We start from the raw sequence: 144179 nt of genomic DNA on the forward strand, positions 1-144179 counted from the left end.
CAAATCGCGTTCGGATTCCTTTATGTTTACCATACGGTACATTTTTTCGATGTCACCCGTAAATACGTAGTTGTGACAACGAAATCTAAGAATAGAAAAAAGTTCATCTTGTATATTCGGACCAGTTTTCAAGACATCATTCAGCGATAAACCGGTAGAAGTTTTAGCAGATGCGTCAAAAACCACGCGACACTTCGTCGTTAGGCTTGATTCTTTAATTACACAATGATGTGGCATATAATATTTTATGTTCGACATTTCGTCACTTTCATTAATTAAGGACATATGACCTAATTGAATATACTCTTTCATAAAGGAATGATATTGATCTTTTAATTTTTCATTTTTAGATAGGCGTTTTTCAATACTATACAATCGACGTATTGCGCCATCTTTGGATTCACCCATTTTGTTTAATGTTGCCTTGATAGGCAGACTGACAATGAATTTGCCGTCACTACCTCTAGAAGTAGTTTGTTTGAAGTGCTCTTCGCACTCCAATTCTTCTTGGGATAGCCGAGTAGTAGTCGGACATTCCTCAAGCTTCCAGAATTTTTCTAGCTTTTCTTGAATATCAAGATTTTTTATGTTTAGATTGCATATATTATTACAAGAATTAAGTAAACTTATAGGTCCGGAGAGTATCCAGCCAAGATGCGTCTTCTGGAGCACAGGCATGTTCTTGCCACATTTTATCTGGCCAACACACATTAGTGACCAAAATATACTAGCACCTAACAATACCTCAATAGGTTTAGATTGATTAAAGTCAGTGTCTGCGAGTTGAATATTTTTAGGAAAGTTGATGGCCTCCCTGTTAAAAGATATACCCGGCAAGTTGTCCGTTATTTTTTCTAACGCCAAAAAACTAAGATCTGCATGAAATGACTTGTTCATTGAATATATTTTAGCTTTAGTTGAATGGTTTATTCGTACCAACTTTTTACTTATACCCGACGTAGCAATATCTACGTTAGATTTATTAAGACCTAGTTTTGTTAGACAATTATAAGTCATGTAGTTTGATTGACTTGCGGAATCTAGAAGAGCTCTGCATTTTACAAAGCATCCACTTTTATCTTGAATATAAATATTCGCAGTAGAGAGTAAAATATATGAACTTGAGTCACTACTCGCTAGTACTGTTTCATTAGTTGGAAAATACAACTCATCCTTATTTTCTAAACTTGAAGAAAACAGATTTACCTGTCTATCACTTGAAGTTTCTTCTCTAACTTCAGTGCTCGTCGACGGATTATTTTGATTGGTCAATTTTTCTAAGTGTAGCAACGTGTTGTGATTCCTGTTGCATTTGCGACAATCTTCACTTCTACAATCCTTGTTAGCATGACCTGCTCGTAAGCATTTAGTGCAAAGTCTCAATTTTCTAATTTCCTTTATCCGATTGTCAACAGTAAGTTTTAAGAGACCTTGACAATAATATATTAAATGAGATCCTTTGCAAAAACTACATATTTTATTATTCTGATGAGAAACATGGGTATAAGACCTATTTTTTGACTTTCTAACTTCGCGAGAGCTTTCGTTAGTAGTATCTGATTTGAATTCTAACATTTCCAAAGCCTGACAACGGGTAGAAAGAAATTTAATGAATTCCTCATAAGAAGGCAATGTGGTTACATCTGATAAAGATAATTCCCATTCCTTTCTTGTTTTATTGTCTAGCTTGGATGACACGAGGAAAATAATTATAGAGTCCCATTCCTTAACGGACTGCTTAAGATTTTCCAAGGCACGAATATTTTTTTGTAAAGTATCTAAGAGATTTCTTAAGTCTTCCCTGGATTCTTTATTTAGAGAAGGAATTTCGAATAGAGCCTTTATGTGGCTATTTATAATTAAGCGCGAATTCTTATATCTCTGGCATATAAGGTCCCAAGCTACAGAGTAGTTTGCATCGCTGACCTGCAAGGATTGAATTGTTTGTAGCGCTTCTCCTTTTAATGAAGAAGAAAGGTAATAAAACTTTTGAATGGCTGACAGATTTTTATTAGTATGAATAATATTGTTAAATGAATCATAAAACTGCATAAATTTTTCCAAGTTTCCGTCAAATTGAACTAAACTGAGGGGAGGTAACTTAATATTTACAATTGGATCAGACATTTGAGACGATTCTGATGAAAGGTGTGAACCGCTAGCTATGGAGCCACCCAAAATCGAACGAGCTTTTGAAACAGCTGCATAATATGCCGATTCAAAACTATCTCTCTCACTATTGTGATCTTCATTGTCCACCAAGGACTCTAAAGCTGACTGACATATATCAAATTTGCTTAACGTCTCTTCAACCTTTTCGAGCCTAGCCATTAGCTCATACTGATCCAGCTTGTCTTTATTACTTGTTAGATAATTACTGAACCTAGTTATCTGACCTTTTAAATTTGCTCTTTGTGATTTTAGTGACTTAATTTGATCGTCAGCCATTTTTTATATAAAATGTATTATTTGTATATATCGAACAACTAAACTAATGTATGAATAGTTTTTATTTGCTTTTATTTTATATTTTTATATTATATTTAATTATTTTATTCAAATAATCTCAACTTAATTAAGAATTATTACGGGAAAAATGAATCAAACAGATTTCCTAAATTTTATTTTTTTATGCACAAGCGTGCAACGCCGCAATAGCTCGCTAAACTATTTTCCAGCGTGGCCTCGAATGAATGAACGGCGTATGAATCGCTCTGCGCTCACGCGTATTAAAATAGATCCGATAATGCTATGCAAAATTATTATATCAAACAAATATTAAATACCTGCAATAATAATCCACAATAACTTCACAAGACTCTATATGCAATTTGTATGACAGAGTTTAAAATAACGTAATGCTTTTCTATTTAATATATTTTATAATATGCATGCAACGAAATCAAAGATGAATGCCAATCTTTACGTTTAACGTGCAAAAAGTCAATAACATCGATTTATATTGTTATATTGGTTCAAATCGTTGCTATCATAAGGCAAATTTAGGAACGTAAATGTGTAAAAGGATGGACTTACCCCCTGATTAATGATAATACGGCAATTTTTATACGGCTTCTTGGCGGCAAAAATGCGGCTATCTCACAGGTGTACAAGTCACTGATTTCACAAGTTTAAATTCGGCTACGAAGACCAATGAATGGGTATACAAATACCTTATTATTTTCTCTCATCTCTTCTTTTGTAGTACAAATAATTGATTTAGCGGACTGTATTTTTATTAAACCAATAATTACAAAAATTATTACAGAATTACGTTTGATGCTACCGCATCGAAAAGTCTTAGTTGTTCTCTCTTTTCTTCTTGTCTCACACGAAGCGCGCACTTCAGACGGTCGAAAAACGTCACAAATATTTCGCGTCGTTGCCAGTTTTCACTTCTTTGTTCATGGAACTGAACAGGTAGTCTGCTATCTCTAGGCCCTGCAGTATACAAGGAAGATGACAGGGCCAGTGCTACGCTTCAACCGCCTATTATTACCCCTGCTTTTATCCAAGGTACTCATTTTATTCAGGCTGTGTCGACCTATGACCTATAATAGATATTTTTAAAATACCTAGATGGTCTTACCGACGACGAGTCGCTGGGATTCGATCCCCGATCTTTTACACGTGGAAGTCAGAGATCCTACAGCCTAAGCAAGTGGTTTTCAATGTTTTTGAGTCATGTACCACCAAATCCTTTTAAAATTATTCTTTGTACCACCTAACTGAAATATCTGTCGAGTTAGGTAATCTAACTATAAATATGCTGAATTTTGGCTGTGTTTTTGTGTTTTGTGTACCACCCTAAATAATGATATGTACCACCATTGGTACATGTACCACAGATTGAGAACCCCTGGCCTAAGCTATCTGGCGCAAAACACTAGATATCTTAGTTATAATTCTGGGTTGATTTATTTATAGAAATTTTCAATGACTTTAAAATTAATTTAAAATTAATTGAAACTCACCCATGTTATAAACATATTTTAAATATTTAACCTAAGATTATGTGCAATAGGTCCACACAAACTAAACATTTCGATTCTCCATGTAACTCTGTATTACTTCAGTAATATTAGTAGCAATCAGGCATCCTCGTTAATAACACATGACGTAAAAATAGAAAATAATCTACATTACTCAAATATAATGATAGCCTGTTTGCGGGCTAAACAAAAACAAGGAAGACAACACATTATTCAGTGACTAAAGTGCCACATTCTCTCTCCTGAGATCTCTGTCTATGGTCATTTCTTTTAACTCCCACATTAATGACATGAAATAATAATTTTGAAATATAAGAATATTCAAACAGCGTGAGCACAAAAGCCTGATCAATGGAAGTAGCCAGGAATAGAGAAACCAGTGAAGGTCAGGTAGAATTAGATTTAAATAAAGTCATCTTTTGATGAAGTGAGCGATAAATCTAGAAAGTCTTATTTAAGAAAGGCTGCAATGCAAAGTCAGTAGACCCATCCAATCGTCTTAAACCAAACATAGTCTCAGAGATGAATTAAAGCAAGCAGATGAGATACAGAGAAAAATAAAATAAGAAAATAAAAATCTGAAGATCGAATTAGAAGATAGGCCAGTCAAGTTAGTAAAGAATAAGAATTCATATTACCGGTAAAAAGACGATAATTAACAATTGCAGCACCTAAATTGATTAGCGATTTTCAGCAGGCACACTGGGTAACCATAGGCCGTGATATTGTAAGAAATCGTCTCCCTGCAGCCAATCTCTACAGTCCAAGGCCATTGAGATGTCCTTTTCAAAATTAAAGTGGTGTCAGGAATCTCAAAACAGATTCAAATGATAGGGCTAGTTTTATTTATAATAAGTCATTTAACTGCACTTTTTGACATTTCAATAAATTTTCTAATATATTAAATACTTAAATATTAATCACTCCAAACTGATTATTATTTATCCAACACAACTAAAGAAAAAATTACGTCTTTTTCTAAAAATATCTCCAGACTTTTCCGATGTATGTAAAGTAGTATCCAGCAGCATATCTTTTATAACAAAACAAAAACTACTCTAAAAATTAAACAAGAAATGTCTTGTTAGATGGCACTTTAAAAATGGATTGAAGTAAGATTGTTTCACGAATTTTTTAATTCACTGAAAGTGGTTACCTTAAAAAACTCATTTAAATTAGCAATAGCACAAAAAATAATCTCAGAATAACTTAATTAATAGGCCTGGATCCAGCGTACCAATGTACCAAAAAAGTAAATTAATAGCAAGCTGAAACTTTTTTTGATATACGGAAACACTGGAACAAGGGAAGCTTTAAGTGTGGAACAGGTTACAGGTTTCGAACGTCAGACTATGAAAACGTCTCATGTATTTTGTCGGACAGAACTTACAATTGATTTGTTTCCACTTCATTAAACTCTCATGCAAAAATCACCAACATAGTTCTAACAATAAAACACTGAAAACTTTTGTTTTCTATACTTCCACAAAATGTATTATAACTAAGTGACTACAGCTGTGTACAACAAACATGAGTTCTCCGTATATCATAAACCTACCCATACTGACACAACTATACACAATTCATCATCCCATCCTACACAACACAAATTAGCAGCCTACCATAGCATGATATATAGACTGACAGAAATTCCCATGACAAAAAATAACTTCGAGATAGAACTAAACATCATTAAACAAATAGCAGTAAACAACGGCTATAACGAACAAACAGTTAACAAAATTTTAAACCAAAAACTCCATAAGAAAGCCCTGAAATTAGTGTATCCACCACCACAGAAAGAACCCAGTACCTTCTGCTCTCTCACATATACTGGCAAGATAACAACAAAAATAGCCAGATACATAAAAAAGAAAGGAATAACACCAGCTTTCAGAACTAACAACAACTTAAGCAAATATATTAAGAACAATAAAAGCCGAAAGAGAAAGCAACTACAGAGTGGTGTGTACAAACTAACGTGTGGTGACTGTCCGAAAACGTACATCGGTCAAACTGGCAGAACTTTTGACAAACGGATAGCAGAACACAAAAGGGCATTCAACAATAGAAAAACAGACACTTCTACATACGCACTTCACCTGCTAGATCATAATCATTCTTTCAATGAAGAGTTTCAAATTCTACATATTCAAAATAAAGGCCTTAAGCTATCTTTTTTAGAATCTATGGAAGTTAATAAACTGAAAAATACATATATAATTCTGAATGACCAACTCGAGACAAACAGCTCCCCACTCCTCAACCTCTTCAGTTGAAGACTTAAAAAGGCAAACACATTGTAAACTATATCACTTGAGAAAGGCACTCTGCCGAAACAGCTGTAGTCACTTAGTTATAATAAATTTTGTGGAAGTATAGAAAACAAACGTTTTCAGTGTTTTATTGTTAGATAAAATGAACTTCCATCAAGTAACGGTCGAATCCATCAATTACCAACATAGTTCCTGTCATTTGATGTTCTACGTATCGGACTTATTAAAATGGCCAACATATTTATCGGACAAACATTTTTTCACATAATATTATATACCGGGTGGTAAATTGGAAAACGGGCCATAGGAAACTCAATGTAAAATTCTAAATTGTTGAATTCCTGCTTCCCTAATTATTTTGCATCAAAAGTCATGAGAAACTATTTGTAGATGATCAAAATCTGTATTAAAAACAAAAGTTAAAATTGTTCTACGATTTAAACAGAGTCCAACATTTTGAAAAATAGAATAAATTTGACATACCTAAGTAAGTGCGTAAAACCACACGTAAGGCCACACGTTAATATTTCTGACAGTACGCAAACTATTGACTGAATAAAACATCTTTATTATTACTACTTTCTCCCCAACTGAGGACATCTTTTCAGCTTTATTGTTTTTAAACAATAAAAACGATAAAATAAAAATAATGACAGTTCAAAATATTGTTAATATAATAATTTCATTGTGACCGAAGGCAACCTTATACACATTCTTGCACTGTGTGTTGCCTAAATTTGGCAAATCCTTTGATAAAATTTATTATATTTTACAAAATTTTGGAATGTGTTTAATTCACAGAACAATTTTAACAATTGTTTTCAATAAAGATTTCAATCCTCTACAAATAGTTTCTCATGTCTTTTGATGTAGAATAATTAGGAGAGCAGGAATTAAACACTTTAGAATTTCCCATTGAGTTTCCTATGGCCCGTTTTCCAAATCACCAACCTATAATTTGACATTGAATAAATTTTAAAACAACCTGCTAGTTTTCACAATGCTATACGCTGTGAGCTCGTACGTAGAGGGGATATTTACAAATTCGCGAGCGCCAGTAGTGGCAAGTCTGTAAACGTTTACCGGAAACTTGACATAAATGTCAAAGTGATTAATTTAAAATTAAAATTAAAAACAATAATTATAAAAAATATTAGTTGGTCAAAGCTGTGGTGTATATATTTTTACCTTAAATATACTTACGTTTTAGATACTGAATTTAAGTTTTTTTAATGTTCCGTAATATGCAATTATAATTTAATATAAAAATCTTAGCGTCATCTACACGATAATTGTGAAAGTATCCGAAGTAAGAAATTCATATTTTATCAATAGAACGTCAAAATCATTAGCAAAATTAAAAAAAAATCGATTACAATTTAATTAATTTTTTGCGTTGTAAATGTTAAGCGATAACAATTAAATAATAAATTTAAAAATTACCGGTGAAAGTTGAATCAGTAATCCGCTAGGAGCGCCACCAGCGAAGCTCAGAGCGTATACTTGTCAGGATGACAAGTTTCACATTCCACAATTAAAACTTCCCCTGTTCCAGTGTCCCATACATCAACGTTTGTCGGTCTAAATAGACACCGTTAAGCAATTGACAAATTTTCAGCTTGCTAATCAAAAATCGAGTTTCTTATTAAAATCCTTTTAACAAACCAACAAACATGATATTTATACTGATTATAGTCCAGGGCGCATCTGTTTTGAGATGGACGTTGAGAGGTGACTCAAATTTTTTTGCAGAAATTGCTTGAAAGTAACTCAAATAATAATATTTGATAAAAAAGGGTTCAAAAAAGGGTTCAAGGCAGGTTTTGTTTATATTCGATTCAGAGTTGGACTACCAGTCCAACTCTGAATCGAATATAAACAAAACCTGCCTTGAACCCTTTTTTATCTTTTTCATTTTTACTCAATTTGTAATGTCTTTCGGTCCTTTACTCAATTTGAGTATTTAGAAACTGTCTTTCGGTCCTTTTCTTAGACGAAGAGAAGGTAAATGCGTGGCCTAAGTGTCCTCTATTTGCTTTCTCCTATTTCGTCGTCTCTATGTGATTATATATTGTAAAATCCGGAGATATGGGATGCAGCCAGAAAGCAGTTTATTAACGAAAAGTCTTGGATTTAAAATATTGTTTATTATATTTTTATTTCAATTATTCTAATTGTTTAAAAAGTAGTAAACTTTGTATCTAGGGCTTTTCGTTTTCCTCGTAATAATATTTGAGTTATCCTCCCACTCAAAATGGTCCGGAACATTGTTTAAATAATCAAAATGTCAAAATATGAAGGAAAAATTCGATTTTTGAAGATATCCTTCTTTAGCGGAGATTCGATTCAGGGTAAAATTGTACATAAATCTGCGCGCCTGCGCACACAGACAGTATGTAGTTCCTTGCTAATCTTTCAAGATAGGTATTTATGTATCTGTATCCGTGCAAATAAGTCATTAAAATAATATATTAGTGTTTTTAGTAAATGTATTATTTATTATAATTCTTGTGTTTTTGGATTTGTGTTTCTCTGTAGTAAAATAATAAAATAAGTATTATATAGACATAACATTCATTTTTACAATATATGTCGCCGTGTTATGTAATTATATTCGAAACTTACATGTCAATTACAAGTACCTCGGTGGTGTAGTTGGTAGGGCGTTAGCTCCGTGATTGGAATGACGCGGGTTCTAATCCCGGGCGATTCATATTTTTTTTTTATTTTTGGTTGTTTTAATAAAATTTTTTTGAAAGTGGTAGATAAGAAGGTTACTCTAATTTTTAAATAAAATACAAATAACCTATTAAGTATATTTACTTCGTTGAAATTACCTATATAATAGAAGAATATCTTCTTACATGCGTACAAAGTACACACACACATTCTTATTTTTATTGGTTTTTTGATTATAACTTTAAAACTGTTCATTTCTGAGAAAAGTTGTACTAACATAAAAGTTGCGTAATTAAATTTACTATAATATTGAATTGGTTACACATTTAAAAAATAGTCACCCTTGTTGCAAAATAGCAATAATTGCGGAAAAACCCATACAAAAACAAGTATTCCCAATTTACGTTTTTCAACCATTTATGCTAAACTTAGGACCTTAATATTTTACCCAGAAAAACTTTATGATATAGTAAAACAACACTGTAAATTTCATTAAGATCGATATAATAGATTTTGTAAAATAAATTTTGCAATCCAGCTTTCGCAAAAAAAAATTCATTTTTTAAAAATGTTTCAGGATTGAAAATAAAGCAGATAGCAAGTTGAATTTTTTTTGCTTATAGAAGTGTACTGTACCTTTCATTTGCAATTTGCAAAATTAAAATCGATTAATTACCACGGCGTCAGGAATTTTTTTAATAAACATTAATTTTTGGTGCTACGCGCAGAACAGCGGTGTTCGATTCACACAAGTTGATTTCCACCAAAATTTATTCGAATCTTTATTTAATATATTATTTTCTTACTCTATATTTTGTTGTATTTTAATATTTTAATTCCACAAAAATCAAACTAATTGTATTATTGTTTGTGAAATACTGTTTAAACAATTGCATATGTTTAAAAATAATAAACTTTTATTATCTAAGTTAAAATATATGAACAAAGAAAATTTTTGCCAAAAAAAGTGTTATTTCAAACGACAATTTAAAAAAATTCCTGATGCCGTGGTAGTTAATCGATTTTAATATTGCAAATTGCTAATGAAAGGTACAGTACACTTCTATATGCAAAAAAATTCAACTAGCTATCTGCTTTATTTTCAGTCCTGTAACATTTTGAAAAAATGAATTTTTTTTGCGAAAGCTGGATTGCGAAATTTATTTTGCAAAGTCTATCGAACCGATCTTAATGAAATTTACCGTATTGTTTTACTGTATCATAAAATTTTTCTGGGTGAAACATGAAGGTCCTAAGTGTACCATAAATGGTTGAAAAACGTAAAACGCGAATACTTGTTTTTGTATGTTTTTTTTTGCAATTATTGCTATTTTGCAACAAGGGTGACTATTTTTTAAATTTTAAACCAATTCTATATTGTAGGAAATTTGATTGTGCAACTTTTATGTCAGTACAACTTTTCTCGGAAATTAATACTTTTAAAGTTATTATCAAAAAACGAACAAAAAAAAATCGAATTTTTCCTTCATTTTTTGACATTTTGATTATTTAAACAATGTTCCGGACCTTTTTGAGAGGGAGGATAACTCAAATATTATTATTCGAGTTATTTTCAAGCAATGTCTGCAAAAAAATTTGAGTCACCTCTCAACGTCCAAATGTACTAATATTTTTACAGATGCGCCCTGGTCTATTACAAATTATAGACATTATAAATTAGCTTATCTGAATTCCCAACAAATGTTGCTTTTGCTTTTTACCTGCTGGCAATTATTTTAATATTAGAGATTATTTTAGATAGGTATTTAATTTTCCATGGCCATCATGTTGGATGTATTAGGTAATCGAAAACAAGATTATATTTTTTTGATTGGTATTCGGAATAGAGATAAATAAGTAGCTAGACGTGTGACTCTGTTTGGTTAAAAAATCCGCGATGGTTCTTTCTATGGACAGATGGGTAGGCAAAGTAGCCATTGTTACAGGGGCTAGTTCTGGAATAGGGACAGCAGTTGCAGAACTTTTGGTTGAGAAAGGACTTTTGGTAAGAATTATTTATATTTTATTAAAACAATCACTTGTTTTATTGACCATAGTGCTTAACGTATATGATTTAAATTTGATGTCACTATATTTTTTGAAATATTCAATATTATCCTTTTTTTTCTCATTCATCATCGTAATTTTTTGGTATTTATGCCTATGTGGCAAAGGTTGCCTTTATCATATTCTTCTTCTTATGCTTAAAGTGCCCTCTCCTCATTGGAGGTTGGCTACTAATATTGCAAACTTTTTGTCTCTATTCAGCTGTTCTTATTACCTGTTCAACATCTAGTCCTGTCCATACTCGAATGTTTTTTAGCTACGATAGTCTTTTTCTTTCTCGTCCTTTTCCCCTAATCTTTCCTTTCAATATTAGTTGAGTATATTGGTGCTTATTATTTTTCAGTATGTGGCCTAGGTATGATCTTTTTCTAACTTTCACTGTGTTGAAAAGTTCCCGTTCTTTAAAATCATCACTGAAATCATTTCATGTCCATGAAATTTTGAGGATTCTCCGGTAGATCCACATTTCAAGTGCCTCCAATTTATTTACGGTTTAAGTTTTAAGGGTCCACGCTTCAACTTCATAAAGAAGAGTCGACCAGACGGAGCATTTCGATAAACGTATCGATAATCACATATTTTTTTTTCACATATATGTCTCATCTGACCATCTCTTTCATGTCTTCGTTGATCTTCCTCTCCTACTCCTTCAAGGAAATGGACAGTTATTATTTTTATTGGGTGACTATTATTGCAGAGTACATCTTAACTTTTGCTGTATTTGGTGTCTACGGTACGCATCTAAACATTTCGTATAATATGTATTTGGCACCTAGGAGTTTTCTATTGGTTCCTTGCGGCATGCGGTCATATTTCAACCAATAGGCGGCGAGGTGCCATTCACGTATACGGAATGTTATTCGGTGCGAAATTCATATACGGAATGTTAAATATTCGTAGACGGAAAAAAACAACTTTTTATTAGAGTCGATTAAAAGGATATTGATTTTAAAATACTTGAATGTAATATTAAATAAAAATAAAACAATAATCATAGTATTTGGAATGTTATTTGGTGCGAAATTCATATGCGGAATGTTTTCATAAACTAAAAAAGACGACTTTTTATTAACTCAGTTAAAGAAGACTGATTTTAAAATATTTTGTTGAAATATGGCCTATTGGTTGAAATATGGCCGTGTGCCGCAAGGAACCAATAGAAAACTCCTAGGTGCCAAATACATATACGAAATGTTTAGATGCCTACGGTACTTCACTGACTTCCCAGAGTATATTATACTTTGTTCTTCTTCCCATATTAGAAAGGAAATTATTTGTTTCTGGCTATTGTTCTAAAAATAAAAAAAAAATGTTTGCTAATCGAGATCTTCCTTTGGAACTGAGGATAAGAGCTAGGTGTTCTCGACTTTGTTGTATGGAATAGAAAGCTCGACACTAAAAGTGGATCATATAAGGATGTTGGAAGCATTTGAGATGTGGTGCTATAAAAGTATTTTGAAAATATCATGGATCCAAGAAGTTACAAAGGCAGAGATATTAAGAAGGCTACACAAAGATTGCGAGGTCATAAAGAACATAAAACAAGAAAGCTGGAATATTTAGGCCACATTACTGGAGGTGCGAAATATGAGATATGAAGGCTCATAATGCAAGGTAAAATTAAGGGTAAAAGATCGATCCATAGAAAGACGAAGAATTTCCTGGTGGAGAAACCAGTATTTTGTATCAAGAAACAATTCTCTTGTTAGAAGAGATAAGATAAGAATCAACAATTCTCTTGTTATGAATTTACGTTTTCTCTGAGCTCAATATTGTTTTTACAGTATGTATTTGTCTCATGTACCCACACATTTTACATTGAAAGAGGACTGACTACATGTCGATATTTTCTTCCATTGCCTATTTCCTGTATCGTGGTTCATCCACATACTTATTTTGAATTGTTTTATGATATTACAAAAGGATATTAGATTAATGATCACAGAAAAAGAAGAGCGGCATAATAAAGGAAGTGTTTATTGAACGAAAATAATATTTTTTAGTTGATGTATGTTAGTTATTATGGTATCTCGGTGACCTTATATATTGTAAATTTGATATTTTAAAGTGTAATTGTTTGGAATCGTAGTTGAAGTATATTAGAGCCCTGTCAAATTCTTTGATATGGTTAACAAAGAAACAAAAGATGGTTTGCCAAACTCTCTCTATTGATTTTTGTATTAGCTGACGTACGATAAATTATGCCTTCTTCTTGGTGTGCATATCCGTTACGAATATTGATGATCATCATGCCAATGTTTTTCTTGTTTGAATCAGTATAGAAAAGCAGCAAAGATATTGTGTGGAACCAGGTTCTTAGGTTCTTTAACCAGGATGTTATTTTTGTTCCTGGACACCGCTTTCCAAATATTTTGCCTTGCAGGATAGTTTGTTGGAGGGCATATCTGTAATCATTTCGTATAATGTATCCGAAGTACTGTAGCTTTCGAGATTTGATGGTGGTCAATACCTCTCGGCTATTCTTCATTCATAATCTTCTTTCAATCTTCTACACATACATATATTCGTTCAAGGTCCACGATTCAACTATAAAACAGAATAGAGAAGACGTATCATCGCAGCACCCTTATTTATATACCAAAAGAAACGTTGAAAAAATGCCCCCATCAGGTTGAAGGTAGATCTAGTTTTTCCGATGCGCTCTCTTATCTCCTGTTTGTTGATCTAATTTTAATTTCATGGACGAATGAACTATTATACTAATACTAAGTAAACAATTACAGGTAGTGGGCGCAGCTAGAAGAAAAGAAAACTTGGACGCTTTAGCACAAAAACTTCAAGGCAAAAAAGGCAAGCTGTACGCAGTGAAAGCAGACGTCACCAAAGAAGAAGACATCAAAGGACTCTTCAAATGGACTTCAGCAAATGTAGGTCCTGTATCAATCCTAGTAAATAATGCTGGATGCCATCACAAAACTGGTCTAATAGGTGGTGATACAGCAGCATGGAGAGCCACTATCGATGTTAACCTTATAGCGTTGTGTATAGCAACAAGAGAGGCAATTGATATTATGCAAAAGAATAATATCGATGGATATATTATTCATATTAACAGCATTGTCGGTCACACTGTACTTAATATTCCTAACGTAAATGTCTATCCAGCAACCAAACATGGAATAACTGCTTTAACGGAAACATTAAGACACGAACTAAATGCACGGAAATCCAAAATAAGAGTCACGGTTAGTAAATTATTTTATTAAAGTCATCATCATCATCATCATCTTCATCAACCTATACGCGTGCACTGCTGAACATAAGTCTCCCTTAGCTATTTCCATAATACGTCTCTGCTACTTAATTTGTTTGCGTTACAAAATTAATAAATTTGAATATATTTTTTTGTGAATGATCATAGAAACAATCGTGTAAACAACTTGCATTTAATTATCATTATGAAGCTCGTACTCTATACGAAACTCGTCGCTAGGCGGCTCGTTTCGTATCCCTTATACTCGCTTCATAATGACCATCATTAAATGCTCGTTGCATAATATACTATTAAAAACCAGTCTCATTTTAATTGGCTTTAATAAAAATCGTCTTTTTGTTCTACGAATATTTAACATACCGTATATGAATTTCGCACCAAATAACATTCCAAATACTATAATTGTTTTATTTTTATTTAATAATACATAAGTATTTTAAAATTAATCTCCTTTTAACAGACTCTAATAAAAACTTATCTTTTTCGGTGTACGAATATTTAACATTCCGTATATGAATTTGGAACCGAATAACATTCCGTATATGCGTTTGGGACCTCGCCGCCTATTGGTTAAAATATGACCGCGTGCTGCAACGAACCCATAGAAAATTCCTAGGTTCCAAATACATACACGGAATGTTTAGATGCGTACCGTGGCTATTGACGTGTACTCTGGGCTAATTAGTAAAATACAGGGAAAATTTATTTACCAGCAATTTTATTGATTGTATCTTTTATTGATTGTATTGAATCTTATGATTGTATATATTATTAATATAGGTATGCAAAGTCCGCAGATAGTGCGCTACTTTTTCTATAAACAAAATGGTGCCCGAAAATCCTGTTTTTCTCAATTTTTATTCTATAACTCCAAAGATTTTATTTTTACACCAAAAACACCCGAATTAAAATTCACCGTAATTAAATTCTGCATAGAGACGTGTTTTTCCCGATTTGCTTTGACGAAAATTTTCCCCGGAAAATGCGGGTTTTTCCAACAAAATCTTTAATTTTCAACTAAAATTTTAGATCAGTAATTGTTTATCAATAATTAAATCACTTGGTAATATAAAAGCTCTTTTCGTATAGAATATAATTCCAGCAGCCAATGGAAATTGAATGAACAGTTTAGCAACAATTGAAATGCTAATTAAAAATTTTCAGTCGCTATAATAACCACAATAATTATGATACATAAGAATAACTATAATTTTTGTATAAAAAGACACTGTATCTATCTTATGTACTTTACAAAATTGAAATTGGACTATTAAAGCGGCCTCAGGAATATTTTAAAATTATAAACAATTTTTTGGCTTGTAAACAAATAGATTATCTCGGAAAATAATAAATTAAATTAATCATGAAAACGGTATTGAAAAAAAAATGGCAGAACGTTTCTTATAAAAGAAAAAACGTCTGATTGTGTTTAGTGGTTCCTGAGATACAACCGGTCAAAGTTGATCGGCATTTGCGGCAAAGATATAAACAACAGGATCATAATTTTCAAACCATCACCTTTTTGTTTTTGTCTTCTTTCTTCTCACCAATTTTTATATCTTTAAAATACTCATAACAAATATTATTCTAATAAAAACTATCGATATTACGAGTGAAAATTGCCAAAAATAGCAAAATTCCAATCAAAAATTAGGTTGGAGAAAATGTAATCTCAAAAGTTCAAAATCGGTATATGTTAAAAAAATGCATTTTCTCAGCTTACCGTGGAGCAATTTTCTTCATTCTTTTTTGTTCCCAAGTAACTCGAGTAGAGCCATCTAATTAACGGATTATTAAATGTCAAACTTGGTTTTGTGTTGTTATAGTAGATTAATTTATTTATAAGAAAAGAAAACTACATATGTTTTCCAGTTTTAGACTTTTTTTAGATAAAATTAGACTTAGACTTAGATAAAAAACAGGTGTAGCTTTTAGCGTTAAAAACACAAATATTCTCATTTGAAAGCTGTATAATTATTTAAACAATCTATATTTAAACAAATTAAAATTTTTGTTATAATAAATAAAATTAATTTATTATAACAAAACAAAAACAAGTTTGGCATTTATTAATGCGTTAGTTAGATGGCTCTACTCGAGTTACTTGGGAACAAAAAAAGGATGAAAAAAATTGCTGTCTGGGAAGCCGAGAAAATGCATTTTTTTTAATGTATACCGATTTTGAACTTTGAGATTGCATTTTCTTCAACATAATTTTTGATTGGAATTTTGCTATTTTTGACAAGTTTCATTCGTAATATCGATAGTTTTTATTATAATAATATATGTTATGAGTATTTAAAGATATGAAAATTGGTGTGGAGAAAGAGGACAAAACAAAAAGGTGATGGTTCAAATATTATGATCCTATTGTTTATCTCTTTGCCGTAAATGCCGGTCAATTTTGACCGGTTGTATCTCAGGAACCACTCATCACAATTAGACGCTTTTTCTTTTAAAAGAAACGTCCTGCCGTTTTTATGCCAATACCGTTTTCATGATTTAATTTAATTTAATATTTTACAAAATATTCTATTTGTTTATAAGCCAAAAAATTATTTATAATTTTAAAATATTCCTAAGGCCGCTTAAAAAGTCCAATTTCAATTTTGTAAAGTACGTTAGATAGGTACAGTATTTCTTTATACAAAAATCATAGTTATTTTTATGTATCATGATTATTGTCGTTATTATAGCGACCGTAAATTTTTAATTAACATTTCAATTGTTGCTAAACTGTTCATTAAATTTCCATCAGCTTCTGGAATTGTAATCTATACGAAAAGGGCTTTTATATTACCAAGTTATTTAATTATTGATAAACAAGTACTTATCTAAAATTTTAGTTGAAACTTAAAGATTTTGTTGGAAAAAAAAATTTCCGTGAAAATTTTCGTCGAAGTAAATCGGGAAAAACACGTCTCTATGCAGAATTTAATTAGGGTGAATTTTATTTTGAGTGTTTTTGGTGTAACGTTAAAATCTTTGGAGTTATAGAGCAAAAATTGGGAAAAAAAAACGATTTTCGGGCGCCGTTTTGTTTGTAAAAAAAGTAGCATACTATCTGCCGACTTTGCATACCTATATTATTAATATATACAATCATAAGATTCGATTCCAGCAATAAAATTGCTGGTAAATAACTTTTCCCAAAAATTGCCTATTCTCCGATAATCTCTACAGACTAATGAGAATATAAGGAGAAACGCTTTGACTATCCTCGCCAGGTTTTTAAAAAGTTCTAAAAATATATGGAAGGATTTTGGACTCTATTGCTAGGAAGATGCAACGTGGGTGTTTCATTTTACTCCAAGAACCAAACGAAGATCCAAACCATGGTGCTACCAGTCGTAAAAAAGTTCAGACCAGGGCCGGATTTAAGGGGGGCAGGCTGGGCAGCTGCCCGGGGCCCCCACATTTTGGGGGCCCCCACAAAGCCCCAAACATAAGAGGTTCATTTAAACAGATATTGGCAGGAGATACAGGAATTCGACATCGACAATGTATGGCAAGTATAAAATGAAGGAGCGTAGGAGTGATAATATAATACATTGTTCATGGTTATGTTTTTCACCTTTCACCGGGTGAGTGTATTGCTTCGTTTGTAAATTCTTATCTAGTGTTCGTACTTTCGTACACATTTTAGCCACAGAGGAATGATTGGAAACATGCAGATAGTAGGCTCATGGATGTCTAAAGCACACGAAAGAATTGGGCGTATTGATACTAAAATAGCAAAACAGGCCGAAGCAATAAAGAATTATTGGAAAATACTCAAAGACTAATTTTAGTGTTATAAAGTTTATTTGTGAACGAGATTTACCATTTCGCAACGAAAATGAGTTATTGAGTTCATCAGAAAAATGAAAATTATTTGGGAATACTCCAGTTATTAGCTGAATATGATCAATTTTTGAAGCACCATATTAATAAATATTCAAATCCTGGAAGCGGACATGTCAACTATCGTTCATCTACCATATGTGAGGAAATTGTACACCGATGGGTCAAAACGTATTAATTGAAATAGTTTCAAGGATTAAGAAGTCAAACTATTATTCAGTTCATACCAATCGATTAACTGTGATATTTCGTTACATAGAAGATTTCACTCCTTTTGAAAGGTTTACCATATTTTTGCCAAAAGTAGAAGATATATTTAATTCTCTAATGACATTTTTGCAAGAACATGATATCGATTTGAAAAACTGCAGGAGACCGTCCTATGTTAATGCGTCAGTTATCAGTGGAAAATAAAATTGGGTTCAGGCTGAAATTATAGAACAAAAAGGTACGTATCCATACGTGGATGCTCCGTGCTCGGTGTAGCTGCTCAAATGGATACGGCATGCGCTCCCCTATATGTAACCTGCAAACCGGTTGAATCAAAGAGGGTGAGCGCCGTTGGGCGAGCATCAACGTATCCACTATGTGGAGCTGCTACACCGAGCACGGAGCACCCACGTATGGATACGTACCTTAATATCTTGGAGTTGTAGATTTCTTGTGTCGCCCAATCTCTAAATTTAGTTTCAAAAGCTGCAACTGCCACTTAGCAGAACTAACTATATGTAATTTGTCACTTCCTCTACATAATATACAACTTGTTAACAGAATGTTTAAAAGCTGCGTCTTTAAGCGACAGCAACGCAGACCATGGCAAAAATATTATTGTTCCTAAAAGAGCAAATGCTAGTAGATGATTATGGAGGTGATGCCGCAAAAGAACTAGTTAAAGGTTATAATCAGATTAAGGAAGCATTATCAAAAATTTCGGAAGACTATGAGCAACAATTTAAAACTTGTAGCATTGCAAAATGTCATAAGGAGATACTGTTAATTCATTTCATGGAACCCGGGACAACAATCATGACAGAGAGTCATTGTGCAATACTAAAAAAAACTCATTATGTGCATTAATGGGAACCTCATCTGTGCATCAATCCTCGTAGGTACATTTTAGGAAAATATCAGTTTTTTTACATGTTATGTAAGATTTTAAATTCTTATTATGTTTTAGAGTATAAGTCCTGGTGTAGTTGATACAGAACTAATATCCGATACCAAAAAATCCGATGCATTTGCCCTCATTAAAGACGCAATGTTAAAATCTGAAGACATAGCTGATGCTATTTCATACGTCCTTTCCACACCACAACATGTACAGGTAATAACAATAATAATTATTTAAAAAAAAAAGAATGTGTGTACTTTGTACGCACGTAAGAAGTTATACTTCTATTATATGATTTCAACGAAATCAATATACTTTAAACAGCTTATTTATATTTATTTTAATATTAAACTAATTTTAATACTTACTACTTTCCAAAAATTTTTATTAAAACAATACAAAAAATTAAAAAAAAAGAATGTGTGTGTATTTTGTACGCACGTAAGAAGTTATACTTCTATTATATGATTTAAACGAAATTAATATACTTTTTATTTATATTTTGTTTAAATATTAAACTAATTTATACTAACTACTTCTCAAACATTTTTATTAGAACAGTGCCAAAAATTAAAATAATAAAAGAATAAAACACACACAAACACATTAAACAAGCCACAAATGATGTCTGAACATTAATTGTCGAAAATTTTTTTAACTAAATACGTATTTTCTGAAAATACAATTATATAATAAATATGCTTACAATCATAAAATGTATTAAAAAAAAACAAAAAAGAAAGTTTCTATTGGGACTCGAATCAGCGCTGATAAGAGCGGTTGGTATTGGAATTCATTCGCCTTCTCCGCTTAGCCACAGACACTATGTGTCATTATTTACGAAGATCGACTAACTAAACGGATTAAACTTGTGATATTTTGATATTTTGAAAATTGATCAAATTATTTTAATTTTGAATTGAAATGATTTAGAACTGAAAAAATACAACAAAACATAGAGTAAAAAAACAATATATTAGGTGAATATTGATAGAAATTTTGATGTTAATCAAATTATATAAATAAAAGTATTACATACTATGTATTTTGGCAGATCAAATAGGTAGGTTTATACCCATGATACATTAACAATTATTACGTACCTGTTGCTTTTAAAAACTATTTAAAAGTCACTACAATATTATAAACTTTTTTGTTTCTGTCCTCACAACAATAAAACTAATATATTATACATTTGTTTACCTTTACCTTTACCTCCAAACCACAGCTGCCATATCGGATAATTTTTGACATGTCATTTGAACATCCAATCAGAACAAAGTTATAATGCGCATGCGACGGGCTGATAGGTTTTAACATATAAAAAAATCACCCTCTATCGCCGGTAAAGAAGTATAACTTCAAAAATAAAAGAATAAAACACACACAAACATATTGAAAAATGCCACAAAGTAATGATTTCTGAACAATAATTGTTGCTAAAAATTTTAACTAAATACGTATTTTCTGAAAAAAATTATATAATAATATACTTACAATCATAAAATGTATAAAAAAAATAAAAAAACCCTACTTGCATGGGGATCTAACCCGCTTCCCGCCGATCCCGCCGATCGAAAATTAAAAGGCTTTCCCATTGCGCCACCTTCGCGTATCTGTCATGTGGGAATATTCACCAACTGAACGTTTACACCATAAACTTTTGACAGTTGTTTACTTATATGAATTTAATTAAATTATTTTGATTTTTGTGGAACTAAAGGAATATTTTGTGGAATAACAAAATATTAGGTAAATATTGGTAGAAATTTTGATGGTAATTAAAATATGTAAATCAAGCATTACGTACTATTTTGGGGGTAGGCTCATTTTAAATTTTCCAAATGGTAGGTACCTATGTTTTATTATTTTTTATTAGGATACTCAAACATTTACAATGATTACGTACTTGTCGATTTTAAAAATTATTTAAAAAGTCACTACAATTATAAACTTGCTTTTTTCTCTGCCATCACAATAATAAAAACTAATATACACAACGTTTGTTTATAGATAATCTCCATATTTAACACCCAATCAGATCCCGTATAACGTTTTAGCGACTAATACCATACTGCCGGTGTGCGCATGCGCCCGGGAATATAAACATTCACTCTCGTGCCTAAAGAAGTATAACTTCAATAAGATATACCAATTTATATTCAAAGATAACTCAATTCTTCTATTACCGTAGGTATATTATTTAATTTATTCAAAAAGAAAAATAATGTGCTAATATATTGATTTAAACAGCCAGGGTGAAATATGGTCATCATCGTATCGTAATTTCCGAACACCAAACCTTTTTCTTTGCAAAATTTGATATATTCGCGATGAATATCAGCAACAGTTTTGTCATCGCTGACGAATTATCTGGTAGTTTGTTTCCTTAGGTAGCGAGATTCCACTCTAGGAATGGACTCGATGTAAATCATTATGTTTTGTTTCACGACTTCGTTGATTCTTTTTCCATTCTTATGAGTTCCTCGCTTTTCTTTTGGGATAAACCCATCTGCAGTACGACGTTGTATATTAATTTGTTATAGTCTTGTCGCTTATTTCCAGTGTTGCAATGAAATTGTGCTTACACACTCTATGTTTTGTTGCATTCAAAGCATTTTTCCTCAGTACATCTTGCTTTTATTTTACGAGCGTGGGTCACATTTTGCACATATTGCCATATAGATTTGAGTTTTTGTTCCAATTTTAGAACCGGAGAGCATCAACTGCAGATAATGCCTGATGGTATAAAAAAAGGAATCGATTTTTGACAAAGGCCATAGGAACGTATCTTTCTGGTGCCGAACTTAAAATTCATTGCAGATGCTGCGATATAGCATTCAAAATAGATTTTTTTTCCTATTAGACTGCATTCAAAGGTCATTTCATGAAAAAATTGCAGATATTGCCATATGGTTTTCAAGGTGCATTATGTCCTTTGCACATAGTCTCTTGAATACAAGCAATTTGTACTAAAGTTAAATATAAAAATGCAAAGGTTATAAACTACAATACTTATAATTATTTATTTCGTTAAAATTTAAAGATATAATGTGATAATTAATTAAACAATATTTTTCTAGGTCCATGACATTATCATCAAACCTCAGGGGGAAGTTTTTTAAAATATTCTTAAAGAAGTATCAATCAAGCTGCTTGGAATATCTAGTATAAATAATGTGAATATATTGTTATATGTGTTAAATATTTAATAAACGTGTTTCTACTTATTCTATTTAAAGCAACCTTTATTAAAATGTAGAAAATCGCCGAAAAAAAATTGTAAATCTTAGGGCCAAACCAGACCGGCCACTCTGCAGCGCTACTCTGTGAATCCACAGAGTGGCTGAAACAGGCGATTTTCTAGCGCCGATAGCTAGCGATTTTTTGACCTAGGATGGGACCCCACTATTTAACATAAATAAACAAACAAGATTGTAAGTATTTGTTTTGTTCAGTTCAAATGCATCCAATGTATAATACAATGTAAATACAGGGTGTTTCATTAATAATTGTCCATATAGTAACTGGAGAAACCTTAGCACAAAATACGAAGATTTAACCTAAAACACTTAAATAAAATGTGGTTCCTTACTGAGTTACAGGGTGTTTTATTTAAAAATTTAAAAACTATTTTTGCTCAGCATTTTAAAACTGTTCGACGTATCCTTTTCATACTTGGTAGAAAGTGCGAATACTGTACACCCTACTAAATTATGATAAACAAACGTTTCTAGCTACTACCAGAGGCGTACGACAGGGGATAATGACTGGTTGACCCTTCTCAAATTCTACGGCATCGGAGGAATTACTATTTTAGTGCCATTTTTATATGCTCCAATACTTTTTACGTAAATAATATACTCTTTATTGGTAACGATAAAGTCATTAGTTTTCGAGATATTTGAAGTTAAATATGAAACGGCACAGTTATTTTGATAAATTTATATGATTCATATTATTAAAATTTAAAAATTATTTGCACCCAGTACTTTAAACTATTGGGCGTATCCTTATCATACTTAACAGAAAGTGTAGGTACTGCACAACCTACTAAATTAAGATAAATAAACGTTCCTAGCTACTACCAGAGGCGTACGACAGGGGATAGTGGTTGGTTGACCCTTCCCAAATTCTACGCCACTGACGAAATTGCTATTTTAGTGTAATTTTTTGGTTTTCCAGTACCTTTCATTAAATAATATACTCTTCTTTCGTAACGATAAAATGATTAGTTTTCGAGATATTTCAAATTAAAAATGAAGCGATAAAATACATTAATCAAAGTAACCGTGTCGTTTCCTTTTTAACTTCAAAGATCTCGAAAACTAATGACTTTATGGTTACGAATGAAGAGTATATTATTTTCATAGAAAGTATTCCGCCAGTGGCGTAGAATTTGGAAAGGGTCAACCATTCACTTTCCCCCGTCGTACGCCCCTGGTAATAGACAGAAACGTTTGTTTAACATAATTTAGTAGTTTGTACAGCACCTATACTTCCTGCCAAGTATGAAAAGGATACGTCGAATAGTTTTAAAATGCTGAGCAAAAATAGTTTTTAAATTTTTAGATAAAACACCCTGTAACTCAGTAAGGAACCACATTTTATTTAAGTGTTTTAGGTTAAATCTTCGTATTTTGTGCCAAGGTTTCTCAAGTTACTATATGGACAATTATTAATGAAACACCCTGTATAAATAGAGAAAACATTGCTTATGGGATTTATTCTTTTCGATAGGGCTAACTTCTTTAAAATCAGAAACAAATAATTCAAAGATGACGTCCCACGTTTTTTCTTTTAATGTACTATAAATATGCCCTCGGGTTCTTGTATCACATATATCCGGTCTGTTTTGCACTTCAATCAAAAACCGTTCCGAATTGAAATTCATTTTAGGTGCTCACCCCATAAATTCTCCTAAACATCTGCGGCAGCTACAAAAGTGGTCCATCTGAATGGCGTTTGCCACTAGTGGACGCCACTAGCAGTGAGGCTAGGCGACTGTGGCTGGCCACAGTCGCTCGTCTGGGGTGCGACGTCCACTTCACATAAGAACCAACGGTAAATCATCGGAAGCTGCTTTGTGGATCCACAGAGTAGCGCTGCAGAGTGGCTCGTCTGGTTTGGGCCTAAGTTTGGTTTTTCTCGAGGAAATACTGTAGTCGGTTTTTCGATTCTTGCACTTTTGCTTATGTGTTCCAGAGCTAAGTTGAAGAGTTTTGGTGAAAGTGCATCTTTCTGTTTTAGTCCATTATTAATTTCTAATGTCTTCTAGTATTGTTGTCCAACTTTCACCTCACATCTTTTCCATTCCATACACATCCATATCAAACTGACTAGTTTTTTTGGAAATCCAAATTCCTGCATCGCTGTCCACAGTTTAGCTGCCCTGTGTTAAGCGCCTATATATGGTAGAGGTACTGTACCCTCGGAGATCCGTGGAAAATAATTACACCAAAAATAACAAAATTCAGTTTGGCAACACTGTGTGAATGTTGATAGTAACATATCCTTTTTAAGATAAACACAACTGTAATTTAGTCCAAACAAATTAATATACTTTTTTGCCAACAAAAATGAGATTTTTCAACCAAATAATGTTTAAAATATGATGTGCAAAATAATTTTTAATTGGGTTCTGCTAATGGGCTTGCTTTTTGTTGTCATTAAAGTAAAAAAACTAAATTTCACTCATTAAATCATTATTGTCTGGTTATCGTCTTAATTATTTTAACTGTACTGATATCCGTCGAGTAATTCTGAATGATTAATAGGTTGTTAAAACACTTTATCTGTAGCGGCTTCTGGAATATCTTAAAAATATCGAATTTCATTGATAAAATGCACATATCCCACCGATCTTCGCTTCAACCATACATCTGTAGGGTACCAGGTTTCTCCCCATATAATAATCTTATGCGCTCGAGTAACTGCAAAAATCGCCGCTTGGGCTCCCCTACCATATATTACATTTTTACCCTCAAAGTTTTGGGAAAATGTATCATAGCTTTACATTTATGTAAAAAATTTAACATTCATTTCTTGTTTTTTCTATCAGTACCAAATTGATAACCAATGTCGCATGGATAATCTCTTCATTTATCACCTCAGTTTTCAGTGGCGTAACCATACCATCTGAGGCCCGTGGCACATTCATTGGATGGGGCCCCACGAAAAAAAAGTATTTAAAAATTTCGAAAAACATCGATTTTTTCTACTTTCTTCGATTATAACTTTAAAACGATTTATTTTGGAACAAAGTCGTAGAGAAATAAAATAAACATAGGTAATTGAATTTTGTATGATAAACGATAGGTTAAAAATGACTTAAATTATTACCCTTTCTGCAAAATAGCAATAAATACAAAATAAGGGAGCAAAATAAGCCTGTTTTTATTCAATGTTTTTCAACCACTTTGGTTGAACTTTGATAATTCGCTTAGAAAATTCTTACAACATACTTAAATCGTTCAACAAATTTTATTAAAATCGACCTGATAGATTTTGCAGAATAATTTTGGAATCTAAATATTTTTAAAAAAGTTCAAATTTTTTAAAAACTTTCTGAAGAAAAAGGAGACCATTTAGAGTTTGCTAATTTTTTTTACATATAAAGAGGTTCTCTTCCTATCTAATACACTTTACAGAATTAAAATCGGATTATCTAAGCGGCCTCAGGACTGTTTTAAAGTTATAAACAATTTTTTGGCTTATAAACAAATACAGTGAGAACGTTTGAGTTGGCTTAAATCCATTTTCTCGAGAATAGGCGTCTCTGGAGATAATTCCTGAAATAGGAAATAGGTCGATTTTTATTTTTAAATTCTAATTTTTTGGTATATATATCATACTAGTGACGTCATCTAGACTGACGACTAGTGGCGTTATGACGTAATCGATGAGTTTTTTTAAATGAGAATAGGTGCCGTGTGATAGCTCAATCGAAAGGCTATGCAATTTTGCATTCACTAATATAAACATTAACATAATTAACAAAATGTCGAAACCCAAAAGACTCCATCTTTAAACAAATAAATGTTTAAAAACAATAAATCTTTGGATTTCTTAGTTCGGAAACAGATTCTCTCTTATACCTATTCCCATCCTTCTAAAAATTGCAAGGAAAAGGGTGATGAATGTAGAGACATGGGGAGTCTACATAGTTGCACTCCACAACATATCAATTCACCGAGGTAAAGATCAACAAATCTGCTTCCTAGTACTCGATACGTGAGTAAAACCGTAGGTAGATAAAAGGCATTATATTTAATTTCGATTCAGAGATCATTACCATCTTTCTATGGACCATTTCGAACTCTTTGGTTCTCGTCAGGAAAGCATATGTAATGATGCTCTGTTTTTTATTGTTAATTAACATAATTATTTATACAGGGTTTGAATTAAAAAAAATTGAATTAAATTAATTCCAATATTTAGATTACGTCATCACAACCATATATATGACATCACTAGTATGATATTTATGTCAAAAAATTATAATTTAAAAATAAAAATCGATCTATTTCGGGATTTATCTCCAGAGTCTCCCATTCTCAAGAAAATTAATTTATTCCAACTCAAACGTCCTCACTGTATTTGTTTATAACCCAAAACATTGTTTATAACTTTAAAACAGTGCTGAGGGCGCTTAAATAATCCGGTTTTAATTCTGTAAAGTGTATTAGATAGGTAGATAACCTCTTTATATGTAAAAAAATTAACAAACTTCTAAATAGCCTACTTTTTGTTCAGAAAGTTTTTAAAAAATTTAAACTTTTTTAAAAAAAATTTAGATTGCAAAATTATTATGCCAAATCTATTAGGTTGATTTTAATGAAATTTGGTGGACGGTTTAAGTATATTATAAAAATATTCTAAGCGAAATATGAAGGTTGTAAGTGCAACCAAAGTGGTTGAAAAACATTGAATAAAAACAGTCTTTTTTGCCCCCTTATTTTCTATTTATTGCTATTTTGCAGAAAGGGTAATAATTTAAGACATTTTAAACCAGTCGTATATTATACAAAATTCAATTATCTTTTTTTTTCCTACGACTTTGTTCCAAAATGAATCGTTTTAAAGTTATAAGCAATAAAATTAGAAAAAAGTCGATATTTTTCGAGGTTTTTAAATATATAAATTTTTTTATTAATGTTCCGGGCATATTTGAGAAGGAGCATAAGTCAATTATAATTATTGAAGTTGTCACCTAACTTTACCTAAAAAAATCCGAATGTTACCTCTCACATCCACCTCAAAATAGATCCGCCCTGCTCTAATATCTAATTTTCTAATACTAGACAATATTAGTCAATATTAATGGACATGGTATAAGTCGAAAAATATGTGCAATAGTTCTGAAGACATATCTGGAAATAGTTTAATCTGTTGTCAAATAAATAATCTTCTCATCTTTAATTTTTTACTTAAAATGTGCTTAATAATTATTTATGCTTTTAGGTTCACGAGTTAACAATCAAGCCAGTGGGGGAACAATTTTAAATTTATAGATTCTTCAAAGATTTTAGTTCATTTTCATTATTTATCATCAATATACTCATTAATACTACTTATTTCATAAATGAATTCCTTAGCAAGTTCAAAATGTAAACAAATCAATTAAAAATAATTTAAAAATAATCTACTTGGATTTTGACTTATACTTTTACCTTGTATTAGATTTAATCAATAAAATACACGTGCCATCTAAAATACATGCACAATTCTGATAAATGAAGGTTTATTTTTTCTAATAATGTTTTTTTAAAGTAATACTATCTAATTAGTTAATAATTACAAATAATTTAGTGATGTTCAATCATCGACAAAAAACAAAATATACATAATCTAGCAGAACTAATTAGAATAGAAAACTGTTTATTTTTGGCAACTAAATATTGGGACATAGAGAGAATATTTTATTCTTAAAACGAAGCAGTATCGCCCTTAGCAATAACGGGCCGAATTCAGTTGAGCATTGACTAGGACTAGACTAAGGTTCGATACTATTATGGGGTAAATTCATTCCAAATCTGATTTATATACAGGGTGAGGCAGATAAAGGGCCTATTAGAAATATCTCGAGAACTAAAGGCAACAGACTCATGAAAATTGGCATGAAGGGGTTTTGAAGAGTGATCTATTTAATGAAAATATTTTCATCTATTTGCTACTTCCGGTTATACCGGAAGTTGCTTATAACTTCATTTTTTTTAACGGGACACCCTGTATATTTTTACATTTTTGGATTCTACTCGAAGTCTTCTTTCTTAAAATATCAGGTTTTGTATTGTTATACAGGGTAGTTTAAAAGATAATTACGTTTTTTATTAATTTCGTAGCAAATTTAACACCCTGTAGAATTGGAGTAGTTTAACATCAAAAACTTTATTTATGTTCAAATGATTTTTAATATAGTCTACTATTGTCAGAAATTATTAGAATAGCTAATTGTTGAATTTTAGTATACAGGGTTGGTCGAAACTCGGAATGAGTATTTTCTGAGTTTTCTTAAATAGAACACCCTGTATTTTAGTATTGTAATGAAATGATATTTATGTAACTTTTTTTATTTCTTAACCATTCCCTATACCTAACTGCTTTAATTTGTGCTTAATTGTTAATCGCGCCAACAATCTTAACTACATAAGTATTTTAATAGCTCAACCATTATTGGGAATTTTAACGATCAGTCTAGATTAATATGTATTTATTTCCGAAAAATTATTTGTGACTGAATATTTTCAAGGCCAACCTAATAAAATTTCACGTATTTTTTGTTGCAATTAATGTTTGGCTTGAATCACCAATAACTCACAAATTAAAGCAGTTAGGTATAGGGAATGTTTATAAAATAAAATAGTAGCATAAAATATCATTTCATTAGAATACTAAAATACAGGGTGTGCCATTTAAGAAAACTCAAAAAATATTCAATCCGTGTTTTGACCAACCCTGTATACTAAAATTCAATATATAGCTATATTAATAATGTTTAACAATAGTAGACTATATTAAAAATCATCTGAACGTAAATAGAGTTTATGATGTCAAAGTACTATAATTCTGCAGGGTGTGAAAGTTGTTACGAAATTAATAAAAACACGTAATTATCTTTTAAACTACCCTGTATAATAACATAAAACCTCATATTTTAAGAAAGGAGACGTCGAGGAGAATACAAAAATGTAAAAATATACAGGGTGTTCCACTTAAAAAACGAAGTTATAAGCAACTTCCGGTATAACCGGAAGTAGAAAATAGATGAAAATATTTTCATTAAATAGATCACTCTTCAAAACCCCTTCATTCCAATTTTCATGATTCTGTTGCCTTTAGTTCTTGAGATATTTCTAATAGGCCCTTTATCTGCCTCACCCTATATATATAACACCGGTTTATAGCGTCCTGCGCCTATTTTCCAGCCGCATCGATCTGTCCAATCTCCTGGTCGGAGATCTCTCTCAGACATGGCTTTCTGGATTCCACTTATCCAGGTTGTTTTCGGTCTGCCCCTTTTCCTTCTTTCCGGGGGTTGCCATTCCATTATTAGCTTTGGGAGTCGATGTTCCTCCATTCTTTGTACATGGCCATACCAACAAAGTTGTTTTTGTTGAACTTCGTGGTACAGTCAGTGGTACATGTACCACTGGTGGTACATATCATTATTTGGGGTTTCTTAATGTTGTTCTGAAGCTATTTTCTTGTGGCATTTTTATAATCAAGTATATTCAAATGGGAAATAAGCCACAATTTTACCTAAAAATGATTTTATTAACGTTTCGACGCCCAAGTCGGGTGTCGTTGTCAAAATACAAAATAATACTAAATAAATAAAAATGTTGTTGCTTAGTAAAAAATTCTTCTAATAATTTATTTAATCTGACTCATTTATATCGGCAATTCAGACACGTATTATACATTCTAAATTAGATGACTTTAAAATGATATTGCCAATATTGATGAGTTGCGTTCCTGGGACGACTTTACTAAAAGATAGTTCATTCGATTACATGAAATCAATCCCAACTCAAGAATATCCGCCACAAAAAATCATAGCATGTAATCTGTCTTTAAAAAGACAACCAAATGCAACGGTGGCACTGAAATTCTCGCGTTAGAGATTCCATAGTAAATCACGAGGGAAAACCAGGAAAAAACCTCGTGATACTATCCCGACATCGTAAGTATTTGGGTTTACATTTAGTTTACTCTCAAAACTAATACCAAATTCTGACTTGATATTTTAAATTTTAAATAATACTAAAATACTAAATATGTACTAACTCGATGTGTTACTGATTTACTAATTGTGGTATTTTCTTTCTATTGACTTCCTCCTTTAATATGGGTAACCACATCCTACTGCATTCTACCGAGGAATTTGCGACGCAATTAGTTTCATTTAGCATAATTAGAGCCGCTTCTTTGATTTTTCTCTTTTTACTATCTGCTTCTTTTAGGACTATACTTGAATCTCTCCACTGAACTCTATGTTCATTATCCCATGCGTGTTGACATATTTGAGATCTATCAAATTCTCTATTTTTTATATAAGACTGATGTTCATTTACTCTAACGTCTATTGGTCTTGACGTTTCACCTATATAAAATTGTTCGCATTCACAAGGTATTTTATAAATACAATTCTTTGTTCTTTCTTGTTCACTGTTAGGTTTAGTTTTAGATAGAATAGATCTCAAAGTGTTTGTTGTTTTGAATGTTGTTGATATGTTGAATTTATTTCCTATTGTTTCAAGTTTCTCGGATAGTCCTTTTACATATGGTATTGATATTTTCCTGGTATTATTTCTTGTGAATGTTGTAGGATCCCGTTCTAAGTTGTTCTGTTCCATTCGATCCAATCTTGACAATTCCTTATTTATAAAGGATAGTATCACGAGGTTTTTTCCTGGTTTTCCCTCGTGATTTACTATGGAATCTCTAACGCGAGAATTTCAGTGCCACCGTTGCATTTGGTTGTCTTTTTAAAGACAGATTACATGCTATGATTTTTTGTGGCGGATATTCTTGAGTTGGGATTGATTTCATGTAATCGAATGAACTATCTTTTAGTAAAGTCGTCCCAGGAACGCAACTCATCAATATTGGCAATATCATTTTAAAGTCATCTACTTTAAAATGTATAATACGTGTCTGAATTGCCGATATAAATGAGTCAGATTAAATAAATTATTAGAAGAATTTTTTACTAAGCAACAACATTTTTATTTATTTAGTATTATTTTGTATTTTGACAACGACACCCGACTTGGGCGTCGAAACGTTAATAAAATCATTTTTAGGTAAAATTGTGGCTTATTTCCCATTTGAATATACTTGATTATTTGGGGTGGTGCACAAAACACAAAAACACAGCCAAAATTCAGCATATTTATAGTTAGTTAGCTTATCTAGCTCGACAGATATTTCAGTTAGGTGGTACCACGGTAGATAGAGACCGGTATGCTCGTTAATAAATCAAAATGTGTACCCCGACGCGCATGATGTCACCTACGAAGCAACAATACAGGTTCCAGATATGACAGATATAGACAGGGAACCACCCGTGTCCCGGTTGATCTATTTGTCTATCGTACGGTAGATGAACTGTTTTTACAAAGCTTCTCTTTTCGATCTTTTTCTATTATGTAAGTCTGTTTTGTTCAGTTTTTATGTATTAACAAAGACATGCCGGGTTGTGCCGTAGATAATTGTAAGAATTATAATCGAGTGACGAAAGGATCAGACATAAAATACTATCATCATCATTCTCTTTGCCTTATCCCTATGCGGGGTCGGCTTCCCTAATTGCATTTCTCCACACAATTCTATCTTGGGTCATATCAATATTAATCCCCTTTACCAACATGTCCTGCCTTATCGTCTCCCCCAGGTCTTATTTGATCTTCCTCTCCTACTCCTTCCAGGAATCTGCACTTCAGATATTCTTCGTATTGGGTGATTAACGTCTCGACGTTGAACATGACCAAACCATCTTAACCTATGCTCTCTCATTTTGGCATCAATTGGTGCCACACCTAGACTTCCCCTAATATACTCATTTCTAATTTTATCCTTCTTTGTAACTCCACTCATCCATCTAAGCATTCTCATTTCCGCCACATGTATTCGTTGTTCCTCTTTCTTTTTCACTGCCCAACATTCAGTTCCGTGCATCAGAGTCGGTCTTATGTCTGTTTTATAGAATTTTCCCTTCAGTTTCATTGGAATTTTTCTGTCACACAACACACCACTAGCTTCTTTCCACTTCATCCATCCTGCCCTAATTCTACTGCATGCATCTCCATCTATTTCTCCATTACTCTGTAATACCGATCCTAGGTACTTAAAACTATTGCTTTTCACAATCATTTCACCGTCCAAAGATACCATTTTATTTGTAGTAACTCCATCTTTAAATGAACATTCCAAATACTCTGTTTATGTCCTGCTAAGTTTTGAACTTTTTCCTCCAGAGCTTGTCTCCACTGTTCCAGTTTTTGTTCTAAGTGTCTTTCACTATTTCCTATTAACACTACATCATCAGCATACATTAGGCACCATGGAATACTACCCTGTAGTCTCGCTGTTATCTGATCCAAAACTAATGAGAATAAATAAGGGCTAAGCACCGATCCTTGGTGCAATCCTACTTTCACCTGAAATTTATCAGTCTCTCCCACACCTGTCCTAACACTAGTCGTTACTCGCTCATACATATCTCTCACAATCTTTACATATTCGCTAGGGACTCCTTTCTTATTGAGTGCCCACCACAGAATCTCTCGAGGAACTCTATCATATGATTTCTCAAGATCAATGAATACCATATGAGCGTTGGTCTTTTTATTCCTGTTTTTTTCATCAGTTTCCTTACAATGAACATTGCATCTGTTGTTGATCTGCCCTGCATAAAGCCAAATTGATTATCGAATATTTCGGTTCCTTCACGTATCCCTCTATCAGTCTATCGATTACTCTCTCCCATATTTTCATGGTGTGGCTAAGTAGTTTTATAGCCCTGTAGTTTGTGCATTGTTGTATGTCTCCCTTGTTTTTGTAGACAGGTACTAATACCTGTCATAAAATACCTGACAGAATACTTTCGACTTCCTCAAAATGAAGAGTTTGTAAAGCAATGGGTGGTTGCAAGTCGGCGCCAAGATAACAACATAAAGGTCTTATTCCATTTCAAAAAGGGATATTGCTTACTAATAGATCTCTGAAAGAGTTACTTCCTTACCTACAAGCAAAATACAACTCTATTGGTGTGTAGTTTACAATTTTTAACATTTTTTTGGGTATAGGTTTTCTGATTAATGAAAAATAAAACAACTATTTTCGACATTTCGCCGCTACATAAAGTGTGTATATTCATATTAATGTAGGAATATAATAATGTTTTTTCAATGAATAAGCATGTAAATAAATTCTATTTTATACATATTTCGATAGTCGGATTCAGTACTGGAATATTTCGAAAATCGTGTATTTTGAACAAAGTAGGTAGAATGGTTAAATATTAAAAACACTTTACTAATTACTTAACTAACGTTTACAATAATTAGAGGTTACAAAATATCTTCAAACTTTCATTTGCATTTTCCAACATTAGATTACTTTACAATGTTCCAACAATCAGAGGTCTAACCAGGATGATCCTAAGGGGGGTTACAACACAACTACTTGATGGTCCCTGGGGGATATGGAATAGTAATGGTGTTAAGCGTATAGAGCTCAAAGTACATTCAAATGAGGAGGTTATAACCCCCAAATCCCCCTGGTACGCCTATGCCAATAATGAATCCGGCCGACAATTTATAATGAAGATTTATTGCACATTTAATGAATACCTATTTATACATTATTAAAATTTATTTCTTAGAGTTAACAAACTTTGATATTTTTTTGTCGAGTTTTCTTTGATAGTTACTCAAACTAAGCTTTCTGTTAATTTCTCTTAATCTTATATATATATATATATATATATATATATATATATATATATATATATATATATATATATATATATATATATATCCTCTTAACATTGCGGACTCGGTATTAAGGTTTTGACCATACACAACGGACTCGAGCGATTTACGGCCTCAATATACGGAGTCCGTAATTTTTTTCATGTATTTCTTTTAACTGGTTGTCATTTTCTACCAAAGCTTTGTTGAATGAGAAACTAGAGACCTCTACCTACCAAACAAAAATGTTACAAATCTTGTTGGTGTCTTAGAATTCCTGTAAATCTTAAAACAAAATGAGTCCGTAACGTCGCTTATAGTTCAGCCATTTGCCGTTGGAGGTCGTTTTTATGTGTATATTCAATGTGTATATCCTTCATGTGTTAAACTATAATACGACATTATGACCTCGACTTAGCTGGCAACACTGTTGCTCGAATATTGAATCATTCTCTCCCGCATATTTTACAATCGTCTTGCTTACAGGTGATTTACTGGTATTGTTCATTTTTATGTGTTAGAAAATGTATTGAATTGCATTAGGTATATTTTATTTTATTAATAGTCATACGCGAGGATATTTTGTTTCACAGAAATTTTCCACAATTCTTTAAATTTTCATTAACACATGTATTAAGGTAGGTATGTATATATGTTTGTAATTCAGAATATAACTATCGCTGTTACATAAATAAAAATAAATATTGTTTTCGCCCATTCTAAAAAAATGTGAAAACGTTGAATTTATGCATGTCTGTCTGTCTGTCTATAAACACAACTTCTTCCCGTCATTAGACCAGATAGAAGGATAATAAATGAGGCTAAATGCAATGTTGAATGAAAGCTTATAACCTAAGGATGGTATTAATCAATCAATCAATCAGCCAATCGCGTCCACTGCTGGACGTAGGCCTCCCTCAGTTCTTTACAGTATTCTCTACACTGGGCCTCTTGTAGCCAGTTTCCTGCTATGTCGTCGGTCCATCTAGTCGGTGGTCGTCCTCGGCTTCTTTTATAGTTTCTGTGCCTCCATTCCATGATTCGTTGTGTCCACCGTCCATCTTGTGTTCTAGCTAAGTGCCCTGCCCAGTTCCACTTAAGCGTCGTATCGTTTTCGATGACGTCTTGAACTCCTGATCTTTGCCTGATTTGTTGGTTTGTTATGTGGTCTCGAAGGCTCACGTTCAGCATTGCACGTTCCATGGCTCGTTGTGTGACTCTGATGTTATTTGCTGATTTTTGTGTCAGTGCTAAAGTCTCTGCTTCATAAGTTTGTACTGGCAAAACACATTGGTTATAAACCTTTCGCTTAATACACCTAGGAATTGAGCTTTTTAGAATATGGCTTACTTTGCAAAATGCTGCCCATGTAAGGCCTAATCGCCTCTGTGTGGATAGTATTAAATGTGGTAAATTTGCCCTTGCACTTCCGGTTTTATAGTTACAACCGGAAGTACTGTTATAAAGTCACCGAAATAGTCCACGCGATATATTATTCGACGCACCTTAGCAAGATGAGAACAAATTAATATATACTTCCGGTTTCATGCCTGTCCGTCCGTCAGTCTGTCTGTCGGCGAATATAACTCCTCCGTTATTAAAATAAATAGAGTGACAAATGAGGTGTCGAATGGGAATTTCTAACCCAAAAATTTTATTAGAGGTATATTAGAAATTTGATTTCCGACTTCCAGTTTTACAGTTGAAACCGGAAATATTGTTTTACAATCGCTGAAATAGTACAAGCGAAATATTAGTTGACAGCAAGACGAAAACTAATATATACGTCCGGTTTCATGCATGTTTGTCCGTCCGTAAACACAACTTCTTCGTCATTATACTAGGTAGAATGACAAATGAGGTGTCAAAAGAAAGTTTATAACCAAGGAAGGTACTAAAGGGGGTAGAAATTTGACCAAGGATTTCTGGTTTTAGAAATGAAACCGAAAATACTGCTTTAACATCGTCAGAATAGTACAAGCGATATATTATTCGACGCGCCTTAGTAAGACGAGAACAAATATATATTTCCGGTTTCGTGACTGTCTGTCCGCGAATATAACTCTTCCGTTATTAATACCGATAGAATGACAAATGAGATATCGAATGAAAGCTTGTAACCCAAGGGTGGTATTAAAGATGAGAAATTTGACGCCCGACTTTCGGATTTAGAGTTGCAAACGGAAGTACCATTTTAAAGTCACCTAAATAGTATAAGCGATATATTATTCGGCGTGCCTTAGCAAGATGAAAACAAATGTATATTTTTGATTCTTACATCATTTCCGATTAAATAATTCTAACCGGAAAGTGCCATATTATAGTTGCAGAAATAGTACATTGTGACATAGCAATCGAAGCTTATTGAAAAGTCGAGCATGAATTTTTAGTTCAGGTTTGGAAGTCATTTAAGGTTAAACAGTTATGACCGAAAGTTTAGTAAAAATTACTCAAAATTAGTGAAATCGTATATCAATCGACGGACGCAAAGTTACACGAATAGTTCAAATATCGACTTCCGGTTCTACTTTCGGTCACTTTGGATGAAAACCTAGAATTTACGAATTCCAATTACTTGTTTTGAATAGTAAGAAGAATAATCGCAAAAACACTATTGGACAGATAAATGAGTAATGAGATTAGACACATATGCAGAATAAACAACATCAAAGAATGAGTGCAAAAAAGAAGAAGAGAATGGAATAGGCTTACCAGTAAAATGTAAGAAGACAGAATAGTTAGAATAATACGGGATAAATAGCATTTCAAAAAGAAGCACATATCTACCACGAAAGAGACGAGATGATAATATTTCATTTGAGTAGGAGGCACAGCCGAAGAAAAACAGGCATTTTGCCTATTAGGTAAATGACGGATTTGCTTGAAAATATGGATTTAGGTTCCTTTTCCCCTTTACTTCAGTTTTGGACGTGAGCCCAGGGTTGCTTTTACTTGAAGGGTGAAAGCCACCCCTTCTCAAAAATGGATAAACTGACTAATTCTAAGCAACTTTTGTTTTATTGGATCATTTCACGTTTAAGATAATACTTTTTGAGTAATTTGCGAGTGAAACTGTCCATGTTTCAACAAAAAAAAACACAAATTTATAGATGGTTTTTCACAAATAACTCAAAAAGTAAGTATTTTATCCAAAAAAATATTCTTAGCAAAAATGTAGCTTATAAAAACATGAAAAAATAGAATATGAATTAAGTCTGTAAACCCTGTAGGAGCAGAGTTATGAAAAGTAGGTTCTTAGTCGTCAAATTCCAAATTGAACATGTCAACGTTAAATAACCAAAAAATTAAGGACTTTTCAGGGAAAACTCATCAAATTTTTTTTAAAGTGTTTAATAAAAGCTTTGTTTTTGATTTTTATAACAGTTTTTAGCACCAAAATTAAGCAAGTGATGCGACGCTCAAAATAAAGTTGTTCCCTTTTAGTGGAGTCACTGAAGGTGGATATGAGTTATTACCTCCGATTTCGTTGAACCTCAATCGATTTGTATGAAAATTTGTGAGTAGTTAGAGGATATCTCAAGGAACAAAGGTGACATGGTGCCAACTTGCGCTTTTACCCTGGGGTGGATGTCACCCCTTCTCGGGGGTGAAAATTATTTTATTCAAAATAACCCCATAATTCGATAGAGGAACAAATTCTAAGCAACATTTGTTATATAAAGTTATTAAAATAAATGTAAACTTTTTGAGTTATTAAAGATCATAGATTTTAATTTTTCTTGAGAAAAATACATGTTTTTAACCGACTTTTCATCAATAGCTCAAAAACTATAAGATTTTACAAAAAAGTTATTATTACCAATATTGAAGCTAATAAAAAACGGAATAAACTCCTTACTAGAAAAACCTTTTAGTGTTAACTAAAAGTGAGTTATAGGTAATTGAATGTATATTTTTTTCGGCGAGTAAAAAATCTAAGTGTTCAAGCTGAAATAACGGAAAAATGATGCATTTTATAACATAAACTTATTAAACATCTGTCAAAGTACTTAAAAATATCTATCAAATGAGCCCCGAACATGTTGATGGCATTAAAATTTATGCTCCAAAATTTTTTCAAAATTTATCTTTTAAAAATGTTTCCAAAAAATGTTATGTTTTTTTTTAATACCTCCGTCCACTTTTACGATATCATGTTCACCTAAAAACCGTTTGAAAACCACGTAAAACTTAATCTTTTATACCTCTTACTTTTTTAAAAATAAAAGGTTAATTCAAGATTTAAACGTTTCTATCTCGGCTATTTTTTACCCTATAGAAATAGTAAAATATTTGACAGAAAAAACTAAAATTTGGTTCTATATAATTTTTTACGTATTTTGATTATTTTTGGAGTTATTATCAAAAGAATATGAAAATTACAATAATTTGAAAAATTATGATTTTTTTAAATTATACCTTTTTTTCAAAAATATGCATTCTAAACCGGTCAAAATTATTGAAATCATTACTTATGCTAATATAAAGAAGTTCTTGTAAGGATTATTATAAATTTTAATTTTTGTGGAAATGGATTTTTTTTTAATTCCAAGGGGTTCTTTTATTTTCATAATAACTTGCTTAATTTTGACGCTATTAACTTATTCTTAAGCTCATTTGATAGGTATTGCGAAGTACTTTGACAAATATTTAGCAGGTATATTTTATACATTGCATCGTTTTCCCGTTATTTAAGCTTGAATACTTAGATTTTACTACTCGTCGAAACATGTATGATCTTTAAGTTTCACCAACCGGTTCAAAGTGCTTATTTTTGAAAAGAAAGTGGTTACTGATAAAATAAAAAAACAAACTTCGAAATGTTGAAAAAAAAATGCTTTTTTTAAAAATTATATTAAAAAGTGTTATAAGAAAGGAAAAATTTAGAAAAGTAAATAAAAGTTTTGAGTTTTCTGCATATTTTCCCAAAAAGTGCTTCATTTTTTGGTTATTCCACGTTGAAATACTCGATTTGTAATTTGAGTCTACAGACTTCATGAATGTACCGTTTTCTATTTTTTATAAGCTATATATTTGCTAATATTATTTTTTTTACAAATTATTTAGTTGTTGAGTTATTTACGAAAAACCGTCTAAAATCGTGGTTCTTTTCGTTGAAAAATTAACATTTTCACTCACAAATAACTGAAAAGTATTAACTTAGAGCAAAAATTCTATAGCACAAGAGTTGCTTAAAATTTGCTAATTTATCCATTTCCGTACATTTTTTGAACGTACGATTTTTCGCCTACAATATTTCATCTCCCAAGTAAAAGCAACCAATGGCACAAGTTCAGAAGTAAAGTTGAGTACTTATAAGAGGAACCTATATCCAAATTTTTGTGAAATTTTATCGCCGTATTTCACGTTAATTCATCGCCGTATTTCATTTTACTGACCTATATACAGGTTGTCCCGAAAAGATTGGTCATAAATTATACCACACATTCTGGAGTCAAAAATAGTTCGATTAAACCTAACTTACCTTAGTGCAAATGTGCTCATAAAAAGTTACAGCCCTTTGAAGTTACAAAATGAAAATCGATTTTTTTCAATATATCGAAAACTATTAAAGATTTTTTATTGAAAGTGGACATGTTCATTCTTATGGCAGGGTCATCTTAACAAAATTATAGTGAGATTTGTCCACCCCATAAAAATTTTATGGGGGTTTTGATCCCTTAAACGGCCCCCCAAACTTCTGTGTACGTTCCAATTAATTCATTATTAGTTAAACACAACGTTTTTAAAACGTTTTTTGCCTCTTAGTATTTTTTCGATAAGCGAGTTTTTATCGAGATGCGGCTTCTTTTTAATGTATTTACATAAATATTTTATGGGAGTTTTGTACCTTTAAACCCCCCAAATGTTTGTGTACGTTCCAATTAAACTATTATTGTGGTACCATTAGTTAAACACAGTGTTTTTAAAACTTTTTTGCCCTTAGTCTTTTTTTGATGTCACCTTTTATCGAGATGTGGCTTCTTTTTTAAAATATACCTAAAAATGTAAATTATAAATAGGTTATTAACAAATTTTCAGATTATTAACAGGTCTCTATAATCGTACTTAGCCATATACAAATATGTGGTGTATTCGATAAATATTCAAAATATCTCGATAAACACTGGATTATCAAAAAAGTCTTAAGAGGCAAAATTTTTTTAAAAACAGTGTGTTTAACTAATGGTGCCACACTAATAATTGGAACGTACACAAAAGTTTGGGGGGTTTAGGGGAACAAACCCCCCATAAAATTTTTATGGGGTACACAAATTTTACTATATTTTTTTATTTAAGATGCTGCTGCCATAAGAATGCCACATGTCCATTTTCAATGAAAAATCTCTAAGAGTTTTCGATATATGAAAAAAAATTTATTTTCATTTTGTAACTTCAAAGGGCTGTAACTTTTTTTGTGTGCTTTATTTATATAGGTAAGTGAGGTTCAATCAACCTATTTTTGACCCCAGAATCTGTGGTATAATTTATGACCAATCTTTTTGGGACACCCTGTATAAAAAATAAATTAATAAAAATTCAAGAAATTTGCTTTCTAGGTGTATATTAACTACGAATCTAATTATGTTCTATATTACCTAATTATCTAATATAAAGTTAGATTCTATATATTTATGTATTATCGTTGAGAAATTAAACGAAAGAACAACGTGAAATATTAAAAAAGTATTACATTGACCCAACCAAAATTATTATATTTCTTTCAATACATATTATCGTGTTCAGATTATTTTTAGAAGTCATTAAAATATTTTACCAGTAAAGTTATAAGCGTTTGTTTAAAAATACAGACTATTAAATTATTATACTTTTGTCGATTTTAAAACCATATGTTCCGATTTCATGTATCCCATTACTTAAACAATCGCGAAATAGGAAATAACTTCGTTGAAATCACAAAGGGGAAACCCCAAATTATCTAAATACGCAGTGAGCGAATTGACAACACTGTTTGAATCTATAATGTTGTGTATATGAGGCCGCAACACCACAATACTGTTTAAAATTATACTCATGAGGCTGCAAAAGTAAGAAATCGTAATGAGTTTATAATGATAACGGAACCAAAAAGACAAGTATATATTAATTTTCATCTTATCAAAATAGAAATTTGGGCATTAAGAATGTTTTGTCACTAGATTCAATATATTCGATTATTAAAATATTATATACACCTCTAAATAGGAGAGGCTGTACGGTTGCGGTATGGATTGAGTCCTTAAGAATAGTAGGATGTAAATATATATATATATATATAAAATATATATATATATATATATATATATATATATATATATATATATATATATATATATATATATATATATATATATATATATATTATAGTTTTGTTTTGGGGTTGCAGTCATTTATTTTTTAGGGGCAGGATAAGTAAAACTCTGTGTTATTACCTAGCTTTCGCAAAATATATTTGCTTCTTCAGGGTAAGCTGAAATGAGTATATTATAAATACAATGAAATTAAGTTAAAATACATTGTATAAAAAATAACAAAAAAGACTTACAACTTGAGGTTATTCCTAAACATTTTCACAAAACATAGTATATATATAATTCTTATTCTAATGTTATCCAAATAGCAATGTTTTAATTTTCAAAAATTCGATTTAATAATTTAGTTTTTAATTTTGATTAATGCCAGAAAGACACTCGAATAATGTCAAAAAGACACAAAAATCTGTTTATTTTATTTTAAGTTGAAAAGTTAGTATTAGATTATTTAATTAGTAATCAAAATATCAAAAACTACTACATATTTTAAATTATAGAGGATATAACTAGATATTTATATGCATTAGTAGTTTATTTTATTTTAAGTTGAAAAGTTAGTATTAGATTATTTAGTGAGTAATTAAAAACTATTATATATTTTAAATTATAGAGGATATAACATATATTTAGTTTGCCAATTATGGTTTTGTTAATAAATTAAAGTGTTGTCAAATTTGAAGATTAAATTTATAAAATTTAGTCGAGGAATTTAATGTTCTTGATTTAAAACATCATTTATCATAAGATAAAATATAATTATAGATGTTGCTTAGTTTATTTATATCAGTTCTTTTATTCACACATTGATATTTATTTATGCATACCATTTCTAGGAATTCCCTTTTATTTAGTTGGTTTTCATGTTTTAATACCGTTGTTTCATTGAAATTGAAAGAATGATTTTTACTTATGGCATGATCCACTAATGCACATGTATTTTTGTTGTTTCTGAGATCGCTTTTATGTGATGTTAGTCTACCTATTAAATTCCTGGATGTGTGTCCGATGTATGATTTATCACAATTTTGGCATGGTATCTTGTATACTACATTTGAGTTTTCCATGATACCAATAGGTGTTTTAGTTTTTGTATATAATGTTGCTAATGATTTTATATTTTTAGTTGCAACTTTAATTTGTGGGTAGTTAGCAAATACTTTAGTTAATTTGGGTGTTAATATTGGTATGTATGGTAGTGATGTGTAAGTAAATTGGGATTGTGAAATTTGGTGATTAGGTTCTGTTGTTTTATTCATATCAATTATTCTATTATTAGGGTTGTTAAATAAAAATTTGTTTATTAGTTTAATTGGGTAAGAATTCTCCAATAAAATTTCTTTGAGTTCCATTAATCCTTTATTGATGTTGCTAGTGTGAGATAATCTGTTGATTCTGTTTTTTAGACCCAATATTAAATTTATTTTCATATGAGGTGGATGCTGTGAATGGTAGTTGATAAATTTGTTACTATCTATAGGTTTTCTATACCATTCGGTACTTAATACATTTTGCGGATTTCGTTTGATTCTCATGTCGAGATATGGGATGCTATTATCTATTTCTTCTTCACATGTAAATTTTAGATGTTCATTATGGTTGTTAAAAGTTTGTAATGTTTCATTTATTTGATCTGCAGGTAAAGTAAGTATTAAGTCATCCACGAAACGTTTAATAAATGGGATATGAAAAGGTAACTTATTTAAAGAATCCCTGATTAAATCATCCAATACATAATTACATAACATGCATGATATGCTAGAGCCCATGGGGGTGCCAAAGATTTGTTTGTAGAATTTATCATTAAAAATCAATACATTGGAATCAAAAATGAATTCCAAAATGTCTAAGAAAGTTTTATTGTTCATTTTGCAATTTATCTCGATTTCATGCCAGTGTTTGTTAATGCTGTTCTTAATAACATGTAGGGGTAGATTGGTAAATAAAGATATTACGTCAAAGCTTACTAATATATAGTTGTTAGGTAGTTGATAGTTATTAATAAAATTACTTAGTTCAAAAGAATCCTGTATAGAGAAACTATCATCTAAGCTATATGATTTTGTAAGAATATCATTCAAAAACTTTGCTAGTTTACTATTGGGTGAATTAATTGATGATACAATTGGTCTCATTGCTAAATTAGGTTTATGTATTTTTGGTAGTGCATAAAATCGTGGTGTGACTGAGTTATATATGGTGAGAGTTGAGGCTTCCTCTTTGGTGATCATTTTTTTATTTTTTAATTCAGTAACTATTTTGTTAGCTTTCTGTTGTAAGGTACTTGTCGGATTATTTTGTAATTTTTTATAATATTTAATGTCGTTTAAAAGTTCATAACTTTTTGTGTAATAGTCTTCTTTGTACATCGCAACAGTTACATTTCCTTTATCACTTCTCACAATGTATATCTCAGGGTGGTCTTTGATAAATTTTTTACATTCATGATATAAATTATTTAAAAAATGATTATTATCTTTATTTTTGTGTAAATAGTTAGTTATGATGTTAGTGCATTGTGCCCTGACTAAGTTTTTTTCGTTTTCAGAAAATCTAGTTATAGTATATTCGATATCTGCTAATTTATTACCAACTATTAAAGATTTCAAAATTTCTAATATATTAGCAGATATCGAATATACTATAACTAGATTTTCTGAAAACGAAAAAAACTTAGTCAGGGCACAATGCACTAACATCATAACTAACTATTTACACAAAAATAAAGATAATAATCATTTTTTAAATAATTTATATCATGAATGTAAAAAATTTATCAAAGACCACCCTGAGATATACATTGTGAGAAGTGATAAAGGAAATGTAACTGTTGCGATGTACAAAGAAGACTATTACACAAAAAGTTATGAACTTTTAAACGACATTAAATATTATAAAAAATTACAAAATAATCCGACAAGTACCTTACAACAGAAAGCTAACAAAATAGTTACTGAATTAAAAAATAAAAAAATGATCACCAAAGAGGAAGCCTCAACTCTCACCATATATAACTCAGTCACACCACGATTTTATGCACTACCAAAAATACATAAACCTAATTTAGCAATGAGACCAATTGTATCATCAATTAATTCACCCAATAGTAAACTAGCAAAGTTTTTGAATGATATTCTTACAAAATCATATAGCTTAGATGATAGTTTCTCTATACAGGATTCTTTTGAACTAAGTAATTTTATTAATAACTATCAACTACCTAACAACTATATATTAGTAAGCTTTGACGTAATATCTTTATTTACCAATCTACCCCTACATGTTATTAAGAACAGCATTAACAAACACTGGCATGAAATCGAGATAAATTGCAAAATGAACAATAAAACTTTCTTAGACATTTTGGAATTCATTTTTGATTCCAATGTATTGATTTTTAATGATAAATTCTACAAACAAATCTTTGGCACCCCCATGGGCTCTAGCATATCATGCATGTTATGTAATTATGTATTGGATGATTTAATCAGGGATTCTTTAAATAAGTTACCTTTTCATATCCCATTTATTAAACGTTTCGTGGATGACTTAATACTTACTTTACCTGCAGATCAAATAAATGAAACATTACAAACTTTTAACAACCATAATGAACATCTAAAATTTACATGTGAAGAAGAAATAGATAATAGCATCCCATATCTCGACATGAGAATCAAACGAAATCCGCAAAATGTATTAAGTACCGAATGGTATAGAAAACCTATAGATAGTAACAAATTTATCAACTACCATTCACAGCATCCACCTCATATGAAAATAAATTTAATATTGGGTCTAAAAAACAGAATCAACAGATTATCTCACACTAGCAACATCAATAAAGGATTAATGGAACTCAAAGAAATTTTATTGGAGAATTCTTACCCAATTAAACTAATAAACAAATTTTTATTTAACAACCCTAATAATAGAATAATTGATATGAATAAAACAACAGAACCTAATCACCAAATTTCACAATCCCAATTTACTTACACATCACTACCATACATACCAATATTAACACCCAAATTAACTAAAGTATTTGCTAACTACCCACAAATTAAAGTTGCAACTAAAAATATAAAATCATTAGCAACATTATATACAAAAACTAAAACACCTATTGGTATCATGGAAAACTCAAATGTAGTATACAAGATACCATGCCAAAATTGTGATAAATCATACATCGGACACACATCCAGGAATTTAATAGGTAGACTAACATCACATAAAAGCGATCTCAGAAACAACAAAAATACATGTGCATTAGTGGATCATGCCATAAGTAAAAATCATTCTTTCAATTTCAATGAAACAACGGTATTAAAACATGAAAACCAACTAAATAAAAGGGAATTCCTAGAAATGGTATGCATAAATAAATATCAATGTGTGAATAAAAGAACTGATATAAATAAACTAAGCAACATCTATAATTATATTTTATCTTATGATAAATGATGTTTTAAATCAAGAACATTAAATTCCTCGACTAAATTTTATAAATTTAATCTTCAAATTTGACAACACTTTAATTTATTAACAAAACCATAATTGGCAAACTAAATATATGTTATATCCTCTATAATTTAAAATATATAATAGTTTTTAATTACTCACTAAATAATCTAATACTAACTTTTCAACTTAAAATAAAATAAACTACTAATGCATATAAATATCTAGTTATATCCTCTATAATTTAAAATATGTAGTAGTTTTTGATATTTTGATTACTAATTAAATAATCTAATACTAACTTTTCAACTTAAAATAAAATAAACAGATTTTTGTGTCTTTTTGACATTATTCGAGTGTCTTTCTGGCATTAATCAAAATTAAAAACTAAATTATTAAATCGAATTTTTGAAAATTAAAACATTGCTATTTGGATAACATTAGAATAAGAATTATATATATACTATGTTTTGTGAAAATGTTTAGGAATAACCTCAAGTTGTAAGTCTTTTTTGTTATTTTTTATACAATGTATTTTAACTTAATTTCATTGTATTTATAATATACTCATTTCAGCTTACCCTGAAGAAGCAAATATATTTTGCGAAAGCTAGGTAATAACACAGAGTTTTACTTATCCTGCCCCTAAAAAATAAATGACTGCAACCCCAAAACAAAACTATAATCTACATAGTATCAGTCAATATTACCTAATTACTTATATATATATATATATATATATATATATATATATATATATATACAGATATATTCTGTCAATCTGGCACCATTTTTAAGCAAAACATGTCAATGTCGCACCCAATTTGACGATGTGGCACCCGATTTTGGGTGCCAGTACGACAGCGTGTATATTTTCGTCCTAGGAGAGTACAAGTGTTCCTAATGCAGAATATGTAAAAAACGTAATGGTGCCAGATTGACACTTTTTCCAAACGGACATATTGATTTGTTCAGGCATTTTTCGATAGAGGGCGCTCTAGTATATACAACTGTATGTAGCTATATAATTTTAGTCAATTTGGCACCAATAAAAAAAGTGTCATAGTGGCACCATAAATCTGACAACCCCGCCTTTCCCTAATATAACTGCGATCAATGCAGATATATCTCCGGTTCTACGTAATAAAGTATTTTCAAAGGTGCTCTTTGTGTGCAGTAAATCAAAGTGAGTGCAATAAACAATAAATTGGATGTTAACATGAGAGACAGAACGAAAAGAATACTTAAATTATTAGACGACAAAGTACAAGATAATTAACCTAACCTAATTATAATAATAGTAATAAAGTATTAACCCTTTAAGGTGAAACAGTAGCGATCAACAGGTAGCGAGAACGCGTTCCAAGATTGCGGCTGTAATTTTGAATATTTTTTCGAGATATTTGGCACACGTATTCGTAATATAATAAAGAATGGCGGTACAGAGCCCAATTTGAAAAATATATTAGTATGTGGAAATTACTCTGTAAATAAATACAGTATTAAAAAAACGAGCCTGTACCGCCATTAAGAAGAACAAAAAAATACACTTTCTTTAAATAAACTTTTTTATCCGATGTCTAGATTTTGTGTCATTTTGGAACTACTAATGCAATAAAAAATTTTAGTAGTTCCAAAATGACATAAAATCTAGGCATCGGATAAAAAAGTTTATTTGAAGAAAGTGTATTTTTTTGTTCTTCTTAATGGCGGTACAGGCTCGTTTTTTTAATATTGTATTTAATTACAGAGTGCTTTCCACATATTAATATATTTTTCAAATTGGGCTCTGTACCGCCATTCTTTATTATATTACGAATACGTGTGCCAAATATCTCGAAAAAATATTCAAAATTACAGCCGCAATCTTGGAACGCGTTTTGGCTACCTGTTGATCGCTACTGTTTCCTCTTAACGTTTGGTTTTGGTATAGTGTTTAGTGTATATATTCGAAGCCACTAGAGAATACTCTAAAAGCATTAATTTGTTTCTTGTAAGAACTTAGTCATTCTACTGTAGAATGAAATGGAGAAACTAACGAGGTTTTTTTAATGAAATTTTTTATTTATTTGATGAAATAGAATCGCTAAGATATATAGTACAGATTTAAAATTTATATAAAGAGATATTCTAAATTATGGAATAAATTCATTTTATGACCACTTTGGACATACACTCATCGGCATAAAATTCCGCCACCCAAAATTTTTGATGAAGTTTGACAATTTATAACTTTATTATTTGTGCTCCGATTTTTAAGATTCTTGCACCAGTTGGTAGGTACATTTATTGATATCATTTGGTATTATTCCGCTAACAAAAAATTTTGCTTGCATGGCATTATACAAGGGTTAATGGAAGCGTTGTATTTTCTCCTAACTTTAAAAAATTCTGTGGAAAAATGGAATAGCTGATTTTGTTTCATAGTCCTGTCATATTATCCCGGAGACATCACTAAATTTTTTTTGTATTATCCGATTATCTCTTTTCTTGTAAGAGCTGTACCGTTTTTTGTAAATAAAAACACTGATTGACTCATAAAATAGAGGTTGGATTGATAAGATTAGAATGGTCCGCATGCAGTCCAGATCTCAATCCTATTGAGCATGTATGGGATGAATTAAAAAAAGCTATTCGCCGTCATCCTAGGGCTCCAGAAAATTTGGTACGGTAACGGCCCTGGTAGAGGAATATCGGGCTATTCCCCAAGTAAGGATAACACTATTCGATGCTAAACAGATTGGGAGCAGTCGTTTCTACAAAAGGTGGACATACCCGTTATTGAATTGTTTTGTTGTTGTTAATTTTGTTTTGTTTTGTGAATTTTATTGCGTTTGATCTTTAACTAAATAAACCTTCAAATCAGTGTTTTTATTTACAGCTCTTACAAGAAAAGAGATATTCGGATAATTCACAAAACTTTAGTGATACCTCCAAGATAATACAAACGGAGTATGAAACAAAATCAGCCCTCCAACTTTTCCACAGAATTGTTTAAACTTAGAGAAAAAAACAACACTTCAATTCACCTCCATATAATGCCATCTAAGCAAACAATTTTTGTTACTGTATTAATACCAAACGAGGTCAATACATGTACCTACAAATTGATGCAAGAATCTTGAAAATCGGAGTACAAATAATAAAGTTTAGATTGTCAAACTTAATCAAAAATTTTGGGTGGTGGAATTTTGTGCCGGTGAGTGTATAGGTATGCCATAATAGTAACGTCATCCATTAGGGCGTGATGATGCAATCAATAATTTTTTTAATGGGAATAGGGGTCGTGTGGTAGCTCATTTTAAAGGTTATTTAATTCTCTAGTCGGTAATAAAAATAAACGTTATAATCCTTATTTATAAAGGCTGGTCAACAAAATTATTTTTGAATTAAATTATTTGCTGCAAAAAGAAGAATGTATGCATTTTTTTAACTCAAAATACATTCTACTACTGTCAGAAAAGAGAAAAAAAATGTTTATTTGATAAACAAACATTATTTTTCTTAAATTAAATGTTCAAACTGCCAACAGGTAGGTGAGTTGTTGTTTGACATTTAATTTATGAGAAAAGCAATGTTTATGTATGAAATAAACATTTTTTTTTCATTTTCTTACATCAGTAAAATGTATTTTGAGTTAAATAAATTACATGTCTAATTATATTCTTCTTTTTGAGTTAATTAATTTGTTTCAAAAAAATATTTTTTAGCCATCCTGTATGAATAATAATGTTATTGATTATATTACTGACTATAGAATTGAATTACCTTTCAAATGAGCTACCACACGACCCCCGTCCATTTAAAAAAATCTTCGATTACATCATAACGACCAAATGAATGAATCACTATTATACAGGGTGTAACAAAAATACAGGTCATAAATTAAATCACATATTTTGGGAACAAAAATAGTTCGAATGAACCTAACTTACCTTAGTACTAATATGCACATAAAAAAAGTTACAGCCCTTTGAAGTTACAAAATAAAAATTGATTTTTTCAAATATATCGAAAACTATTAGAGATTTTTTAACGAAAATGGACATGTGGCAATCTTATGACAGGATCATCTTAAAGAAAAATTATGGTGAAATTTGTGCACCCCATAAAAATTTTATGGGGATTTTGTTCCCTTAAACCCCGCCAAACTTTTGTGTACATTTCAATTAAATTATTATTGTGGTACCATTAGTTAAATTCAGAATTTTTAAAACTTTTTTGGCTCTTAGTATTTTTTCGATCAGGCAGTTTTTATCGAGTTGCGGCTTCTTTTTTAATAAGTTTACATAAAAATTTTATGGGGGTTTTGTTCCTTTAAACCCCCCAAATGTTTGTGTACGTTCCAATTAAACTATTACTGCGATACCATTAGTTAAACACAGTGTTTTTAAAACTTTTTTGCCTCTTTGTATTTTTACGATAAGGCACCTTTTATCGAGATGTGGCTTCTTTTTTAATATGGTTCAAAATATACCTACGCGGGATCCAGACCTATTACTAAGTCTCCATAATCGTACTTAACCATATACAAATATGTGGGGGATTTGACAAATATTCAAAATATCTCGATAAAAACTCGACTTTTCGAAAAAGTACGAGGAGGCAAAAAATTTTTTAAAACATTGTGTTTAACTAATGGTACTACAATAATAATTAAATTGGAACGTACACAAAAGTTTGGGGGGGTTTAAAGGAACAAAACCCCCATAAAACTTTTATGGGGTGTCTAAAATTCACTATAATTTTTTCTTAAGATACTACTGCAATAAGAATGCCACATGTCCATTTTCAATAAAATATCTCAAATAGTTTTCGATATATTGGAAAAAATCGATTTTTATTTTGTAACTTCAAAGGGCTGTAACTTTTTTTATGTGCACATTTGTACTAAGGTAATTTAGGTTCAATCGAACTATTTTTGGTCCCAGAATATGTGATTAAATTTATGACCTGTATTTTTGTTACACCCTGTAGTATCAGGGGTGGCCAAACTGCGGCTCACGAGCCACATGAAACTCTTTGAATGATTACTTGTGGCTCTTGAATGTACTCTCGAGATATTTTTCAATTTTGTATTAAGTAGATATGATTTAAAAAATTATTATCGTTCTATATGTGTTTCAAAATGTCTTTTAAATCACTGACAACAAACATGAAAGACTTTGTAACAAATTCCATTTCCATCCAAGATAAAAATGATATATTATTATGACACATTGAAAACTGCGCTAACGAACATTACATAAGAGTGGCTCAATGTAAAAGTCAGTAATCAACCGAATCCAGACCGATTTTAGTCATTTTACTCGACTTAAAATTTTTTTTGCAATATTAAACTAGAAAAACTTAACGAGTAGGTATATAAAAAAGCCGGAAAGTATATTGACCGAACTTCAAAATAGATTTGAAGACTTAAAATATGTTAAATCGTCTCTTAACTTTTTTTCTAAACTCATTTGAAATGAACATAGTTCATAAGGTGAATTTGTTACCATTACCAATATATAACCCAAACAACATCTGTGGAATTAAAATTAATAGAGACGCAAGAAGACCAAGCTCAAAAATAAAACTATAAGTCGACGCCGAATACCGAATTTTGGAAATTTGTATCAGAATCCAAGTAGGTACCCTACAAAAGGATGCTTCTCGAATTATTTCCAAATTAGGAACAACGTACTTGTGTGGACCATTTTATTCCATTTTCTAATGCGTGAAATCCTAACACCTATCAATATTAACTAACCAGCAACTAAAAGAATTACTGAGAAGTACTGTCATATAGGTATTAATCACCAAATTGTAAAGAATTATATCAAAAGAAGAAAAACAAAAATGTAAATAAGTTTCAATATTTCGTAATTTTATTTCGGTTTCAGTAAGTAAAAGTTCTGTTAAAAACCATTGTAAATACCAACTTTGATTGCGGCTCGCGAAAAACTTCAACTTGTGAAAAGTGGCTCGGACTATTAAGGAGCTTGGCCACCCCTGAGTAATATGTCAAAAAGTCATAATTTAAAAATAAAAATCGACCTGTCTCGGGATTTTTCTCCAAAGTGAACTGTTTTCGATAAATTGAATTTATTCCATTATTTTAAACATCTCTATATGTACAGTGATGAGCGCGCTAATAACCGGCAAAATCACGTAAAATATGGAAAACATATTAGGTTGTGAGATAAAAGAAATGAAACTAGTAGATGTGGGGAGTTTAGCGATAAAAACCTATAAATTTACATTCTAATTACTGTTTCCCACCTTTAGACGTATCGCACGAGTTTGGCAACTGCCACTGTGAGAGTGACTGTTTTAGTTGACATACTCCTCTGATACATCTAAAGGTGGAAAACAATGAATAGAATTTAAATTTATACGTTTTTATCGCTAAATTTTCCAACTCTGCTAGTTTCTTTTCATTCTATCTCACAACTTAATATGATTTCCATCTTTTGCGTTATTGTGCCGATTATTAGCGCGCTCATCACTGTATACAAAATGTCGCCGTCTTGTCCGGATGTTTGAGAGATGTGGTCTGGAATAACCCATATAATATGATAATGGACAGCAAAGTTAGAATTTATAAAACTTGCATCAGACCTGTTATGAGCTATGGCATTGAATCAAGAGAAGACACCAATAACACCAAAAGTATGCTACGGACAGCCGAAATGAAGACACTAAGAGCAATAGCAGGGAAAGCAAGAAGATATATAATACGAAACAACTTCATCAGGGAACAATGTGGTGTGCAAGATGTAGTCAGATGGGGTAGGCAAAAATGAAGAGAATGGTTCAGTCATGTATAAAGAATGGAGGAGCACAGACTACAAAGAATTGCACTAGAAGGAAAGCCAGCAGGTAAGCGTCCACTGGGGAGAGCACCAAAAAGATGGACTGATAGCTGGTAGTCTACCTCTCAAGAAATACTTCAACGTCGGAATTAAGAAATCGACAGATCTACAACAAGTATAAGAAGAAGATATTCCGTAGTTTATTTAAAATTTAAAATAAAATAAAGTTTAATGCATTTGAGGTCTTTCTTCATTCGAATAAAATTGCATATTTTTAGGTCTGGATCCCGCGTATGAAAAAAAAGTTGATTAATAGCAAGCTGAAAATTTGTTAATAGCTTAAGGGTGTCTAGTCGGACAAACTTTGATATATGGGAACACTGGAACAGGGGAAGTTTTAATTGCGGAACAGGTTAAACGTTTGGAACGGTCAGACCACGAAAACGGCACATGTATTTTGTCCGACAGAACAGACTTAAACTCTCCGAACAGAGATTAAACTCTCATGCAAAAATCAGACTGCTATTTATCACCAAATGGGCGTTTTAATGAGTGGAACATGTAGAATATGTCAAATGACAGGAATTATGATAGGTAATAAATAGCAGCTTGATTTTTGAATGAGGGTTTAATCTCTGTTCGGAGAGTTTAAGTCTATTCTGTCGGACAAAATAAGTGTGCCGTTTTCGTGGTCTGACCGTTCCAAATTTTTAACCTGTTCCACAATTAAAACTGCCCCTGTTCCAGTGTTCCCATATATCAAAATTTATCCGACTAGACACCCTTAAGCTATTAACAAATTTTCAGCTTTCTATTAATCAACTTTTTTTTCATTCGCGGGATCCAGACCTATTTTTTATTAAAAAAATTAGTGGCACCCACTTTTACATACATATTTTAATATTTTATGAACATGTAAAATCAGTGTCGAGTTGAAATAACTAATATACACTTTAATCAGAAAAAGAGTCAATATGACCCCCATAAATGTGGCAATGCTGCGTGGTGCGTGTTTGTAATATATTATCAAAATTTTATACAGCATGGGTGCCTATTTATCAAATAGTTTCTGGGTGCCTAAATATCAATATTTACAATATACAATATACACCGGGAGCTACATTGACGTCGGTTTACTGGGTGCCTGTAGCTACAGTTAATATGTATATATATATATATATATATATATATATATATATATATATATATATATATATATATTCAAAGTGATTATTTCGACCAAAAACAATAAATAAATCTGTAGGAAATATCAGGTATGTGGTCTATAATAAAAAATCTTTATTTTTTCTAAAAACTCAATATTTCGCACATTTTTTTGATGGCTTCTTCAGGAGTATACTGTAACAACAATTTTAACAACTTACAAAGACGTACAAACTAGATTTTAAAATACTTACAGAAAGTTAAAAGATTTCACAAATAAATAACATTGACATTAAAATAAAAATTGTTACTGTCATATATTAAAATGCATCTTAAAATGCATCTTTAAGATGCATTTTAATATATGACAGTAACAATTTTTATTTTAATGTCAATGTTATTTATTTGTGAAATCTTTTAACTTTCTGTAAGTATTTTAAAATCTAGTTTGTACGTCTTTGTAAGTTGTTAAAATTGTTGTTACAGTATACTCCTGAAGAAGCCATCAAAAAAATGTGCGAAATATTGAGTTTTTAGAAAAAATAAAGATTTTTTATTATAGACCACATACCTGATATTTCCTACAGATTTATATATATATATATATATATATATATATATATATATATATATATATATATATATATATATATATATATATAAAAGTACTGAGATAACAGCTGGGAAAACCCTGGTACTGAGGAAGCAATGAAAGACTGGTGCTTCAAAGTGAGTGCCTTTTATTTTGGTCAAGCTTTCGCCTATTGTTTTTAGGCTTCTTCAGGACTTGCTACAAAGAAGAACATTCTTTATAAATATGCTTAAAGATAGAACAAGCAATTCTTACCGAAATAGGTGCACTAGTGCTCAGTGAAAATAAGGATACATCTTTTACCTTGCCTTTTTTGTGTATACATAAGTAATACAGATATTTTTGTTGTTATTACTTAGCTAATAAAACCAGATATCGAAACTGAGTCAGATCCTCCCTATTCAACCTAATCCATTGTAAGAAAATTTGGACAAGTGTCGTTAGAAGTTGATTTTTTTATTTACAAAATGATACCTATCGATCCATCGATTGTCAACGTCGTCTTCCGTTTTTTTTTTTTTTTTTTTTACGTCTGACTGACACATAGAAGATTTGTTTAGAGATTTCGAGAGAAGAGACTCGTAACATCAAACAACCATTCGACTGTCACTATTCGAACAGCTGTCTTAAATCACTTCTTCTCTTTTTCATGATATAATTGTGGTGAGCTTCTGATTAAGAACCTCCCACCCAACCAATTGCAAAGGATGGATCAAAGGTGAAAGAATGTAATGAAAATCGTTAGAATGGCCGACAGCTCAGTTGTCACTTGTTGAATTGTCGTTCGAATCCAATGATACCACTAAAACGGAAGGTAGTGGTGATCTTTGAAATGTAAAGAAAATTATTATGGTTCTTACAATAGATTTGCCATTAAAACACATGTTTTTGGTGGAGAACGTAGAGACGATCAACACTCCAACTGTCACTTGTTGAAATGCTGGCTCCTCACCTGTTCCCTGTGTCTTCTACGTCAAGTTATTAAAAATATTATGGATAGGGAATCTCCCACTCAGACCCGCCATCCGGTTCACTTACAGGAAACGACTATTATTTATAAAATGTGGAGTACAAAATGTAAAACGTAATACTTATTAAAATTGTAAATTTAAAGTGGTCGAAATTTGGACATTAGAATTAGATAATATTTTCTTTATAAACAAGTTAGAAATTGAAGGATTGACTTTATACATTTAAAAGGGTAAAAATGAAAAACATTAAAAGGACACAAATATGTAGTACAAAATAGACGTAGAAACAAAAATACATTGAATTTATTGTAAGTGAAGGTCACTCACATATGACTGTGGTAATTTCTTTCGTTTTGTGAAATTTTGCTGTAGTAATAAAGTATAAATAGTACTTAAATGTTCAACATCTTTTTTATGGTTTATCGCGTTAGCACAGTTGTTAATGTAGCACATTTCTAAGAATTTACGATGAAAGTCTTTATCTGCCCTATCCAAGATTATGACATCGTCGTAAAGAACCCTATGGTCATTTTCGGAGACATGGATACTTAGGCTCGTAGCTTGTGGTTTGTGTCTACAATCACTTTTGTGGAGCGCTAATCTTTTGCTCAATCGTTGACTTGTTTGACCGATATATATTTTTCCGCACTCACATGGCAAACCATAAACGACATTGCTACATTTAGATGTTGGGGTGCGATCTTTAAGCTTAGAAAAAAATGTATTAAGCTTTCTGTTGTTATAATTCGCTATCTTTATGTTGAAGTCACTAAACAGTCTTGTGAGTGGCTTTGTTAAGTTGTGTATATAGGGTAGTACACCATATTTTGTGGTGTTCTCTAAATTTGTGTCATTATGATTGTTAATATTGTTTACTGTCTCATTTCTTAACTCGTTGGAATATAACAATTTTTTGAGCAATTTTGATGGATAACAGTTCTCTATTAAAGTGTCAAACAAAAGTTTTAGGTTTTTTTCTTTGAAACTTAAGTGTGATATCTTAAGTATTCTATTTTTCATTCCTATTATAGTGTTGATTTTTTGTTTCATATGATGGTAAGAATGAAACGGAATGAGTCTACCTGAATTGGTGTCCTTACGATACCAATCCAGGCAGATGATGTTATTATCTGTTCTAACTACTCTAGTGTCTAGGAAAGGGACCGATGAGTCTGAATCCTCCTCCTCCACCGTAAACTGTAAGTGAGTGTTATAAGAATTAAATATGCCAAGTGTGCTTTGTACTTCATTACGTGGTACTGCGGTGATTAGATCATCGACATATTGATATAAAAATGGAAATTCGAACTGTACGTTTTGATGTACAAAGTAAAGCAGTTTATTCATGACAATTTCGGCCAGTATAGGAGTTATCTATTAAAATTGCTCAAAAAATTGTTATATTCCAACGAGTTAAGAAATGAGACAGTAAACAATGTTAACAATCATAATGACACAAATTTAGAGAACACCACAAAATATGGTGTACTACCCTATATACACAACTTAACAAAGCCACTCACAAGACTGTTTAGTGACTTCAACATAAAGATAGCGAATTATAACAACAGAAAGCTTAATACATTTTTTTCTAAGCTTAAAGATCGCACCCCAACATCTAAATGTAGCAATGTCGTTTATGGTTTGCCATGTGAGTGCGGAAAAATATATATCGGTCAAACAAGTCAACGATTGAGCAAAAGATTAGCGCTCCACAAAAGTGATTGTAGACACAAACCACAAGCTACGAGCCTAAGTATCCATGTCTCCGAAAATGACCATAGGGTTCTTTACGACGATGTCATAATCTTGGATAGGGCAGATAAAGACTTTCATCGTAAATTCTTAGAAATGTGCTACATTAACAACTGTGCTAACGCGATAAACCATAAAAAAGATGTTGAACATTTAAGTACTATTTATACTTTATTACTACAGCAAAATTTCACAAAACGAAAGAAATTACCACAGTCATATGTGAGTGACCTTCACTTACAATAAATTCAATGTATTTTTGTTTCTACGTCTATTTTGTACTACATATTTGTGTCCTTTTAATGTTTTTCATTTTTACCCTTTTAAATGTATAAAGTCAATCCTTCAATTTCTAACTTGTTTATAAAGAAAATATTATCTAATTCTAATGTCCAAATTTCGACCACTTTAAATTTACAATTTTAATAAGTATTACGTTTTACATTTTGTACTCCACATTTTATAAATAATAGTCGTTTCCTGTAAGTGAACCGGATGGCGGGTCTGAGTGGGAGATTCCCTATCCATAATATTTTTAATAACTTGACGTAGAAGACACAGGGAACAGGTGAGGAGCCGGCATTTCAACAAGTGACAGTTGGAGTGTTGATCGTATCTACGTCCTCCACCAAAAACATGTGTTTTAATGGCAAATCTATTGTAAGAACCATAATAATTTTCTTTACATTTCAAAGATCACCACTACCTTCCGTTTTAGTGGTATCGTTGGATTCGAACGACAGTTCAACAAGTGACAACTGAGCTGTCGGCCATTCTAACGATTTTCATTGCATTCTTTCACCTTTGATCCATCCTTTGCAATTGGTTGGGTGGGAGGTTCTTAATCAGAAGCTCACCACAATTATATCATGAAAAAGAGAAGAAGTGATTTAAGACAGCTGTTCGAATAGTGACAGTCGAATGGTTGTTTGATGTTACGAGTCTCTTCTCTCGAAATCTCTAAACAAATCTTCTATTTGTCAGTCAGACGTAAAAAAAAAAAAAAAAAAAAAAAGGAAGACGACGTTGACAATCGATGGATCGATAGGTATCATTTTGTAAATAAAAAAAAAATCAACTTCTAACGACACTTGTCCAAATTTTCTTACAATGGATTAGGTTGAATAGGGAGGATCTGACTCAGTTTCGATATCTGGTTTTATTAGCTAAGTAATAACAACAAAAATATCTGTATTACTTATGTATACACAAAAAAGGCAAGGTAAAAGATGTATCCTTATTTTCACTGAGCACTAGTGCACCTATTTCGGTAAGAATTGCTTGTTCTATCTTTAAGCATATTTATAAAGAATGTTCTTCTTTGTAGCAAGTCCTGAAGAAGCCTAAAAACAATAGGCGAAAGCTTGACCAAAATAAAAGGCACTCACTTTGAAGCACCAGTCTTTCATTGCTTCCTCAGTACCAGGGTTTTCCCAGCTGTTATCTCAGTACTTTTTTATTTACTAGTAACCCAATTACTCCTTGGACGTTTTTATATATATATATATATATATATATATATATATATATTATATTTATATATAAATATATATATATACATATATATTTATATATAAATATATATATATATATATATATATATATATATATATATATATATATATATATATATATATATATATATATATATATATATATATATATATATATATCAATGCCTGGTAAACCGACGTCAATGTAGCTCCCGGTGTATATTGTATATAGTAAATATTGATATTTAGGCACCCAGAAACTATTTGATAAATAGGCACCCAATTTGTATAAAATTTTGATAATATATTACAAACAAGCACCACGCAGCATTGCCACATTTATGGGGGTCACATTGACTGTTTTTCTGATTAAAGTGTATATTAGTTAGTTAAACTCGACACCGATTTTACATGTTCATAAAATATGTATGTTAAAGTGGGTGCCACTAATTATCGTAATAAAAAAATATGCAATGTTATTCGAATGAAGAAAGACCTCAAACGCATTAAAATTTATTTTATTTTAAATTTGTGCGTATATAATATGTTCATCAAAAATAAACTATCAAAACTGCATAACAGAAAGACATACTTGCTCAAGAAATGAAATATACACTAAAAACAAAATAAATAATAATAAACTACGGAATATCTCCTTCTTATACTTGTTGTAGATCTGCCGATTTCTTAATTCCGACGCCGACGTTGAATTATTTCTTGAGAGGTAGACTAAAAGCTATCACTCCATCTTTTTGGTGCTCTCCCCGGTGGACGCTTGCCTGCTGGCTTTCCTTCTAGTGCAATTCTTTGTAGTCTGTGCTCCTCCATTCTTTATACATGACTGAACCATTCTCTTCATTTTTGCCTACCCCATCTGACTACATCTTGCACACCACATTGTTCCCTGATGAAGTTGTTTCGTATTATATCTCTTCTTGTCTTCCCTGCTATTGCTCTTAGTGTCTTCATTTCGGCTGTCCGTAGCATACTTTTGGTTTTATTGGTGTCTTCTCTTGATTCAATGCCATAGCTCATAACAGGTCTGATGCAAGTTTTATAAATTCTAACTTTGCTGTCCATTGTCATATATGGGTTATTCCAGACCACATCTCTCAAACATCCGGACAAGACGGCGGCCTTGTTAGTTTGTCCTCTTAGGTCTCTTGTTGGGGCATAACTTGATAAGTCTACACCTAGATATTTAAACTGGTTTATCTGTTCTATGGGTTTCCTATTTACCACGAGCTTGCACCGTTAACGTTTCGCAATGGTAATGCATTTTGTTTCTGCGTGGATATGTTCATGAGAGTCGTCGACATGCTTGGTAGAATCGATAAAGTTGTCTTTGTAGGTCATCCTCATCTGAAATCAGGGCCGCATCATCCGCATAGCACACTACACTGATTCTACTGTGACCAAGTCTATATCCTAGTTGTAGCATATCCACATCTTCTATTATTTCATCCATTAGTATATTGAATAGAAATGGACTGAGGCTGTCTCCCTGTCTGATTCCCCCTGGTGTTGTTATGTTGGCCGTAGTGGTGTCGTCTGTTTTAATTTTTGTCGTGCTCTTATTGTTCATTGGTTTTATGACTGTCAAATGCTTTCGTTATGTCTACGAAAAAATATATGCGGGTTTGGTACATTATATCTACTTCTATTTCACTTGTTTCATGACAAATATTGTATCTGTCGTCGACCTGTGTTTTCTGAATACTTCCTGTTCTTCTCTGCTCTTTGTCTGTGAATCCAACTTATCCTTGAATACGCCTGTGAATAACTTCATTGTCGTATTTAAGAGAGTTATTCCTGTGTAGTTGTCCGGATATGATCTTTGTCCTTTCTTAAAAATGGGTATTGTGATACTGGTGTGCCAATCTTGTGGTATCTCTGCTGTCTAAAATTTTGTTAAACAATGTTGTGAGACAATAATTAGTGACTTTCTGACCGCTTTATTTCAGCAGTTCGTTCGGTATTCCATCAGTACCTGGCGATCGTCTATTCTTTAAGATCTTCATTCTCGCTTCTCCTTCAGTTTCTTTAGTGATATACCTGTCTTCTGTTTTGTAATCGTGTTCGTCATTGGCTTCTTCACCTTCGTACGGTTCTTTGAAATATTTTCCCATGTCTCAGTTGGTATCCCTATTGTCTGTAAAAATTCATTTATTGGTTTTTTTTTCTGTTTTTTAGCATTTTCCAAACTTTCCTCTGTGCGCCGTAGATGTAGTGATCCATGTCACTTGTGAAATTGATTCAATGCTCTCTTTTTATTGTTCTTATTAGCGAATTTACTCTGTTTGTTTTTTCTATATAGATGGCGCGTTGTTCCTGCGTTCTGGTGCTTTTGTAACACATATAGCATTTTCTCTTTTGTTCTGCGAGTTCTTTGACTTCTTGACAAAACCATGGTTTGTTGTTTCTTATTGCGCTGGTGTTTGTTTAAAAAGAGATAGGTACAAAAAAGACGATTGGGGATGTTTTCACATATTTTAAGTACAATTTCTGACGTTTTGGTTTGTTTACATTTATGGCTGTCAGTTTGTTGAAGTTTTTTATAGTATACAAACAGTTCTTTTCCGAACTAATTTTATATTGGAGTTTGAAATTTTATGATAAGTTTCTGTTATATTACGATTAATTTTGACAACTAACCTCATTGACACAGTTAAGGAATGCTTGTGTTCAATGTTCCGCCAAAGTGAATAAAATATCAAAAAGAAAATAATATGTTAGTAATTTTTTTTATAAATTGCTTATTTATTTATTAATCAATGATAATAAAAAAATTTATTAAGCTACTTCAAATGTAACTGTAATTCTGCACCAAAATTTTAAAGCAAAACTTACATTTGCCATTTTATTTATTTGATAACGTCAAATTTTAACTCGTGATTGCAACAGTAGCTACTTACTGTCACTTGCTGTTGCGTTTAGTAAATTTCCGACTTATTTCGTATGCTTTAACTTTAAAGGATGACGCACGGGCAGAGACTCGTGGACTCACCTATATAGAGATGTTTAAAATAATGGAATAAATTAAATTTTTCGAAAACAGTCCACTTTGGAGAAAAATTCCGAGACAGGTCGATTTTTATTTCTAAATTATGATTTTTTTACATATTATATACTATAATAGTGACTTCATTCATGTGGGCGTTTGATGTAATCGATGATTTTTTAAAATGGAAACGGGGGTCGTTTGGTAGCTCATTTGAAAGGTTAGTCAATTCTCTAGTCAGTAATATAAACAATAACATTATTATTTATACAGTGTGGCCAAAATATATTTTTTTGAAATAAATTAATTGGCGCAAAAAGAAGAATATAATTAGATATATATGTAATTTATTTAACTCAAAATACATTTTACTGATGTAAGAAAATATAAAAAAAATGTTTATTTCATACATGAACATTGCTTTTCGCATAAATTAATTGTCAAACAGCCACCCACCTACTTCTTGGCAGTTTGAACATTTAATTTAAGCGAAAAGCAATGTTTATTTGTCAAACAAACATATTTTTCTCTTTTCTCACAGTAGTAGAATGTATTTTGAGTTAAATAAAATACATACATACTTCTTTTTGCAGCAAATAATTTAATTCAAAAACAATTTTTTTGGCCACCCTTTAGAAATAAGGATTATGTTTATATTACCGAATAGAGAATTAAATAACCTTTTAAATGAACTACTACACGACCCCTATTCCCATTTAAAAAAATCATCGATTACGTCATCACGCCATAATGGATGACGTTACTATTATGGCATATATGTCAAAAAATCATACTTTAAAATTAAAAATCGACCTGTTTCGGGATTTTTCTCCAAAGTGGCCATAAAATGAATTTATTCTATAATTTAGAATCTCTCTCTATATGGATTTTAAACCTGTAAATTTATCTTGGCGATTCTATTTCATCAAATAAATAAAAAATTTCATTAGATAAAAAACCTCGTTAGTTTCTCCACTTCATTCCACAATAGAATGACTCAGTTCTTACAAGAAAAAAATTAATGCTTTTAGAGTATTCTTTGTGGTAGCGGAGCAAAGTATGCTAAATTTGCAGTCACTCGAGCGATTTGGGACCTATTGGGTTGTGAAGAGTAGGTCCCAAAACCAAAAAAAGTTAAGTAAAGTTTTCAACTTTAGTAGGCGCTTGCCATTTTTTAATTTAATGTTCCATTTAGAATTTTAAAGTAACCCCCCACCCCACCTCCGTGAGAGGTCGTGTGTAATGCCATTCTATAGATTTTTCAAAAATATTGAATAAGTGTATTTTACAGTTTTTCGATCTGATATTCATTTCGCGGGATTCGTATTTAAAATATTAAATTTACCCCCACTCCTCTCCGTGGGAAGTCGTGTATAGTATCATTCGATAGATTTTTAAAAAATATTGAGCACAATTTTTTTAGTTTTTCGATCTGTCATTTATTTCGCGAAATATTCGTTTTTTTCATGTGAAATTTTGGGCCTCGCCCATTTCCTTACGCCTGGCTCAAATCGTCAGATTTTTGAAATATACTCTTTTTCATTTATTTAACTTACCTTATCTTAATCTGACAATTTGGAGTTTTTTTAAGGATAGGTTTTTTTTCGGGCCCCCCTTAACGAACTCCCCTGTAAGAGCCAATATATGGTAGACGTACATCTGCAGGGTACCAGGTTTCTCCCCATATGATAATCTGACGCGCTCGAGTAACTGCAAAAATCCCCGCTTGGGCTCGCCTACCATTAGTGGCTTCAAATATAAACACTAAATGTTAAAGGGTTAATACTTTATTACTATTATTATAATTAGGTTAGGTTAGTTATCTTGTACTTTGTCGTCTAATAATTTAAGTATTCTTTTCGTACTGTCTCTCATGTTAACATCCAATTTATTGTTTATTGCACTCACTGTGATTTACTGCACACAAAGAGCACTTTTGAAAATACTTTATTGCATAGAATCGGATATATATCTCCATTGATCGCAGCTATTTAAGCGGTATAACAAATCGGCGCCAAGTCACATAAGTTAGGTTATATTAGGGAAAGGCGGTGTTGTCAGATTTATGGTGCCACTATGACACTTTTTTTATTGGTGCCAAATTGACTAAAATTATATAGTTACATACAGTTGTATATAGTAGAGCGCCCTCTATCGAAAAATGCCTGAACAAATCAATATGTCCGTTTAGAAAAAGTCTCAATCTGGCACCATTACGTTTTTTACATATTCTGCATTAGGAACACTTGTACTCTCCTAGGACGAAAACATACACGCTGTCGTACTGGCACCCAAAATCGGGTGCCACATCGTCAAATTGGGTGCGACATTGACATGTTTTGCTTAAAAATGGTGCCAGATTGACAGAATATATATATATATATATATATATATATATATATATATATATATATATATATATATATATATATATATATATATATATATTTGTTTGACCGCTTATACAGTCCCAAAACGTCATACTTCACCGCCTATTCAGTCTAAAAGTGACGTTGTCAGACCCGGCTTCGGGTCTGACAACGTTTACTTATAGTACTGGATTCTAGGGGTGTAGGGGGTGCAGGGGGTGACTTTTTAGCTGGGCTTGAAAAATCGGTAATACATCATATTATATACAGATTTAGTTCACCGTTTGGCAGATTCGAGGGCGCTTCGATCGCGCTCAACTAGCTGTATATATTTCGCATAGTTAACATACGCCTAGAAGCCCTACACCTGGCAACACCGTATGGTGTATAAATAAACCAAGAATATATATTCACAGGGCTCATACAGTCCCGATACACTAAAACGACCTAAAACTTATTTGATTCAAAATTATAACAAGTTTTAAGGATTATGAGGCTTTTAAATATACGTTGATTGGGTATATATCTTCAGTTCTGATTCAGCTTCTGATACAGACCCGATATGCTAAAACTGCCTACTAACTACCGTTTTTTTTTATTTCGCGCTGGTAACAATGATAGATTTGTGTTGAATTATTCCCCAAAAAGAAAACAAAGTTTTGTTTATCCAAAATGCGATATTTTATTTCAGAAAATTGAAAAAAACATGAAATATTGTAAAAGTAATTTTTACAGATTTTTCTTTGAGATACTCAAAACACATTCACAAACATGCAATTGTCGTTTAATAAAAAAAAAAAACTAAAATTGTTGTTAACTAAAAAATTAAAAGTAAAAATTAGACTTCAAACGTATATGAGTTTAAATTTATTTGTAAAAGAGAGCTTACATAAAGGGTAACATAATCTATTTTGCGATTAAGCAGGCGACATTTGTGGATATCATAAATGCATAAAGAATTGCATTTGCTTTCGACGAACGAAACTTGTTCATTTTTTAAATAATATACTGTTATTTTTGATAGTTCGTTAATTTAAATCAGCGAAATTTTATATATAGTCTTTTTACTACAAAAGCAAGATTACGTAGGTCAAAATTTCTGACGTAACAGCACTGTCAAACATTAGAATGTAACTTTTCATCATGGCCACGTTTATGTCATTACTTGTCAGATTTTTTTCTTTACTATAAAAATTATATCTATAGTTATTTATTCAAATTAATGATGTCAATTTGTTTTTCATTACTTGCCGAAATGTATTATGTACCAACAATATTACCACAGTGTAGGTATAATCATTAACTTTAATCAAAACTAAGTACTGGAAACGCTAAAATTCATAAGAAAACTGTCAGATCTTTAAATCTAATAATAAACTTATTTCTAATAAAGCTAATCTGAGAAATCTAAATTCTTTAACTTACATCTCTGCAGTTAATGGTTTATTTCGTTCTTGTTTAAAAATAATCTATTAAAAAAGCATTTTTGATTTTGCACAATGTTTCTCAATACGAACACAAACACAATAGTATGGGTACACGTACACAACAAGAATTGCAATAGCTTTTAAATTAAGGAATATTTTAATATGTAGGTATTTATAAAAACAGTACCTACAGTGTAAAGCTATATTTTGGATCAAATTGTGTACGAAATGAAATAAAAATATAGAAAAACAGAACTGTTACATCAGTACGATTACAGAGTTACAATGCATTATTGTCTGATATATTTAAATAAAATTATTATTTTCTGGAGTATTTAACTTAAAGGAATGTTTCATAAAATTTATATGAATAATAAAATATGTTTTTTAAAATATATAAAATCTAAAATTCTCAATGTACTCGCGATTACGTTTTTATTATAGGGCTTTTCATCGATTGTCATTTGTTTCGAGCTTCCGTCATATGTTATATAATCTGTGTATAATATTAATATACCCGGATTATACAACATATGAAAGAAGCTGGAAACAATTAACTATGAATGAAAAGCCCTATTATAATACCATTTTGACACTCTTGCAAGATCGGTCAGTTCGGTCAGCTAAAGAAATGTCAATTTTAAAGTTGATTTAATTAACATTACAAATATTTCGGCGTATTATTAATATATTTCGGCAAGAAATGAAAACCGATTGACATCATTAATAGGAAAAAAGAATTAGAGATATTATTTGTACAGTAAACAAAAACAAAGAAAATATCTGACAGGTAATGGCATTAACGTGGCCATGACGAAAAGTCACATTCTAATTATTTGTCAGTGCTCTGACGTCAGAAATTTTGACCTACATAACCTTGCTTTTGTAGTAAAAAGACTATACCTACCTTTGGCCCAGTCGGGATAGCAGTCGACCTTGCATGCCAAGCTGCCCCAAATTAAATTTTTCTAATCTTTAAGGAGGGTTAATAGTAGTGTAAATTTAAAATCTCGACTGAACTCCGCTGTAGCGTTAGCCGCCATCTTGATTTTAAACGAATATTTAAAACGATATCTCCGCCACTTTCAACTTTTCGACAAAACGTGTAAGTACTAAAATTGTTGAAAATTCGATTTTCGATAATTTATTTTATTTTAATTTTTTTCGTGCGGTCGATATTTTCCGAGTTATGGGGGAAAATAGTGAGTTGGAGCATAATTATTGAATTATTTTGTTTATTATTAGTTTTACGACAAACATGTACCTATACGAAAATAAAAGTGAATTAAATTTTATACAATTTTAATTTGATCCATTTTTTTCATAAAATCGATATTTAACGTAGTACGTATGCGGTAAAGGCGCGAGCGCAAGACCTGATTGGTTTTATAGCAAATGTTTTTGTTTCATATCTCCGCCATTTTCAACTTTTCGACAAAAATTGTAAGGACTGAATTTGTTAAAATAGCGAGTTACTACAATTTTTCGAGAGAACCAGATAACCTACGTAGGCTCGTTCTCTGGCTAGAGAGACCAGAGAACCTACGAAGGGGGAGGGGTGGGGAAATTTCCCAAACAGGGTCCAAAATTTAAAAAAAATGTTAGAACAAAAATATATTTAGTTGACAAAAAACTTAATGGAAGTTTCAAAAACTGTATAAAATACAATTCTCTTTATTTTTGTTTACGTACAATCATGTCCTTAAATTAATGATACACGAAACAATTATTCAATACGAGGTTTGACAGTTGACATGTGTAATATGAGATATTACAAAAAGACTACCATCTTTGGATTCGTCAATTTTTTAGTGGAACATTTTTTTAATAAACAATCAAAACGTCAAACTTAGTTTTTTACTCATAACTTAAAAACTTGTTTATTTAGAAATTTGACGTCCACAGGTAACTTTCTCAGAAAAAAAAAGATATATCGAATGAGGTAAGCTAAATAAAAATAGGTTAGTAAACAAAAAAGTTATTGCAAAACGGATGACAAAATCACTGTTTTTGAATATAGTTAATAACAATTTTATTGTTTGTTAAAATACGTTTTAATATAAGCAAAATTGAGGGCATTATGGTGTTTGAATGGTGTGCAAAAAATGGTCCAGATCTGTTAAATAGTTTTCGTAAAATTTAATTTGTTTATAAATTTTTTTGAAAAACTAGCTAATTTCTGAGGCTGGTCCAGTTAATATGGCTGAATGTATCTCAATAGTCCGGGGCTCATTTCCTTCGTTAAGATGTATACTAACAGCTTATGAAAAAAAAAAGTAAAAAAAATTACATATACGTACACAAAATTATTTGTTAATAAATATCAGTTTTTAAGCTTATAAACAATTACAATAATTTCGTAGAAATTAGATCAAATTAAATGGCAATAAAAAATACGGAAAGCTGGTTAAAATACACAACTTTCAAAAAAAATTTTTAGGTCCTACGACCCTTGGGGTCTGAGATAGCCCCTTTTTTTGAAAAAATCACTGTTACGTTAATTAACAACACTAAGAGCTGAAATTAATCAATCTTTTATAAGAAAAGTCAAAGTTTTTAACAAAGTTTTTAGTAAGAAAAATGTTAAAAATTGTTTAAATAGGAGTGTTATAAACACAGAGTATTTTGCGTTCCGACTAAAGTAAAAAATAGCGGGCGTAGTCGACTGACTGAATAGTGGGCGCGGTTGGCGACCGGCATGCGGCAGCAACTATTAAAATTACGTTATCCCGACCACAAAAATCCACTTTAAGGTGAATGACAAATTTTCGTCCTTCCTTATGTTCTCGAGGTCTCTGAATCCGAATATGGAGTTAATTTTTTTCTAGAATTAGTGGAACATGTTCAAAAATCAAATTTTATGCAAAAATGCGAAAAATAAATTTTGATGATTTTTCAATTTTAACTCACTGTATTTTTGGTCGCTGTAAATATTTCCTTTTGAAAATTTTACTGTGTTATCTTTGAAGCATTTAGATAACAATGAGATTTGTCCAAAATGACTCAACACGTTAAAAGAGAAGTTGTTAATTTTTAAACATTTTGTCGTCAGATTTCGTTAGTTTCATGTTTACTTAAAAAAGTTGAGTGACAAACTTTTTAGTTTATAATTTTAATTAACACAGAAATAAAATATAATTTATGAAGAAGTTTTCCAAAAAAATTCAATTTAAAATATGCAATAGGAAAAATGTTATGTGACTTTATAGACGAGCGGTACACCCCAAAAAAAGCTTATTTCTCGTGATACCGATACTAATTTTGGTCATACTTTATATTTTTGATGGTGCTCAAAACTAAAATTAGGGTTGTTTTGAATTTTACGTGGGGGAACATTATCAAAATCGCAACTTTACCCTAAAAATAAAAAAAAACCACGTTTTTTTGAGTTTAATTTGCTACAACTCTGTTCCATTGTAATATTTTTTTCTGATATTTTTATAGTATATATTTCTCACCTTTCTGAAGACAATGGGACCTGCTTCAATATTTCTGTCTTGCCATAAAGACAGTTATAAATTGTTTGAAGTAAAAGGTGTAGATTCTTGAATTGCAAAGTTTAATCGCAAAAGTTGAGTAACAAAATTTGAAATTTAGCTGTTTAATTAATTTTAAGTTAAAATCTAGAGTACAGAGAACAAAATGTTTTATAGAAAAAACGTGGTGTAACTTTTAATTTTAAGAAAAACGTGATTTCATATTTTTTTATTTTTAGGGTAAAATTGCGATTTTGACAATGTTTCTCCATCTAAAATTCAAAATAAAACTCATTTTCGTTTTCAGCACCATAATAAGTATAAAGTAAGACCAAAATTAGCCATTCACCACACCGTGGTTGATATCTCGAGAAATGAGCGTTTTTTTGGGGAGTACCACGTACCACTCGTCTATAAGGTCGCGTAACTTTTTTCTGTTGCATATTTTGACTTTGTGGCCTTTTTATTGTTATTTTTTAAATTTATTTATTTAAAATATAATTTTACTAAATAAATGTGCAACATAATAATATTCATAAAATTCATATTCTACCAAAATATATAAATATAATATTAATCTTCAAATCCGGTATACTGTCAATGTTAAAAATGGGCTGCAACGGTCTAGCGCTAGCGAATGCTAGTCCGCGAATTTATTCTCATTCGGCTGCGCCCATCATTTTTTTTACTTTAGTCGGAACGCAAAATACTCTTTCTTTATAACAATACTGTTTAAACAATTTTTAACATTTTTTCTTGCAAAAAACTTTGTTAAAACTTTGACTTTTCTTATAAAAGATTGGTTAATTTCAAATCTTAGTGTTGTTAATTAACGTAACAGTGATTTTTTCAAAAAAAGGGGCTATCTCAGACCCCAAGGGTCGTAGGACCTAAAAATTTTTTTTAGAAGTTGTGTATTTTAACCAGTTTTTAGTATCTTTTATTGCCATTTAATTTGATCTAATTTCTACGAAATTATTGTAATTGTTTATAAGCTTAAAAACTGCTATTTATTAACAAATAATTTTGTGTACGTACATGTAATTTTTTTTACTTTTTTTTAATGGGTATTAGTATACATCTTAACGAAGCAAATGAGTCCCTGATTATTCGGATACATTCAGCCATATTAACTGGACCAGCCTCAGAACTTGTTTTTCAAAAAATTTTATAAACAAATTAAATTTTGCAAAAACTAATTAACAGATCTGGAGCATTTTTTGCACACCAGTCAAACACCAGTCAAGTTTAGGTATATTTAAACATATTTTAATAAAAAATAAAATTGTTATTAACAATATTCAAAAACAGTGATTTTGTCGTCCGTTTTGCAATAACTTGTTTGTTTACTAACCGATTTTTATTTAGCGTATCTCATTCGATGTATCTTTTTTTTCTGAGAAAGTTACCTGTGGACGTCAAATTTCTAAATAAACAAGTTTTTAAGTTATGAGCAAAAAACTAAGTTTGACGTTTTGATTGTTTATTTAAAAAATGTTCCACTAAAAAATTGATAAATCCCAAGATGGTAGCCTTTTTGTAATATCTCATACTACACATTTCAACTGTCAAACCTCGTCTTTTCAATTATGTCGAAAAACGGCTTATTTTTTACTAACTTGATTGGTCTATAACAAAACATTATAAATTAGCTTATCTGAATTCCCAACAAATGTTGCTTTTGATTTTACCTGCTGGCAATTATTTTAATATTAGAGATTATTTTAGATAGGTACGTATTTAATTTGCCATGGCCATCATGTTGGATGTATTAGGTAATCGAAAATACGTTTGTATTTTTTTTACTGTTATTCGGAATATAAATAAATAAGTAGCTAGACGTGTGACTCTGTTTGGTTAAAAAATCCGCGATGGTTCTTTCTATGGACAGATGGGTAGGCAAAGTAGCCATTGTTACAGGGGCTAGTTCTGGAATAGGGGCAGCAATTGCAGAACTTTTGGTTGAGAAAGGACTTTTGGTAAGAATTATTTATATTTTATTAAAACAATCACTTGTTTTTTTGACCATAGTGCTTAACGTATATGATTTAAATTTGGTGTCACTATATTTTTTAAAATATTCAATATTAGCATTTTTTTCTCATTCATCATCGTAATTTTTTGGTTTTTATGCCTATGTGGCATTAATTATATTCTTCTTTTTATTCTTAAAGTGCCCTCTCCTCATTGGAGGTTGGCTGCTAATATTGCAAAATTTTTGTCTCTATTCAGCTGTTTTTATCACTAGCCACGATAGCCTTTTCTTTGTAGTCCTTTTTCCCCCAATCTTTCCTTTCACTATTAGTTGAGTATATTGGTGCTTATTATTTTTCAGTATGTGGCCTAGGTATGAAGTATTTCTAACTTTCACTGTGTTGAAAAGCTCTCGTTCTTTGAAATCATCATTGACATCATTTCATGTCCATGAAACTTTAAGGATTCTCCGGTAGATCCACATTTCAAGCGCCTCCAATTTATTTACGGTTTAAGTTTTAAGGGTCCACGCTTCAACTGCATAAAGAGTCGACCAGTCGGAGCATTTCGATAAACGTATCAATAATCACATGTTTTTTTTTCACATACATGTCTCATCTGACCATCTCTTCCATGTCTTCGTTGATCTTCCTCTCCTTCTCCTTCAAGAAAATGGACAGTTATTATTTTTATTGGGTGACTATTATTGCAGAGTTCATCTTAACCTTTGTTGTTTTATTTGGTATCTACGGTACTTCACTGACTTCCCAGAGTATATTATGCTTTATTCTTCTTCCCATATTAGAAAAGAAATTATTTGATTCTGGCTATTGTTCTAAAAATGAAAAAAATATGTTTGCTAATCGAGATCTTCCTCTGGGTCTGAGGATAAGAGCTACGTGTTCTCCACTTTGTTGTATGGAATAGAAAGCTCGACACTAAAAGTGGATCATATAAGGAAGTTGGAAGCATTTGAGACGTGGTGCTAGAGAAGTATTTTGAAAATATCATGGATCCAACAAGTTACAAATGCAGAAATATTAAGATGGCTACAAAAAGATTGCGAGGTCATAAACAAAATAAAAACAAGAAAGCTTGAATATTTAGGCCACATTACTGGAGGTGCGAAATATGAGGTATGAAGGCTCATAATGTAAGGTAAAATTAAGGTTAAAAGATCCATAGAAAGACGAAGAATTTTCTGGTGGAGAAACCAGTAGATCAGTAAACTAGTAGATCTTATCAGAGCAGCCGCCAATAAGGTACGGATAGCTGTGATGATAGAAAACCTCCGATAGGAGAAGGAACTGCAAGAAAAAGAAGGTTATTGTTCATAATAATTTTGTTTCAAGATGTCTTCTTTTTTATGTTACATCAAGACATATTGTGGTTTTGATAAAAATCAACAATTCTTTTGTTATGAATTTACGTTTTCTCTGAGTATGATACAATTGATCCAAAAGATGGCATAACCCAGACATCCAAAGTGAAAGTTATCCTCCAACACCAAATTGTTCTATATGGTTCACATAATGTTAAAAAAAAGTCACCATTTTGAGCGTCTGGTTTGAGGGGTGGGGGAAGGGGGGGGGAGAAATCGGTAAATTCGTAGTTTTTTACGTTTTTCGTCTAAAACTATGTGGTTTAGGATGGACAACCTTTTATACAAAAATTATCTACATTATATTTGAAATAAAAAAGGTCCTATGCATAATCCTTCTAAAATGAACGTTTCCAAAGTTACGGAGGTAGTATAGTATAATTGGTCCAAAAAAAGGCCTAACCCAGACATCCAAAGTAAAAGTATTCTTCCAACAACAAACTGTTCTATATGATCCACATATTGTTTAGTAAAAAGTTACACCATTTTAAGCGCCCGGTTTGGTGGGGGGAAGATTGGGGAGAAGTCGGTAAATTAGTAGTTTTTTTAGTTTTCCGTCAATATTTCTAAAACTATGGTTTAACGTAAACAACGTTCTATACAAAAATGTTCTACATAAAATTTAAAACAAAAAAGTTTCGATACATAATTGTTATAAAATCAATGGTTCAAGAGTTACGGAGGATGAAAAGTGGAGGTTTACTATACTTTTCATATTTTTTGGGCAATTGATGATGATTTTAAGTGGTGAGGTTGACATTTCTTCAAGGTCTTATCACTAACATACCATCGGCCACTGAAATAGCAAATTTTATTTACAAAACACAATCCTGTTAACGAAAATTTCTTTCATCAGTAATAATATTATAAATTGCCCAAAGAATATAAAAAGTATCGAAAACCTCCACATTTTCACCCTCCGTAACTCTGGAACCGTTGATTTTATAATAATTATGTATCAGACCTTTTTTGTTTTAAATTTTATGTAGAATATTTTTGTATATAACATTGTTTACGCTAAAGCATAGTTTTAGAAATATTGACGAAAAACGTAAAAAACTACTAATTTACCGACTTCTCCCCCATCTCCTCCCCCCCAAACTGGATGCTCAAAATGGTGTAACTTTTTACTAAACAATATGTGGACCATATAGAACAATTTGATATTGGAGGAAAACTTTTATTTTGGATGTTTGGGTTAGGCCTTTTTTGCACCAATTATACTATACTACCTCCGTAACTTTGGAACCGTTCATTTTAGAAGGATTATGCATAGGACCTTTTTTATTTCAAATTTAATGTAGAACAATTTTGTATAGAAGGTTGTTCATGCTAAACCGCATAGTTTAAGAAATATTAACGAAAACCTAAAAACTACGAATTTACCAATTTCTCCCCCCTCACCCCTCCCAAACCCGACGCTCAAAATGGTGTGACTTTTTTCTGAACATTATGTGGACCATATAGAACAATTTGGTGTTGGAGGATAACTTTCACTTTGGATGTCTGGTAGGTCTGGATCCAGCGTATGAAAAAAAAGTTGATTAATAGCAAGCTGAAAATTTGTTAATAGCTTAAGGGTGTCTAGTCGGACAAACTTTGATATATGGGAACACTGGAACAGGGGAAGTTTTAATTGTGGAACAGGTTAAAAATTTGGAACGGACAGACCACGAAAACGGCACATGTATTTTGTCCGACAGAACAGACTTAAACTCTCGGAACAGAGATTAAACTCTCATGCAAAAATCAGACTGCTATTTATCACGAAATGGGCGTTTTAATGAGTGGAACATGTAGAATATATCAAATGACAGGAATTATGACAGGTGATAAAATAGCAGTCTGATTTTTGCATGAAAGTTTAATCTCTGTGCGGAGAGTTTAAGTCTGTTCTGTCGGACAAAATAAATGTGCCGTTTTCGTGGTCTGACCGTTCCAAATTTTTAACCTGTTCCACAATTAAAACTGCCCTTGTTACAGTGTTCCCATATATCAAAGTTTATCCGACTAGACACCCTTAAGCTATTAACAAAATTTCAGCTTGCTATTAATCAACTTTTTTTTCATACGCGTGATCCAGATCTATGGGTTTGGGTCTAGTTATACCATACATTTGACCATACTAAATATTGTTTTTACAGTATGTATTTGTCTCATGTACCCACACATTTTACATTGAAAGAGGACTACATGTCGATATTTTCTTCCATTGCCTATTTCCTGTATCGTGGTTCATTCACATACTTATTTTGAATTGTTTTTATGATATTACAAAAGGATATCAGATTAATGATCACAAAAAAAGAAGAGCGTCATATATATAAAGGCAGTATTTATTGAACGAAAATAATATTTTTTATTTGATATAGATCGGCTATTATGGAATCTCAGTGACCTTATATTATATTGTATATTTGATATTTTAAAGTGTAATCGTTTGGAATCGTAGTTAAAGTATATTAGAGCTCTGTCAAATGCTTTGGTAAGGTTAACAAAGAAACAAAATATGATTTGCCAAACTCTCTTCATTGATTTTTGTATTAGTTGACGTACGATAAATTACTTTCACCATTTATCTTATTTTCCTTCAATTGTGATCAGCGTAAATTAAGCCTTCTTCTTGGTGTGCTTATCCGTTATGAATATTGATGATTGATGATCATCATGACAATGTTTTTCTTGTTTGCATCAGCCTAGAAAAGCAGCACAAATATTGTGTGGAACCAGATTCTTAGGTTCTTTAACCACGATGTTCTTCTTGTTCGTGGACACCGCTTTCAAAATATTTTGCCTTGCAGGGTAGTTTGTTGGAGGGCATATCTGTAATCATTTCGCATAATGTATCCGAAGTACTGTAACTTTCGAGATTTGATGGTGGTCAGTACCTCTCGGTTATTCTTCATTCATAATCTTCTTTCAATCTTTTACACATAAATATTATATTCGTTTAAGGTTCACGATTCAACTATAAAACAGAATTGAGAAGACGTATCATCGCAGCACCCTTATTTGTATACCAAGAGAAACGTTGAAGGGGGCCGCCATCCGGTTGAAGGTAGATCTAGTTTTTCCGATGCTCTCTCTTATCTCCTGGTTGTTGATCTAATCTTAATTTAATGTATATATCATAAACATTGTCTTATTTACGTTTATATTGACTCCATATTGTTCACTTATATTATACGCACTTCAATACGTGACTTCGTTCATAAGGACTTGTAGGTCTTCTAGGTTGTCCGCAAATATTATGGTGTCATCTGCAAATCTTGATTATCATCATTCTCTTTGCCTTATCCCTATGCGGGGTCGGCTTCCCTAATTGCATTTCTCCACACAATTGTATCTTGTATCATAACAATTTTATTCCCCTTTACCAACATGTCCTGCCTTATCGTCTCCCCCAGGTCTTCTTTGGTCTTCCTCTCCTACTCCTTCCAGGGATCTGCACTTCAGCTATTCTTCGTATTGGGTGATTAACGTCTCGACGTTGAACATGACCAAACCATCTTAACCTATGCTCTCTCGTTTTGGCATCAATTGATGCCACACCTAGGCTTCCCCTAATATACTCATTTCTAATTACCTAATACTCATCCTTATTTGTCACTCCACTCATCCATCTAAACATTCTCATTTTCTTCACATGCATTCGTTGTTCCTCTTTCTTTTTCACTGCCCAACATTCAGTTCCGTACATCATAGCCGGTCTTATGGCTGTTTTATAGAATTTTCCCTTCAGCTTCATTGGAATTTTTCTGTCACACAACACACCACTCGCTTCTTTCCACTTCATCCATCCAGCCCTAATTCTACTGCATGCATCTCCATCTATTTTTCCATTACTCTGTAATACCGATCCTAGGTACTTAAAACTATTGCTTTTCACAATCATTTCACCATTCAAAGATACCATTTTATTTGTAGTAACTCCATCTTTAAATGAACATTCCAAATACTCTGTTTTTGCCCTACTAAGTTTTAAACCTTTTTCCTCCAGGGCTTGTCTCCACTGTTCCAGTTTTTGTTCTAAGTCTCTTTCACCATTTCCTATAAACATTACATCACCATTATGTTATCATCAGCATACATTAGGCACCATGGAATGCTACCCTGTAGTTTCGCTGTTATCTGGTCCAAAACTAATGAGAATAAATAAGGACTAAGCACCGAGCCTTGGTGCAATCCTACTTTCACCTAAAATTTATCAGTCTCTCCCACACCTGTCCTAACACTAGTCGTTACTCTCTCATACATATCTCTCACAATCTTTACATATTCGGCAGGGAATCCTTTCTTATTGAGCACCCACCACAGAATCTCTCGACGAACTCTATCATATGCTTTCTCAAGATCAATGAATACCATATGAGCGTTGGTCTCTTTATTCTTGTATTTTTCCATCAGTTGCCTTTGCAACTGTTTTCCCCAATTGCATTTGTTGTTGATCTGCCCTGCATAAAGCCAAATTGATTATTGGATATTTCGGTTTCTTCACGGATCCGTCTATCAATTACTCTCTCCCATATTTAATATCAATTACATCTGCATATTTTGATATTATTGGTTAAAAATCTCGAAATAACTTCTGTCTTTTGTGCAGGCTACTTTTCGCCGTCTGCTACGGAGATGGACGGACGAACTGTTTATTATACTAATGCTAAGTAAATAATTACAGGTAGTGGGCGCAGCTAGAAGAAAAGAAAACGTAGACGCTTTAGCACAAAAACTTCAAGGCAAAAAAGGCAAGCTGTACTCAGTGAAAGCAGACGTCGCCAAAGAAGAAGACATCAAAGAACTCTTCAAATGGACTTCAGCAAATGTCGGTCCTGTATCTATCCTAATAAATAATGCTGGTTGCCACCACAAAACAGGTCTAATAGGTGGGGATACAGCAGCATGGAGAGCCACTATCGATGTTAACCTTATAGCAGTGTGTATAGCAACAAGAGAGGCCATTGACATTATGCAAAGGAATAATATAGATGGATACATTATTCATATTAATAGCCTTTTCGGTCACACTGTGCTTAATATTCCTGACGTAGATGTCTATCCAGCAACCAAACATGGAGTGACTGCTTTGACGGAAACATTAAGACATGAACTAAATGCACGGAAATCCAAAATAAGAGTCACGGTAAGTAAATCATTTTAATAAAGGCATCATCAACAACCTACACGTGTCCACCACTCAACATAGTGTAACCCTTACAAAGGTTATTGGCTAGCTCAGCCTGGCGTAGGTCCTGTGCTGTGCAACAATAAATCACTTTTCCAAGGGTTACACTTGGCGCCCAACGTGAACTACGTTGCCACGTAAACGGATGGTGGCTGTCTCTGAAACAGAGTGAAATATTAACTGTCTTTCATTTTCATTTAAATTGTAGTTAATTATTTATTAAATCGGTGATTTTCACGGCCTGCAGAGTATGGGATGGTATTAGGAACTTTGGGTATGGGAAAATTTTGTAATCTGTGGGAAAAGCGGTATATTTTGAAGTACTGCCAATTGTTACAGGTGGACAAGTGTGGCAGGTGGGTAGGTGTGAAGGGGGGAAAGATCCTTTTCTTTTTCTGTGTGTCAAGTTTTTTTCTTCTCTTGGTCTCGTGGCAAATCTCCACTGTATTGCTTTCTAGGAGGTATTATTTAATGTTCCCTCTATTTCGAGAAAGGTATCCAGCATCTCTTGGTTTTCTAAGAGATCTAAGGGTTTCTTAGACGGAGTGGCCAACTGAGTTTTGAATTTGTCGGACCATCTGGTTAATAATGACCGCCTTCTTGGTCTTCTTTCAAACTATTAAATTTCAATGAGAATAATAGTCCAGGAACTGAAGCTTTTCACCTCGCAATTTTTACAGAATGGATCGATTTGCTTTAAAATTTGAGAATAAGTAGTGTGTAATTCAAGGATCAATATCTATATGATGCCGAAAGGCGCTTTTACCATAAGGGTGGTTGCCATCCTATCTCGGGGGTGGAAATTTTTTATTATATTTTGACAGCAAACGTTAATAAAAACGTTCATTCTAAGCAAAAAATGTTCTATATATTTTTTTGATCAAATTAATAGTTATCAATTTATTCGCTATCGAAAGTGTTAGTTTTATATCGAAAAAATCAATGTTTTTCTATATAGGTACTCATTTACGATTCACTCAATTTTTGCCGTAGAAAAAATTTTTTCACACCTTGTTCTTGGAAATTAAATGACGTATAATTTCATATTTAAACATTTTTTCATATCTCTGATACTAATCTTTCTATTCTGAAGAAAATGGCATTTTTTACCAAACTACAAAAATTCGTTATTCGCTTTTAACCCTAATTTTTTAAAAACTAATTATTCTATGCCAGTCAAACTTCTAGAATCTATTAATAATACATAAATATAGAAGACTGAATAAGGCCAATGACTAAAAACACCGCTAACTTACACTATTGTGCTTCAAATTGAATTTCTCCATTTTTTTTTAAAATATATTGATTTTTTAACCGTAACTTTTTTATTTTTTATCTTAGAAAGTTCGGTTAAAAATAATGTTGTAGATTTTTACAAGATCTATAACGATATTAATACTAAATCCTTTTAAAAACCTCTGTCCCAAAAAGAGGTGACTTTGAAAGGGTTAGTAAAGGTGATTTTTGCATGTTATTACAAGTTTTACTTGTCAATAGCTCACTCAATTTTTGCCGCAGAAAAAATTTTTTGCAAACCGAGTTTTTCGGAATTAAATAAGCTACCATTTCATATTAAAACATTTTTCGTATCTCTGGTGCTAATCTGTATTCTGAAGAAAAGGGCATTCTTTACCAAACTACAAAAATTCGTTATTCGCTTCTAACTCCATTCTTTTAAAATCTAATCATTCTAAGCCGGTCAAACTTCTAGAACCGATTAATAATACACAAATAAAAAAGGACAAATAAGGTCAATGACTAATTTTAATTAGGTTGGTGATTAAGAGATTGTTTTCGATCACTAAAAATGTAGAGTTTATCCGTCTTTCGACTTCGAAACTGCAATATTTAGCATTTGACGAAGAAAAGCTAGCATATAATTAAGTATAACTCGATTACTATTGGCCTTAAAGAAAATAAAAAAAAAACCGTTTTGTTTATTTTTTCACAAGGTACAATTTTGTTAAGTAAAGTTGTTTTGATAAAACAAAAACTTTTTGAGGTATTAGCAGAAAATTGATTAAAAACATTGATTTTTTCGATATAAAACTAACACTTTCGATAGCGAATAAATCGAAAACTATTAATTGTATCAAAAAAAATGTATAAAACAGTTTTTGCTTAGAATGAATGTTTTCACCAACTTTTGTGATAAAAAGATAATAAAAAAATTCCACCCCCGAGATGGGGTGGCAACCACCTCCATGGTAAAAGCGCCTTTCGGCATCATATAGATTTTGATTCTTTGACTATCCACTACTTATTCTCAAATTTTCAAGCAAATCGATTCATTCTGTAAAAATTGCGAGGTTTTGTCCTATTTTAAGCTTCATTACTTGGACTATAAACAACGTTGTCTATTTGTACCAACAAAACAACTTGTCTGGTCCGGACATTATATAAAGAATGGATGACCAACGAATATCAAAGGATATACTAGAATGTCAACCAAAAGGAAAGGAAAAACGAGGTGGCCAAGAAGAAGTTAAAGCGAAGGAATAGAATAAAAGAAATATAGAAGAGGACATAAATATGGAACAAGTGGATTTGGAAGTCGAAGAACGGTGGAGAACGTTATAAACCGATATGAGGTAGTAGTAGTGCGGTAGTACTAGTCTATTTTTAATAATAATGGGAACCATATTTCTGCATCAATCCTCGTACATTTCAGGAAGATATCACTTTGTTATTACATATTAATATTTTGAGATTTTAATTATGTTTTAGAGTATAAGCCCTGGTATAGTTGATACAGAAATAATATCCAATATAAAAAAATCCAATGCGTTTGCCCTGATTAAAGACGCAATGTTAAAATCTGAAGACATAGCTGATGCAGTTTCATACGTCCTTTCTACACCACAACATGTCCAGGTAACGATCATTATTTAAAAAATCTCAATGTCATTTTTTAACGTATATTTAGTTTATTCAAAATGGTTATTTATGAAATAGTTAGTGAAGTATGCTTTTTGCGAAGGCACGCGATTTTTAGAGCACGAGCGACAACGGAGCGATTGCTATACATCGCATAAGTTCGCAAAAGCATTCGTTGCTTTTTTGTTTTAACTGCCCATATCTGGTTCCGTCCTATTGAAACTTTCTGTCAAATTTGTAATCTTTCTGTCACTGAACACTTCTTTCCTGTTCATCTTCATCTGCTTTTCCCTAATTCTATTTTATGCATATCCATCTATTTCCCCATTATTCTGTAATACCAATCCTAGATATTTAAAACTATTAGTTTTTACAATCATTTCACTATCCAAAAATATAATTTATTTGTAGTCCATTTTTAACTAAAGATCCCAAATATTCTGTTTTTGTTCTACTAAGTTTTAAACCACCCCTGGGCGCGAAAAGTTTTTTTCCCTTCCCTACCTTTGATTGCTCGATTGAATTCGTAATGGTCTTGGTGTATGGTAGGTTTGGTTAGGCGTTGATTTTAAGTGTTGCTGGCTAGATGAGCGCAGTTACCAAAGGCCATAAAAGAAGAAAAAAAAGTTTTAAACCATTTTCCTCAACAAAGTGATGCAGTACCCTACACTCACCTATACTGTAATGACATGACTGCTCTATGATACATTCATCATCATCATTCTCTTTGCCTTATCCCTATGCGGGGTCGGCTTCCCTAATTGCATTTCTCCACACAATTCTATCCTGGGTCATATCAATATTAATCCCCTTTACCAACATGTCCTGCCTAATCGTCTCCCCCCACGTCTTCTTTGGTCTTCCTCTCCTACTCCTTCCAGGAATCTGCACTTCAGCTACTCTTCGTATTGGATGATTAACGTCACGACGTTGAACATGACCAAACCATCTCAACCTATGCTCTCTCATTTTGGCATCAATTGGTGCCACACCTAGACTTCCCCTAATATATTCATTTTTAATTTTATCCTTTCTTGTAACTCCATTCATTTATCTAAGCATTCTCATCTCCGCCACATGCATTCGTTGTTCCTCTTTTTTTTCACTGCCCAACATTCAGTTCCGTACATCATAGCCGGTCTTATGGCTGTTTTATAGAATTTTCCTTTCAGCTTCATTGGAACTTTTCTGTCACACAACACACCACTCGCTTCCTTCCACTTCATCCATCCAGCCCTAATTCTCTTTTTTTTTTCACTGCCCAACATTCAGTTCCGTACATCATAGCCGGTCTTATGGCTGTTTTATAGAATTTTCCTTTCAGCTTCATTGGAACTTTTCTGTCACACAACACACCACTCGCTTCCTTCCACTTCATCCATCCAGCCCTAATTCTACTGCATGCATCTCCATCTATTTCTCCATTACTCTGTAATACCGATCCCAGGTACTTAAAACTATTGCTTTTTACAATCAGTTCACCATCCAAAGATACCATTTTATTTGTAGTAACTCCATGTTTAAATGAACATTCCAAATACTCTGTCTTTGTCCTACTAAGTTTTAAACCTTTTTCCTCTAGAGCTCGTGTCCACTGTTCCAGTTTTTTATCTAAGTCTCTTACACTATTTCCTACTAACACGACATCATCAGCATACATTAAGCACCATGGAATGTTACCCTGTAGTTTCGCTGTTATCTGGTCCAAAACTAATGAGAATAAATACGGACTAAGCACCGAGCCTTGGTGCAATCCTACTTTCACATGAAATTTATCAGTCTCTCCCACACCTGTCCTAACACTAGTCGTTACTCCCTCATACATATCCCTCACAATCTTTACATATGCACCAGGGACTCCTTTCTTATTGAGTGTCCACCACAGAATCTCTCGAGGAACTCTATCATATGCTTTCTCAAGATCAATGAATACCATATGAGCGTTTGTTTCTTTACTCCTCTATTTTTCCATTAACTGCCTTATAACGAAAATTGCGTCTGTTGTTGATCTGCCCTGCATAAAGCCAAATTGATTCTCGGATATGTCGGTCTCTTCACGTATCCGTCTATCAATTACTCTCTCCCATATTTTCATGGTGTGGCTAACCAGTTTTATAGCCCTGTAGTTTGTACACTGCTGTATATTTCCCTTGTTTTTGTAGACAGGTACTAATATACTGCTTATCCATTCGTCTGGCATTTGTCCAACTTCCATAATTCTATTAAATAAACCTGCTGGCCACCTTGTTCCTGTCTCTCCCAATGCTTTCCATACTTCACCAGGAATATCATCTGGTCCTACCGCTTTTCCTATCTTTATTTTTTGAAGCGCTTGAGCCACTTCCTCGTTTGTTATTTTGGTGACCATTGCTGCTACTGTCTCCGTTGACTCCACAGGCTGTCTGTCAAATTCTTCATTTAATAAGCTGTCAAAGTACTATTTCCATCTCTTTTTGAAATCCTTTTCGTGAACTAGTATTTTATTGTTTTCATCGCGGATACATCTAATTTGATTAAAATCTTTTGTTTTCTTTGCTCTCTGTTTGGCTATTTTATATATCTTCGTTTCGCCTTCCCTGGTATCAAGTTGATCGTATAGGTTTGAATACGCTTCTGCTTTAGCTTTTGCTAGTGCTACTTTCGCTTCCTTTTTCGCGACCATATAGTTTTGAAGATCTGTGTTGGATCTGGTTTCTTGCCACTTTTTATATAATTTTCCATTCTCTTTTATTTTTCCTTGAACTTCGTTTGACCACCACCAAGTCTCTTTATCCTCAAACTTGCTCTATGATACATTATAAATACATGTATGAGTCATTTAAATATTAGCATTTTTATCAACGTTTGATATTTTTGTACTTCTGTATGAAAAGAATATAAAATATATCCTTATTTATTTCTTTAAAAATAAACTTATAATGTGATAATTAATTAAATAATATTTTTCTAGGTCCATGAAATTATTATCAAACCCCAGGGAGAACTTCTTTAAAAATGCACTTAAAGAAGTCTCAAGCTGTTTAGAAATATTTCTAGTGTGAACAATGTGAGCATATTTTTATATTTGTTAAATATCTAATAAACTTGTTTTTTTTATACGCCTTCTGTTTAAAGCATCCTTTATTTGAATGCAGAAAACTACAATGCAGAAAAAATTAAAACCTTAGTTGAAGTAGGTACCTTCAAAATATTCAATTAACATGGTTCATTTTGACTAGCACTACTGTATTTTCATATATGTATATTTGTTAGAATGAGTATTTGAATAAATATTTAGTTTCCTTAAACGATTTGCTACTTTATAATATTTTACAACTAAGGGCCGGTATTTCCAACCTCACTTAAGCCAAAGCATACTTTGGGCCTTTGCTTAAGCTTAGATGCCTGTATTTCCACTTCAATTTGAGGCTTAAGCCTAGGCTTAAACCAAATAATTTTAAGCTCGCGCAGGAGTTGGTTTAAGCCTTTGCTTAAAATTTTTTTCTGTTTTTTAAGGTTATTTCTATAGATTATTAATTAGAGAGTTATTTTCAAAACCAACTTTTGAGTAATAACGTTATTATTAAATTATTAAATAATCTATTAATTTATTAATCGTAATAACGATTTTTAAAATTCTTACTACTTTTGGAAGGTGTAGGCACATGAAAATTATTTATTTCTACAATGGGTCTATTGAATAAAAAGAAGTATTTGCTTTTACTTACAAATAATTTAAGTATTTACTTAATATTTATTGAATAAAGTCATTTCTTTAATGCTTTATTTAATTACTATTAAGTAAACACTTAAATACGAGGAAGTAAAACAAATACTTCTTGTTGTTCAATAGACCCAATGCTTGGTAGGTATATTTATTTTACAAAAATAAACTTACATTCGAATTTGACATTTTAAGGAATATATCCAATAAACAAAATTACAAAGACGGATCTATTGCTTATGCAAAATAACAATAACAATATAGACCTGGATCCCGCGTAAGAAAGAAAAGTTGATTAATAGCAAGCTGAAAATTTGTTAATAGCTTAACGGTGTCTAGTCGGACAAACTTTGATGCACGGGAACACTGGAACAGGGGAAGTTTTAATTGTGGAGCATGATAAACGTGTCGTCCTGACAAGTTTAATATTGTGAAAAATAGCAAGTTGTTTTTAAGTTTATTCGATAGCCAACGTTATGTAATATATGCGAAAATGTTTGTCCGACAAAAATGTTGGGCATTTTAACGAGTCCGACACATAGAACATGTCACATCACAGGAATTATGTTGGTGACGAATAGCAGTCTGATTTTTGCATGAGAATTTAATGAAAGGTTAAAAAAGCAATTGGAAGTTCTGTCCGACAAAATTAATGGGAAGTTTTCGTAGTCGGACATTCTAAACAGGTAAGATATAGACAAAAATGCTGATGATAAATAGCTTTCCGACAAAGACGAAATTTAATTAAGTAAATTATTCCTTACCAAGAATGACTGTTGTCGGAAAAAAATAAGGGGTAGATTTTGTAGTCGGACAATTTAAAAAAATAATTTTTGAAATTTCCATAAGGGGTGATTATTCTATGTCAAAAGTACCTGCAATCAATTACAATCGATATCTTTCGATTTATCTCAACATCATTTAGATACCTCACTGTAATACATTTATAGTAGATCAGGCAAATTATATTATGGATTGAGTGGTCAAGCTATCTTTGTCTGCCACATGCGTGGGATCGCTTGGTTAAAAGAGATAGACAGACCACCTATCGACTTTTTGCACTGTATTTCCTGTCTACCCTTATGTCTATGAATACATTTCCATTTAAGAAAAACTGTCGCTTTTGACAATAATTCATAATAAATTGCAATCGTAACTTCAAATTTAAACTAATCGATTTATTTTGGCAGCAAATTATTTCTTGCCATGTGACATATTAATTACATTATTATTTCATTTGTAGAAAGTTGAGAAAAATTACGTTATACAATTTTAGTAATAATTTATTTAGGTACCCTTTTTCAATCAAGCAAAGCATTATAGCACGAAGAATGATATTCAATAGAACTTTCACAATTATCTGGCAACTGAACCCGATTGAATTGATGACCAAGTATTTTACTAACTTTCTAAAATGTTCGAAAATTACTCAAAAATGTTCCGTTGAATGGTTTCACTTTTGATTTGGCGACTTAAAATTTAAACAGTTGACACTCAAAAATAGACACAAAAACACTCCATAGTTAATATAAATTTTAATTTCCAACACACATGGCAAACACAGAAACTCAGAGACCATGTACTTTCAAATACTACTTTGTATAGCAGAAAGTGTCACACTGACAAATGCAGCCTTCTAATACATACTTCTAAGCATAATGTGTCATATTTACGTCTATTCTTATAAGCACCGAAGTTTTAGACTCTTCACATTTTTCAATGTCGTTTACAGGGTTAAGATTTGAGTATGGAAAAAAATGTATACAACGTTTTTTGTAGGAAATTTTCCGTACTTTCTGATGCGCCTAATTAGAAAACCCTAAGAGATTGCTTTCACATGTTCTTGGACATTTTTTATTGTCATTTGGAGAATATCTAGAACAAACTCCACCCAAAAAAATAATTGTTTTGCAATATATACATGCATTGATACTTACCTCACTGTTTTTGGAGTGTGCATGTATATATATGCACATGCAAATATGTGAATATAAATAATAATATACAACTAAAATAGCTTTATCAATATGTGACTAAGTCATTCTGAAAAAATGTTTTTTATTTATTTCCTTCGATTTGCCCAAACTTTTTGTCCGACATATAACTTTTTGCGTTACAAAATATAATTTGTACATAAACAAATCAAAATTAGCTTGCTATTTATCACCAACATTTTTGTCTATATCTTACATGTTTAGAATGTTCGACTAGGAAAATTTCCCATTCATTTTGTCCGACAGAACTTCCAATTGCTTTTTTAGCCTTTCATTAAACTCTCATGCAAAAATCAGACTGCTATTCATCACCAACATAGTTCCTGTGATGTGACATGTTCTACGTGTCGGACTCGTTAAAATGCCCAACCTTTTTGTCGGACAAACATTTTTTCATATATTATATAACGTTGGCTATTGAATAAACTTAAAAACAACTTGCTATTTTTCACCATCATAAACTTGTCAGGACGACACGTTTATCATGCTCCACCGTTAAAACTTCCCCTGTTTCAGTGTTCCCGTGCATCAATGTTTGTCCGACTAGACACCGATAAGCTATTAACAAATTTTCAGCTTGCTATTAATCAACTTTTTTTTCTTACGCGGGATCCAGGTCTAATATAACCAGAGAAAATATCGGCAATAAAATAAACTAACAACACATGCACCATATACACAAAATTAAGTGACATTGATACCGATGACAAGATAAAATTAAACGTCAACAGTAGTGGTTTTTACCTCAGAACAGTTAGTTTTGGTATTTTGACGTATTCAGAGGTACCAAACCAATTAACTTTATAGTTGAGCATCAGTTTAGTTAAGGAAATGATGGAAATACGGCACCCGGCTTCAGCTTCTCCTGAACTTTTGACACAGGCTTAGCTAAACAAAAGCTTTAGGGCCGGTATTTCCAACCTCACTTAAGCCAAAGCTTACTTTAAGCCTTTGCTTAAGCTTAGATGCCTGTATTTCCACTTCAATTTGAGGCTTAAGCCTAGGCTTAAACCAAATAATTTTAAGCTCGCGCGGGAGTTGGTTTAAGCCTTTGCTTAAAATTTGTTTTCTGTTTTTTGAGGTTATTTCTATAGATTATTAACTAGAGAGTTATTTTGAAAACCAACTTTTGAGTAATAACGTTATTATTAGATTATTAAATTATAATCTATTAATCTATTAATTTATTAATCGTAATAACGATTATTAAAATTATTACTACTTTTGGAAGGTGTAGGCACATGAAAATTATTTATTTCTACAATGCTTGGTAGGGATTTATTTTACAGAAATAAACTTACATTAGAATTTGACATTTTAAGGAATATATTTAGTAAACAAAGACGGATCTATTGCTTATGCAAAATAACAATAAAAATATAATAAAAATATAACCAGAGAAAATATAGACAATAAACTAACAACACATGTACCATGTACACAAAATTAAGTGAAGTAATTGACATTGATACAGATGACAATATAAAATTAAACGTCAACAGTAGTGGTTTTTACCTCAGAACAGTTAGTTCTGGCATTTTGACGTATTCAGAGGTACCAAACCAATTTACTTTACAGTTGAGCATCAGTTTAGTTAAGGAAATGATGGAAATACGGCACCCGGCTTAAGCTTCTCCTTAACTTTTGACACAGGCTTAGCTAAGCAAAAGCTTAAGTAGCTATTGAAATACCGGCCCTTAATATTATGTTAGAAAATTTTTGCCCCTAAAATAGTTAAAAATAATTTAATATTTACCTGAAAAATTGTGTAAGTAAACACATTTTGTATAAGTAAAGTATAAGGAATAACTATATTAGGTAAAAATAATAACAATACAATAATAACAGTAATTTGTAGAGCACAAGTTTACAAAGCTATTGTACTAATAGTCCAGGGTAATAAGGTTTTTTCCATAACACTTCAACAGCCAGGGTACTGAAGCGTTTTTTCGACAGGTAATACCTATAAGAACAAATTGTAACTATTTCCTGCATAGGATCTGGCGGCCATTATTATTTATAAACAATTTAGTGTCAAAAAACGGCCATTTTTCCTTTTTTTCAAATTAATGGAAAACAGTAAAACTTATGGTTTTCTTAATACAAACATCTTCGAGAGAATGGAAAAAGCTTTAAAATGGCGTATTACAAAGTTTCATATAGGTACTCATGTTTTGTTAATATAATTGCGAAAAAGGTCGAAATTTAAAAACAAATTATTTTGCAATAACTATTGTAAAAATAAGTGTACAGCTTTGACATTTTTGTCAAATGAGGGTTCTTTGGTTTCTTAATATGTGACAAAAATTTCAAAGCGATTCATTCAATTGTTTAAATTTTATTCAAATTGTTTATCCCAGAGAGCTTTTTTTTGCAATAACATGTCAGAAAAACATAATGTTAGAACCATTCTACAGGTGTCAAATGAAAGAGCATGAGCAAAACTTTCAAATTAATTAAAAAAAAAGTGAATAAAAAATGCATTTACTAGTAATAAATATTTATGCAAAAGTATGGTCAATTTTACCTTATAACCTTTTTATTTTTTTATTTAATAAATTATATTTTACATATTACAGTTTGAAAGTTTTGCGCATGCCCTTTCAATCGACACCTGTAGAATGGTTTTAAAATCATTTTTGAAGTTATACTTCTTTACCGGCGATAGAGGGTGATTTTTTTATATGTTAAAACCTATCAGCCCGGCGCATGCGCATTATAACTTTGTTCTGATTGGATGTTCAAATGACATGTCAAAAATTATCCGATATGGCAGCTGTGGTTTGGAGGTAAAGGTAAAGGTAAACAAATGTATAATATATTAGTTTTATTGTTGTGAGGACAGAAACCAAAAAAATTATAATATTGTAGTGACTTTTAAATAGTTTTTAAAAGCAACAGGTACGTAATAATTGTTAATGTATCATGAGTATAAACCTACCTATTTGATCTGCCAAAATACATAGTATGTAATACTTTTATTTATATAATTTGATTACCATCAAAATTTCTATCAATATTCACCTAATATATTGTTTTTTACTCTATGTTTTGTTGTATTTTTTCAATTCTAAATCATTTCAATTCAAAATTAAAATAATTTGATCAATTTTCAAAATATCAAAATATCACAAGTTTAATCCGTTTAGTTAGTCGATCTTCGTAAATAATGACACATAATGTCCGTGGCTAAGCGGAGAAGGCGAATGAATTCCAATACCAACCGCTCTTATCAGCGCTGGTTCGAGTCCCAATAGAAACTTTCTTTTTTGTTTTTTTTTAATACATTTTATGATTGTAAGTATATTTATTATATAATTGTATTTTCAGAAAATACGTATTTAGTTAAAAAATTTTTCGACAATTAATGTTTAGACATCATTTGTGGCTTGTTTAATGTGTTTGTGTGTGTTTTATTCTTTTATTATTTTAATTTTTGGCACTGTTCTAATAAAAATGTTTGATAATGTTGTTCTGAAGCTATTTCCTTGTGGCATTTTTATGATTAATTATTTATATGGGAAATAAGCCACAATTAAAATGAAAAAAATAATTTTATTATTAAATAAATTAAAATTATTAAATAAAATTATTTTTTTCATTTTAATTGTGGCTTATTTCCCATATAAATAATTAATCATAAAAATGTTTGAGAAGTAGTAAGTATAAATTAGTTTAATATTTAAACAAAATATAAATAAAAAGTATATTAATTTCGTTTAAATCATATAATAGAAGTATAACTTCTTACGTGCGTACAAAGTACACACACATTCTTTTTTTTTTGACTTACCATATTGCAAAAAAAGATCTCTGGGAAAAACAATTTGAATAAAATTTAAATAATTAAATAAATCTCTTTGAAATTTTTATCACGTATTAAGCACCAAAGAACCCTCATTTGACAAAAATTTCAATGCTGTATTTATTTACAAAAATTTACAATAGTTATTGCGAAATTAATTTTTTTGCCCATTCGACCTTTTTTCGCAATTATATTAACAATAAATTAGTATATCAAACTTTGTAATAAGCCATTTTAAAGCTGCTTCCATTCTCTCGAAGATGTTTGTACTAAGAAAACCATAAGTCTTAATGTTTTCCATTGATTTAAAAAAAAAGGAAAAAAGGCCGTTTTTTGACACTAAATTGTTTATAAATAAAAATGGCCGCCAGATCCTACGCAGGAAATAGTTACAATTTGTTCTTATAGGTACTACCTGTCGAAAAAACGCTTTAGTACCCTGGCTGTTGAAGTGTTACGAACAGGCTATATTTTTGTCTTATTACCCTGGCCTATAAATGGAAACACAGTGTCGAGCGTCCTAAGATTACTAGATCTGATCATAGACGTCTTCCGAAGCATCTACAGAAAATCGGAGTTCTCCGAACAGGCAGATCTGATTTTGGAACTAGCATAGCTGATCTAAATCACATATTCTTCAACTGTCCGTATGACTTATCTACAAGAACGTGGTGGCTACAAGAATTGGTGAAAGCAGGTTTAAATACTCCCTTAAACTTGTAAGATGTAAGGGCATGCAGAAAAATGACTGTACCAAATTAGTGAACCATGCCCCTTTAATTGAGAAATGGCGGATACTTTTTGGAAAATTTACATTTTTAATGGTTTTTTAGTCTCCTGAAAAATTTCAGAACATGGATCTAGCAGGCTTTGACTCTATAGGCCTCAACTAGTTATTAAATTTCTGAAAAAATTATATTAAAGGGGTGATTGAACAACTGATCGTGCGAATAGATATTTCCTTTGTATTTTGCCCACCTACCTACCTGTGGTTTACATCTTGCTTGATATAATGAAGTAGCTCTTATGAACCATCAGAGCAACTTTACTTTTCACGCCCTCAGCGTGAAAAGTGAAAAAGATTTCTATGTAATTACATGGCTATACGGTCCAAACCAAAAGCAAAAACCAAAAATAAAAAAGTAAACAGCATTTTTATATCTGTGATAAATAAAATACTAGAAATCAGGGCGATTCTCTTAATTAAAATGAATGTCGACACGAATCAACTTTTCTGTTAACCCAGATATTAAAATATCAAAGAGCGCCTCTAGGAAAATATTCCAACATGCGTCTCAGAGAACCCAAATGAAACGGGTCTTTTGTACTCTAATACAGAGTATGGTATAAAAGAAAATAGACGGTTTCGTTTTAATTCAAATCTGTCTCTTGCCATCCTTCGATAGCTATTTCTAGGTCTACCCGTTGTCAAGAAGGCTTTGCAAGAAGACAAATCTTTTTTTTTATTTGCTAAGTTCTACAATCTGGTCTTGGACCAATGAGTAACTTTTTATCTATCCTATCTTACTAACTACTTAATACCTAAGAGTCACCCTTTGATCTCTTCTTAGTTGTCTTTATTATTACTGGGCCACTTTTTGCTTACGCACTATCACACAAAGCGCTGCTTTTCACTTTATCACGCACTGCACCAAAACGTTGCTTGCACACTAGTCGCGCAATGCTCCGCTATTAGCTTTGTCGCACTACACCAACTCGTGAGGTTTGGTCCTCTTCAGTCTTCTTTTCTGGTTTGAGTTGTCCAGGAGCTGGATGGCCTCAACATTTTTGTGGAGAAGAAGTCTCTTTTCATGACTTTCTGCGTGTTTTCTGATTTCTTTGTCGACGGGCTCCATTCGTAGATCCTTGTGGAGGTCGTCTTTACGGATGTACCCGGGTGCATTAACTATGCCCCTTAATACTTTGTTTTGAAAAGTCTGTATTATTTTCAAGTTTGTCTTTTTTCTACATCCCCATAGTTGGGAATTTAAGAAGACAAATCTAAATTAAAACTTCCGATCTTCTCTCTTTAGAGTACAAAAGACTCGTTTCATATGGGTTCTCTGAGACGCATGTTGGTAGCGGCGCCCTTTGATATTTTATTATCTGGGTTAACAGAACACTTGATTCGTGTCGACATTAATTTCACTTATTCTCCGTTAGAGGTCGTTCTAACTTTACTACGGTATAAATAGTTTATTTTATACCGAGAAGATCGGAAGTTTTAATTTAGATTTGTCTTCTTGCAAAGCCTTCTTGACAACGGGTAGACATAGAAATAGCTATCGAAGGATGGCAAGAGACAGATATAAATTAAAACGAATCCGTCCATTTTCATTTGATTCTCTTAATTGTTTGTGTAGATAAAATAAACACTAAGTCTTGTACCTATCAACCATAATGTTTTACCGGGGATTCTGGATCTCTAAAACGAGATCTTAGTTTTCAATATTAAAATCGCTGCTTAGATATGAATAACAATAATAATTTCTTAAATAATTTTATCAATATTCTCATTTTATTATTAAAACTAAAGAGATAAAAATCAAAATATGAGCTTAAGAGGAAAATCTTTGTGAATGATGGTTTATAAAATCGGTAAATAATAGTATATTACTTTATGAGGCGGAGAAGCATGACTTTTCTTGACGCGCCCGATATTACGCGCCGAACGAAGTGAGGCGCGTAATAGAGGGCAAGTCAAGAAAAGTCGCTTCTTTGCCGAATAAAGTATACTATTTTTTCTTCAAACGTAGCAAAATCTAGAATGCCTCAAACGACATGGGGGCTGGAAATCAAGCACGGTTGCCGAAGGATATAAACATAGAGGATTCAATAAGAAATAAGAACGATAATGCTCAAAAAATTTTAAATCCTCATGATTCGCCAACATCGGGAATGATTGCTGAAAGTTGTGCTCGACCATCAGTATCATCAACAATTACCAATGCGTATCAAGAGTCGGGAACATTTTTGCACGGTTTCAATTTTGAAAATGCCTCATTAACTAATTGTACTTTTAATATTACTATAAATAAAAATGATGTTTAATTGTTGTTAATGACATTTGTATTGTTGCTTTGTGACATGTTTCATATTGTTGCCATGACAACATTTTTCCCTCCGCCGTAAAGAAATGGGAAAAAAACTGCTGCCGGCGGAGACATCAAACTTTGACAGGATCAAGTTAGATAAGTAATGCCATCATTATTTGACGTTTGAAGAAAAAAAAATTTATGTCATCGTACGTTTTTCCTAAAGTCTGTAACGAGATCATAGTATGTATTATTCATTCCTTAAACACAACGAATCTTCTTGTATTTGTTGAGCTACAAAACTGGAAGATACAATCTATAGTATGGGTACCTATATTACTTATATTGGGACCGTACAAGTTCGGCAAAGCGACACCTGGTTTCTACGCTCAGCAACATTATTCGCACTTTTAATTATATTGGCAAATTATATTAGTCCTGGTTACTGGACAATTGTCAAGGCCATAGTCCAAAAAAATAATAGGAAGAAAAATAAGATTCAGGTTATGTTATTAAAACGTAAACATTTTTATGTAGTAAATAGAATTAGTTATTAAAATGCAGTACTGCAAGCAAAATACAATTAATTAAATTTACCTTTATTATAATAATTGCATATCATATCAATATTGTGGAGCAATATATAATTTTTCTTCTTCATTGACAGTAGATATGAAATATACGTCAATTTGACAATTTCAATTGACAATGAATTATTTAAGACAGCCACAATATTTCTCCGCTATTCTCGCACGATCGTTTCTCGTATCCCCCCCCCCCCCCCCAAGTACTTGCACACCGCGAATACGTATCCGGAACAACCAAGAAGTCGCAATTTCAAGAAGACATGGAAACAATTGATTAATAATTATTAATCAGTAAAAGATTAATGTGTTTTTATTATACTTATGTTTGAGATTTTCTCTTTGTATACCGGAAAAATCTTGAATGAATCAATCCATAAAAACAAAATCGAATTTTACAAAAACTATAAAGAATTTCATGCTTGGCTTGACGGCCGAGGTTCTGTCTAAGGTTACTGGTTCTGTAACAAAAGTTATAAATACACCTGCATTGAAATTGTTTTGATTAGAGATCGCAATGGTACTATCTATGAAGCGGTGGATCGGAAAAGTCGCTGTAGTGACTGGTGCGAGTTCAGGTATTGGTGCGGCAGTGGCCAAACAGTTGGTGGAAGAGGGTTTGCTGGTAAGTTATACTATATGCTCATCAACCCCATTATATGAGTCAAACATGACATTTCTTTTTATTTTTGTTGTATTTTAAAGCTGCTTGCTTGTGGATTGCTTCATTCGGTATTCTGCTGGAACAATTACGCGTAGCGTGTTGAGATAGATCCATACATTTTAAAAGCTATCATCGTTGTGTAAGGACTATAGCTGAGAGGTACACATTGGAGAGGATCTAGCTCATTTTGTTTATTAACACTTTTCATGCAATTTCTAGCAAGGCAATACATGGTATTTCTTTTGAGATAAACTATAATATGCTGTGATTAATTTTACCAAAATGGTTGTGAGTTTAAATGGGAAACAAAGAATAAAAATTTTGATTATGGTTGGTGTGGAGACAAATTGTCCAATAAATAAGAAGTAGAGTAATTACGAAATTTGATACAAATGGGAGAATTAGAGATTTCCCTAGATCGGGAACTAGGAGAACTGAATTTTAGGCCAACTTCCTTCCTAGCTGCATTTAGCTCGCTTATAAGTTCTTTTAGTTCTGCAGGATTATTAACGATCAGAACGATGTCGTCTGAATATCTTAGATTGCTGAGGTATTTTACATTAATGGATGGGCCTTTGTTCTACAAGTTCATTTTGCTGAATTTCTAAGGTTGAGGTGAAGAGCTTTAGGGATTTGTGTTTCTTTGTCGGACGCCTCTGGTAATGGGAAATTCTGTGTCTTCATAAATTCATAAATTTTTACCTTAGCTTTTACTTTTCTCTATTTATTTGCTAAAGTCTCTATGTATGATTTGTCAATGGCTTAGTTGACCAAAGCTTCTTGGTGGAACCGCCTTAGGATAAATAGAATCGACGGCCTTTTCAAAATCTATGAAAATTAAGTTTAGCGGTATTTCATATTCTATAGCTCTACTCATTAGTTTTCTAATTATATCAATATGATCCAGCCTACTGAATCTACTTCTGAAGCCAGCTGTGCAGCATTTAATGCATCTGTTCATCTGTTGTTCATCTGAATATCTTGTATATGATTGGTAGAAGACTTATAGGTTTACAGTTTTTGATATCTTCTTTGCTAAATTTCTTTCGAAGTTATACTAAGTGTTAGTGAAATAAAGATTATGTATTACATTGGTCTGGTATGCATTTTGCTAAGACTTTCAAGGTTTTTGCCAGTGTATTTATTCAAGCAGTTCCTCTGTTATGATTTAAACTACTGCCTAAAGTTTCTATGCCATGACGTTCTTCTTTGACCTGGCCCGCTTCTTCCGTCTATCTTGCTTGTATTTTTAAATGATGTATGTTTTACAGTATGGTGCAAATGAAAGGAATAAACTCGATATTTCCTAAACCGGCGACTTTAAGGAAAAATACCGAAACAGGTCGATTTTTATTTTTAAATTATGATATTTTGGCATATATGTCATACTAGTGACGTCATCCATCTGGGCGTGATGACGTAATCGATGATTTTTTATATGAGAATAGGGGTCGTGTGCTAGCTCATTTGAAAGGTTATTCAATTATCTATTCAGTAATATAAACATTTAGACAATTATTTATACAGGGTGTCCAAAATTTTTTTTCTAAATTAAATTATTTGACAAAAAAAAGAAGAATGTATGTAATTTATTTAATTCAAATTACATTTTATTACTGTCAGAAATCAGACAAAAATGTTTATATCACAAATTAACATTGCTTTTCTCTTAAACTAAATGTTCAAACTTCCAAGAGGCAGGTGGCTGGCGGCGGGAGCTAGTTTGAATATTGAATTTAATCGAAAAGCAATGTTTATTTCTGAAATAAACATTGAATTTAATCGAAAAGCAATGTTTATTTCTGAAATAAACATTTTTTTATGTTTTCGGGCAATAGTAAAATGTATTTTGTGTTGAATAAATTGCATACATTCTTTTGGTTTGTCAAAGGATTTAACTAAAAAAATTTTTTGGACACTTTGTACAAATAATTATGTAAATGTTTAAATTACTGAATAGAGAATTGAATTACCTTTCAAATGAGCTAGCACACGACCCCTATTCCTATTATAAAAAAATCATTGATTACGTCATCACGCCCAGATGGATGACGTAACTAGTATGAAATATATGCCAAAATATCATAAATTAAAAATAAAAATCGACCTGTTTCGGGATTTTTCCTTAAAAACGCCGGTTTACGAAATAACGAATTTATTCCTCTCATTTGCACCATACTGTATATCTCTGGTTGACTCATAGTATGGCCAAAATATTCCATTTTGCGATTTGCCATAACTTGTACTAATATAGTATATACTTACTTTTTTCTTTTACTTTAAGGTAGTTGGTTTAGGTAGACGAAAAGAAAAAATCGAATCCCTAGGTAACAGGTTGTCTGGAAAAAAAGGTAAACTATTTGCCGTAAAAGCGGACCTTACCAAAGAAGACGACATTAAACAGGCTTTCAAATGGGCCACTGAAAACGTAGGTCCAATTTCAATTCTAATTAACAATGCAGGTACTCATATTCGAACGGGATTATTAGACGGTGATACGGAGGCTTGGAAAACTACTATAAACGTCAACCTACTAGCTCTGTGTATCGCAACAAGGGAGGCGATACAAAGTATGAGAAAAAATAGCATTGATGGTCATATTATTCATATTAACAGCTTTCTTGGACACAACGTGGCTCCTTTACCAGATTTGGATGTCTATCCTGCTACAAAGTATGGTGTAACAGCATTAACAGAAACTCTAAGAGTGGAACTGAATAGTTTTAATCTAAAGACTAAAATCACGGTAAGTTTTTCAAAAAATGATATTTGATAATACAAGGTGTGTCAAAAGACGGTCGAATATTTCACGAAATACACATCGGATCGAAAAATTGAAAACTACATGTTCAGTTCCATACTTCACTTCCTAGAGGTGGGGTGGGGGGTGACTTTAAAATCTTAAATAAGAACCACTATTTTTGATTACAGATTTGGAATCCTTATGCAAAAATAAGTAACTTTTATTTGAGACATTTTTTTCGAATTGTTGATAGATGGCGCTATAATCGGAACAAACTAATTATCTTGATACCTTAGACACGGTCTAATATCTCAAGAAACACATTTACAAATAAAAGACCAAAAAATATGTGTTTAATATTTTTTAAAAATCTATTGAATCGAATGGCACCAAACATGACAACAAACTCACAACCTTTGAAAGTGGGCCGGGGGACAACTTAAATGGAGTCTTAAATGGAGAACGATTTTTTTTAATTGACATTAAAATTAATTAAACAAAAAAATTAATCTGGTTTTTTCGTTTTGGGATAGATGGGATGTAATCACATAAAAACCTATACAGGCCCGAAGCCTGCAACCTTGAAAATTTCAACAGTAATAAAAAATTCCATTAGCCCTTGATATTTAGTTTGAAATATTTTAAATAATGATCTTTAAGAGTACCACTGCCTTCTTGAACACTCCGATTTAGAACTGAACTTTTGTTGAGTGTAATCCCCAAACCGTGAATTCATCTATTGGGGTAGATAGATACAAACTATTTGAAAGTATGGAGGACAAAGAGCATACCCAATATAGTATGATACAATTGATCCAAAAGGTGGCATAACTCAGACATCCAAAGTGAAAGTTATCCTCCAACACCAAATTGTTCTATATGGTCCACTTAATGTTTAAAAAAGTCACACCATTTTGAGCGTCGGGTTTGGGGAGAGAAAGGGGGGAGAAATCGGTAAATTCGTAGTTTTTTACGTTTTTCGTCAATATTTCTAAAAATATGCGGTTTGGCATGAACAACCTTTTATACAAAAATGTTATACATTAAATTTGAAATAAAAAAAGGCTCTACGCATAATCCTTTTAAAATTAAGGTTCAAAAGTTACGGAGGTAATAGTATAATTGGTCCAAAATGGCCTAACCGTGACATCCAAAATAAAAATTTTCCCCCAACACCAAATTGTTCTATATGGTCCACATATTGTTCAGTAAAAAGTTACACCATTTTGAGCGTCCGGTTTGGGGGGGGGGGGGGAGAAGTCGGTAAATTAGTAGTTTTTTTACGTTTTTCGTCAATATTTCTAAAACTCTGCGTTACCGTAAACAATGTTCTATACAAAAATGTTCTACATAAAATTTAAAACAAAAAAGTTTCGATACATAATTGTTATAAAATCAATGGTTCCAGAGTTACGGAGGATGAAAAGTGGAGGTTTACTATACTTTTCATTTTTTGGGCAATTGATGATGATTTTAAGTGGTGAGGTTGACGTTTCTTCAAGGGCTTATCACTAACATACCATCGGCCACTGAAATAGCAAATTTTATTTACAAAACACAATCCTGTTAAAGAAAATTTCTTTCATCAGTAATAGTATTATCCATTGCTCAAGAAATATAAAAAGTATCGAAAACTTCCACTTTTCACCCTCCGTAACTCTGGAACCGTTGATTTTATAACAATTATGTATAGAACCTTTTTTGTTTTAAATTTTATGTAGAATATTTTTGTATAGAACGTTGTTTAAGCTAAAGCATAGTTTTAGAAATATTGACGAAAAACTTAAAAAAACTACTAATTTATCGACTTCTCCCACATCTCTCCACCCAAACCGGACACTCAAAATGGTGTAACTTTTTACTGAACAATATGTGGACCATATAGAACAATTTGGTGATGGAGAAAAACTTTTACTTTGGATGTTTAGGTTAGGCCTTTTTTGGACCAATTATACTATACTACCTCCGTAACTTTGGAACCATTCATTTTAGGAGGATTATAAATAGAGCCTTTTTTATTTAAAATTTAATACAGAACATTTTTGTATAGAAGGTTGTTCATGCTAAACCGCATAGTTTTAGAAATATTCGCCAAAAACGTAAAAAACTACGAATTTACCGATTTCTCCCCCCAAACCCGACGCTCAAAATGGTGTGACTTTTTCTGAACATTATGTGAACCATAGAGAATAATTTGGTGGATGATAGCTTTCACTTTGGATGTGTGGGTTTGGGTCTAGTTATACCATACTAATACACTTGATAGGAGCTATTAATATTTTTTAATTCTAGAGTATAAGTCCAGGATTTGTGGACACAGAAATCATTGCAGATATGAAAAACAACGAAGAATTTAAAAGGAACGTACCAACTTTACTTAATCCTGAAGATATAGCTGATGGAATAATATATGCTCTTTCTACGCCTCCACATGTACAGGTAAATAAAAGAAATCTGGGTATTATTTTATATGGGAATAAATCACAATTATTCATTGTAATGAGAATTACACTTTACGTTTGCTTTATCATTTCGATTTCCTACGCGGAAATCGTTTTAAAAAATTCTGAAATAAATATTATGAATGATTTTAAACTCTACGGGCCGGTTGTTCGAACTCTGATCAACATTGATCACTATCAAATATTTAATTACTGTCACAACTTGTCAATGTCAACTTTGGTTGGGTTGCTGAAAACATAGTTAATTATAATTATGAGATTAGTTAGTCAATTAACATAACAATTATTAACATAATTGATTAACTAATTTCATAATTGTCATCAATAATTATGTTTTCGGCAACCCAACCAAAGTTGACATTGACAGTTGTGACAGTAATTAAGTATTTGATAGTGATCAATGTTGATTAGCGTTCGAACAACCGGCCCTTAATGTCTTTAATTGGCAATTGGTGGTGGTAATACAAAATTAAAAGTCCCTTTCATAATTATTACCTATCCAACTATCTTCTTTAAGTGCCATCTCCGCGACGGAGGTTGGCAATCATGATAGCTATTCGGACTTCATAGACGGCTGCACTGAAAAGCTCATTTGATGTAACATCTACCTGCGTATTATTCTCTCAGGTTTCGCAGCCACGATATTCTACTTCTCCATATTCTTCTTTTTTCTTGAATCTTTCCCTGCATAATCAATTGGAGCAAGTTGTATCTCTCTTCACGTGTAATATATCCAAGATATTCCAATTTCCTTGTGTTGATGGTATTTAATATTTCCATTTCTTTATTCATCTTTCTCAGAATCTCTTTATTTGTGACTTGTTCTCTCCCCGATATTCGTAGAATTGTTCCTTACACCCACAGTTCGAATGATTCCAGTTGTTTCATTGATGCCGCATTCAAGGTCCAAGCCTCCATTCCATAAAACAAAGTCGAGAAAACATAGTACCTAGCCAACCTAACACTTGGCTCCAATTTCAAATCTCTTGTGCAGGGCACTTTTCTCATTTTGCTAAAATTTGTTCTATCCTTTACCATTCTGATTATTATTTCTTGGAAGTTATCATTTGTGGAGTTGATCACTGTTCCAATATATGCATATTGGTCTATCACCTATACAAAAACATTAATTTAGAAACAAGTGCTTAACGCAGGATGGTCTTACCGTGTGCAACTGTTATTGCTAATTAAAATAAAGTAATATTGTTAATATGTCAGTCAGATGGCTCAGTGACAATCTAGCGGATTTACGATCGAGTTTCGAGCCCCTGTCCTGTCATTTGAAAAATAACAAGGCCAATGTCGTAGTATAAAATTCTATAGAATCTACGACTTGGTCTGGAATAAACTGGTGTCTGATCGGCCTATGGAGGAGCGGTACGGCAAAGGATAAAGGCTTGCGGCTCGGTGATACTCCTTCATAGATCGCTACCGAAGGACGTTGACGCTTAATAACGGTGTATATACATACAGTAGGAAAAATGAATGAATACCCATGAACGAACATATAAAACACGCTGTATTTTCCTGTCACCGTGTCACACAAAAAATTGGCCAGTGCAAGTACATGTAATAATTAGTGTTACATGTACTTGCACTGAACAATTTTCTTTGTGACACGGTGACAGGAAAATACAGCGTGTTTTATATATTCGTTTATGGGTATTCTGTCATTTTTCCGACTGTAAGTTGTCCATTATGTCCCTGTAAGTTGTATCCATATGAAAAACTTTTTTATTATTAATTTTACGAAAAAAAGTTATTCTCTATAAAAAGTTCTGCATGGTCCAAAACCCAAGATTCAACCATCAGCTATCAAATTTTATGAATGTTATACGAAGTATGTCAAAAAGTTTGAATTTCACTCAAGAGTAAAGTAGCTTTATTTTTCACAATATTAAAAATTGCTATTATGAAAAGTTGTTTCGAATTAAAAACTATATTCTAATATGGAATTACATCCTTCTAATTGAAAAAAAAATGTTTTTGAAAATTATGGATAACTAACATTATTTTCAGTTATTTCAATTCTGACAACTCTTTTATTATTAATTTTATGAAAAAAAGTGATTCTTAGTAAAAAGTTATGGATGGTCTAAAACCTAAAATACAACCATATTATATCAAATTTTATCAATTTTATACGAGGTATGTCAAAAAAGATAAATTTAGATCAAAAGTAAAGTACCTTTATAGTTCAGAATATTTCAATTAGACGGATGTAATTACATACTAAAACATAGTTTTTAATTCTAAATAACTTTTCATAATAATAATTTTCGATATTATGAAAAATAAACGTATTTTACTATTGAGCGAAATTCATATTTTTTGACATACTTCGTATAAAATTGATAAAATTTGACATAAGATGGTTGTATTTTAGGTTTTAAGCCATTCAAAACTTTTTATTAGGAATCACTTTTTTTCGTAAAAGTAATAATAAAAGAGTTATCTGAATTTTTGAATAAATAAATTTAAAAAATTTATTTAATTTATTATTAAATAACTGAAAATAATGCTAGCCTAAATTTATCAAATTTTTTTTCAATTAAAAGGATGTAATTGCTTACTATAATATAGTTTTTAATTCCAAACAACTTTTCATAATAGCAATTTTCAATATTGTGGAAAATAAACCTACTTTACTCTTGAGTGAAGTTCAAACTTCTTGACATACCTCGTATATTATTCAAAAAATTTGATATTTAATGGTTAAATCTTAGGTTTTGGACCATGCAGAGCTTTTTATGAAGAATAACTTTTTTTCGTAAAATTGATAATAAAAAAGTTTTCCATATGGATACAACTTACAGGAACATACTGTACATATAATATTGTTAATATGATTACCTAAAAATGTTTTCACGAGACGCAAAATTAGACACAATTTAAGAAAACAATTAAATTGTATGTATTCGGAGAAATAATAGTTATTTATGTATTAATAGCGATAAGGGATACATTATTGCTTGAGGGTAACACTTTGCGCTTGTAATACATACAACATTTTTTCTATAATCACTTAATAAAATGAAACTATTTTTAAACCATTAACTTTATGACTTTAAATATTGAATTTTTTTGTATTGTATGGATCTGTGGTTGCTACGGACTACGAGCATTTATGAGTATGAATGTTCAATTTGTTTGTATTGTATGGTGGTATGGTTGCTACGAACGACGCGCATTTTTCAAACTTTAACGCGCTAGAGCGATAAAGTGACGGTACTTAGTAAACGTCAACTTTTCGTTGCCATTGACAAACGAAAAAGTCTTCTTTATCAAGTGATTGTAGAAAAATAAAATTAATAAGAGAAGTCTCTTTGTGGTATTATAATATCACCCTGTACAAAATATGTTTAAAACTCATTCAAAGTCATTAATCCATGTAGTATCTGTTCTTGTATCAATAACCGCAAGTAACATTGAATTGTCATGTTTTGTTATTATTTAAATGTGTATATAAACATTAACTCGGTGGAGAAAGATTATTGTACTCAGTATTTAATTAATGTAAGGTAGGTCGCTACTGATATATGTAAACAGATTGTTATGGTTAGTCATTGATGGAGTTGAGTGTAAATAATATAATGTATTTGAACTAAGAAGAGAGTTTTAATTAATTACGACCTAGAAGACAGTAACATCACACTATTTATTACATGGCGCTCCTGTAAATTAATTGGGAGAATCTTCTGAAAATGGGCGACAAAAATTGGAAACGGAGACGGCGAAGATGGACCAGGACGAAGATGCAGAGAACCCAGGGAACAAAGACAAAGTGATAAAATGTAAGTAAGAATGTCTATCTTTATTAAAAATGCTTCCCTCGTTTTTATATTATTATTGAACATTGAATATTTATCTTTTCTGATTTTTGAATAATTTATGAAGTATCGATATTTTTTTAAGAATATCTATGAATTTTGAAACATGAAGTGATTTTTGAGAATATTTTTATCAAAGTTTATTATATATACTATTATTGAATTTTTATTGAATTTTGAATTTTATCGAATTTATTTGAAAAATCTCTATCCGATTTCTATTTCTAGTACGGTTATTTTTGAATATTTTAAGGAATATCGAATTTTTTACAAAAAATTCTATCGAAGTATGAGATATAAACTTATTTTGAATATTTTTATCTAAGTTTTGCATATGCTATTTTTTTATTGAATTTTTGTCGAATATGTATACTATTATTGAATTTTTATTAGCCAGTTGTTTTTATTATTGATATTTATTGATTATATAGATACATTTTCATCGATTTTGTGTTAAATTTTGTATGATATGAACCTGAATTAATATTTTTGAGTGATAAATGATATTTTTTTAATGAATAATGATTAGTGATGACATACGTTGATATAAGAGCTTTAACACAAACATTGTTATAAGCAAGAGATATTTTTAACGAACCGACCTGAAGAGTCGAGATAAAGAATCTGGAGGACTATATAGATAAGAAGAAGAACTAACAATATTATAAGCTAAATATTATGAGGCAACTAGAGACAATAAGAAACCCACGGCTCTTGTCAAATTAGGAAGGTACTAAGTGATTTATAGAAGCTTGAAAGCTTATTAGAGACCCACTCTGTGTTTTGAGAGTACCTATTTTATTCATGATTATTCGTGAATAAACAACGGCCTCAAAGCAAGGGATTGAGGTTGTGATATTTTTAGAAGAATTTGAACCGCATAAAATACCTATTTCGTGTTTTGAGTTAACTATACCACCTAAATGGTGCGTACAGATCAGGGCGAAAATTCGGGTTAATATTGGCGGAGAACTAAGACATCCGAGTGAAACCTCTTTTATTAAGGTAAAACGAAGGTATCGGAGCTAGTATATGAAGTGATGATTATGATGTTATATGAAATGATACATGAGATAAATGATCTATGATTGTTATATGAAATATGTATATGAAGATGAATTATGTACACTGTAGAAGTGTTATTATGTGGAGAAAAATGAAGAAATATAGTTATAGTACCAGACAAGAAGAAGAGAGAGAGAAAAAAATAATTTTATTAAAATATGTGGGAAAAATGGAAGAAGGAACATAAAATTTGTCAGAAATGTCAAAATAAAGCAGAATTAAGAATAATATCAAATAAGTAGCTAATCATTAAATAATTATGTCTAAGAATTAAAGTTGTAATTTTTTTTCTAAAGTAACGTAAATTATAAATAACTTATTTTTAAATGCATATAATGAATTCAGGTAAAATTTTCGTGGAAAATGGAAGTGTTTGAATTAAGGATAGACAATATCTTACAATAGTGTTAGTAGATAGTAAGCAAAGGGACACAAAAAGTGAAGTTCTTAGAGAGATTAAATCTTTATTATAGGTACAAGAGAGTTATTAGTAGTTTTTTTAGAGACACATATTAAAAGTTTTAGAGAGATTACATTTTTATTATAGGTACAATATTTTAAAGTTAGTAAGGCGTATATAAATAAATCAAAATAAGACTGAAATAATAAGATGAAATAGTAAAGTAACGTTAAATTCTTTTTTTATATACCACTTAATAGAAGTTTAGGTACTATTTAGCTTAGCTTAGGAAGTATTAAAGTCGAGATTTTATTACAATTAGATTAGTTACGGCTTATAGGCACTAAAAGACTATTTAAAAGTTAGGATCAATTTCATTCACTGTGGACACTGTTTTGATGAAGTGAATTAGTGAACGAAAAAAAAAGGACGAAAAGACACGACGTGAAAGTACGTGAACTAGTAATAGGTTATAAAATACCAGTTTAGTATAGGGAAAATATGAACTTTTGTGTAAAATAGGAAAAAGAATATACATGTTTAGGGAAAAATTGATTGATCTGAAATGTAATGTTACAGTTAGTTAGCATAGTTAGGAAATTTAATTTTTCAAAATAGTATTAGGTAACCATAAACATTTTTGTAAAAGGGAAAGAGGAGCATCACATTTTAAAAATATGTAATTTTAACAAAACGGGGAGGTGTGGTATTATAATATCACCCTGTACAAAATATGTTTAAAACTCATTCAAAGTCATTAATCCATGTAGTATCTGTTCTTGTATCAATAACCGCAAGTAACATTGAATTGTCATGTTTTGTTATTATTTAAATGTGTATATAAACATTAACTCGGTGGAGAAAGATTATTGTACTCAGTATTTAATTAATGTAAGTTAGGTCGCTACTGATATATGTAAACAGATTGTTATGGTTAGTCATTGATGGAGTTGAGTGTAAATAATATAATGTATTTGAACTAAGAAGAGAGTATTAATTAATTACGACCTAGAAGACAGTAACATCACACTATTTATTACATCTTGACTTCTTGTTATAGTGTTTCCATCGGGAATTTGCTAACTGTCGGCTCTTTAGTCTCTTTGATGACAGTGCCGACCATTGGCATGGAAATGAAGAAAAAGGGTCGGTCAGTTCATCAAACGCATATTTCGAGGAAAATCATTAGGGGAGTGCAATTAGAACGAGAAGATACAATGTTTCGGAAAAAATCAAACAAGGTTATATTTTTCTAAAACTTTTTTTGTTAGTTTATAAATATGTTAAAGTAAAAAGTTCTACTCACAAATTTCGCCGCTAATTGTTTATTAATTGTTTAAACAATAACAATTTTTTTGTATAAATAATGTTAAGAATATGGGTGAATTCAACATTTTATTTTGATAAAAAATGTTTTTATTTTAGTTTTGATTATGCTGAACCCGAATCTGACATTACAATTTGCAAATTCAAAATGGCGGATTCAAAATGGCGGATTTTTTCCTAAAATTCCTTAAAAAGCAGTTGTAAAATCCAAATTTTTTTATAAAACGTGTTTGTTTACATATATGTGGATATTTTTGAGAGGTTGCTGAACCTGAATCAAATTTTGATAATTTAAATTATAAAATGGCAGATCCAAAATGGCGGATAACTTAAAAAATAGTTGTAAAATCATAATTTCTTTACAAAATGTATTTATTTCTACATATATTTATTTTTGAGAGCTTTGATAAACCTAACTTAAATGTTAACATTATAAACTATAAAATGGCGGATCCAAAATGCGGATTTTCTAAAAAGAACATAAAAAGAACATTTTTCTAAAACATTTATTGTCTTTATTTTTAACAGGTTGTTGAATCTGAATTAAAGATTAAAAATTTTAATTTCAAAATGGCGGATCCAAAATGGCGGATATTTAAATGAAAAACAAGTAGAATCCAATCAAACAAATATGGAATTTCATTCTTAAAAAAAAAGATAAACAAATAATTTTCACAAAAATATTAAAAATTAAAATGTATTAGAAAAAAAGAACCAATTATTCAAAATCTATCTCTTCAATATTCAAAAAATTGTTGCAATGGAATCATAAATAAAAAGTTATTCTTAGTAAAAAGCTCTGCATATTCTAAAACTTTAAATGCAATAATAAAATATCAATTTTTATCAATTTTGTACAAGACATGTCAATAAATAAAAATTTCAGTTAGGAGTAAAATACCTATATTTTTCATAATACTGAAAATTGTTATTATGGAAAGTTGTTCAGAATTAAAAACGATGTGTCAATATGCAATTACACTTTTATGCAATTTTTTACATAATACCTCGTAAAATATTGATAAAATATAATATTTTATATTTGCATATTAAGTGTTAGACCATGCACAGCTATTTATGACGAATAACTTTCTTCATAAAATTAATAATAAATCAGTTATCATAAATAATAAGTGAAAATTTAATGATGTTTGGTATAATTAATTTGAAACAATATTAAAAAAAAAACAAATTTTCGATTAGAAGGATATAATCACATATTGGAACATAGTTTTTAATTCCAAACAACTTTCCTTTATAAAAATTTTCGATATTGTGAAATATAAAGGTACTTTACTCTTGAGTGAAATTCATATTTTTTGACATACCTCGTACAAAATTAACAAAATTTGATATTTGATGGTTGCATATTATGTTATATACGATGCAGAGTATTTTATAAAGAATAACTTTTTTTCGTAAAACTGATATTAAAAAAGTTATCAATAGGTTCCAAGTTACGCAGACATACTGTATAAGAGCTAAAAAAATTTTTTTTGTTGAACATTTATTATTTTTTAAGGTTATTATTAAATTAATTTTAGGTAAGTTTTACAGAAAAAAGTTTTGATCACTCTGTATATACATTTTTTCAGCTGGTAATTTTCGGTTTTTGTATTACATTTTTGTTATCTTTCTTAGTTTTCTCAAAAAGAAATTGTTTATTTCATTTTTAAACTAAAATAATTCAGTGTTTTTTAAAGACTACATCCTAGGCTTTAAAAAAATATTAAAAAAATTGTATTAGATTTATTCAAACTTGAGTAATACCGTCTTAAAGTGGTGGGAATTCTGTAGAACTACGAAGTTTTCAAAAATTACATTTTTTGAGACAGCGTATTATTTGAATTAAATTTTTGAGATTTTTTTTAAATGAAACATCGTTTAGTAAGATGATTGAGAGGTAAGTTGTGCAAATTTGAGAGCTTTGTAAGTAAATTTGTATTAGTTACACATTTTTAAATCATTTTTAAACAGAATTCATGTAAGTCTCACTTTCCGCCCACACCGTACTTATGTCCATACATTTTATTTCTTTTTGTTACAACCATAAGATAGCTTATTTTATCTTCTTTCATGTCCAATTTGTAAAATTTCTTTTGATCCATTAGTTAAAGAATTACATTAAAAAAACTCAACCGTGCACTTCTTCCAACGCTAGTTTACATTACGCCAATGTGCGTGAGAAGGGTGACTTTAGCGTTATAAATAAAAAATTACAGAAGCTAGAGATTTAATTTTAGAAAAATCTTTATATAAGATTTTTCTTGTAAAATTTTCTGAATTTTTCAATGGTCAAGTCAGTTTTTTTCTAAAAATTATATTTTCGGAGTTATTTAAAAAAACATCTAACTTCGCTGTTCATTTGTTTAATAAAAAATGAAGCACCCACTTCTCGAGTAGAACTTTTTGATATGTTGTTTATTAAACATTTCTTAATGAAATTACAAAAAGTTTTATCTTGTTTGATTTTTTCCGAAGTGAAAATCTAAATGCACTCCCCTACATATTTAATTTCTGTTTTAACTTTAAAAAGAAACACACACGGTTTTTGTGTCTGTATATTTTTTTATATCAACTAAATAATTTTTTAAACAAATTCAAAAGATTATCTTTTGTGTTTCGGAAAATATGTTTTAGTTTTTTTGGGTCATTCTAAGCAAGAAAGTTATTTTGTCATTTTTCTCAAAAGTTGATAGTTTTTGAGTTATAGGCGATTTAAAATCGGAAAAATGCGAAAATCGCTGTTTTAGAAGGTTAAAAACTCATATTTAAATTATTATTTTTAGGGTTGCCAAGTGCTTAAATTAAAGTTTTAACATTCATTTTCAACATTCTGAAGAGTAGTCTGGCATAACTTCAATTTAGACCTTTGTTTTTTAATTGCTAATAATGCGCGTCCATCCGATTTTTACGCCGGTGCGGTGGCGCTCTATTTCAACAATCTCCTATGTTGCCCCTAAAAACATTTTTTAGTTTTTTTGTGTGATTCTAAACACACAAGGTATCTTGTCATTTTTCTGAGAAGTTAATAGTTTTGAATTATAAGCGATTTAAAATATGAAAAAGTCGAACATACACATTTTCGAGACTTAAAAACTCATATTTAAATTATTAATTTTAGGCAGCCAAGTGCAATTCTTTAATTGTTAATTATACGGGTCCATCCGATTTTTATGCCGTATACTATTTCAAAAATCTCATATTTTGCTCTGAAAAACATTTTTTTAGATTTTCTGGCTCATTCTAAACAAAAAAGGTTTTTTGTCATTTTTCTGAGAAATTAATAGTTTTCGAGTTATAAGCGATTTAAAATATGAAAAATGCAAAAATACGCATTTTTCGGACTTAAAAACTCATATTTAAATTATTATTTTTGAGGTTTCCATGAGCTTAAATTGAAGCTTAAGCATTCATCTTTAGGATTCTGAAGAGTAATCAGGTCTAACTTCCATTTAGTCTGTAATTCTTTAATTGTTAATTACACGAGTCCATCCGATATTTATGCCGTATGTATACTATTTCAGAAAAATCTTCTTTTGCTCTGAAAAACATTTTTTTTTAGATTTTCTCGCTCATTCTAAACAAAAACGGTTTCTTGTCATTTTTCTGAGAGGGTAATAGTTTTCGAGTTAAATATGCAAAATGTGAAATACGTATAGCGTATTTTCTCATTTTTCAGATTTTAAATCGCTTATAACTCGAAAACTATTATCTTCTTAGAAAAATGATAAAACCGTTTTTGTTTATAATTGCCCAAAAAACCTAAAAAAATGTTTTCGAGGCAAAATCGGAGATTTTGAAATAGCCTACGGCATAAAAATCAGATGGACGCGCATAATTAATAATTAAAAAACAAGGGTATACATTGAAGTTGGACCCGATTACTCTTCAGAATCCTAAAGATGAATGCTTAGGCTTCAATTTAAGCTCTTGGAAACCTCAAAAATAACAATTTAAATATGAGTTAATAAGCCTCGAAAATGCGCATTTTTCAGATATTAAGTCGCCTATAACTCGAAGAGTATCAACTTTTGAGAAAAATTACAAGATACCTTTCATGTCTAGAATGATCCAAAAAACCTAAAAAAATATATTCTGGTCCAAAAAAGGAAAGGTTTTGAATTTGTTTAAAAAAATTGTTTTAACAATTTTTTTGAATATTTTTGATATTTTTCGATATTTTTGAATAGGAATCTGCAAAGAAAGCGAATCATAATTTTTTTCAGACTGGAGCGTCCTCACAATATGGACTATCTTTTTCTTTGTAATAAACTAATAAGATATAAACTGTTTATTGATAAACGTCCTTTGCAACAGTGTCAATCCTCCTACCCCATTTTTTTCTTCGCTTCCGTTTTAAGGAATGATTATGTAACAGTACCTAATTAAACAATAATTGTACCTATTATATTATATCGTCTTATACCCGATTTTTGTTAATTCATGAATTCTCGAAACAATTACATTATCAGTCATTCAAGTATATTCATTTTTGAAACAACGCATTCACATTGAACATGCAAATCTTTGTTTTTTAATTCGATTAATTATTTGGTAGCAAAAATATATATAACTCTCCAGTAACTCCGCCACTGTTCAAATAAACTAATCGGATAGAATTTTGTTTGGTGACACGCAGGTGTACAATTATGAACGCGGTGTTGCCGCGTTCATGAAATACGATGCCGACTTAACGTTAGGCAGAGAGGGAAGAACTAACTAATAGTGTTCTTTTGTTGTTGAATTGAAACGAACTAGAAGTACTGGATGTGACTAACACAATTTGGTTTTTTATTACTTAAAATTTGATACTTTAAATGTTTAAACTTGTTTTAACAATAAAACAAAATTCTTAATATCGTGTTAAAATCATCAATATGGCAACGTCAATTTAAAACCCGCTACTTAATTCTGCTCAGACTACAGTGTTGACGATACTCCAAAATTTCCTTTAAGTATAATATATACAAAGTTGCTTCAATTTATTAGTGAAGGCCCATTGAAATTTGAAGTACCCAGTTAATTAATTTATATATTTTTTAAGAATATTTTCACATTATCTTTCTAACAGTGTCATTGAGTAACAATTGAATATGTACTAAAATAGAGAAAACATTTTCAGAATATATAAATTTGGGAATTTTAGGAAATATATCTGACAACCTTGATTCGAAAGCTGCAGCGGGATTACGAACACTCGACGCGAGATCGCAAAACGAACCGTAGGCAAACTCGATGCGAATACGCATCGAAGCCAAAAAGTGATTACGAACTGGGTTCGAGTAGACTGTCAGAAAATCATCGGCAATTTTCGTATTTTTGAACCTACGGGATAATATTTCGAACAAATGGAATGATGTGCACGTTATATGCCAAGGAATTTCTCTCATTAACCTCAATAATTATTACAATAGAATATAAAATAAAGTTTTTATTACATATATAATTGTTATAAGTTGGTCAGGCCATGGAGTTGGGGTGTTTACATTGTAAAATGGCGTGCACCCTATCCTGCATGCTATGGCATGCTGGACGAGCCATACAGCCTGTAGTCAACACCCCGAAGTATGAGCGGGAATACAAAGTGTACTAATACTCATACGCTTATGAAACGCACCTGGCGGATCATAAGGGCCTTCACATTTTACTCTTTTTCAACTAGTCTTGAGTAAAATGTCTTTAATCTTTCCTATCGGCCTCTCTTGGCTACCTCTTGTTCTTCCGACCCCGAATGGCTATTAGGTTTCCGAGGGCAGACGGGTCACTATATTTCTTTCTACTACATACCTACTCTTCACCGAATGATTGCCGGTATAAGCAATCCCCCCACTTACTGACCAACGGCTTCGGGCGGATGAGTTGGTAAGTGGCAGGGCACTCTTTTGTCCTGAGACTGAGAAATCGGTCTCGAAGGCGGATGAACCCTACAGAATGGTCAACGGTATAAGGATGCAGAAGGCAACGGGAAACCACTGCATTAAAGACTCATGGAGTATCCCTAGAAATCGTCATGGCTCACAGAAATGACAACCAACAACCTACTAATCATGGTTCTCGGATGCCAAGATTCGGCAGGGGAAGAAACAACAGTAACGACAGGGCTTCCCAGGCCGTTAGTCAGCGAAATCCCTGTTCACTAAATATATACAAATCCACCTACAAAATCGCTACATGGAATGTAAGAAGTATGTATGAACCTGGGAAACTGAAGAATATACAGCAAGAGATGATGCGACTAGATATCGATATATTAGGAATAAGCGATACAAGATGGGTCAGCTCTGGCGAACTCAATACAGACAATGGACGAATCTATTACTCTGGAAGCAGCGACACCCAACACAGATATGGAGTTGCTATGATCCTCAGCGAAAAAGTAACGAGATCAGTAACAGGCTTCGTTCCGATGTCCGAAAGAATAATAATGTTGCAGTTATTGACAACCCATGGAAAAATGAACCTAATCCAGATTTATGCGCCAACTGCTGACAAAAATGAAGAAGAAATAGAAAACTTTTATAGCGAACTCCAGAAAACATTACATCTCACAGCATCTAGAGACATAACAGTGATCATGGGTGATTTCAACGCAAAAATTGGCGAAGGAAAATGCTACCCTAATGTAGGATCATATGGGCTTGGCGAACGAAACGACAGAGGAGATCGCCTAATAGAATTTTGCCAGGAGCATAATGTTATAGCCGCAAATACATTCTTTAAATTACCTAAGCGACGCCTGTATACATGGAAATCACCAGCTGACAAAGAGCACAAAATTGTCAGAAATCAAATTGACTACATCCTAATAAAGCACAGATATCGAAACTCAATTCAGGCAGTAAAGGCATATCCAGGAGCAGACGTATCCTCTGATCACAGTCTTCTTATTGCTAGGTTTCAACTTCAACTAAAAAAGACCCAAAAAAGCCGCAACAACAATAAACTTAACATACAGAAACTAAAGTCAGAAGAAACAAAAGAAAATCTGAAACACGAAATCAACACAAATCTAGACAGAAACCCAGGAAATAATTGCAACGTAGAACAGCAGTGGCAATTCTTCAAAACCTCTATATTAGAACCAAGTAAGAAAGTACTTACTACAACCAAATGTAAGAAAGAAGAATGGATGACGGAGGAAATTCTAGACTTGATGAATGAAAGAAGAAAAAACAAAACCATTAATAAGACTCGCTATAAACAGCTTCAAAACCAAATAAGAAGAAAAATTAGGGAGGCTAAAGAAACCTACTTCTCTGAAAAATGTAAAGAAATAGAAGAACTGCAAAACACATATGACAACTTCAACCTACATAAAAAAGTCAAAGAACTAGCCGGAATAGGAAATAGAAGAACCTCAAATATATTGCTCGACAAAAATGGAAATATTATAATGGAGACAAAACGAAAACTACGACGATGGAAAGAGTATATCGAGGAACTATTTCATGACCAGAGAGAAGCTAGTACATCCGTAGATAGCCAAACGGGAGATGTAGGCCCAGAGATAACCAAATCAGAGGTTAGTCAGGCAATAAACTCTATGAAAACCAATAAATCTGCTGGTCCAGATGAATTGCCTAGCGAGCTGATAAAGTTGGTCAACGAGAAAAACCTGGACATAATAGTAGAACTGTTCAACGCTATCTATACTACTGGAATCATCCCTAGAGAAATGTTGACATCAGCCTTTGTGTGTTTGCCAAAGAAGGTGAATGCAAAAGAATGCAGTGACTACCGAACCATAAGCTTAATGTCACATACCTTGAAAATTCTATTGAAAATTATCCACGCCAGAATACACTCTAAACTGGAGCTGGATATTAGTGACACTCAATATGGGTTCCGCAATGGTATGGGTACCAGAGAGGCATTATTCTCCTTCAACGTGCTGACACAGAGATGTTTGGATGTTAACCATCCTCTTTACGTCTGTTTTATAGACTACAATAAGGCGTTTGATAAAGTAAAACATGATCGACTCATGGAAATCCTAAAAAATAAAAACCTAGATGAAAGAGATTTAAGACTAATAACACACCTCTATTACAATCAGCGAGCAATAGTAAGAATTGAAAAAGAAACATCTGAAGAAATGGAAATAAAGAGAGGAGTCAGGCAAGGCTGCATACTATCACCTCTATTATTTAACGCTTATTCTGAAGAGGTAATGCGAGAAACTCTGGAAGATGAAACAGTCGGCATAAGAGTAAATGGAGTCTTAGTTAACAACATCAGATATGCAGATGATACAGTAATAATAGCCGATAGTTTACAAGACCTGCAAAGACTCATGAGTAAAATAGTAAGGTGTAGTAGGGAGTACGGACTCTCTCTCAATATCAAAAAGACGAAGTTTATGAAAATTAGTAAAAACAACCATAATACTAACGAAATCTTGATAGTAGAGGGCCAGCAGATCGAAAGAGTAAAAAAGTACACTTACCTAGGAACACTTATAACAGAAAATAATGACTACACTGCAGAAATAAAAGTCAGAATCGAAAAAGCACGTTCTAATTTTATAAAAATGAAAAAGGTCCTATGTAGCAAAGATTTAACATTAGCTCTTAAAGTACGCCTAACAAAATGTTACGTCTACAGTGTTCTATACTATGGAGTGGAATCATGGACGTTAAATGTAGAGACAATGAGACGACTTAACGCCTTTGAAATGTGGACCTATAGAAAAATTATGAGGGTTTCCTGGGTAGATAGAGTTACAAACAATGAAGTACTGAGAAGAATAGGTAAAGAAAAGGAAGTTGAACTTACAATTAAAGAAAAGAAGCTACAGTATCTCGGACATGTGATGCGGGGCGAGAAGTATGGTATCCTACGACTCATAATGCAGGGAAAGATAGATGGCAGAAGAAGCATCGGAAGAAGACGAATTTCATGGTTGAAGAACCTGAGAGAGTGGTTTGGATGCAGCTCGAAACAACTATTTAGAGCTACTGCCTCAAAAATTAAAATAGCTATGATGATTGCCAACCTCCGTAGCGGAGATGGCACCTGAAGAAGAAGAATTGTTATAAACGTTTATTTTATATTCTAAGGATGGTACAGTGATAACGTGTACCTAGATATAAAAATATATGATTTTCGAACTTGAGTAGAATTTGAGATTAATTATGATTTTTTACCGTTATTAAAGATTAAATGGCCAGGGAAAGATGGGATACGTTATATAAAAATATTACTAAAGGTCGTAATGGTCACTGCTAACTACCTATTCACTTCATCGAATTCTGTCTCAGAGCTTTCCTTCACATATTTTTAAAGTAGAGAACTTCTGTCCGTGTAATGAGTGTAATAACACCTCACTGGGAGATTTAAACAATATATTTTTTTAATGTTCAAAACATGAGAATTATTATCAAAACCGTATAATCTAAATATCGTTTGATTAACGATTTACATTATTTTTAAATTGAAAAAATCAAAGTATGAAGTAAGTAGGTTATGTCATTATGTATTCACTTTTCTTAATTTTTATACTTGGACCGGCAAGAGAGAAAGCGTTATAGGAGATCAGCGATCTATCAGAGAGAGATAGATAGTTCGAGTTGGCAACTCGACAGGGTCGTAGGTATCGAGCAGTGCCTTCGAGTTGACTCGCATCGACAACGTAGGGAAAGAGGTTTTGTAATCACTCCCTACGGTAAACATGGCGGATACGATGCGTATCGAGTGTACGTAATCCGGGCCCAGGTCTCTTTGATATCAATATGAGTGCTGATTATGTTGGAAAATTATTGGTGGATAAACTATACTTCGTATGTTTTTAGTATAGTGTATGATTTAATTTTACAGGTACACGAGCTGACTATCAAACCACTTGGAGAAAAATATTAAAACATTAGAATTTTTGTAGTAAATATGTAATAAACCTTTTAAATATTAACTGCTTACTTTTTTTAATGGACCCAAGATATATTTACCTCAAAATCAACTTCCTCGAAAGTATGGCACTGTGAAAAATAGTGCTTAGAATCAGTGAACCAAAAAAGCCAAAACTTATTCAATTTTACGTCTAGTTGAACATCAAGCTAAATATTTGAAGTCGTAGCATTGCTGGTAATCTGAATAGTGGAATTTAGTGGATATATACTACCTGCTTTTTATTAAACAAAAAAAAAAAAAAAGAAAATGACTGGACTTGACAAGGTGGCACAGGGTAAAAATAGAACATAAAAAGAAGAGTCAAAATAAAAGACATAAATAATAACTTATATGCATTAGGCTCCCCTAATTTTTCTAATTAGCGGGTTTATTGGGTTGATTTTTTTCTGTCTATGGTTTAAGAGCGTAGGTGCCAATATTTTCCCTAACAACACACAACATTCCAGGAATGTACTACCAAAGTTCTATCAATATTTGAATGTCCTGGACATTTAGGGAACATTCGGTGAACATCTGTTTAAATTATTCCTGGAATGTTACCATAAGACATTCTGTGAACATACTACCAATGTTCCTATATTTTAAGTTGCGAAATAATACATACGTGTAAGAGATACAACATTACTTATAACATACCAGACAAACTAAGTGACATTTTAGGCCTACAGTGCAATAATATGTCAAATTTAAAGAGTTTCCCAAGATTATAAACATACAAATGTAATAAAAATTATTGTTCGCGAATATTCAATTTGGAATGCGATTTTGTTAATAAAAAAAATACTTATAACTTATGCAAAACCCAAGAGAGGCATTTATATTTATTTCTTTTGCGTTCATTTTCAAATTCGCCGTGCATATATTTTTGTGCATGGCGCTTGAGAGGGCATCACGTGACTAAAAACGACCAACCAACGACCTCGCTTCGGCCATCTTGGCATCTTCATCTTGGCGACCTTGCCTTGCCGTGGATTGTTTTTAGTTGTTTGTATTATTTGTGCTTTTTAAGAATATTTTTTTAATTCGGATACTTTTATAATAGCTTTAATAGTATTATTAACATAGTGCATAAAATGGTGTCCTGTTTTTAACGCAGTTGGAGTAGCAGAAACAAATGTAGATAAAAAAATCTGCAGGAATAACGTTTCAATTATGACAGAAGCTCAAAACAAATGACTGTGAACGAAAAGCCCTATTAAAAGGTTAGTATGCAAATATGTAAACGAAACAAACGAAAGCATGCCCTGTATTTCAGAAAATAAATTAATACTATTAATACCCTAATAATACTATTCATAAAAAATCTTTTAAGTAACTTAGATATAACAAAGTGAATAAAAGGCATAAATCAGAAGAATTATTATTTTATTTTATAAGTTAATAATTGGTCATATCCATTTATTATTTTAATAATAATTGTGAATAAGCCACAAACTTCGCTTATTCCTAACTAAAATAGTAAATAGAGATAGGTAATAACAAAAGGATTTGTAAAACTAAAATAATTCTTTTTGCGTTTTTGCTAGTGTATGCGTTTATAAATAGGATGGTAGACCACACACTATAATATGCAGTACCAACTAATGAATACACAGAATATTATAGTCGATTTGCTAAACTCAGTCTCAGTACTAATTACTGTAATTTTGGCAAAATTGGCCAAAAACAAAAAAAATTACCTACTAAAATCACTAGCCAGTTGTGTCTGAGTTTGGGGAACCGACTATACTAATAAACAATTTCTAAGCTGTTTTATAATAATTTTGTGAGTTCATTAATCATATTTTTTATTTAAAACTAAAATTTGTTAATAATGCTTACTAATGCATATATTTTGTATTTTTAGCTTTCCAGAAGATCCTGCGAAGAAGACATGAAGTATAGATCAGATTTGTTAATAGAGGAGTATGTTCAAAACACTTTTTAGAAAAAGATATTGACAGAACTTCACTTTCATCTGTTCGTTTGAAAGACTGTGCTGTTCCAATAGCTTATGTCACACAGGTATATGCATAACCTAATTAATAATACAGTCCGTACAATATAGATACTGTTGTAATTCATTATCTACATCGGAGATCTAAGTTGACATTGTTGCCCAACTACAAAAAATTTTTGAATTCATTTTAAGTCAAATATATCACATAATTATTGCGAAGTAGATTATACAACAAAACAGATTAATATTCAATGTAAATAAATAAAAACATCAGAAATCGAAAACAAGAATTAAGGTATAATCTTATGTTACAGTTATTAAGGTACCAAGGGTATTATAGGGATATACGTTGACCGAAAGCGTTATTATTATAATACCTGTGGTGCCTTCAACGTTTAATGCCCGACTAAATTATTCTTTATATGCGAAAAATTTGAATGAATTTTGAATTGATTAGTTTTTAAATAAGTACATTTACCAGTAACAGTAGTAACGTAATTGTGGTAACCATAGTTTTACTTAGGTTGATATTTGTCAACTTGACAGTATCTAAGTCGTTATTTAAATTTAATGCCCAAGGGCGTTATATCGTACTTAACAGACTTCGAAATGTCATTATTTGTCAAATAATGTACCAGTAGGACATTAAAGTAAATAATAAAAACAATAAATATAATGAATACTAAATACTTATTTGTTTGTGAAAAATCTATTTCTTTGTGGCTTTTTTGTAATTAATTATTCTAATGGGGAAATAAGCCACAATTTACTTGAAAAAATAATTTTATTAAGGTTTCTACTTCCACATCGGATGTCGTTGTCAAAATACAAAATGTTCATTATTATTATTTTATTTATTAAATATTATTTATTATTTATTTAAATATTATTTAATATTTATTTTTTTATTATTATTATTTATGCATATTATTACCTGTAAATAATATTTCTTCTGATTGTTAATTGTAAAGGATAGAAAAATTACCTTTTATTTTATTTTCTTTTAGAATCAGCTGAGAGAAGTGGTCTACAAAAAACCAGAAAGGAAACGGAATATGTGGCTACGAAAAGCAAAAGAAAGGTTTACAAAGCAAATGTGACACATTTTTTTATAATATTTAGGAATGTCAGCAAATTACATTAAAAAATGTATGTAAAGATTTTTTGCAATAAAAATGTTTATATTTATCAAGGATGTATTATTTGGTATGGCCATATATCGTCAGTGATGTGACAGTACCTCCTATCTGTTTTTTTCAAGAGATTTGTAAGATAGACTAAAAACTTGTTTCGGCCACCTCCTGTTTTCATATATTTTTTGACTTGTTTTGCAGTAAATTCAACTATCTATTTACTACAAAAAAGTCAGAATACGTACGAAACCAGAAAGTGACCTTAAAAAATGTTTTTCGTCTCCTGCAAACCTCATGAAAAAACATATAGGAGGTATTGTCACATTACTGACGATATATTTCAGAGAATGTCTAAAAATATACTGTGAATGTTCAAAGAACGTTCGTAGACATTCATGGAATGTTCTAACAAGACATTCAGTCTAAAAATATACTGTGAATGTCCAAAGAACATTCATGGAATGTTCCAACAAGACATTCAGTCTAAAAAATAGACTGTGAATGTCCAAAGAACATTCGTAGACATTCATGGAATGTTCCAACAGAACATTCTAAGAATATTTAAAATGCTGACACAGCACTTTCCTGGTACTTTCCAGGGACATTCGTGTGCATTTGGGGACATTCCAGGAATGTTTTCAATGTCCTGTGTGTACATTCTAGGAACATTCATGGAATGTTTTGTGTTATTAGGGTTACGGCTATCCCTATTTTTTCTTTCTTTACACGGCAAATTACGTGCAGTAAAATTCTCACCAGAAAAATTCTGGTATGAAGATAAGTTGACAATGACATTGTCATCATTAACTTAAAGAGGTGGGTTGTGAATGTTCTTGGATAACTATTATTTGTTTAATCGCTTAAATTATTAATTCAGTTAATTAATATGATTATTGTTTCACTAACTATGTATTCAGTGATTATAATAATTTATATATTACACAATAAAAACTAATACTCGAGAAACGAGAAAACGTTATTTTATTAATATTATATTCTTACTAAGAACGCTTAGATAAATTTTGAAAACATCTTTAACAACAAAATACTTCGATCACAGAATATGTCCTGGTATATTCTCTGCTTGGATCTTTCAGAAATAATAAACAATAAATAAGTTTTTATTAATTTCATGTCTTAAATAAATTATTTATCAAAGACACTATCAATATTTTTTACACACTATCAAAAGTTTTTTGAGAACATACACCTGTTTGCCGTTTTGACCTATTTAGAAGTGTGTACAAGTCTTGCAGTCTTTTCCAATTTACTATCAATATTATTTAAGGAACAACTTAAAATATTCCTGAAGCATATTCTGTTGGACTGAGTGCATTGTATTGTATGACAAAGATAGCGAATGTTCAATTTGGAAAATATTACCACGAACATGGTGTTCATTTTTTCGAATCTTGAAAAAACTAATAAATATTTTTGAAAAATTTAAACACAGTATGAAAGATTACATTATTACGGAGGGTAGATAGTCCCTTAGAATAAACAAAAAGTTTCCTTCAAATGAGATATTTGAAATTAAAAATCACACTAAATTTTCTCTTCTTTGTCACCCCTGTAACTTATTAAATTAAATATTATAGAAGTGTTTAGGGACTTTCTGCCCTCGGTAATAACGTAGTCTTTCATTCTGCGTTTTAATTTTTCACAAATACTTATTAGTTTTCTCTGGATTCGAAAAAAATGAATACATTTAAATAGCATTGAGCCGAAATTTTGCGCCTATCCCCTTAAGTTTCATTTCAACCAAACTTATGTTTCAACACTTTTTCTCTTTAATTTTGGGGGGATTTCCCCTATCCCCGTAAATTTGCAACTGACGGAAGTTGTATTTATTACTTTATCATTTTTAAAAGCCATTGTTTTATTCATGTCTGCGAACGAGTTAATAAAGATAAAAAATAACCGCTTTTTGTAATAAAATTTTATGGCAAAAAGAGTGTGGCCTTGTTACTAAATAAAAAGAATATAACAGCCACCCTTTCTTGTATCCACGGCCATTCACATTTTAGTATTTAATTTTAATAAAATCCTGTTCCGGAGCCAATTAATCGTGCTAGAGGAGGCAAATTAGCCTATAATTAATTGATTGAAGTCTGTATCTGATTTGAACAATTTAATCTGGTTATATTGAAAAATCTGGCCAGAAAGGCGAAGAGGAGGACCGATAATTCAGATAACTCAACTTCAGATACTCCTCGAATGTAAAAGTTCATGCATATGCGTCTCTTAGTATTAAGCCAACTAATAATTATAATTAACGATTCGACTGTTCAATTTCCTGATAGATAGTCATCTCGATTTTTTATTTTTTTTGGAATAATAATATGTACTGACAACTGTAAAAAATACGATTTACGTGGGTGGTCAGATAAGTACTTAGTCTCTCCGCCCGATTGCGTCACTATCGCAAAATAAATCTACTATGCGCTATGAGCTTCGCTGGTATCGCCACCTACCTAGCGGATTACTAGTATAACTTTCGTCGGAAATTTCGCTGGAAAGAAAAATGTGTTGCCTATCCTCTGTGAGTTTTGCTGGTATGGCTGGTATCGCCATCTAACGGATGACTAGTGTTCCTGTTTCGGCCGGAAATTAAAAGAGCAAAGGAGAAAAGCAAATAATAATTGTTTAAAACTGATTATTTAATTCTTATCGGGTAATATTTACAACATAAAGAAGCAATTGGATTGTAATCGATTATTTCATTAATAGGAGATTCTGACCAATAGAAAGCTACAGAAATAAAAATTAAACTGATAATTTTTGATAATATCCCGTCGTCAAGTATATTGCGTCAGATGCCATTCGTTGCTACGAAAAAATACATTCAATGACATTAATGACAATTTACTGTTTTAAAATTTAAAAAAGTGATAACTTTTAACCGTCAAATATTTATAACAACTGTGTGTTTAACTGTAGTAATTTGTACTTACATAAATAAATTACAATAAAATTTTGGTTATTAAACCAGGTAAAGTTATAAATAAAAAAAAAAAATTTGGTAAAGTTATAAATTAAAAAAATAGTCAAAAATTATTACTCGGGGGTTTTTGGGTGGCTGACGACGAATATGACATCGGTAGTGAGCTACGGAATATCTGGTACCCAGTGTACCTACTGTTTACCTCATTTTCTGAAGTTTCCGGCAAATTCAATAAAAAATTAGTCAATATTCATTCTTCTTCTTCAGGTGCCATCTCCGCTACGGAGGTTGGCAATCATCATATCTATTTTAATTTTTGAGGCAGTAGTTCTAAATAGTTGCATCCAAACCATTCTCTCAGGTTCTTCAGCCATGAAATTCGTCTTCTGCCGATGCTTCTTCTGCCATCTATCTTTCCCTGCATTCTCCCTACTTCTCGCCCCGCATTACATGTCCGAGGTACTGTAGTTTTCTTTCTTTAATTGTAAGTTCAACTTCCTTCTCTTTACCTATTCTTCTCAGTACTTCATTGTTCGTAACTCTATCTACCCAGGAAACTCTCATAATTCTTCTATACGTCCACATTTCAAAGGCGTTAAGTCGTCTCATTGTCTCTACATTTAACGTCCATGATTCCAGTCCATAGTATAGTACAGTATATACGTAACATTTTGTTAGGCGTACTTTAAGAGCTAATGTTAAATCTTTGCTACATAGGACGTTTTTCATTTTCATAAAATTAGAACGTGCTTTCTCGATTCTGACTTTGATTTCTGCAGTGTAGTCATTATTTTCGGTTATAAGTGTCCCTAGGTAAGTGTAATTTTTTACTCTTTCGATCTGCTGGCCCTCTACTATCAAGATTTCGTTAGTATTATGGTTGTTTTTACTAATTTTCATAAATTTCGTCTTTTTGATATTGAGAGAGAGTCCGTACTCCCTACTACACCTTACTATTTTACTCATGAGTCTTTGCAGGTCTTGTAAATTATCGGCTATTATTACTGTATCATCTGCATATCTGATGTTGTTAACTAAGACTCCATTTACTCTTATGCCGACTGTTTCATCTTCCAGAGTTTCTCGCATTACCTCTTCAGAATAAGCGTTAAATAATAGAGGTGATAGTATGCAGCCTTGCCTGACTCCTCTCTTTATTTCCATTTCTTCAGATGTTTCTGTTTCAATTCTTACTATTGCTCGCTGATTGTAATAGAGATGTGTTATTAGTCTTAAATCTCTTTCATCTAGGTTTTTAGTTTTTAGAATTTCCATGAGTCGGTCATGTTTTACTTTATCAAACGCTTTATTGTAGTCTATAAAACAGACGTAAAGAGAACGGTTAACATCCAAACATCTATGTGTCAGCACGTTGAAGGAGAATAATGCCTCTCTGGTGCCCATTCCATTGCGGAACCCATATTGAGTGTCACTAATATCCAGGTCCAGTTTAGAGTGTATTCTGGCGTGGATAATTTTCAGCAGAATTTTCAAGGTATGTGACATTAAGCTTATGGTTCGGTAGTCACCGCATTCTTTGGCATTCACTTTTTTTGGCAAACACACAAATGCTGATGTGAACATTTCTCTAGGGATGATTCCCGTAGTATAGATAGCGTTGAACAGTTCTACTATTATGTCCAGGTTTTTCTCGTTGACCAACTTTATCAGCTCGCTAGGTAATTCATCTGGACCAGCAGATTTATTGGTTTTCATAGAGTTTATTGCCTGACTAACCTCTGATTTGGTTATCTCTGGGCCTACATCTCCGGTTTGGCTATCTACGGATGTACTAGCTTCTCTTTGGTCATGAAATAGTTCCTCGATGTACTCTTTCCATCGTCGTAGTTTTCGGGGGTTTTCGTAGTTTTCCAATATTCATTACTCGGGGGTTTTTGGGGGCTCTGACGACGAATATGACATCGGTAGTGAGCTACGGAATACCTGGTACTCAGTGTACCTACTGTTTACCTCATTTTCTGAAGTTTCCGGCAAATTCAATAAAAAATGAGTCAATATTCATTACTCGGGGGTTTTTGGGGGCTCTGACGACGAATATGACATCGGAAGTGATCTCCGGAGTACCTGGTGCCCAGGGTATCTACTGTTTATCTCGTCTTCTGGAGTTTTCGGCAAATTCATTAAAAAATTAGTTTAAAATCATTAGTCACGAGATAAACAGTAGATAGCCTGGGCGCCAGGTACTCCGGAGATCACTTCCGATGTCATATTCATCCTTAGAGACCCCAAAACCCCCGAGTAATGATTTTTGACTATTGTTTTAATGAATTTGCTGAAAACTCCAGAATACGAGGTAAACAGTAGGTGCCCTGGGCACCAGATATTCCGGAGATCATTTCCGATGTCATATTCGTCGTTAGTGACCCCAAAAACCCCCCGAGTAATGACTTTTGACTAATTTTTTAATGAATTTTAATGACGAGGTAAACAGTAGTTACCCTGGGCACCAGGTACTCCGGAGATCACTTACGACGTCATATTCGTTTTCAGTGACCCCAAAAACCCCAAGTTCACAAAATTGAACTCTTTCCGCCGATAATTGACGAGTTCTGAATTTTTTTGTCTGTTTGAGATGCAATTTAAGAATGCATTTTTGTATACATTTTTTCAATATTATCTCATGGCTAGTGGTCACAAGGTTTCCTGGCGTATTCACGAATCGAATGCAAAAAGAATTATTAAGATCCGTCCTGTCCTTTTTTTTTCGAAGGTTCAGTGCTTTATCGCTTCGACTATTAAATTTAAAGCAAATTTTGACATTTTATTAACGAGGAGCACAGAACACTTTTGAATTTCATGACCTTTGTATTCCAAACGACCGTTATATTGTTTTCTTCACGTTTGTAGTCATCAGTTTGATCACTCTTAAATGTCACGTATTCTTTTAAACAAGTCTCACGAATTCTCTTTTCTTATCCATCTAAAACATTTGCGTAGGTAAAGTTTACACTTGGCTTTTTTGTTGGATTCGTTGCAAAAGTTGAAACTTGTAATTTATTTTATTTTTGTTCGAAGTAAAGTGTAAAGACATCTTAATATGATACAAAAACATGCTATTTTCTTTATTTTTCACAGACGGTAAGAACGCATAATCATGGATAATTCTGAAACTGTTTTGTTGTGGCACATTTAACTTAAATATTGTATTTATATGGGACTAAATCACAACTTCTTGTAATAAAAATTACACTTTACATTATTTTGTTTTTGATGTTTCTATTTAAAATTCAACAGTCTTTTCAAAAAAAGTTATTTTAAAACAAAGGATTGTCGTTCTAATGTCTAACGTATAGTTGTTTTGACACTTCTATTTGAAACTCATACTGTTTGGAAAGTGAAGGAAAGACTAGCCCACATGCAACGGGAAAAAGAGCAAACAATGTAGTAATACATTATGTTGAATGTTAGAATGGTACAAGATGTGACATGACATTACGTCTAAAATGGTAGCGCCAACAGAACGTTTATAAATGCAATCTAGAACGTCAACGTTAAGGTCAATTGCGCGCGAAGAACGCCAACCTCAGTGCCATTGAAAGGTTATAAATCAGCCTATAATCCCTAACAACACAAAACATTCCAGGAATGTACTATCAAAGTTCTATTAATGTTTGAATGTCCTGGACATTCAAGGAACATTCGGTGAACATCTGATTAAATTATTGGTGGAATCTTACCACAATACATTCTATGAACATACTACCGCATACTACCAATGTCCTATATTTTAAGTAAGGCCATTTACTATTAAATTTGCGTTTATTTTCAAATTTGCCGCGCGTGTTCTATGTAAGTAGGGTCGCGTGCCGCGTGGTCATCACATTTTCACATTTCATGATAACCTAAAAAATTATGATTGGATTTTGGATTATTGGATGTAAAATGGAAATTAAAATTAGAATTAGTGGCTTTTTTTGCTGTTCTGTATGTTAGTTTTGCCTTGGCTGGATCTGTTTTGTTTAAACAATTATGTAAGTATTATAAAATTCGTTTTCAATTTTCTTTATTCTTTATGAAACTAATTATTTATGCATATTATAACTTGTAAATAGTACCTATTTTAACTATTTAGAATGGGAAATAAGCCACAATATTATTAAAAAATGATTTTTATTAACGTTTCGACGCCCAAATCGGGTGCCGTTGTCAAAATACAAAATACTATTAATATAAACAAAAATGGTGTTGCTTAGTAAAAAAATTCTTCTAATAATTTATTTAATTTGACTCATTTATATCGGCAATTCAGATACATATGATACATTTTAAAGTAGAAGACTTTAAAATGATATTGCCAATATTTATGAGTTGCGTTCCTGGGACGACTTTACTGAAAGATAGTTCATTCGATTACATGAAATCAACCCCAACTCAAGAATATCCGTCACAAAAAAATCATAGCATGTGATCTGTCTTTAAAAAGACAACCACATGCAACGGTGACATTAAAATTCTCGCGTTAGAGATCTCATAGTAAATCACGAGGGAAAACCAGGAAAAACCTCGTGATACTATCCCGACATCGTAAGTATTTGGTCTTACATTTAATTTACTCTCAAAATTAATACCAAATTCTGACTTTACTATAATTTTGTTTAAATTATAAATAATATCAATAATACATGGGTATATAAGTAATACTAAAATATAAAATATGTACTAACTCGACTATTGACTTACTAATTGTGGTATTTTCTTTCTATTGACTTCCTCTTTCAGTATGGGTATCCACATCCTACTGCATTCCACCGAGGAATTTGCGACACAATTGGTTTCGTTTAGCATAATTAGAGCCGCTTCTTTGATTTTTCTCTTTTTACTATCTGTTTCTTTCAGGACTATACTTGAATCTCTCCACTGAACTCTATGTTCATTATCCCATGCGTGTTGACATATTTGAGATCTATCAAATTCTCTATTTTTAATATAAGATTGATGTTCACTTATTCTAACGTTTAATGGTCTTGATGTTTCACCTATATAAAACTGTTCGCATTCACAAGGTATTTTATAAATACAATTCTTTGTCCTTTCTTGTTCATTGTTAGGTTTAGTTTTAGATAGAATAGATCTCAATGTGTTGGTTGTTTTGAATGTTGTTGAAATGTTGAATTTATTTCCTATTGTTTTAAGTTTCTCGGATAGTCCTTTTATGTATGGTATTGACATTTTCCTCGTATTATTTCTTGTGAATGTTGTAGGATCCCGTTCTATGTTGTTCTGTTCCATTCGATCCAATCTTGACAATTCCTTATTTATAAACGATAAAGGATAATCATTTTTTAATAAAACAGATGTTAAGAATTGTTTTTCTTCTAAAAAGGAATTTTCGTTAGAACAAGTAATTTTGGCTCTATCATATAAGGATTTTATGATTCCCTTTTTAACGTTGATGTTGTGATTTGATTTGTAATTGAGATATCTGTTGGTATGTGTTGGTTTTCTATACACTTGAGTCTCATATCCAGTATCCTTCTTTAAGACTAAAACATCGAGGAAAGGCAGGGTGTTATTATATTCCTTTTCCATTGTAAATTTTATTGTCTCTTCTTGATCGTTTATAATATTCAGGAATGTATCCAACAATTCTGATCTATGAGGCCATATTGAAAACACATCATCTACATATCTCCACCATACAGTGTGTTTTAAATTTTGTTTAGAAATGATATTAGTTTCGAAATCCTCCATAAATATATTAGCCAATAATGGAGAAAAAGAGGAGCCCATTGCTAGACCAAAATTTTGTTTATAAAATTCATTATTTAGTTGAAAATAGGTATTATTAGTACATAATGTCAATAACTCCATTATAGCTGATACATTTAGTTTTGTCCTAGTTGTCAATGTATCATCATTCTCTAATTTCGTTTTGATTATGTTTAAAGTTTTATCTAATGGCACATTTGTAAATAAACTGTTTATGTCAAAACTTACTAAAATATTATTTGGATTAAACTCAATAGTTGATAATTTGTTTACAAAATGTTTTGTATTTTTTATAAATGTGTCATCATTATTAGCAAATGGTTTTATAATGTTTAATAAAAATTTTGATAGTTCACTACAAGGAGAACTGATGGTACTACAAATGGGTCTAAGTGGTATGTTCGCTTTATGAATTTTCGGTACTCCATAAAAATGTGGTGACTTACTGTAATGAGGTGTAATTAATTTTCTTTGATAGTATGTTAGATCATTTTTAAATTTGAATAAAGTTCTATAGATTTTGTTTTCCAGTGTTTTCCAGGATCCAACGAAAACACTGGAAAACAAAATCTATAGAACTTTATTCAAATTTAAAAATGATCTAACATACTATCAAAGAAAATTAATTACACCTCATTAGAGTAAGTCACCACATTTTTATGGAGTACCGAAAATTCATAAAGCGAACATACCACTTAGACCCATTTGTAGTACCATCAGTTCTCCTTGTAGTGAACTATCAAAATTTTTATTAAACATTATAAAACCATTTGCTAATAATGATGACACATTTATAAAAAATACAAAACATTTTGTAAACAAATTATCCACTATTGAGTTTAATCCAAATAATATTTTAGTAAGTTTTGACATAAACAGTTTATTTACAAATGTGCCATTAGATAAAACTTTAAACATAATCAAAACGAAATTAGAGAATGATGATACATTGACAACTAGGACAAAACTAAATGTATCAGCTATAATGGAGTTATTGACATTATGTACTAATAATACCTATTTTCAACTAAATAATGAATTTTATAAACAAAATTTTGGTCTAGCAATGGGCTCCTCTTTTTCTCCATTATTGGCTAATATATTTATGGAGGATTTCGAAACTAATATCATTTCTAAACAAAATTTAAAACCCACTGTATGGTGGAGATATGTAGATGATGTGTTTTCAATATGGCCTCATAGATCAGAATTGTTGGATACATTCCTGAATATTATAAACGATCAAGAAGAGACAATAAAATTTACAATGGAAAAGGAATATAATAACACCCTGCCTTTCCTCGATGTTTTAGTCTTAAAGAAGGATACTGGATATGAGACTCAAGTGTATAGAAAACCAACACATACCAACAGATATCTCAATTACAAATCAAATCACAACATCAACGTTAAAAAGGGAATCATAAAATCCTTATATGATAGAGCCAAAATTACTTGTTCTAACGAAAATTCCTTTTTAGAAGAAAAACAATTCTTAACATCTGTTTTATTAAAAAATGATTATCCTTTATCGTTTATAAATAAGGAATTGTCAAGATTGGATCGAATGGAACAGAACAACATAGAACGGGATCCTACAACATTCACAAGAAATAATACGAGGAAAATATCAATACCATACATAAAAGGACTATCCGAGAAACTTAAAACAATAGGAAATAAATTCAACATTTCAACAACATTCAAAACAACCAACACATTGAGATCTATTCTATCTAAAACTAAACCTAACAATGAACAAGAAAGGACAAAGAATTGTATTTATAAAATACCTTGTGAATGCGAACAGTTTTATATAGGTGAAACATCAAGACCATTAAACGTTAGAATAAGTGAACATCAATCTTATATTAAAAATAGAGAATTTGATAGATCTCAAATATGTCAACACGCATGGGATAATGAACATAGAGTTCAGTGGAGAGATTCAAGTATAGTCCTGAAAGAAACAGATAGTAAAAAGAGAAAAATCAAAGAAGCGGCTCTAATTATGCTAAACGAAACCAATTGTGTCGCAAATTCCTCGGTGGAATGCAGTAGGATGTGGATACCCATACTGAAAGAGGAAGTCAATAGAAAGAAAATACCACAATTAGTAAATCAATAGTCGAGTTAGTACATATTTTACATTTTAGTATTACTTATATACCCATGTATTATTGATATTATTTATAATTTAAACAAAATTATAGTAAAGTCAGAATTTGGTATTAATTTTGAGAGTAAATTAAATGTAAGACCAAATACTTACGATGTCGGGATAGTATCACGAGGTTTTTCCTGGTTTTCCCTCGTGATTTACTATGAGATCTCTAACGCGAGAATTTTAATGTCACCGTTGCATGTGGTTGTCTTTTTAAAGACAGATCACATGCTATGATTTTTTTGTGACGGATATTCTTGAGTTGGGGTTGATTTCATGTAATCGAATGAACTATCTTTCAGTAAAGTCGTCCCAGGAACGCAACTCATAAATATTGGCAATATCATTTTAAAGTCTTCTACTTTAAAATGTATCATATGTATCTGAATTGCCGATATAAATGAGTCAAATTAAATAAATTATTAGAAGAATTTTTTTTACTAAGCAACACCATTTTTGTTTATATTAATAGTATTTTGTATTTTGACAACGGCACCCGATTTGGGCGTCGAAACGTTAATAAAAATCATTTTTTAATAATATTGTGGCTTATTTCCCATTCTAAATAGTTAAAATTGTAAAAATGCCACAAGAAAATAGCTTCAGAACAACATTAAGTACCTATTTCTTTTGATTTTTAATTGTAAAGAATAGAAAAAATACCATTCATTTTAATTTTTTTTAGAATCAGCTGAAAGTGTTCTACAAAAAAACCGGGAAGAAAACGTAGCCTATGAAAGGCAAAAGAAAGATATATGTAACAAGTGTATTGGCTAGTTGGAAGAAACTCCACATTGTCGATGCATAATAAGTTATTACTTTATAAACAAATATTAAGACCTGAATGGACTTATGGATGCCCACTATGGGGCTGTACTTACTAGACCAAGTAATATAAAAATTATACAAAGATTCCAGAACAAAATACTGAGAAATATTGTAGATATTCCTTGGTATGTGACAAACAATGATCTCCATAAGGACCTAGAAATGGAACCTGGATAATAATCATCAACAAGATGGCAGGAAGTCACGAACAACAACTTCATAAGTACGAGAATATTGAGGAAATCCAGCTCCTCGACACCTACTACTGGGCAAACTAGAAGATTGAAGAGGACAAAGCCTTTTGAACTATTTTAAGTGATAGGTGATAGTGAAAAGCAGAGCATAGTGCTTGTGTGTCTGTGTATGTTAAAATAATGCACGATCTTGTTAGATTAGATAAGAGACGCTATGGGGTAAGCACTTCATTTTAAGGAACAGTAGTAATTTAGGTTAAATTAAAATTGCTCATTGGTCAGTTATGACTAGATTGTAATTGCAATGTACAATTCAATATATGACAAGATTTTGTGCAATAAAAATGTTTATATTTATCAAGGATGTACATATTATTTGGTATGGCCACATATACTTCTGGTATATCGTCGGTGATGTGACAATACCTCCTATCTGCTTTTTATGAATTTTGTAGGAGACGAAAAACCATTTTTAGGGTCATCTCCTGTTTTCACATGTAAATTTTGACATGTAAATAGATAGTTGAATTTACTACAAAACATGTCAAAAAATATCATATCAAAACAGGAGATGACTGTAAAAAAAGTTTTAAGTCTCTCTTACAAAACTCATGAAAAAACAAATCGTAGGTATTATGTCACATCAGCGACTATATCCAGGGAATGTCTAAAAAATATACTGTGAATGTCCAAAGAACATTCGTAGACATTCATGGAATGTTCCAACAAGACATTCAAGGAATGTTTAAAATGCTGACACATGACTTTCCTGGGACATTTAGGGGACGTTCTTGTACTTTTGAGGACATTCCAGGAATGTTTTCAATGTCCTGTGTGTACATTCTAGGAACATACATGGAATGTTTGGTGTTATTAGGGGTCCTACTCAACTGTAGTCACTTCTAATCTTACTCAACATCCAAGGTAACATTTTCATTTCAGCTACCGTCATCTTCTTTTCTTGAACCTTCATTACAGGCCACACGTCTCCGTCGTACACCAACGTTAGCCTCACCATACTTTCGTATATTTGTATTTTCACTCCTTCCCCGATTTCTCGTTCATTTTTTTTTTATTGTTTCTAATGAAAAATCATTTAACAAGAGGTTGAGTACAAATTATTACACATAAATAGTCGACCTTTAATGGAGATTTAGTTACAATTATTCATTTAATATAAATGAACGCAATCTGAGTGCATTAATAAAAAATATACACAGTTCCTTAATCTCAGTGGGAGAATGGGTTGTATTTAAAAACAGAAAAAAGCTCTCGTTATTCTCTACAAATGATCGAATAAGGGGTGATCTAAAACACGAGTATAATGGAAATTCCAACAAAATGTGGGAAAGAGTCTCTAATTTGTGTAAATTACATATTGAACAATTTTCAGTTTGGTCGATGTGATACGAAATCCCTTTATAATAAAATTTTATGTAAAGTTTAGAGCAAAGTCTGATTCGTGAATAAAGTCTTGTAATATATATGGGAGTTTTTATTTGTAAATAGCTTTGCGGTTGCCTATTGTGTGAGAAATGTTTATAGTACAAAGAATAGCGAGAAATTGTTAATGCTGATAAGTCATCTTGGAAGAGTTTTTCTTTCATTTTTAATAACAAACCGTTTCTTTGATGCCTCAGTAACCCCCATGATAAATTTTCCCAAGTTTCTATTGCATCAATTTCAGAAAAATAATTTTTTAGCTGAACTACCCAGTTATAATTCTCATTATTCTCATTATTGTTACATAGCTGACGAAGACGGTTATAACAAATTCTTGGATACCTAGAGGAGTCCATAAGTAAAATTCTCTCAAGCCAATTAAGTGATATTTTAAAAATTAAGTATTTTAAGTGAACTTGGCCAACTTCTAGCCTAACATAAGTATTGGGGGTATTTTTTGGTACATGCAGCAGTCTCTTAAAGAAATTAGTTTGAATTTGTTCTAGAGTATTTGAGTAGCGCAGACCCCAGACAGATATACACTGAGAAAGACAGTTTAAAATAATGGAATTATATAATGTAATTCTCGTCTCCCATGAATTTACTATTGCATTAGACAAGAGGTTCATTACTGCTCCTATAGACTGCTTGGCTCTAGCAATCGTAGTAACGGCCATCTCTCGAAATAACGAGGAACTACTAAACGTTACACCCAGATAATTAAATTTATTAACGCTTTCAAGTTTTTGACCATTTAGTAGGAATCCTCGCTCTTTGGAGAAATGGCCACCCCTCGAGAAGACTAAGATTTTGCTTTTGGAAGTGTTTATAGTCAGTTTATTCTGTGAGGTGTAGGTTTCCAATATTCGTAATTTGCGGGTCATGTCAACTTCTGATTCTCCTAATATTATCAAATCGTCGGCATAGAGTAATAGAAGAATATCAGTATTACCATCAATATTAATTCCCTTTGCCCCTGCCTCCCTAAAAAAGGCCTCCACATCTGAAAGAAAAATTGAGAACAAAGTCGGGCTTAAGTATTCTCCTTGAAGAACACCTTCCGTTATTTTATATTGTCGTGACAATTGTGAATTTGAGCGAACCTGGAAGGTAGCCGATGCGTACAGGAATCTAATTAATCTAATAAATTTAGCGCTAATGCCACACTGAAAAAGTTTGTTCCATAACAAGATATGTTCGACTGAGTCAAATGCTCTTTGGAGGTCTTTAAAATCAGCGAAGAATTTTCTTTTCTTAAGTCGCAGTTGTAGCTGAACAGCTGAAGTGAGGGTAAATATATTATCTAGACATCCCCTGCCTTGACGAAACCCATTTTGACATTCTGGAATAACGGAAGTATTGTCCAGCCATATCGTTAATCGATTAGATAATATCTGCGTGAATAGTTTAGTTAAACAGTTTACTAGAGCAATTCTTCTGTAATTCTCTGGATCTTCACGGGAACCTTTCTTGTGCAACATTGTTAATATAATATTAGACCAGGCTGAAGGCATAGTTTCGGTATCTAGAATACGATTGTACAAGCAATTTAAATATAATAGCCAATTTTTTGGGAGGTGTTTCAAGAACTCAAATGTAATATTATCTAGTCCGGGGGCTTTGCCATTTTTGCATTGTTTTAGAGTATTGCTAATTTCTTCAAGAGATATAGGGGCGTCCAAAATAGGACAACGAACGTCAAAAAAAAGAGTATTATCGACAATTTTCTCTTGCGAAATATTATTTAAAAATAATTCCCACGTGTGAATATCTAGATTAGTTTTAACTGTATTTCCCTTAAAATACTGGATCGTTTTCCAAAAGTTTTTTTGATCGCGAACGTTACTTAAAGCCTGCGTAAAATTGTTTGTATAAGATTTTTTCTTGTTATCAATCATTGTCTTATACTGCTTTTTACTAACCAAATAAGCATTTTTATAATTTGGTAGAAAGTTGTTGATTTTTGCTATTTTCAAATTTTACTGAACAAACTTTTTTGAGTTGTAACATTCCTGATCAAACCAAGGTTTATTATTTTTTCTGGAGTTTTTGGAGTATTAAATAATTTTTTCGATAAGCCAAGAAGCAAAGAGGTGTTAGCAATTGTTTCAACAAGCTTTTGGTATGAGTTTTCCAAGTCTGGCTCAAGCATACAGTTTAGTGAGTTTTTTAAAGTATGATAAAATGCTAATGCGTAGTTTTCATTCCAAGATGGAATTAATGTGTATTCTGGATTGTTGGACTGCTGTGTACATTTTTTATTTATAGCTGACGGTAAATTTAATATCAGCCTTAAAGGGAAGTGACTTCCAGAGGAGGCAAAATATTCCAAAACCTGGAGACTTTCTACTAAAGAAATTTGAATATTTTGCATCCATAGCAAGTCGACAACACTATTACCTGCAGAAGCACAGTAAGTAAATTGACCCGGTATGTCACCTTTAGTTCTCCCATTCAAGAGAGTGAATGAATTTTCGTCCATAAAGTTTAGAAGAATTTCACCTTTGCGATTAAAAATACCTACTTATTCTATTAGCGAAAATATTACTGTAAGAAATTAGTTCTAGTGGTACTTCACCAGAAGACCCCATTCGGCAATTAAAGTCTCCACCTATCAAAACAGGAGTGTTTGGATACGCATTGTTTACTTCTTGCAAAGAAAAATTGAAAAGTTCTAAAATGCTATCAATGTCTAAGTTAGGCTTAAAGTAAACATTGCTTATAATTATCTCCCAACTGTTACAGGATATTAAACAAGTTAACCAGTACAGTGACTTATCTAAAACACACACATTTAAAGGTTTTTTCACAAAAGTTATTAAACCTCCACTGGCCCTGCCGCGAGATTTATCACGAACGGCGTTAGAAAAACAAACATTGTAATTGTCCAAAAATATGGATGATGGCTGATACAACAACCATGTTTCAGATATGCAAAAAACCGAGATGTCCCTAGAAAAATTAGAATTCACGAAATCTTCAATATGGGAAAAGCCAGTAGAATTCCAAAAAGCAATTTGTAATGATTGCTATTTTTCCTGTGAAGTTGTGGTATTTTTTGATGATTTTGATCCTCGGTCTCTTGGTGGTGATATTTCTTCATCCCTGCTTCTTTTGGAGCTGTTAACGTTTTCATTGGCTGCGACAATTTTTGGAACATTGTTAATGTAGCGTATGGTAACAGATTTTCCATCTCGCTTGAGAGAATCCAGTTCTTTTCTTAAATTGTTCAGTTCCTGCATTTGTAAAGGTGTTTGGTCTGCTTTAATAGATATATTTGGGTATGTTTTACGACAGAGGTTATTTTTATTGCGTAGTATGTCCTTAACAATATATTTTTTAGTCATTTCGGCTCGAATTGGTCGATTTTTACCATGCACTGGTTTTCCAATTCTACTAACTGATGAAATTTGTACTTCTTTGCCGATATTTAACAAATTTAAAATTTCTAGAGTGTTAGCCATATCTGAATGTGAAGTTGCATTAAGCTCTGGTAGTCCGAAAACTATTATGTTGTTTTCTCGCTTAATCCTTTCACAAGTTTTAGCATACATTTCATACAATACTTTAACTAAGTTAAACCAACCAGCCTCTATCCTGTAAATCCAATTTATAGATTTTTTTTTATCTTTATAGAGGGGGCTCTGGAATCTTTAAAAAATCTCAGTCCAGAACGCCGCCGAACAGAATTCATTTTTCGTAGTCCTGGTGATAGTTCTTGAGATAATTTTAAGATATGCTCTCATCGTAAAGGCAGCTGGTAAGGCCGATATCACTTCCGAAGCACTACCTGAATTTATCCACAGACTGTCAGCAAGGAGGCATTTCCCTTGATAAAAGAATGGCATCACTTCCACAGCCTCTCACACATTCTGACGCACTAATTCGCCTCTCATCAAAAAGTAAGTATTCCCTCTACCTTCAATTTACAATATCTTTCCCTCTTACCTTTATTCTTGGTATAGCTGTCTTTCTTCCTCTACGTTCCTCTTGATCACTGCACGGATGTATTTGTGTATACTAGTCCAACCTACTTTATTTTTAATAATTCTCTCAACCATTTCTCTCACTGTCACAAAATTCACACTTGTCTCTCTTTCCATTCTGTTCCGTTCTACTATCTATCTGTTGAACTCTAACATCGTATGTGTCACAGTGCCCGGGTGTCCATTGTACAGGCATTTATCCATATCAACATTTCCGCACCTAGGGAGATAAGCCCTAAAACACTAATGTTCTGTGAACACCTGCGTTACGAAATAATTCAGTGACCACAGTCCACCCAATCTTTTAGGTAAAAGATTTTTGTGGGAGCAGCATTTTGGTCCACTGTACCCCATTATCCGTGTTGTTCCATTCTTCTTACCATCTTTCAATTGACCTTTCTCTTTCTTGTCTTCTCTCCGCCATAGTAAGCTCTAGGTCTCTTCTCTGATATAGCTCTTTTCTTTGCAGTGTCAACATATCCAGCGGAACACATCCAGTGATGCCCCACAAATAGTCCAAGTAATGAAGCTTAAAATAGGACAAAACTCCGCAATTTTTACAGAATGTATCGATTCGCTTGAAAATTTGAGAATAAGTAGTGGATAGTCCAAGGATCAAAATCTATATGATGACGAAAGGCGCTTTTACCATGGGGGTGGTTGCCACCCCATCTCGGTGGTGGACATTTTTTATCATATTTTGACTGCAAAAGTTGGTAAAAACATTCATACTAAGCAAAAACCGTTCTATACATTTTTTTGATAAAATTAATAGTTTTCGATTTATTCGCTATCGAAAGTGTTAGTTTTATATCGAAAACATTAATTTTTTTTAATAAGTTAACTAATAACTCCAAAAATCTAATAACTCCAAAAGTTTTTGTTTTATCAAAGCAACTTTTCTTAACAAAATGTACCTTTTAAAAAAATAAACAAAGCCGTTTTTTAAATTTTTTTAAAAGACCAATATTAATCGAGCTATACTTTATTATAAAATATGTCTTCTTCGTCAAATGCTAAATATTGTAGTTTCAAAGTCAAAACACGGGAAAACTATGCATTTTTCGAGGATAACTTGTTCAAACTAATTTAAAGTAATTAAAAATATCTATCTCCAGAAATAAAAGAAAAGTCTCTAGCTCAAAAATTAAGTGACTTATAATGAAAAGAATGTCAGTCCCTATTTTTTTCAGCGAAAAAGTGATCGGAAGCAACCTCCTAATCACCACCCTAATTCAAATTAGTCATTGACCTTCTTTGGTCTTCTTTATTTATGTATTATTAATAGGTTCTAGAAATTTGACCGGCTTAGAATGAATAGTTTTTAAAAAAATGGAGTTAAACGGGAATAACGAATTTTTGTAGTTTTGAGAAAAATGGCCTTTTCTTCAGAATAGAAAGATTAGCATAAGAGATACGAAAAAATGTTAAAATATGAAATTGTAGCATATTTAATTTCCAAGAACCTGGTTTGCAAAAATTTTTTACGGCAAAAATTGAGTGAGCTATTGACAATTAAAACTTGTAATTACATGCAAAAACCACCTTTACCAACCCTTTCAAAGTCACCTGTTTTTGCGACTGAGGAAATTAAAAAGATTTAATATTAATAAGCTTATAGATCTTGTAAAAACCTACAAAATTCTTTGTTACCAAACTTTCTAAGATAAAAAATAAAAAGTTATGGTTAAAAAATCAATATATTTTTTTGAATAAAAAAAGGAGAAATCCAATTGGAAGCATAATAATGTAAGTTAGCGGTGTTTTAGTCACTGGTCTTATTAATTTTTCTTTATTTATGTATAATTATTAGACTCTAGAAGTTTGATTGGCTTAAAATGATCAGTTTTAAAAAAACTGGAGATAAAAGCGAATAACGAATTTTTGTAGTTTGGTAAAAAATGCCATTTTCTTCAGAATAGAAAGATTAGCATCAGAGATACGAAAAAATGTTTAAATATGAAATTGTACGTTATTTAATTTCCAAGAACTTAGTTTGAAAAAATTTTTTCTACGGCAAAAATTGAGTGAATCGTAAATGAGTATGTATATCGAAAAACATTGATTTTTTCGATATAAAACTAACACTTTCGATAGAGATTAAACCGAAAACTATTCATTTTATTAAAAAAATGTATAGAACATTTTTTGCTTCAAATTAATGTTTTTATCAACTTCTGTGAGCAAAATATAATAAAAAATTTCCACCCCCGAGATGGGTTGGCAACCACCCCCGTGGCAAAAGCGCCTTTTGTCATCATATAGATTTTGATCCTTGGACTATCCACTACTTATTACCAACTTTTTGAGCAAATAGATCCATTCTGTAAAAATTGCGAGGTGAAAAGCTTCGGTTCCTGGACTAAAAGCTGCCACAAACAATTTCTCGATCTAGTGTTGCATTTTTCGTTATGTAGGAAACAAGATCTTTAAATTTTTCTACTCTTCCTAGTTTTCCACCAAGCTATGCAATGTCGATGTTTTTGTGATAATGTAATAACCCGAAAAATCTCTAAAATATTCCATAAACAGTATGAAAAATGATTATGACTAAATTTTATATTCATAGCCAACATTATCTCAACACTTTTGATATATTAGACACATCGATATTTTTCCCACTTTTTAAAAAATATACTTGTCATAAATTACGGAGAGTTATAGTTAAAACACGGACGATCCAGGAGCATAATAACGGCCCCTAATTATATCATAAATCCTAAATTGCGTGAACTGAAATTAAAGTTGTGGGATATGAATAAGGTTCGGTATCCAAAAAGAGTTTTAAAGCGGTGATTTATTCGAAGCGATTTATTCCAAGTTTTAAAATCGAGCAAAAAGTCATATATAGAAAAATACAACTTTGTATACCGGAAGTTTTTTTAGAAAAACATTTATTACCAGAGCTTTGCAATCTGTTCAGGATGATAGTCGCTCCTTTGATGCATTAGATTTTGTGTACGAGGTAAATAAAAAGCCAAAGAATACAGACGTTGCGGATTACATTTAAGGACGAATCATCAGAAAACTAATAATAAAATAAAAAATAAAAATAAGTGGGCTTTAAACACCCCTTTGGAATGTTCATATTACTCTTCTAATATTAATTAGTCTGACGATCAGTAGTAATTAATTTCATCAATTAATAATCATTAATTTCGAAATAATCTCCGATTTTAATTCATTTCATAGTTTACTGTCGCGATGCCTGCTGACGTGTATTTATAATTATGTGATCGAGAACTCGTATTTAAAGCGGCATGTTGAAAATCTTTGTCAGTCTCGTTAAACCATAAAAATATAGAAATATTTTCTGATCTTCGTAGAGTCCTCTACCTGGCTGGTATTTTGTTACTGTGCGTATCAATGTCACTCTTAGAATTATTTTTACGCACTTTTTTTAAAATTATAGGTAGGATATGTGTAATTTTTATTGAACAAAAAAGCTTTTTCTCGTTTTGAAAGATTGTGGTCCAAGTGAAAACACGGACGATTCAGGAGCATATTAACGGGCCCTGATTATATCATAAATCCTAATTGCGTAAACTGAAATTAAAGTTGTGGGATATGAATAAGGTTCGGTATCCAAAAAGAGTTTTAAAGCGCCACTCGGTATGTTGAAAATCCTTGTCAGTCTCGTCAAGTTTCAAAATCGAGCAAAAAGTCAGATATAGAAAAATAAAACTTTGTATACCGGAAGTTTTTTTAGAAAAACATTTATTACCAGAGCTTTGCATTCTGTTCGGGATGATAGTCGCTCCCTTTGATGCATTATATTTTGTATACGAGGTAAATAACAAAACTCCAGAATGCAGTCTCTAGATTACATTTAAGGATGACTCTCAGAGATGTTATAGAGCGAATAGCATGGCTGAAATGGAACTGGGTGGACCATGTAGCATCTTCTTTTTCTTCTTCTTCTTCTTCTTTTAATAGGACTACGTCCTGTTTCTTCTGTTACAGTCTCTGCTGCGATCCGGAGATCCAGCTCTCGTTCCATCGTTTCAGGGTCTCCCTATGGGCCGCTTGATGTTGAGCTTCTGTCTCTTCGCCCATTTCGCCCTACGTTCAGGGTCCATCCGAGCTACGTTGTCTCTCCACATGCGTCGTCGTGCTCTTGTCCATCTCACTATGTCTTGAACGCCTAGCTCTCTTGAACCATGTAGCGTGAAAGAGTGAAAGAGCATACAATCATTAGAGTTATATAACCGCCGCTGCACTCCTTTTCTTAACCACCCCTTTGAAATGTTCACATTATTTTTTAATATTAATTAGTCTGCCGATCAATGATGAATACGATCCAATCTCCGATTTTAATTCATTTCATACTTTACTGTCGCGATGTCTGCTGACGTGCATTTATAATTGTGTGATCTAGAACTCGCATTTAAAGCGGTATGTTGAAATTCTTTGTCACCTTCTTTAAAACTTAAAATATAGAAATATTTTCTTATCTTTTCTCCCGAGCTGGTATTTTGCTGATGTATCTGTCAACGTGTCACCACCTATGAAGTTTTAACCCAGGATTACTTACGAGCCGCCGCGCCTTCCATGAATATCTTTTGCAGCCGATATGTGAAACAATTGTGCATTTAATGATAGAAGTATATAATTTGGACCACATATACTTCACATATAAAGGTTCAAATTTAGATATGAGGCCATCTCAGATTTTGCCTTTTACAAACATGGCGTGGATTCAAAATGGCGACTATACATAAATATATGACTAATAGCACGATAACTTCTGAACGAGACTTCAGATTTCAACCAAATTTGGTATTTAGGTTCTTTTTTGATGTATAAGATCAAGGTCTTGAACCGGAAGAACCGGTTTACCAGAAGTTGTGTTTTTCCTGGTTTTTATGTAAAAATATGCTGCTTTTTTTAATTCTTTCACCCTGCATGTATTAATTTTTCAAAAAGTTATTACCGCCATTAAAAATACCGTAAAAATATTTTTTATGAAATATTTTTAACTTTTTCGTTATGTTAATTACCATTTAATAAATGCAAAACGTATCTTCACATGTACCTATATGCGGCAGATTCGTGCAAGTATTATAAGAATTATTGTGCATTTAATGGTAGAAGCATATAATTTGGACCACATATACTACATATATAAAGGTTCAAATTTAGATACGAGGCCATCTCAGTTTTCTTTTCTTTTACAAAAATGGCGGGCATTCAAAATGGCGACTAACATATGTGACTAATAGCACGATCACTTTTGAACGAGACGTCAGATTCAACCAAATTTGGTATATAGATTCTTTTTTTGATTAATAATATCCATGTCTTGAACCGGAAGAATCGGTTTACCAGAATTTGTGTTTTTACTGTTTTTTTTTGTAAAAATATGTTGTTTCTTTTTCAATTCTTTCACCCTGTATATATAAATTTTTTAAAAAGGTAATACCGCCATTGAAAAGAGTGTAAATATATTTTTTAGGAAATATTTTGGACTTTTCAGTTGTGTTAGTTACCATTTAATAAATGCATAACGTATGTTCACATGTACCTATGGGTGGCAGATTCATTTTGAATGCCCTCCATTTTTGTAAAAGACTAAATCTGAGATGGCCTCATATCTAAATTTGAATCTTTGTATGTGTAGTATGTGTGGTCCAAATTATATGTTTCTACCAGTAAATGCACAATAATTCTTATATTATTATTTGCACGAATCTGCCGCACATTGGTACCTACATGTGAAGATATATTATGCATTTATTAAATGGTAGTTAATATAACTAAAGAGTTCAAAATATCTACAAAAAAATATTTTTACGCTATTTTCAACGCCGGTATTACCTTTTTGAAAAATTGAAAAAGAAACAACATATTTTTACATAAAATAAACAGTAAAAACGCAAATTCTGGTAAACCGATTCTTCCGGTGCAAGACCTCGATATTATTCATCAAAAAAGGAACCTATATACCAATTTGGTTGAAATCTGACATCTCGTTCAAAAGTTATCGTGCTATTAGTCACATAGGTATATTCGCCATTTTGATTGCCCGCCATTTTTGTAAAAGGAACAAAAACTGAGATGGCATTGTATCTAAATTTGAACCTCTATATCTGTAGTATATGTGGTCCAAATTATATGCTTTTACCATTAAATGCACAATAATTCTTGATAATATTTGCACGAATCTGCCGTATATAGGTACATGTGAAGATACGTTTTGCATTTATTAAATGGTAATTAACATAACTAAAAAGTTAAAAATATTTTCTAAGAAATATTTATATGCTCTTTTTAATGGCAGTATTAACTTTTTGAAAAATAAATACATACAGGGTGAAAGAATTGAAAAAGAAACAACATATTTTTACATAAAAATTAGGAAAAACACAATATCTGGTAAACCTTTTCTTCTGGTTCAAGACCTTGATCTTTTACATAAAAAAAAGAACCTACATACCAAATCTGTTTGAAATCTGAAGTCTCGTTCAAAAGTTATCGTGCTATTAGTCACATATGTATAGTCGCCATTTTGAATCCCCGCCATTTTTGTAAAAAGCAAAATCTGAGATGGCCTCCTATCTAAATTTAACCCTTTATATGTGTAGTATATGTGGTCCAAATTATATGCTTCTACCATTAAATGCACAATAATTCTTATAATATTTGCACGAATCTGCCGCATATAGGTACCGGGTGTCCCAATAAGAATGGCTCTCGGTCATATCTCAGGAACCGTTTATAGTAGAGCTTTGAAATAAAAAATTTTATAACAAAAGTTGCCTCAGGAAAAGCTTGGAAATTATTTTCATAATTGTGGGACCACCGCTAGAGGGCGTAATTGAATATCAAAAATTAAAAAATCTAAATTTTACAAAATTTTCCTAATGAAGGGGCACTGGAAATCCAATCGTCGTATTCTTCATAAAATTCTACGCATATTTGATTTGACAAGTTTAGGTCTACCTTTGAAAATAAGAGGTGGGGGTGAGTGGGAACCTTGTTCTGAAAAACTGGCTGTGAGTCCGGTTCTGCTTAATAAAATTTTGCAAACTTGGTCTTGTTGAAGACAGATCTTTTTCGTCAATGTAAAAGTTATGATTTCGAACCAACTTACTGAGTAATATGCCAGCTAGAAGGCGTTATTTAATTTTTTTCAGAAATCTAGTGTTCCTTGAAAAATATTAAATACAAACAAGCATTTTTAATACCATATTACAAAATTAGACAAAATTAGCAACAGAATAGCGAAAACCACATGTTAATACCTTTTTTCTATCTCGAGATATCTTACAAAATGTGTAAATTTAAAAACATAACTGTTACTGTCACCGGTAAACGAAATTCATTAAAAGTAGTGTGCTATGGAAACAACAAAGAAACATTTTCCAGCTGTCAACGTATATTAGGTCTTTTCAACGCTTCTCATTTGTTTCGAGCCTCGTTCATATCTCGTATATTAATATTATACACGGATTATACGCCATACGACAGAGGCTCGAAACAAATGAGAAGCGTTGAAAAGCCCTATTACAAAGAAATAAAAACAACTATTTAGTGATGACATAAACGTTCAAATTTTTGCCCATCATTTTCGTTGCAAACATTTACTCTTTCAAGAGTAGATTGAACAGCAGTCTCAATTTCTGCTCTCGATATGCTTTGAATGGCGTTTAGTATTCTCTGAATAATGTATTCTAGAGTAGTGTATGATGGGCAACAATTTGAATATTTAGGTCGTCACTAAGTAGTTCTTTTTGTTCTGTGTTATATTTAATTTTAATAGTATTGTTTCTCTTTATATTGTTGTTTTAATTAATATATTTTTATACGTTGACATCTGGAAAATGTTATTTTGTTTTTTTCCACAGCACACTACTTTTCATTACCTTAGTTTACCGGTGATAG

The 144179-nt window shown here is 31.7% G+C and overlaps 3 protein-coding genes and 1 long non-coding RNA gene across 7 annotated transcripts in view; 3 read left to right on the plus strand and 1 right to left on the minus strand.

The window, feature by feature from the left end:
- Nucleotides 1-2448, minus strand: part of LOC126884889 (uncharacterized) — a 5621-nt gene extending 3173 nt beyond the window's left edge. The window contains exon 1 of the mRNA XM_050651199.1: nucleotides 442-2448. Within this exon, the coding sequence (XP_050507156.1) occupies nucleotides 442-2448 (2007 nt within the window). The remainder of the gene's footprint in view (nucleotides 1-441) is intronic.
- An 8215-nt stretch (nucleotides 2449-10663) lies between these two features.
- Nucleotides 10664-83512, plus strand: LOC114332985 (farnesol dehydrogenase). 4 transcript variants are annotated; one of them, XM_050651318.1, is made up of 4 exons: nucleotides 10664-10952; nucleotides 13759-14220; nucleotides 19270-19416; nucleotides 27667-27846. In XM_050651318.1, the coding sequence occupies exons 1-4, from the start codon at nucleotides 10845-10847 to the stop codon at nucleotides 27706-27708; spliced, it is 759 nt and encodes a 252-aa protein (XP_050507275.1). In that variant the 5' UTR covers nucleotides 10664-10844; the 3' UTR covers nucleotides 27709-27846. The 4 variants fall into 4 exon arrangements, with proteins under 4 accessions (XP_050507275.1, XP_050507274.1, XP_028138592.1 ...); XM_050651317.1 differs by lacking the exon at nucleotides 27667-27846 and adding an exon at nucleotides 22287-22433; XM_028282791.2 differs by lacking the exons at nucleotides 13759-14220; nucleotides 19270-19416; nucleotides 27667-27846 and adding exons at nucleotides 77034-77495; nucleotides 80265-80411; nucleotides 83365-83512 and having other exon boundaries at nucleotides 10682-10952.
- A 10540-nt stretch (nucleotides 83513-94052) lies between these two features.
- On the plus strand, nucleotides 94053-115900 carry LOC114332982 (farnesol dehydrogenase-like). Its single transcript, XM_028282785.2, has 4 exons — nucleotides 94053-94160; nucleotides 96484-96945; nucleotides 99235-99381; nucleotides 115845-115900. Exons 1-4 carry the CDS (start codon nucleotides 94053-94055, stop codon nucleotides 115884-115886), a joined length of 759 nt encoding a protein of 252 aa, XP_028138586.2. The 3' UTR covers nucleotides 115887-115900.
- A 471-nt stretch (nucleotides 115901-116371) lies between these two features.
- Nucleotides 116372-119061, plus strand: LOC126884955 (uncharacterized). The gene is made up of 3 exons (XR_007698211.1): nucleotides 116372-117136; nucleotides 117781-117938; nucleotides 118881-119061. It is a non-coding gene; the product is annotated as an uncharacterized LOC126884955 (long non-coding RNA).
- The last annotated feature ends 25118 nt before the right edge of the window (nucleotides 119062-144179 follow it).

This window comes from Diabrotica virgifera, chromosome 5 (genome assembly GCF_917563875.1).
Source record: "Diabrotica virgifera virgifera chromosome 5, PGI_DIABVI_V3a".
Classification (NCBI taxonomy): domain Eukaryota; kingdom Metazoa; phylum Arthropoda; class Insecta; order Coleoptera; family Chrysomelidae; genus Diabrotica; species Diabrotica virgifera.

Coding starts and splice junctions, on each gene's coding strand:
- LOC114332982 (XM_028282785.2), top strand. CDS start 94,053: ATGGTACTATCTATGAAGCGGTGGATCGGAAAAGTCGCTGTAGTGACT. Junction 96,946..99,234: donor ATCTAAAGACTAAAATCACG/GTAAGTTTTTCA, acceptor TTTTAATTCTAG/AGTATAAGTCCAGGATTTGT. Junction 99,382..115,844: donor CTACGCCTCCACATGTACAG/GTAAATAAAAGA, acceptor TTAATTTTACAG/GTACACGAGCTGACTATCAA.
- LOC114332985 (XM_050651318.1), top strand. CDS start 10,845: ATGGTTCTTTCTATGGACAGATGGGTAGGCAAAGTAGCCATTGTTACA. Junction 14,221..19,269: donor AATCCAAAATAAGAGTCACG/GTTAGTAAATTA, acceptor ATTATGTTTTAG/AGTATAAGTCCTGGTGTAGT. Junction 19,417..27,666: donor CCACACCACAACATGTACAG/GTAATAACAATA, acceptor TTATGCTTTTAG/GTTCACGAGTTAACAATCAA.